Genomic DNA, 144179 nt, shown 5'->3' with positions numbered 1-144179 from the left:
GAGGATGACTCTGGAAATGAAGGGGTTAACATAAAAGCAGCATTTGACAGCTTTGGGTTTGTACTCACTGGAATTTAGAAAAATTCCAGTGAGTACAATACATTGGGACCTCTTTGAAACCTACCGAATATTGAAATGACTAGATAGGGTGGGAGTGGAGAGGATGTTTCCTATGTTGGTGGTATCCAGAACTAGAGGGTACAGCCTCAGAATTGAGGGTGACCCTTTAGAAAGAGGCAAGCACATTTTCTCTTAATCTGTGGGATGCTCTGCCACAGACTATCATGGAGGCCAAGTCTGCGGGTACATTTAAGGTGGAAGCTGATAGTTTCCTGATCGGTCAGGGCATCAAAGGATATTTCAAGGAGGCATATGTACGGGGTTGAGTGGGTTCCTTGGTCAGTCATGATGGAATGGCAGTGCATACTCAATGGGCTGAATAGCCTAATTCTGCTCTAAATGTCTTATGATCCAAATTAATTGTCAAACACTTGCCCTTCTGGATAACCAGGGATAAGCAACAAATGGTGACTTTTCTGGATGAGTAACAGAACCTAGATTAATAGCAGGTTACAAAAATAATTAAGAGTCACAGGACCTAAAAGCAGAAATGGAAGTAGTGAAATGTTGTGTCATCAGCTCACCAGAAAGAACCCACCAGCCCAAATAACTTGCTAGCATCATCCACAACCCATTCATGAAAAACTATTCCTCTACTCTCATCTGTCCCACACTTTTGGTATCCAAAGCTCTTGATATGGACAACTAAAGAATAATATCAAGAAAGTTTTAGTATGGAATGATCCTGGGTGTCAACATCTTTAAGATCTACCCTGGGTCCAATATATTGATTCAATTACAAAGAAGCCATGGTAGTGGCTAAATTGCGTTTAAGGAAACTTGGCAAGTCATCAAAGACTCTCAAATTTCTGCAGAAGTACCGTGGAGAACATTCCTCTCATTTTGCATTTCTTTTTTATATATCTAATGTAACTTATTGTTTTACTATTTTCTATTAGAACATACAGCTGCCACAAGACAAATAAATAAAGGCATCCGTTAACTTGTGAGACCATGGATCTGCGCCTGGAAAGTCTTCACTCTCCAGGGCGCACGCCTGGGCAAGGTTGTATGGAAGACCAGCAGCTGCCCATGACACGACACCAGCGTTGTCCAAAAAGGGCATTAGGACCCATACAGCTTGGCACCAGTGTCATTGCAGAGCAATGTGTGATTAAGTGCCTTGCTCAAGGACACAACATGTTTCCTTGGCTGGGGCTCAAACTCACGACCTTCTGGTCGCTAGTCCAATGCCTTAACCACTTGGCCACGTGCCCACACAAAACTACAACATATGCCAGTGATATTCTAACAACATCTCAAAAAAATTAGACTCAAACCCTGTGACATGGGAAAGCAAAGACCACAGTAGTAAAGATTAGCTCATCTCATTCTTCAGTATTACACCTTACAGACTACTTTCCCCATGGAAACAAGTGTGTATCAGATTAATTCTAACTGCAGATGAATTAACAGCCCAAAGAGGGCAATTATTGACAGTTACTATAGGCATGAGGAATGAAAGCGTCACAGTAATCGCCAAAATGCTAAAGACAACTGGAAAGGACAAGTTAACAATGGAAGAAATGTAGAAAACCAAACTGCTTTTAATATCTACAGTACAACATAGTAACACCTGAATGCACTTCAAAAACATGGTGGGGTACAGATCCTTTTTTTGTGTGAAAAAAAGTGCCTTTTTTTGTTCTCGGTAGTACTATAAGGAAACAGCGTTCCAGCTCATCAGAAGGTCAAATGCAGTTCAAGCTCTCTTCACCATTCCACCCTTTATGCTGCTCCGCTATGTACTTTCAACGGTCATTTCACTTAAATCCAGATTTCTTCTGATCTGAAAGAAAATGCAGTAGCCACTAATTACATATTTATTGAAAAAAATCTGTATAGCAGAAAGACTTTAATTTCTGTACCAGGCACTCAATAAGGGGAAAGATAAAGTGGTTATCTTACAAGGTACCAAGCTAAGCAAATCAAAGATTAACAGGTGAAAGCTGCAGAGAAATTAAGACATTTTTTTAAAAATTGTAAAATTGAAATAATTCAACTACTTAACATCAACATGGTGATTAATATGCCCCTATTACAATTTGAGGTGTTCTGGTATTTAGAGTTCAATTCTGGCGACACTCTGTAAGCAGTCCCTGTACATCCTCCCCACTGAATGCACAGGTTTTCTCCCACAGTCCAAAGACATACCGGGTGCATTAATTGGCTACTGCTAATTGTCCCACGATTAGGTTAGGGTTAAGCGGAATTGTGGGGTTGCTGGGGCAGTATGGCTCAAAGGGCTGGAGGGGCCTACTCCAAGCTATATTAAATAAACAAACAGGGACTTAATAAGAAAGTGACTATACAAATATCGTGGAAACTGGGTGAGCTAAGATGGGTAAGAAAAGTACATGGCTAACTGCACTTTATAGAGGTGTTGAAAATCAGAGACAAGGAAAGGAAAACTGTTCCCAAGGGAGATCCTAGAATTAAGACTTTGGCAAATGGCCCAAATGCATCTGGAGACAAGGTCTAACAAAGTACTACCAGGGTCAGGTAAACATCAAATTTACAGGGACCACTGGATTTCTCAAAGATGCTAGACTCAACAATATAAATGGGCTCCTTCCATGCTGCCACTATTAAATAATTATAATCATCCAGTATTGGGATATGGTATCATGTGGCAGGGCATGTCATTGGGACCTAATTGTCAGTAATTGCCATCACGTGAATGTTGTCCTTCCATATTGTGGATTACAAATCAAATTCACCACACAGAAAATTAGTTGGCTAAAATACACAAAATAATCTCTCTATTAGTGTACCTGGATAAATGATCTTCCATTTGATTCAACTCAGGATATCATCACCCAACAGCTGGACAGTTCCTCATCAAAAATGTTCAAGAACCATTTTCTATATCCTCATCCTGTAAGAAAATACATGCTAAAACTTATACTGTATTACACCTAACTCAATATTTGTATTTTATCATTGTTACTAAAAATATTGAGTTTTAAATCATTCAAAGCACAATTTACTTTTTCCTTTGGCCTTCCAGTCAGTCCACTGATGCTGCTGAGGGTTCAAAAGTTGTCCAAAGTGCTTCAGAAAAATTGCTGTGCAGGTTTGGTTTTGCGTTATGTATAGAATTCCATTTCATTTAAATCGAACAGAAGGATGACAATATTTGGTGGTTTCCTTATGTAACCAGGATTCATTTAGTAGGCAACTTATAATGGTTTGTTGATTACCTACGCAATTCCATTTTGTTTTAATTGAACATGGAGTTATAATTGGTGAGCGAAGTACTTCCTTATGCAACCATGGGTTTCACTTAGTAGGTTAAGATAAAAAGGTTTGCGTTGCTTACCAGAGTTGCTCTTTTCACATTTAATTGGCTCTTTGATTCGGTTGAGTATGTCCTAGATTCAACTGCCTTTCCTAAGTCTCCAGCTTTTGAACAGTAACAGGCTTTTGCAGGATGACTTTGTAAATCTTGATGCCAAATTCTTAAAATTACAGCAAATTCCTTTTAAAGTGAGATACTACACTTGCAGAAAATGGAGTCATAAAAGTGCTTAAATGACATTTGGGAAATTTTAAGATTTGTATCCACTTTAAGCCAGAACTTAACAACAAATCACTTTTAAAGATACTCACTGGTGATGATTTGTAATTTTTTTAACCAGCTTGCTTCAGAGTCAGCTGTGGCTGGAGCTTTTGAGGTTGAATGTTGATCTGTAACTGGAGGAGACTGAAATACAACTGGCATATTTTGAAAATTGCAAGGTTTCATCGGGCAGTTATGAACGTTCATCGGCATTGCTTGCTGTTAGTTGAATTCAGTTGTCTGGGCACTTTTTCCTTCCCATTTTGAAAAACAACTAAAATATTTTCTTTGTATTACCTTCCCCTCACCCCCACCCCACCAAAGGAGTTTGGTTAAACAACATAACATTGTTCACTGAAAACTTTTGATTTTTATTTCACAATAGCACTGGTGCAACAAAGCAAGATCTAGTTCTATATATCCATATGCAAGTATGGAAAAGCCACAGACAGTAGCACCAATATAACATTAACTTTTTTTTTCCATGTTTAACCAGTTTCTGCACCGTTCCCACTAGAAAGTACAAACTGACTTTTTTAAAAAAAAACAAAAAAATAACTAACAATAAACAGCAAACCGAATTAAATTCTCAAAATCTGCTTGCATGGAAAGCACTTGACAGTCCTTTCACCTCAAATTGTTTGTTGTGTTTCAGTAAGGAAAAACAGCATTAAGAGAGCAAGGGCTTTTTGGTCCAATTTATATTAAGTTCAGTTTTAGTATCTGCTTCGGCCACTGCCCCTGTCAGAGCGGTTTCCTCCGCGCCCTGATCCACGATTTCCTCCGCGGCTTGAGCTGCTGTATGAATCGCGTGGAGGATAGCCTCTTTCCATTGGAACACCTGGGCCTCTATCTTGCCTACCAACACGATCATTGCGGCTACTCGAGTAAGTATCACTTCTGCTGTAGTTATCACGGCCTCCACCATATCCATCCCTTGAGCTGTTGCTGTAGTCATCGTAACGGCCACCTCCACTGTAAGATGGTGGAGGCCCTCGTGCAGGTGGAGCGCCTCGTGAGTTACCTGCAGGGTCAATGGTCAGGTCATATGGAAACGTTTGAAATATTCCTTACATTTTATAAGATTTACTCACTTACTGCAGCTTTGTTGAAATCTGCATTTTTAAAAACTTGTTTGCACTTGCGGCATTTGATAAGATGCAGCATTGAGATGTTCCCATCATTGGGGGATCATTTGAGCAAAGTAGTGAAGTTTTAAATGTAAGACTTAACTCATTTTGGTAGGTCTCACATTGTCATCCTTCCAGCAACAGTTGGGGAGGTTATGCAGAAATATTTCCAGCCTTTAGGTTTACGTATGCACATGTAACTCATTTTATTTCACTACAAGTTGAATATGTATTTTCTTAAATGACTAGGCCTTTTGTTTGACGGATATTGCTCAGCAGCAAGTTTGTGCTTTATTCTGAAGTTCATTTGTTTTGCTGTGGATTTTATCACTGTAAAAATAAACTGCTTAAAGTTCAAGACATATGCATGACAAACAAACCCTCAAGTTCAAAAAAAAATGTATGCCTTGTCCAAAATAGAATGAGAAATGTCTGCATCAACATGAACACTGACACTAATCAATTGCCATCTTACCATAGCCATCATAAGAGTCTCTATAGGAGCCACCACTTGGACGATCATTATAATAGTCACGTGCCTCACGTCCACCATATCCATCACGATCACTGGAAATGAAATTATTCATCATGAAGACAATCAGGAAACTTGAATCAGACAGTTTGACAACAAACGCACAAAATACGGTCATACCTATAGCCTCGCGATCCATAATCATCACGGCCACCTGAATGGGAATATTCACGGGAACTATACGAATCCCTTGGTGGTGGACCATAATCTCTTGCATCTCTAGAGCTTGGGTAATCTCTGTTAGAGTAACTGCAATGTACAAAATAATGAGAAGTTTGCTAATGTGTGCAATACAAATCAGAATCTAGAATAAGGTACAGACAACTTTGTCATAAGACAGTTGAAAACCGCACCAGTTATAAATGGACAAGCAATAATGGCGTAAAGTTCTAGTCAGCCATCACCACATGATAGGCTGAGAATTATGAGCATCATTATAAACAACCACCTAACACTGGAGTGAAGTCAAAACAATTGACAAGCAAAAAATGTCTAAGCACACTATTAATTGCACAGATTTCAATAAATCCATAAACTTCAATAAATAAATTATCCCAACTGCTGAATGTGTGTGGCTACACAGTGATCATCCATGAAGACATTGAAAACTTGAAAAGCCTGAGACATATCTCATGAAAACGGATGAAAAGCTCAGAACTTCTTAGAGGAAATGCAGTTACATCATTTCTCAGAATCAATACTAGAGAAGTCATCATTGCTTGAGACTAGACAATGCAGATGTCAAGTGTGCATTCACAAGTATCCTTTCAGATGCAGTTATTCTTTGCACAGCGATCTCCCAATATCATCTCAGTTTAAAAGCAAACCTAACTATCTCACTGTAACCATGCAAATATTTTCCTTTCAGACTCTTAGGTATGATTGAACAATGCTGACTGTGCATTTCATCCCCATTCTATGTCCTCCACCCTTTGAATCATCAAAACAGGAAAATGGCTTCTATCTAATCTACACCCATGAGATTAAATAGTTCTGCCAGGTTATCAAGAACCACAACTTTTGTATCTCTTGGGATCATGTTGGTAAATCACTAGTGCAATGTTGAGATTTTACATCATGCCCAAGAGCTGGACAATTGTGCCCCAACTAAGATCTTAAAGGCTCATGATTTCCTTTTGTCTCTTAATCTTCCACCTGGTAGCTTATATAGCTAATTACTTCCCCAGATCAAATAAGATTATACTTGTCTCTGTAGTAGTAATCTTCTCTGGGAATATAATCATCTCTTCTGGATGGCATCATCTCTCTGCGGGATGGAGGTGAACCATAACTGTCCCTTTCACGTGAGGGAGGCCCTAGGAACAAAATACACTAACTTAAATATTCAACCTGAACAAAGCAGAAAAATTTAAACATTAATGAATATTGTTCTTACCTCTTGATCCACTTCCTCTTCCTCCCATCCCTCCAGTTCGCATTGGACCTGAAGGAGGAAGCCTTTTCGGTGGGGGTCCATTGGCACGGCCAGGGGGACCCCGTTTCAATGGTGGCCCTCTGGAAGTCACTAAAAACAAAATCAATCATTATGGACACATTTGGTCATATACACTTCACTAGCTGGTGTGTTAAATTCAGGTAGTTAAGTTGTGCTGTACTTTGTTGAGCATGTCCAACCACATCTCAGAAAGTGTCATGAAAACTATTATCTACACAAGACTAATTATCAAGATGAAGTATTAACTGTACCTGAAGACCAAGATAACTTACTTCTATGAGAATATACTAGCATATTTCTAAATCATACAACAGATACAGGAAATGTGAAATAAATAACATATGCTGGAGGGACTGGAATAGGCCAGCATCAGTGGAGATTCAACACAGATGAAAGGCCAATCTGAAACATTACTTCTCTCCAAGTGTTCTGCCCGACCTGCCAGTTATCTCCACCATGTCTAGTTTGCAATTCACAACTTCATCGCTTGAAATTAGAGTTTGGTTTAAACTCTGAACAAACGCGGTCCTTGAAGGAAAAGAACAGACAGCAAGGTTCCAGCATATCTCCGAACTAAAAAGGTGCCAATCACCACAGTTCTGCTTAAGAGCACTTTTCAAGTTAGTACTTTAATTGTGTAGCAGAAAGCACCAACAAATGCATCTAAAGCAGTTTCATTCTTATTTTCACGACTCAGCTCAAACAAAATGCATCCAGCTACAATGCAGTTTAACAAACTGTTCAATATAATACAAAGATCACACATCGCATGGTTGGTTGTTGCAATCATACAGTTATCTCATTGGAGGCTCTCTTATCAAATATGCCACTATGAGCATTTGCAAAGCTCCAGGGGAAACTATTTAACAAGTAACAGATGTTATGTCTTTTACTGCAATTCTAAGGCATCAGGCTCATGCACACGAATACAACCTGACATTTAGCATGGACGAACATTGTTCAGGATTAAGAAACAGAGAAATCAAAATGTCAAAACAAACCTCTTGAATCTAAGTTCTGTAAGACAAGGAGTATCTAGGCCCATTAGAAATTACTAAAATTCCTACTCTGTTGTGTGTTCTTCCATTTCAGAGACATGAGAAAATCCGCAGATGCTGGAAATCCAAGCAACTCACACAAAATGTTGAAGGAACTCAGCCAGTCTGATGAAGACTCTCAGCCCAAAATGTCAACTGGTTACTTTTTTGCATAGATGCTGGCTGGCTTGCTGAGCTCATCCAGCCTGCGGTGTGTGTTGCCCGAATTTGACAGAGGTTCACTCTGAAACCTGCTGGGTTGCAACTGTCCAGACAGAGTGTAATAGACCTGCCAGTTTACTCTTGTATTTTTATCCTCTTTTCCAACCACTTACCTTTTTGAGGTGGACCTCTCATTCCTCCACTACCTCCTCTTCCACCTCGAATTCCCCTAGGAGGACCACGACTTCTTGGGGGTGGGGGTGGTCCACGTCGTCCACTATTTTCAAATGCTGGTTTAGTAGCCTGTTCTACTTTAATGGGTTTTCCATCCAAAGACTTTAAAAAAAAATTGAGGGAGTGATAAAAATGTCAGTTGTGCACTCAGGAGTGAATTCAACTTAAAAGGCATGACTGGAAATACGAACTACAAATTACACTGAAGCCAAGTAGATCCATTCTTTTTGCTTTTGAATTATGAAGGTTTTAAATGGAATCCAAGACCATTTTAAATCTTATGTACCAAATAATTCTACTTTCAAAACCAGTGTTATTAAACAGCATGCCCTCAACCAATGGAACTTTATTTTACTTGTCAAAAGACCTTCATAATCAATAGCCACACCTGACAGCATATGGAAATTCATTAAAACACACTAAGAGCAACCTTTAGTTACAATTCTTGCAAACTTCAATGGGTCAAATTTTTACAATATATTTTTTTCAGCACCCGAAGATTCACAAATTTCAGCTATTTTTGTATAACAGCAAGTCCTATTCTTTTGAACAGTCAGATCCACAGAGCCTATTTTTGGAAAATTTAGAATATAACACAACACATAGCTGTAGCAGTCAACGGCTTCTTCAGTATTGACCTAAATCGCCACAGGCATACAGTGGATAAAGACATCAACTGAAAGCAAATTAACAAGTTTTACATAAGTCAATTTACTGCGCCAGAGATCGGTCATGGGCTAACAAGGAAAATACTCTACACTCAACACATTTCAGACTTCCAATTCTTTACCAGTACCACTGATAGTTGAATTAACTTTTTCCCCAAAAAGACAACTACTGAAGTATTATTCTATAGTATAACACCTCACCTTTCCATTCATATCCCTGGCTGCATCCCTTGCATCTCCTGGACTTTCGAAAGTAATAAAAGCAAAACCCCTTGATTTGTTTGTTTCACGATCCTTCATTAGAAGAACTGAAAGGGAAATACAAGTTAGTAACCAGTGCATGATCAATATGAACTTCAACTGTAGCAATTAATACAAATCGATTCTCAACATGAGCAGCACTGAAATCCACTGCAACGTCCAAACACATTCATTACTGATTCTGAGACTTTACTGTTCCTACCTGCATATTCCACTGACTTACAGGAAGACAGAGGAGCGTGACAGGGCAGGAGGTGATAGGTGAGCTAATGAGGGGTGAAGGCTGACAATCAGATGGAACAGGGTGTGGGTAAAGGTTGTGACAGATTTGTGTGGGGGGGGTGAAGATAAACAGGAACACAAAGGATAAATAATGCAAGAATCTACTAAGCAAGTGATGATCAAAACCTTAAGTAGGGAGAGGAAGGGCAGATGACACAAAATTGGTGAATGGCAAATATCTACTATACACACTTGCTCTAATTTCTTGACACCAGCCCGGATACCGTGCAAAACCTGCCAGAGGACCCTGAGCTTCACTTGACCAAGTAAGAGAAATGACCATAAATTGATGAATTACCTTCAACTATTCTTCCATATTTGCCAAACACTGCTTCAAGTGCCTTTTCATTTGTTTCAGTGTTAAGGCCACCGACGAAGAGTTTTCCAGGACGGTCTGCTTCCACCATCTTGGTAGCTGCCTAAAAATATTAAGGATCAGTTTTATTTGCCATATAAATTTACATTTATTAGGAATTTGCTATAATGTGTTGATGTGATATGCAACAAAAAACATACAAAAGATTTACACAAAAACAATTTAGAGGTTAAAATAAGGATATGGAATAAAATGAACACAAACACCAGTATGTATTTACAATGTAAATAGCATTGTAAAAAGTGGTTTAAAATACACTGCTGTGACTGAGGTAATAGAGGGGGTGGGCTAACTAGAGAATGATCAGACTGCCTGGGGCAAGACCCGTAACACTTTCTAGGACCTTTTGGAAAAGGCATCTTCCATGGTGAATTACTGTTCAAAAACGGTTTGGCAAGAACTAGTGCGAGGCTGGAGTACCTGTTACTGTGCTGTAGTATTCTATGACACCATGACACTAAATTTCCCCGCTTCAATGTCCTGGACACATACAAATCCTGCAAATGATGGCAGATTGCAGCCAGTAGCCTTTTCAGCTGAACTGACAAGCCAGTTGGTTTTTCGCAAATTGTGAGAGGATGCTCTCTATGGTAGTCCCATGGAATCACTATGTATTTCACTGTTTTATTTTTGTTTGAATACAATGACACATCAACTGAAAGTAGCAAAATCTACCAAAATGTGATACTTCAACACTAACCACACAAACCTAAATTCAATGAAATGCAGCAGTCAAGACTTTGTCGTAAGGAAAAAGACCCCAGCATGCATCAAAATAAGCCATTTAAATATTAATTCCTTGCTATGTCAAAGAACAAGGGAATAATTTATCCCTTCAGAACTTTCCAATTATAATACACGAGTTATCAAGAATGGGTTCCACTTTTAAATATGATCTAAAGTCATTAGGCCACAAGATTTCCCAAGATCTTTAATGAATAACAATATTTTTGATAACATTCACTACTTTAAGTCAACAAAGGTTCTCAGTCATCCAAGTCATTGTATATCAAGCAGCAGTAAATCAAGACAACTGGATTTCACTGTATAAGTGAATAAGCCTCTTGGGTGAGTGGCGAAACATCTTCTAAACAGAACAAGTCCAGTTGCCTTGATTTACCACTGCTTGATACTTACTACTTAAACAAATTGTACAACTGTTAGTGGTCTAGCCACTAGGAATAAAAATGACATGCACAAAAACTATACTTGACATACGCCCAATAATGACTGATCACCAACACAAAAGACTCCGCAAATTCTGTAGAAGAATAGATGACTTTTCCAGTCGAGACCCTTCAGCATGGTGGAAAGACCATAAGACAGAGATGCAGAACTAGGCCATTCAGCCAATTGAGTTTGATTCCCCTCCCATCATGGCTGATTTATTAGCCTTCTTGACCTCTTTCTCCCTGTAATCTTTAGACACCCTTATTTATCAAGAACCTATAAATTCAATGATTAGGCCTCCACAGCCGCCTGTGGCAATGAATTCCAACAGATTCACCACGCTCTGGCTAAAGAAATTCCTCATCTCTGTTCTAAATGAACGTCCCTCTAAATTTGAGTCTGTGCCCTCTGGTCCTAGACTATAGCAACACCCTGGTCTATAGTCTAGAATCGCTGGCTTTTGTTCACTCACGGCAAAGATGTGGAAGGAATAGGCTTTACATGTGTTATAAATCATTGCAAGATTGAATGCCACAAGATTAAAACGAGAGACTGTCTGGCCACTAGACACGATGTTGATAGCACACACTACTCTATTATGGGCACAAATTGATAGAAGCTGCCTGAGCAGCACGACAGGTGCACGCCGCGATAGACTAAAGTTGCTGCTTGGCACACACCCCTCCTGAAGATTCATTTTCCCGACTTCCCCTCCCTCCGGCAAACAAAGCGGCAGAGAGCTAGCCGGACAGTATTCCTGCCCACCAACAGCACAGGCATCCCCGTTCCCTCCCGAATAGCATTCGTCACATTACATTTATGGCCACGGGCCACGGCCGGGAATCCGCCACCCCTCCGCCAGGATTCGCGAACATTCCAACACCGTTTTCGCCCCGCTCCCTCGGGGACAGACAGCGGCAGTTAAATGAAGGAGCGCGGACAGCGCCATCCACTCCCGCCACAAAATGGCGGCGCTCTCCTCCGCCGTTGGCGCCGCGCTCGGCGTGACCGTGCCCGCAAGAGACCGGTAATGAGCGGCCGCTGTGAAGCCACTCCGATACAGCAAAGCAGCAGAACGTAAGGTGGCCGAGCAGCGGACCCAGACTCGGCTGCCGGTCCCCTCACACTCAAACCCTACCCTCACAACATGGCGGACAACCCCTCCCCCCCACACGCACCACTCGCAATTACGGCCCACCATCAAAACGCCCCACCGTGTCTGCAGTCACCTTCCCTCTCACCCCGTCCGAAGCAACTCACCTTTAACGACGATTTTGTCACTTCAAAGCAATCACAGAAGCACTAACAAACCAACTCCTCCTACGACACAAAAGCAAATGGGCGCCGAGAAGCAGAACCGCTTTTATAGACGCGCTGCGCCACTAGAGTGAGGCTCAAAGCCCCGGATGCCAGGGGCGGGGCCTCTCTACTCGTCCACAGTGGTTGGTCAGCTTCACAGCAATCAGACTGTAGTCCCTCCCTCCTATTGTCCTTTTGAATGTACTGTACTGAGTTCGGGCAGGCAGCATGCACAAGCTCAGGGCTGGGTGATAGTGGTCTGCAGGCTGCAGCACACTACACGTGTTAGAATCGGGAAATAATTCACTCGTTCAGATGCAATCCGAAACCTGTGCATCTGCTGATGCTGTTTGTTCCCTCCAGCAATTAATTTTTAATATGCAAACGAGTGGGAAACTATTCAACGCTCCACGACAAATCCAAGGTCAAACCAACCTTTGAAAAAGAGTCATGGTAAAGAGACAATAATTCAATACGAACAAATTTACAGGTTGAGCCTTTCATGGTCATTCAAATCATTAGAACATTAGAAAGTTTTTGACAAAAGAACATTTGGCCCAACAAAGCTTGCCTAATTCCTATTGACATAGTGCGTTGAAATAATATGAGTTTAGATTTTAAAGTCTCTTAGGGTACTACGCTCAACCACACAACGGGGTAGTTTGCCCACAACACACATCAAAGTTGCTGGTGAACGCAGCAGGCCAGGCAGCATCTCTAGGAAGAGATACAGTCGACGTTTCATACCTCTTCCTACAGATGCTGCCCGACCTGCTGCGTTCGCCAGCAACTTTGAGGTGTGTTACTTGAAATTCCAGTATCTGCAGATTTCCTCATGTTTAAGTTTGTCCACAACTTACTGTTAAAAGAAATGCTTCCAGGTGTTAGTCTGAAATCTCCCTTCAACCATTTCCACCTATGGCCCCATGTCCTTGTTGATGGATTAATTTTGAAGTAGCAGCTGGCATCCACCTTACTTATACCCTTATTGATTTTGAACACTTCTATCATGTCTCCTACCTAGGCTAAGCAGGTTTAATTCTTTCAGGCCCCACCTCCCCCTCGTACTTCCACTAAGGCCCCACCTCCCCCTCGTACCCCATCTGTTACTTATTTTTATGCACACATTCTTTCTCTCACTCTCCTTTTTCTCCCTCTGTCCCTCTGAATATACCTCTTGCCCATCCTCTGGGTCCCCCCCACCCCTCGTCTTTCTTCCCGGACCTCCTGTCCCATGATCCTCTCGTATCCCCTTTTGCCTATCACCTGTCCAGCTCTTGGCTCTATCCCTCCCCCTCCTGTCTTCTCCTATTATTTTGGATCTCCCCCTCCCCCTCCAACTTTCAAATCCCTTACTCACTCTTCCTTTAGTTAGTCCTGACGAAGGGTCTCGGACTGAAACGTCGACTGCACCTCTTCCTACAGATGCTGCCTGGCCTGCTGCGTTCACCAGCAATTTTGATGTCTGTTGCTTAATTCTTTCAGTCTTTCTTCATAGCTCATACCCTGCGGACCTGGAATGAGTCTCGTTGCTCTTCTCTCAATTCTCTCCAGTGCCTTCACATCCCTCACAAAATATTGAGACCAACATTGTACGCAGAACTCAAGGTGTGGCCTCAGAATTACGTTATACAGCTTAAGGAAAACATCTCTAGACTTGAACTCCACTAAACGCATTATATAGCCCAACATTCTATTTGCCTTCCTAATCACTTCTGGGCATTGTCTAGACGTTGATAGTGATGAGTCTATCAGGATGCCCAAATGCTTCTCAGAAAGTGCATTTTCTAACTCAAGAACCCCCTTGCCCCATTGTACATTGTGAATCACAAGCATTTCAGAGAATGCTTACTTCTTCTTAGGCAGTCCCATTTGATTTGTGGGTACTAATGCAAACGTGGGAACCATTGCCTTTTCCAACAATGAGATTTCAGGTGGCCCAGAGGTATGGGTACTTCGTGCATTTCTGCTGCCCCTTAAGCAGGTGTGTGCTTCAGATCGATTAGTCTTGATATTCCTGATACCATCTTAAATTCTTCTTCCTTTCAATGTCATTCCAGAAGTTCAGTAACTTTAAATTCCTCAGCATTATCATATTAGAGGATCTGTCCTGGGACTAGCACACAAGTGTCATTTCAAAGAAGGCACGCTAAAGCTTCTACTTTCTTAGAAGTTGGCACAGATTTGGCAAGTCATCTAAAACTTTGACAAACTTCCCTAAGTGAACAGTGTAGATATGCGTCACAGACTGATATGGGAAAACCAATGACCAGCAATGGAAGAGCCTACAAAAGGTGGTGGACACAGCCAGCTCACCACAGGAAGAGCCATCCCCACCATTGTGCACATCTACGAGGAGTGCTGCCACAAGCAAGCAGCACCATCATCGGAAACCCAGCATCCAGGCCAAGCTCACTTCTCACTGCTGCCATCGGGAAGGAGGGAGGTACCACACCACCAGGTTCAAGAACTGTTATTACCCTGCAACCATCTAGCTCTTGATCCAGCGTGGATAACTTCACTCACTGCAACACTGAACTGGTTCCACAAACTGATTGTGGACTTCAGAAAGGGCAAGACAATAGGCCAGCATGGTTTTCTGAAAGGAAAATCCTGCCTGACAAACCCACTGCAATTCTTTGAGGAAATTACAAGCAGGGTAAACAAAGGAGATGCAGTAGACGTAGGGTACTTGGATTTTCAGAAGGCCTTTGACAAGGTGCCGCACATGAGGCTAATTAAGCAAGATAAGAGCCCATGGAATTGCTGGAAGTTACTAGCATGGGTGGGGCACTGGTTGGTCAGCAGAAAACAGAGAGTGGGAATAAAGGGATCCTATTCTGGCTGGCTGCTGGTTACCAGTGGAGATCCACAGGGGTTGGTGTTGGGACCGCTGCTTTTTACAATGTATGTCAATGATTTGGACTACGGGATTAATGAATTTGAGGCTAAATTTGCCGATGATACAAAGATAGGTGAAGGAGTGGGTAGTGTTGAGGGAACAGAGAGCCTGAAGAGAGACTTAGATAGTTTAGGGGAATGAGCAAAGAAGTGGCAAATGAAATACAATGTTGGAAAGTGTATGGTCATGCATTTCGGTGGAAGAAATGAATGGACAGACTATTATTTAGATGGGGAAAGAATTCAAAATGCAGAGATGCAAAGGGACTTGGGAGTCCTTGTGCAAGATACCCTGAAGGTTAACCTCCAGGTTGAGTCCGTTGTGAAGAAGGTGAAGAATGTTAGCATTAATTTCTCGAGGTGTAGAATATAACAGCAGGGATGTGATGTTAAGGCTCTATAAGGCACTAGTGAGACCACACTTGGAGTGTCGTGTGCAGTTTTGGGCTCCTTATTTTAGAAAGGATATACTGACATTAGAGAAGGTTCAGAGAAGATTCACAAGAATGATTCCAGGAATGATGTATTCCCTGAAGTTTAGGAGAATGAGGGGGATCTCAGAGAAACATTCCAAATGTTAAAAAGCCTGAACAGATTAGATATGGAAAAGTTATTTCCCATAGTAGGGGATTCCAAGACAAGAGGGCACAACTTCAGGATCGAAAGATGTCCTTTTAGAACTCGGATGCAGAGAAATTACTTTAGTCAGAGGGTGGTAAATCTGTGGAATTTGTTGCCACAAGTGGCTGTGGAGGCCAAGTCATTGGTTGTATTTAAGGCAGAGATAGATAGGTTCCTGATTAGCCAGGGCATCAAAGGGTATGGGGTGAAAGCAGGGGAGTGGGGATGACTGGAAGAATTGGATCAACCCATGATTGAATGGCACAGCAGACTCAGGCTAAATGGCCTACTTCTGCTCCTATATCTCATGGTCTTATGGACATGAACCAGTCCTCTTAGAGGGATCATAAGTGGAGAGAGTGAGCAATTTCAAGTTCCTGGGTGTTGCTATCTCTCAGGATTTAACCTGATCCCAACGTATCGATGCAGCTATTAAAAAGGCAAGACAGTGGCTATATTTCATTAGGAGTTTGAGGAGATATGGTTTGTCACTTAAAACATTCGAAAACTTCCAGCGATGTACCATGGAGAGCATTCTGACAGGCTGCATCACTGTCTGGGGTGGGGTGGGGTGGGGTGGGGTGGGGTGGGGTGGGGTGGGGTGGGGTGAGGTTTGACTGCACAGGACCGAAAGAAGGTACAGGAAGTTGTAAAATTAGTCAGCTCCATCATGGGTTCCAGCTTCCTAAGTATCCGAGACATCTTCAAGGAGCGGTGCCTCAGAAGGCAGCGTCCATTATTAAGGACCCCCATCACCCAGGACATGCTCTCTTCTCATTGCTACTGTCAGGAAGGAGGGACAGAAGCCTGAAGGCACACACTCAGTCATTCAGAAACAGCTTCTTTCTCTCTGCCGTCCAATTTCTAAATGGACATTCAACACTACCTCACTTTTCTTTTATTATTTCTGTTTTCACCCTACTATTTTTAACTATGTTTTTTTAACTATTTTAACGACAGGCATAAATGGCAGACAAATCAATATGAAGAGAGGTTTGGTGGCGCTTCTGTGACTGTGCTTTGAAGTGACAAAATTGACATTCAGTCTGAGTGTCTCCCAACAGGGTGAGAGAGAGCATGATTGCAGAGAGAAAGAGCTTCGCACAGGTCGGGGAGAAGAGTTTTTTTTTAAAAAATGAGAGTTTCATGGAGGCTACAATGGGATGAAGGAGAATTTGGCTAATGTAGACTGGGAACACAGGCTATATGGTGGGAGGTTGAGGAACAGTGGAAGACTTTCAAAGAGATTTTTCACGGTGCGCAACAAAAGTGTATTCTAGTTAAAAGCAAGGACAGTAAGTGTGGGGACAGCCAGCCTTGGATAATAAAGAAAATAAAAAAAGGCATCAAAAGGCTCGTACATACAAAGTCACCAAGAGTAGTGGGAAACTGGAAGATTGGGAAAACTTCAAAAAGCAAGAAAGAACCACTAAGTGAGCAATAAATACAGGGAAGCTAGATTATGAAAATAAACTCACACAAAATATAAAAACAGATAATAAATTTTTTATAATTATATAAAGCTAAAGGAGGGCTAAGGTGAACGTGGGTCCCTTGGAGGATGAGAAGGGGGAATTGATATTGGGTAATGAGGAAATGGCAGAGACTTTGAATGACTATTTTGTGTTGGTCTTCATGGTGGAGGACACATCTAACATGCCAAAGAGCGATGTTACGGATGCGATGGGAGGTGAGGACCTCGATACAATAGCTATCACTAAAGAGGCAGTACTGAGCAAACTTGTGGGCCCGAAGATAGATACGTCCCCTGGTCCTGTCCTGATGGAATGCCATCCCAGGGTACTGAAAAAAATGGCAGGAAGTTATAGTAGAAGCTTTAGTGATAATTTACCAAAATTCTCTGAACTATGGGGAGGTCCCGGTGGATTGGAAGATGATGAGTGTCACACCACTGTTCAAAACAGGATGTAGGCAAAAGCCAGGTAACAATAGGCCAGTTAGTTTAATATCTGTAATTGGGAAAAAAAAATTTGAAGCTATCATTAAAGAAATAGTGAGGCATCTGGAAAGAAATGGATCCATCAGGCAGAAGCTGCATGGATTCAGCAAAGGCAGGTCCTGTTTGACAAATTTACTGGAGTTCTTCGAGGATATAACGAGCATAGTGGATAGAGGGGAACAGATGGACGTTACTTTCTTGAATTTCCAGAAGGTGTTCAATAAGGTGCCACATAAAAGACTTATCCATAAGATAAGGATGCATAGAATTGGGGGTGATGCATTAGCATGGATAGAGGATTGATTCGCTAATAGAAAGCAGAGAGTTGGGATATCTGGCTGTTAGGGTTAGGGTCCACCATGGTCCTGGAGGAATGTTGTTTCATTTTTACTGTGTACTGTACCAGCAGTTTTGGTTGAAATGACAATAAAAGTGACTTAGCTTGTCTTGACTTGACTTGTTGCTCTGGTTGGCGATCAGTGGTGAATGGTATGCTGCAGGGGTCAGTGCTGGGCCTGCAACTGTTCACAATATACATTAACGATCTGGAAGAGGGGGCTGAGTGCAGTGTATTGAAGTTTGCTCATGATACTAAATTGAGTGGAGAAGCAAATTGTGTAGAAGATACGGAGAGACTGCAGAGAGATATAGGTAGGTTATGTGAGTGGGCAAGGGTCTGGCAGATGGAGTACAATGTTGGTAAATGCAAGGTCATCCACTTTGGAAGGAATAATTAAAGTGCAGATTATTATTTAAATGGTAAAAAACTGCAGCATGCTGTTGTGCAGAGGGACTTGGGAGTGCTTGTGCATGAATCACAAAAGGTTGGTTTGCAGGTACAGCAGGCTATCAAAAAGGTAAATGAAATGTTGGTTTTCATTGCTAGAGGGATTGAATTTAAGAGCAGCGAGGTTATGCTGCAACTGTACAGGGTACTGGTGAGGCCACAGCTGGAATACTGCATGTGGTTCTGGCCTCCTTACTCAAGGAAGGATACGCTAGCTTTGGAGGCGGTGCAGAGGAGGTTCACAAGGCTGATTCCAGAGATGAAGGGATTAGACTATGAGAAAGACTGAGTCGCCTGGGACCGTACTTGCTGAAATTCAGAAGAATGAGAGGAGATCTTACAGAAACATACAAAATGATGAAAGGGATAGATGAGATAGAGGCAGGAAAGTTGTTTCCACTGGTAGGTGAGACTCGAAATAGGGGACATAGCCTCAAGATTTCGGGGAGTAGATTTAGGACAGAGATAAGGAGGAACTGCTTTTCCCACAGAGTGGTGAATCTGTGGAATTCTCTGCCCATTGAAGCAGTGGAGGCTACTTTGGTAAATGTATTTAAGACAAGGTTGTATAGATTTTTGTATAGTAGGGGAAATTAAGGGTTGTGGGGAAAAGACAGGTAGGTGGAGATGAGTCCATGGCCAGATCAGCCATTTTATTGAATGGCGGAGCAGTCTTGACAGGCCAGATGGCCGACTCCTGCTCCCACTTCTTATGTTCTTATGTAGTATACATACAGTTACTGCAATTTACTTATGCATTTATTTTTAAAAAATATTACATATTGCATTGTACTGCTACTGCTAAGTTGACAAACTTCACGACATATGCTGGTGATATTAAACCTGATTCTGAGTTATGGACTCACCTTGAAGGACTCAATAATTCATGTTCTCAGTATTATGTATTTATTTGTTTGATTGTATTTGCTGTTTGTACTCAATGTCAGCAAGATCAAGGAGCTGATTATTGACCTGGGCGGAGGAAACCAGAGGTCGCTGAGCCAATCCTCATCGGAGAATTAGAGGTGGAGAGGGGGAGGGTCAGCAACTTTATACTCCTCAGTGTTGTTACTTCAGAGGACCTGTCCTGGGCCCAGCACATAAGTGTAATTACAAAGCAAGCACAGCAGCACCCCTAGTTTCTGAGGAGTTTGCAAAGATTCAGCGCGACATCTAAAATTTTGACAAACTTCTACAGATGTTTGGTAGAGAGTATATTGACTGGCTGCATCACAGCCTGGTCTGGACAAACTGATGCCCTTAACCAGAAAATCCTACAGAAAGAAACGGATTTGGCCCAGACCATCATGGGTTATGGGTAAAGTCCTCTCCTCTACTGAGCACATCTACATGAAACACTGTTCCAGGAAAGCAACATCTTTCATCAGGGTCCCCCACCAGCCAGGACATGCTCTCTTCTCTGTGCTGCCATCAGGAAGGAGGTACAGGAACCTCAGGACTCACACCACCAGGTTTGGGAACAGTTATTACCCCTCAACCATCAGGGTCTTGAACCAAAGGGATAACTTCAGTCAACTTCACTTCATCATTCAAATGTTCCCACAACCTATGGACTCACTTTCAAGAATTCTTCATCTCATGTTAGACTATAAGACAGAGGAGCAGAATTAGTCTAGTCAGCCTATCGAGTCTTGCTCCACCATTCCATCATGGCTGTCCCTGGATCCCACTCAACCCCATACACCTGCCTTCTCGCCATATCCTTTGAAGCAACTTTCCCGCAGACTTGGCCTCCATCGCAGTCTGTAGCAGAGCATTCCACAGATTCACTACTCTCTAGCTCTGTTTGAAAAGGTCGCCCCTCAGTTTTGCAACGGCGTCCTCCGGGGTTGTGGATATTCCTACCTTCAGAAACATCCTCTCCACATCCGCCCTAACAACGTTCTGTAGGTTGCAATGAAACCCCCATGCATACTTCTAAATTCCAGTCAGTACAGGCCCGAAGCCGCCAAACGCTCCTCGTATGATAACCCTCATGAATCTCCTCTGGACTCTCTCCAATGACAGCACATCCTTTCTGAGATTTGGGGCCCAAAACTGTTGACAATACTCCAAGTGCGGCCTGACTAGCATTTTATAAAGCCTCAGCATTACCTCCTTGTTTCTTTTATTCTATCCCCCTTGAAATAAATGCCAATATTGCATTTTCCTTCTTTGCCACAGACTCAACCCATAAATTAACCTTCTGGGAGTCTTACACAAGGACTCCTAAGTCCCTCTGCACCTCCTTTGTTTGAACCTTCTCCCCATTTGGATAATAGTCCGCACTATTGTTCCTTTTACCAAAATGCATTATCATATACTTCCCAACACTATTTTCCATCTGCCACTTTTTTACCCATTCTTCCAATTTGTCTAAGCCCTGCTACAATCGCATTGCTTCCTCAGCACTACCTACCCCTCTTTGATATCTTTGTATCATCTGTAAACTTTGCCACAAAGCCATCAATTCCATTCTCCAAATCAATGACAAAAAATGTGAAAAGCAGCATTCCCAATACTGAACCGAGGAACACCACTAGTCACTGGCAGCCAACCAGAAAAGGCCCCTTTTATTCCTACGTGCTGCCTCCTGCCAATCAGCTATTCCCCTATCCGTGCCAGTATCTTTCCTGTAACGCCATAGGATTTCATCTTGATAGGCAGCCACATGTGTGGCAGCTTATCAAATGTCTTCTGAAAGAGCGCAACCCCACCTCCCTTACCTTCTTGACTATCATTCTGTATTATCTGATATATTTGGATATTTAGTTACCAATCCTTTCCACCCTGCGATAGCCACTAAATCAAATCCCCTTGTACGATTTGTGCCACAAGTTGTTTGACCTAGTTTTGAATGCTACAGGCATTCAGATAAAGTGCCCTTACACTCATTGTGCTTTTAAAATCTTGTATTCTTTTTCTCTTTTGCACTTGACTTTTCTTTACTCCATTCTTACTTTTTGGGCCCCATATTTCAGAAAGGATGTGTTGGCATTGGAAAGAGTCTGGGAATGAAGCGGTTAACATATGAAGAGCATTTGGCAGCTTTGGACCTGCACTCATTGCAATTTAGAAGAATGTGGGGAGACCTCATTGAAATCTACTGAATATTGAAAGGACTAGACAGGGTGGATGTGGAGAGGATGTTTCCTATGGTCTGGGTATCCAGACTAGAGGGCAAAGCCTCAAAATTGAGGGTTGACCTATTAGAGCAGAGGCAAGGGGGGTTTTTTTAGCCAGAGAGTAGTGAATCTGTGGAATGCTCTGCCACAGACTGTGGTGGAGGCCAAGTCCATGGATATATTTAAGGTGGAAGTTGATAGTTTCCTGATCGGTTGGGGATCAGAGTATATGGCGTTAAGGCAGGTGTCTGGGGTTGAATGTGATTTGGGATCAGCCAGGATGGAATGGCAGAGAAGACTTAATGGGCTGAACAGCCGAATTCTGTTCCCGTGTCTAATGGTCTTATCTGCCACAATTCCCATTCAGAAATGTCGATCCATCATAGTCTCTCCTTGTGCCAAGAAGCAGGAGTATACCCTCCAACCCGATGGTATAAATATTGATTTCTCCTTTCGGTAAACAAAATTTCCACCCCCCCCCCACCTTTCCTTTCTCCCCCACTCTGACCTTTTACTTCTTCTCACTTGCCTATTACTTCCCCTTTCTCTGACTGTCCACTCTCCTCTCCTATTGGACTCTTTGTTCTCCAGCCCTTGATCTTTCCCACACACCTGGCTTCACCTATCACCTTCCAGCTAGCCTCTTCCCCCTCCCCCATCATTTAATTCAGCCATTTCCCCCCTTCCCTCTCAGTTCTGAAGGGTCTCGGCCCAAAATGTCAACTGTTTATTCATTTCCATGTATGCTGCCTGACCAGCTAAGTTCCTCCAGAATTTTGTGAGGGTTGCTCTGGATTTCCAGCATCTGCAGATTTTCTTGTGTTTGTGATTTGTCTCCTTCAGTCTGCTCTGCTGGTCATCCACCTCATTTGCCTGACAATTTCCCAGGTGCTTTGATTCCCTCAATGTACAGAAAATCCAGTCAGTAACTTGAATCTCCACTGTCCCCTGGAGAAGGGAATTCCAAAGACTCATTCTTGTGTGAAGGAAAAAATTGCTCTTCATTTTCAGTCCTATTCCTTACTCAGAAATTGTCCCCTCTGGTGATAAAAGTATTCAGTCAGGCCCACATCCTCTTTTCATCTAACCCCTTATTAAATCTCAATGAGATCAATTCTCTTCCGTCTAAATTCCAGATACCCAGCAGACTCAACCGCCCCCCCCACCATGTGAAAGACCTGCTGTATAAAGATGTTACAGATTTGAAGTGATTTGCCATGTCAGGAACCAATGTAACAAGCATATCATCTGTTAGGTAGGAAGACAAAAACTGTATCATGATATCAGAGATGTGGTCTCATCAAGGCCCTATATAATTGTAACCACAAGACATTCTGCAGATGTAACACACACAAAATGCTGGAGGAACTCAAAAAGTCTAACAGCATCTATGGAAGTAAATAAACAGTCGACATTTTGGGCCCAAACAAGAGAAAATCTGGAGATGTTGGAAATCCAAGCAACACACGCCAAATGCTGCAGGAATACAGCAAGCCTGGCCTGGGTGATGCTGCCTGGCCTGCTGAGTTCCTCCAGCATTTTGTGTTTGTGTTGCTGACATTTAGGGCTGAGACCTTTCATCAGGACTGGGAAGGAATTGGACAGAACCCAGAACATAGGCTGTGTGTCCAGAGACCTGAGCCTTTTTGGGGCCAACTCTCTGGGTGCAGAGCTCGGAAAGAGTGACACAACAGACTTTTAACATCATAAATCAGCCAGTAAACAACAGGAATTCTGCAGATGCTGGAAATTCAAGCAACACACATAAAAGTTGCTGGTGAACGCAGCAGGCCAGGCAGCATCTCTAGGAAGAGGTGCAGTCGACGTTTCAGGCCGAGACCCTTCGTCAGGACTAACTGAAGGAAGAGTGAATAAGGGATTTGAAAGTTGGAGGGGGAGGGGGAGATCCAAAATGATAGAAGACAGGAGGGGGAGGGATGGAGCCAAGAGCTGGACAGGTGATAGGCAAAAGGGATACGAGAGGATCATGGGACAGGAGGTCCTGGAAGAAAGACAAGGGGGGGGGGACCCAGGGGATGGGCGGGAGGATGGAGTGAGAGCAGATGTACGTGAAATGGGGGAAATGCGTTTAAGAGCAGAGTTGATAGTGGAGGAAGGGAAGCCCCTTTCTTTAAAAAAGGGAAGACATCTCCCTCGTCCTAGAATGAAAAGCCTCATCCTATGAGCAGATGTGGCGGAGACGGAGGAATTGCGAGAAGGGGATGGCATTTCTGCAAGAGACAGGGTGAGAAGAGGAATAGTCCAGATAGCTGTGAGAGTCAGTAGGCTTATAGTAGACATCAGTGGCATTTCACGTACATCTGCTCTCACTCCATCCTCCCGCCACCCCACTAGGAATAGGGTTCCCCTGGTCCTCACCTACTACCCCACCAGCCTCCGGGTCCAACATATTATTCTCCGTATCTTCCGCCACCTCCAACCGGATCCCACCACTAAGCACATCTTTCCCTCCCCCCACCTCTGCATTCCACAGGGATCGCTCCCTACGCAACTCCCTTGTCCATTTGTCCCCCCCATCCCTCCCCACTGATCTCCCTCCTGGCACTTATCTGTGTAAGCGGAACAAGTGCTACACATGCCCTTACACTTCCTCCCTTACCACCATTCAGGGCCCCAAACAGTCCTTCCAGGTGAGGCAACACTTCACCTGTGAGTCGGCTGGGGTGATATACTGCGTCCGGTGCTCCCGATGTGGCCTCTTATATATTGGCGAGACCCGACGCAGACTGGGAGACCGCTTTGCTGAACACCTGCGCTCTGTCCGCCAGAGAAAGCAGGATCTCCCAGTGGCCACACATTTTAATTCCACATCCCATTTGCATTCTGACATGTCTATCCACGGCCTCCTCTACTGTAAAGATGAAGCCACACTCAGGTTGGAGGAACAACACCTTATATTCCGTCTGGGTAGCCTCCAACCTGATGGCATGAACATCGACTTCTCTAACTTCTGCTAATGCCCCACCTCCCCCTCGTACCCCATCTGTTATTTATTTTTATACACACATTCTTTCTCTCACTCTCCTTTTTCTCCCTCTGTCCCTCTGAATATACCCCTTGCCCATCCCCTGGGTCCCCCCCCCTTGACTTTCTTCCCAGACCTCCTGTCCCATGATCCTCTCGTATCCCTTTTGCCTATCACCTGTCCAGCTCTTGGCTCTATCCCCCCCCCCCCTGTCTTCTCCTATCATTTTGGATCTCCCCCTCCCCCTCCAACTTTCAAATCCCTTATTCACTCTTCCTTCAGTTAGTCCTGACGAAGGGTCTCGGCCTGAAACGTCGACTGCACCTCTTCCTAGAGATGCTGCCTGGCCTGCTGCATTCACCATAAATCAGCCAGTTGTTTGTTATGAAATGCTGTGAAACAGGGACACCTCTTTTTCCCTTATTAGGGGGAGAGAGAGTCTGTGGTTTGTCAAAATACTGAGTGAACAAGTAGTCCTTGGGGTACTGCAAGTCTGCATCTTTATTGATGCTTTGCTGCACGCTTGAGTGCTCGATGGGGGGGAGGCACCATTGCTTTTTTGCTGGTGGGTGGTGGTGGGGGGTCATTGCCATACTGCTGCTTGTGCCTGGGAGGGGGGAGCTGGGGGGGCTTTGGAGTTCTAACGTTTAATTGTCATTCATCCTTTGGGGCACTTCTGTGTTTTTGTGGATGTTTGCAAAGAGAAAGAATTTCAGGATGTATATTGCATATGTTTCTCTGACATGAAATGCAGCTATTGAAACCTATTGAATATGAACATGGGGGTAGGGGGAGGAATACAGGCCAGAAGGTGGCAGATGAGGCTAAGTGAGGGGGGAGGGGATGAAGTGAGAAGCTCAGAGGGACAGTTGGAAGAGGTTATGTGCTGAAGAAGGAAGAATCTAATGAGAGGAAAATGGACCATGGAAGAAAGGAAAGGATGAGGAGAGCCAGAGAGAGGTGATGGGCAGGTGAGAAGGGGTGAGAGGATAACGAGGATGGGGAATAGAAAAATAAAGGAGAGAGGTGGAGAAATTAAAGGAAGTTAGAAAGACTGATGTTCATGCCATGAGATTAGAAACTACCCACACAGAATGCGAGGTGTTGCTCTGCCAACCTGATTTTTTCCCTCATCATAACAGTAGAGGAGGCCACGGACAGAGACGTCAGAATGGGAATAGCAAGTCAATAGACAATAGATGCAGGAGTAGGCCATTCGGCCCTTCGAGCCAGCACCACCATTCACTGTGATCATGGCTGATCATCCACAATCAGTATCCAGTTCCTGCCTTCTCCCCATATCCCTTGACTCTGCTATCATTAAGAGCTCCATCTAACTCTTTCTTGAAAGCATCCAGAGAATCGGCCTCCACTGCCTTCTGAGGCAGAGCATTCCACAGATCTACAACTCTCTGGGTGAAAAGAGTTTTTCCTCAATTCCATTCTAAATGGCCTACTCCTTATTCTCAAATTGTGGCCTCTGGTTCTGGACTCCCACAACATCGGAAACATGCTTCCTGCCTCCAGCGTGTCCAATCCCTTAATAATCTTATATGTTTCAATCAGATCCCTTCTCAGCCTTCTAAATTCCAGTGTATACAAGCCCAGTCACTCTAATCTTTCAACATATGACAGTCCCACCATCCCGGGAATTAACCTCGTGAACCTACGCTGCACTCCCTCAATAGCAAGAGTGTCCTTCCTCAAATTTGGAGACCAAAACTGTACACAATACTCCAGGTGTGGTCTCACCAGGGCCCTGTACAACTGCAGAAGGACCTCTTTGCTCCTATACTCAACTCCCCTTGTTATGAAGACGAACATGCGAATAGCTTTCTTCACTGCCTGCTATACCTGCATGCTTACTTTCAGTGACTGATGTACAAGAACACCTAGATCTCGTTGTACTTCCCCTTTTGCTAACTTGACACCATTCAAATAGTAATCTGCCTTCCTGTTCTTGCCACCAAAGTGGATAACCTCACATTTATCCACATTAAACTGCATCTGCCATGCATCTGCCCACTCACCCAACCTGTCCAAGTCATCCTGCATTATCTCAACATCCTCTGCACATTTCACACTGCCACCCAGCTTTGTGCCACTGCAATTTGCTAATGTTACTTTTAATCCCTTCATCTAAATCATTAATGTATATTGTAAATAGCTGCGGTCCCAGCACCGAGCCTTGTGGTACCCCACTAGTAACCACCTGCCATTCTGAGAGGGACCCGTTAATCCGTACTCTTTGTTTCCTGTCTGTCAACCAATTTTCTATCCATGTCAGTACCCTACCTGCAATACCATGTGCTCTAATTTTGCCTACTAATCTCCTATGTGGGACCAGATCAAAGGCTTTCTGAAAGTCAAAATGAAGTTCGATTGAAATTTAAAACCCATACACTCATGTATTCAAAATTCTCTTTCTGTAAAAGCCAACATTTGCTTGTTGAATTTGCATATCATCTTTTCATGACTTGTGTAGGACACAGAGATCTCTGAACATTATTATTTCCCAACGTATTTCCATCTATAATTTTATATTTTTTTTCATTGTACTCCATTTGCTAAACATGTTTTTCACAGCTTGTCTGCATCTCTTTGAAGGCTCTTTGAACGAGATTCCATATGGTACTTTGCCTCCTAGGTGCCAAGGTCCAGTACATCTTGATCAAGTCCTCAGCATTCTTAAGGGGGGAGGGTGAACAGCCAGAGATCGTGGTCCATATATGTACAATGACATGGGTAGGAAGAGTGATGAGGTTCTGCACAGGAAGTTCAGAGAGTTAGACCATAAGACCATAAGACAAAGGAGCAGAAGTCAGCCATTCGGCCCATTGAGTCTGCTCCGCCATTTTATCATGAGCTGATCCATTCTCCCATTTAGTCCCACTCCCCCACCTTCTCACCATAACCTTTGATGCCCCGGCTACTCAGATACCTATCAATCTCTGCCTTAAATACACCCAATGACTTGGCCCCCACTGCCGCCCGTGGCAACAAATTCCATAGATTCACCACCCTCTGACTAAAAAAATTTCTTCACATCTCTGTTCTGAATGGGCGCCCTTCAATCCTTAAGTCATGCCCTCTCGTACTAGACTCCCCCATCATGGGAAACAACTTTGCCACATCCACTCTGTCCATGCCTTTCAACATTTGAAATGTTTCTATGAGGTCCTCCTTCTTTCTTCTAAACTCCAAGGAATACAGTCCAAGAGCAGACAAACGTTCCTCATATGTTAACCCTCTCATTCCCGGAATCATTCTAGTGAATCTTCTCTGTACCCTCTCCAACGTCAGCACATCCTTTCTTAAATAAGGAGACCAAAACTACCCACAGTACTCCAAGTGAGGTCTCACCAGCACCTTATAGAGCTTCAACATCACATCCCTGCTCCTATACTCTATTCCTCTAGAAATGAATGCCAACATTGTATTCGCTTTCTTCACCACCAACTCAACCTGGAGGTTAACCTTAAGGGTATCCTGTACGAGGACTCCCAAGTCCCGTTACACCTCAGAACTTCGAATTCTTTCCCCATTTAAATAATAGCCTGCCCGTTTATTTCTTCTGCCAAAGTGCATAACCATACACTTTCCAACATTGTATTTCATTTGCCACTTCTCTGCCCATTCTTCCAATCTATCCAAGTCTCTCTGCAGACTCTCCGTTTCCTCAGCACTACCGGTCCCTCCACCTATCTTCGTATCATCAGCAAACTTAACTACAAAGCCATCTATTTCATAATCCAAATCATTGATGTACAATATAAAAAGAAGCGGCCCCAACACGGACCCAAGTGGAACACCACTGATAACCGGCAGCCAACCAGAATAGGATCCCTTTATTCCCACTCTCTGTTTCCTGCCAATCAGCCAACGCTCTATCCACGTATGTAACTTTCCCATAATTCCATGGACTCTTATCTTGTTAAGTAGCCTCATGTGCGGCACCTTGTCAAAGGCCTTCTGAAAATCCAAATATACAACATCCACTGCATCTCCTACGTCTAGCCCACTTGTAATTTCCTCAAAAAATTGTAATAGGTTTGTCAGGCAGGATTTTCCTTTAAGGAATCCATGCTGAGTTCTGTCTATCTTGTCATATGCCTCCAGGTACTCCGTAACCTCATCCTTGACAATCGACTCCAACAACTTCCCAACCATCGATGTTAAGCTCACAGGTCTATAATTTCCTTTTTGCTTCCTTGCCCCCTTCTTAAATAGCAGAGTGACATTTGCAATCTTCGAGTCCCCCGGAACCATGCTAGAATCTATCGACTTTTGAAAGATCATCGCTAATGCCTCCGCAATCTCCACTGCTACTTCCTTCGGAACACGAGGGTGCATTCCATCTGGTCCAGGAGATTTATCTACCTTTAGACTATTCAGCTTCCTGAGTACTTTCTCTGTTGTAATTGTGACTGCACACACTTCTCTTCCCTGCCACCCTTGAGTGTCCGGTATTCTGCTGATGTCTTCCTCAGTGAAGACTGATGCAAAATACTCGTGCAGTTCCTCTGCCATCTCCTCATCTCCCATTACGATTTCTCCAGCATCATTTTCTATCGGTCCTATATCTACTCTCACCTGTCTTTTACTCTTCATATACTTGAAAAAGCTTTCAGCATCCTCTTTGATATTATTTGCTACCTTCCTTTCATAGTTAATCTTTTCCCTCTTAATGACCTTCTTAGTTTCCTTTTGTAAGGTTTTAAAAACTTCCCAATCCTCTGTCTTCCCACTAATTTTTGCTTCCTTGTAGGCCCTCTCCTTTGCTTTAACTTTGGCTTTGACTTCTCTTGTCAACCACGGCTGCATCCTTTTCTCATTTGAAAATTTCTTCTTTTTTGGAATATACCTGTCTTGCACCTTCCTCATTTCTCGCATAAACTCCAGCCACTGCTGCTCTGCCATCTTTCCCGCCCATGTCCCTTTCCAGTCAACTTTGGCCAGTTCCTCTCTCATGCCACTATAATTTCCTTTACTCCACTGAAATACCGACACATCAGATTTCGGCTTCTCTTTTTCATATTTCACAGTGAACTCAATCATGTTATGATCACTGTCTCCTAAGGGTTCCTTCACCTCAATCTCTCTAATCACCTCCGGTTCATTACACAATACCCAATCCAGTACAGCCGATCCCCTAGTGGGCTCAACAACAAGCTGTTCTAAAAAGCCATCGCGCAGACATTCTACAAATTCTCTCTCTTGAGATCCAGTGCCGACCTGATTTTCCCAATCCACTTGCATGTTAAAATCCCCTACAATTATCATAACACTGCCCTTCTGACAAGCCTTTGCTATTTCCTGTTGTAATTTGTAGTCCACATCACTGCAGCTGTTTGGAGGCCTATAAATAACTGCCATCAGGGTCCTTTTACCCCTGCGATTTCTTAGCTCAACCCATAAAGATTCTGCACCTTCCAATCCTATATCCCCTCTTTCTAATGATTTAATATAATTTCTTATCAATAAAGCCACGCCTCCCCCTCTGCCTACCTGCCTATCCTTCCGATACACCGTGTATCCTTGGTTGTTCAGCTCCCAGAGACATGCATCCTTCAGCCACGTCTCAGTGATGGCCACAATATCATACCTGCCAATCTGTAGCTGTACAACAAGATCATCCACCTTATTCCTTATGCTGCGTGCATTTAAGTACAACACCTTAAGACCAGTATTTGGTACTTTTCGCTTTGATTTCACTGCAACTTTATTGCACTGCAACTCATCCCAATGGCTACAAATTTGCCCCATCACCTGCCTGTCTTTCCTGACATCTTTACTGCTCACTATCTTAGATTTATTTGTTTTCCCCTTCCTCCGCTCTGTCATTCCGGTTCCCAACCCCCTGCCAAATTAGTTTAAACCCTCCCTAACAGCTCTATTAAACTTTCCCGCCAGGATATTGGTCCCCTTCGGGTTCAGGTGTAACCTGTCCTTTTTGAGCAGGTCATACTTCCCCCAGAAGAGATCCCAATTATCCAAGAATCTGAAGCCCTGCCCCCTACACCAGTCTCTCAGCCACGCATTCAACTGCCTGATCCAACTATTCTTGCCCTCGCTAGCATGTGGCACTGGTAGTAATCCCAAGATTACTACCCTGGAGGTCCTGCTTCTCAGCTTTCTTCCTAACTCCTGGAAATCTCTCTTCAGGACCTCCTCCTTTGTCCTATCTATGTCATTGGTACCAACATGTACCAAGACAAATGACTGCTCACCCTCCCGCTTCAGAATATTCAGGACCCAATCCGAGACATCCCGTACCCTGGCACCTGGGAGGCAACACACCATGCAGGTATCTCTATCAGGCTCACAGAACCTCCTGTCCGTTCCCCTGACTATGGAATCCCCTACGACTACCGCATTTCTCTTCTCCCTCCTTCTCTGCTGCACAACAGTGCCAGGCTCAGTGCCAGAGACCCAGTCACCGTGGGCGACCCCTGTCAGGGCATCCCCCTCAACAGCATCCAGAACAAGATATTTGTTGCTGAGGGGGACAGCCACAGGTGTGCTCTCCACTATCCGGGCATTTCCCTTCCCTCTCCTGACAGTGATCCAGTTTTCTGACCCCTGTAGCCTAGGGATGACTACTGACTCCTGTAGCCTAGGGATGACTACCTCCCTGTAGCTCCTGTCTATCACCTCTTCACTTTCCCTGATAAGCAGTAGGTCATGAAGCTGCAGCTCCAGATCCCTAACACGGTCTCTGAGGAGCTGCATCTCGGTGCACCTGGCGCAGATGTGGCCATCAGGGAGGCTGGAAGTCTCCCAGGATTCCCACATCTGACACCCTGAACAAAGCACTAACCCTGCAGGCATGTTATCTAATTCTACAGGAATGAAACAGGAAAAATAAGTCTACTCACCCACTTACCTCGCCAAACAGACGAACTTTTTAAACCCAAACAACAGGAATTCTGCAGATGCTGGAAATTCAAGCAACATACATCAAAGTTGCTGGTGAACTTTTTAAACCGTTAGCTCGTACCGTTAGCTGTGAGAGCCCCGCTGTTCCTGTCTGTCCGGGCCAAAAGCCTCTGACTATCCACACGATCAATGCCTCTCATCATCATCATTATAATCTTGACTAGATATTGCACGACTCTTGTCAACCATAGTTCTCTCACACTATCATTTTTTTGCACTGCACTGCTACCGCAAGACAACAAATACGAGGTCCTCCAAGTCAGTAATAGAAACCTTGAGTCTGTTTGCTGAAACTCCGGCAGGATCCTCCTCAGTGAGGGCGCCACGGCCCTTCTCGTCACCAGCCACCCGCCGTTCGTCCTTCCCATCCGCTTTTGCCTCCGTTTGTTGGTTGACCTCCTCATCAGCCTCAGACCGCGCGGCGCACCGGCCGAATCACGGGCCCGGCCGCCGTTACCACGGCGACAGGTTGCCATGGCTGCCGGAGGGCGGGTCGAGCGGAGGCCACAGCTACCCAGAAGGCCCCGCGCACTGCTTCCCGTCTCCCGCCGCCTCACCCTGGCCCGTACCATGGAGGCCTCCAGTTGTCGGTTGTTGATGTTCGTCCTGCTGCCGCTCTCCGCCGCCTTCTACCTGCCTGGCCTGGCACCCGTCAGCTTCTGCCAGAAGGATGAGGAGACAGAGACGTGTAAGGTAAGGAAGGGCAGGCGGGCCGGTGGCTGCTGCCTGCGCCAGGGATCTCGGCCCCGGGCCCCGAGGCCTGGGCTGCCCCGCACCTTGGGTGGCGGCCGCATCGGACACTCGGCGTGAAGAGACGGGGCAGGCGGCGGGTACTGGGACCACGGTTCGCGGTGTCATGGGGAGGGGAATCGATGTTGAGCAGGATGGTAAACCTCTGGAGGACAACGCAGACTGCTCTTCGTAATCAACTCCCTTTTCTCTCCCCACCCCCACCCCCACCCCCACCCCCACCCCCACAATATGCGCTGCCCGACCCACAGGGTGTTTCCAGTGTTGTCTGACATTATTTCCCGTGCCCAGTATCCACTCACATGTCCGAGGAGACTTGGAGGTCCTTGCAGGTGCATCAAACAGTTGTGACACCATCTCAAGACAGAAGCTATGGTATCTTGACAGTCATAGAGCTCTACAGCACAAGAATAGGTCCTTAGGCCCACTCAGTCCATGCTGAATTATTATTTTGGCGACTGCCATCGACCTAAACCCAGACCATAGCCATCTACACCCTCCCCTCCATGTATCAACCCAAACGTCTCTACTATGTTGAAATCAAACTCGCAGTAACCACTTCCACACTCTTATCACCCTTTGAGTGAAGTTGTCGCTCATGTTCCACTTATTGAGAAAGTAAGGAGGCATAGTATCCAAGGGGACCTTGCTTTGTGGATCCAGAACTGGCTTGCCCAAAGAAGGCAAAGAGTGGTTGTAGATGGGTCATATTCTGCATGGAGGTCAGTGACCAGTGGTGAGCCTCAGGGATCTATTCTGGGACCCCTTCTCTTCGTGATTTTTATAAATGACCTGGATGAGGAAGAGGGATGGGTTAGTAAATTTGCTGATGACACAAAGGTTGGGGGTGTTGTGGATAGTGTGGAGGGCTGCCAGAGGTTACAGTGGGGGCATTGATAAGATGTAAAACTGGGCTGAGAAGTGGCAGATGGAGTTCAACCCAGTTAAGTGTGAGGTAGTTCATTTTCAGGGTCAAATGTGATGGCAGAATATAGTATTAATGGTAAGACTCTTGACAGTGTGGAGGATCAGAGGGATCTTGGAGTCTGAGTCCATAAGACACTCAGAGCTGCTGCCCAGGTTGACTCTGTGGTTAAGAAGGCATATGATGGATTGGCCTTCATCAACTGTGGGATTGAGTTTAAGAGCTGGAGGTAATGTTACAGATATATAGGACCGTGGTCAGACCCCACTTGGAGTACTGTGCTCAGTTCCGATCACCTGACTACAGAAAGGATGTGGAAACTATAAAAAGGGTGCAGAGGAGATTTACAAGGATGTTGCCTGGATTGGGGAGCATGCCTTTTGAGAATAGGTTGAGTGAACTCGGCCTTTTCTCCCTGAAGCGACGGAGGATGAGAGGTGACCTGATAGAGATATACAAGATGATGAGGGGCATTGATCTTGTTGATAGTCAGAGGCTTTTTCCCAGGGCTGAAATGGCTAGCACAAGAAGGCACAGTTTTAAGGTGCTTGGAAGTAGGTACAGAGGAGATGTCAGGGGTAAGTTTTTTACTCAGGGAGTGGTGAGTGCGTAGAATGGGCTGCCGGCAGTAGTGGTGGAGGCGGAAACGATAGGGTCTTTTAAGAGACTCCTGGATAGGTACATGGAGCTTAGAAAAATAGAGGGCTATGGGTAACCGTTGGTAATTTCTAAGGTAGGGACATGTTCGGCACAGCATTGTGGGCTGAAGGGCCTGTATTATGCTGTAGATTTTCAGTGTTCTAAATATTTAACCTTTCACCCTTAATCTATGACCTCTAGTTGTATTCTCACCCTAACTCTGAAGAAAAGCTAAATTGAATTTACCCTAGCTATACCCCTCATAATTTTTATTTGATTTTATTGATATATGGTACGGAATCAGCACTCCGAGCTGTGTTGTCCAACCACCCCCAATTTAACCCCGGCCTAATCACAGGACAACTTACAATGACCAATTTTTTTTTACTTTACTGTCACCAAACAATTGATACTAGAGCATACAATCCTGACAGCGATATTTGATTCTGCGATTTGCGCTCCCTGGAGTACAAATCAATAGTAAATAGTAAAAATTTAAATTATAAATCATAACAGAAAATAGAAAAGGGAAAGTAAGGTAGTGCAAAAAACCGGGAGGCAGGTCCAGATATTTGGAGGGTACGGCCCAGATCCGGGTCAGGATCCGTTCAGCAGTCTTATCACAGTTGGAAAGAAGCTGTTCCCAAATCTGGCCATACGAGTCTTCAAGCTCCTGAACCTTCTTCCGGAGGGAAGAGGGATGAAAAGTGTGTTGGCTGGGTGGGTCGTGCCCTTAATTATCCTGGTAGCACTGCTTCGACAGCGTGCGGTGTAAAGTGAGTCCAAGGCCGGAAGATTGGTTTGTGTGATGTGCTGGGCTGTGTTCACCTGCTAACTACACGGTAACGCAGAATGTATCAACTCCTTACAGGCAGTGGTGGGATTTTGTATACCTCTATCAAATCTTTACCCATTCTCCTTGCTCTATGGAATGATGTCACTGGGATTTGATACATCCCAATAGAAATGTATGCGATCTTGTTCTAGGCTAAGAGAAGAAATTATGATAGATTGTAGCAAAAGTTCAGTAATCGGATTTATGGAATAGCAAGATTGTCATATGAGTAAGGATGATTGTCAAGAAAAATAGATTTGTTGTTTGTTTCCGTGGTAGGGGTATTTAAAGTGAGAAGTCACAGTTACTTGTTACAGGGTAAAAGGTTTATGACTTAGCTGAGGTGCTCAGACAGCCAAATGAATGACTAAATATCTGACTTGCCTTTAACTTCCTGGTTTTCGAATTCCATTTTAAGCGAAGAAGCAGCATCCATTGGCAAGAACCCTATCTCCCAGGACATGTTGTCTTTTCATTGCTGCCATCGAAGAGGTGGTACAGGAACGTGAAGGCACACACTCATACCTTTAGGAACAGCTTCTTCCCCTCTGCAGTCAGACTTGTGAATGATCAGTTAACCCATGTACACTAAGTGTATCTGTTTTGCTCTCTTTTTGCACAATTTAATTTTAGAAAAGTATTTCTTAGTGTAATTTATAGTTTTTTCATTGCTATGTATTGCAGTGTACTGCTGCTGCAAAACAACAAATGTCACAACATATGTCAGCGATACTCAACCTGATTCTGATATCAGATCTCTTCTGTTCTGATTCCTGTTGGAGCTCTTGAAATCTTCCGGTCAAGATGGTATTGATTTGTGATGTCTGTTGAGGCTGTGGTGCTGCCTTAGTTGATTTTTAGGTTTGTAGGGATGGTTTTTGGGGACAGCATGTGGAACTGGGAGTCAGGTTAGGGTTTAGGACAAGGATGAGGGGGAGTTAGAAATCAGGCTGGAGTCAATGACTGGGGTCAGTGGACCATGTGGACAAGGGTAGGTGACCCTCAGCTCCACCCCAGCTCGGCAGAGTTTGGGATCAGAAGTCCATGTGGGCAGGAGGCGTAAGGGCCTGTGATGCCCCAGGTCAGAGACCACACAAGTTTGGAGTTTAGGTCCTGGAGTTCGGGATTCTGTGGTCAGCGAGTCCAGAATTTGATACTGAAGATTGAAGCCCGAAGGTTGACGACTGAAGTCAGCAAGTCTGGAAGTTGAGGCCCAATGGTTGAAGGGATGGGTTCCTTATCCTGGGGTTGGAGACCTGTGTGTATGTGTGTATGTGTATGTGTGTGTGTGTGTGCGTGTGTATGTGTATGTGTATGTGTATGTGTGTGTGTGTGTGTGTGTGTGTGTATATGAGGAAATTTTCACAGGGACATAAGAAATCGGAGCAGGGATAGGCCGTCTGGTCTATTGAGCCTGCTCTGCCATTCACTGTTGTTGTGAGCATGCTATGATGGTGACAGTATGTGTTTTGACGCTTGTGGGCTGCCCCCAGCACAACTGTTAAGTGACAGATGGTGGGAGGGATGTTTTTATTCTTGAACTTGGATGTATGGGGCTTTGGGAGTCTGTACCTCTCAATGGTAGCTATGAAGAGACAGCATGGTTCTGATAGTGGAGATCCTTGGTTGTTTTTGTCTTGATGAGACACAGCCTCCTGTAGATAATACCAATGGTGGCAAGTGATGTATAGGGCAGAGTCCAGAATTCTACGCAGCTTCTTATTTCCTGCACAGTTAATTGCCATACCAGATGGTACAGTAATACTTCCCTAAACGTTTACTATTGCCTCTTGACTGACCAATCCCATTTAATTTGCCACGCACTTCAGTTGTTTTTACTCTCAGGCTTTGCTAGTTGCTTTTATTTATATTTAAAGGACTAATTTTTGACCTAACAGTTATTCAAAACGCTGGTGCTCCACGAGATCACATTCTCAGGCCCATGCTCAGCTCCTTGTATACTCACGAGTACGTGACCCGATTCTGCTCTCACTCCATCTGCAGGTTTGCAGATGATACTGCTAGAGTGAGCCATATCTCAAATAACAGTGAGTTGGAGTACAAGAAAGAAATAGAGAGTCTAGTGACGTGTTGACCGAGCAACAGCAACCGTTCACTCAAAGTCAGCAAAATAAGAGAGCTTGTCATTGACTTCAGAAAGTGGGGGCAGTGCACATGCTCATGTCTATACCAAAGGTGTTGATGTTGAGAGCTTCAAATTCCTTTAGCTTATGCAAGTCCAGGTGGAGACTCAGGAATACTGTTGCACTCAAGTGTAGAAGGATCCTTCATTGCTGTTTCTGTAACATTTTTGTTTTACCAGTCAGGATTGTTAGCGCTGAGCTGAACCCCCAGATTGGAGGACTGGTAGACCACTCTTCATCTGGTCTCTCCCCTTTGACCTGTTTGGCCTGGGTGGCCCTAGCAATGCATCAAGTCTTGACTCCAGCCAGCATAGCTGTCTAGGTCAATGAGGGACGCAAACCTCCAAACCCTACAACAAGGTTGTGGTCCTCTTGGAGGATTTCTGGGTTGGGTAGAGGGAAAAAAAGAAGGAACGGACTGATGAATGAACAAAGGAGAAGCAGACTGGGCCTACAAGGATTTTTGAAAATGAGGAACGACCTCACAAACATAGATATTAAAAGATAATGACAGGATAGAATGTTTCTCCTGCTTGTTGCAGTGAAATTTCCGTGGCTTTGAAAGTGTATTTATAATGTTATTTTCTTTTTTCAGTCAAGCATTGAAGTATTTGTGAACAGACTGGACTCTGTGGAATCTGTTCTGCCATATGAATATGATGCGTGAGTACATTTGTAAAGAGCCAATGGGGCTGTATTTATGTGAATTGTGCCCGACGTTAATCTTTATACAACCCTGTTCTCTGTAATAAAAGAATTTTGCCAAACTCCTCCACTCATTGTCTGTGTGGCAATATTAAATTGATGGCTTCTCATTGCAGTGCAGTGTAGTGTTTGAGGCACTGACAAAAAGAAATGTTTGCGTAAGCCCTTGAAATTATGTGGCAAAGAAGGCTATGGCTGGGAATGGGATTAGCAGAGATGTAGTATGCAGATATGGAGGGCCTGTTTTTTGTGCTGCATGACTAATATTGGTCATTCCTAATTTCCAGAAGCAGTGAAGAGACCATCTCCTTTGTTTTTTATTCAAATGAATACGTGACTTGAAAAATGGTGCAAGGGGGAGGGATTCAAATCTCTGGGGCATTGGAACCAGTTCTGGAGGAGGTGGGACAGGTACAAACAGGACGGTGTGCACCTGGGCTGGACTGGAACCAATGTCCTAGGGGGAGCGTTTGCTACTGTTGTTCAGGAGGATTTAAACTAATGTGGCAGGGAGATGGGAGCAAGTAAAGAGAGACAGAGGGTTGTAAAATGAGGGTAGAAGCGAAAAGTAGCAAGGTGAAAAGTAAAAGTGGCAGGCCAGCAAATCCAGGGCAAAAATCAAAAAGGGCCACTTTTCAACATAGTTGTATAAGGGCTAAGAGTGTTGTAAAAGCAAGCCTGAAGGTTTTGTGTGTTAATGCAAGGAGCATTCGTAACAAGGTGGATGAATTGAATGTACAGATAGTTATTAATGAATATGATATAGTTGGGATCACAGAGACATGGCTCCAGGGTGACCAAGAATGGGAGCTCAACATTCAGGGATATTCAATATTCAGGAGGGATAGACATGAAAGAAAAGGAGGTGGGGTGGCGTTGCTGGTTAGAGAGGAGATTAACGCAATAGAAAGGAAGGACATTAGCTGGGAGGATGTGGAATCGATATGGGTAGAGCTGAATAACACGAAGGGGCAGAAAACGCTGGTGGGAGTTGTGTACAGGCCACCTAACAGTAGTAGTGAGGTTGGGGATGGCATTAAACAGGAAATTAGAAATGCGTGTAATAAAGGAACAGCAGTTATAATGGGTGACTTCAATCTACATATAGATTGGGTGAACCAAATTGGTAAGGGTGCTGAGGAAGAGGATTTCTTGGAATGTATGCGGGATGGTTTTCTGAACCAACATGTCGAGGAACCAACTAAAGAGCAGGCCATTCTAGACTGGGTATTGAGCAATGAGGAAGGGTTAGTTAGCAATCTTGTCGTGCGAGGCCCCTTGGGTAAGAGTGACCATAATATGGTGGAATTCTTCATTAAGATGGAGAGTGATATAGTTAATTCAGTAACAATGGTTCTGAACTTAAAGAAGGGTAACTTTGAAGGTACGAGACGTGAATTAGCTAAGATAGGCTGGCAAATGATACTTAAAGGGTTGATGGTGGATTATGCAATGGCAAGCATTTAAAGATCGCATGGATGAACTACAACAATTGTTCATCCCAGTTTGGCAAAAGAATAAACCAGGGAAGGGAGTGCACCTGTGGCTGACAAGGGAAATTAGGGATAGTATCAATTCCAAAGAAGAAACATACAAATTAGCCAGAAAAAGTGGCGCATCTGAGGACTGGGAGAAATTCAGAGTCCAGTAGAGGAGGACAAAGGGCTTAATTAGGAAGGGGAAAAAAGATTATGAGAGAAAGCTGGCAGGGAACATAAAAACTGACTATAAAAGCTTTTATAGATATGTGAAAAGAAAAAGATTGGTTAAGACAAATGTAGGTCCCTTACAGTCAGAAACAGGTGAATTGATCATGGGGAGCAAGGACATGGCAGACCAATTGAATAACTACTTTGGTTCTGTCTTTACTAAGGAGGACATGAATAATCTTCCGGAAATAGTAGGGGACAGAGGGTCCAGTGAGATGGAGGAACTGAGGGAAATACATGTTAGTAGGGTGTTGGGGTTAGGTAAATTGAAGGGATTAAAGGCAGATAAATCCCCAGGGCCAGATGGTCTGCATCCCAGAGTGCTTAAGGAAGTAGCCCAAGAAATAGTGGATGCATTAGTGATGATTTTTCAAAACTCTTTAGATTGTGGATTATTTCCTGAGGATTGGGGGGTGTAACCCCGCTTTTTAAAAAAGGAGGGAGAGAAAAACTGGGGAATTATAGACCGGTTAGCCTAACGTCGGTGGTGGGGAAAATGCTGGAGTCAGTTATCAAAGATGTGATAACAGCACATTTGGAAAGCGGTGAAATCATCGGACAAAGTCAGCATGGATCTGTGAAAGGAAAATCATGTCTGACGAATCTCATAGAATTTTTTGAAGATGTAATTAGTAGAGTGGATAGGGGAGAACCAGTGGATGTGGTATATTTGGATTTTCAAAGGGCTTTTGACAAGGTCCCACACAGGAGATTAGTGTGCAAACTTAAAGCACACGGTATTGGGGGTATGGTATTGATGTGGATAGAGAATTGGTTGGCAGACAGGAAGCAAAGAGTGGGAATAAACAGGACCTTTTCAGAATGGCAGGCAGTGACTAGTGGGGTACCGCAAGGCTCAGTACTGGGACCCCAGTTGTTTACAATATATATTAATGACTTAGATGAGGGAATTAAATGCAGCATCTCCAAGTTTGCGGATGACACGAAGCTGGGCGGCAGTGTTAGCTGTGAGGAGAATGCTAAGAGGATGCAGGGTGACTTGGATAGGTTAGGTGAGTGGGCAAATTCATGGCAGATGCAATTTAATGTGGATAAGTGTGAGGTTATCCACTTTGGTGGCAAGAACAAGAAAACAGATTTATTATCTGAATGGTGGCCGATTAGGAAAAGGGCAGGTGCAACGAGACCTGGGTGTCATTGTACACCAGTCATTGAAAGTTATCATGCAGGTACAGCAGGCGGTGGAAAAAGGCGAATGGTATGCTGGTATTCATTGCAAGAGAATTTCGAGTACAGGAGCAGGGAGGTACTACTGCAGTTGTACAAGGCCTTGGTGAGACCACACCTGGAGTATCGTGTGCAGTTTTAGTGCCCTAATCTGAGGAAAGACGTTCTTGCCATGGAGGAAGTACAAAGAAGGTTCACCAGATTGATTCCTGGGATGGCAGGACTTTCATATGGTGAAAGACTGGATCGACTAGGCTTATACTCGCTGGAATTTAGAAGATTGAGAGGGGATCTGATTGAAACGTATAAAATCCTAAAGGGATTGGACAGGCGAGATGCAGCAAGATTGTTCCCGATGTTGGGGAAGTCCAGAACGAGGGGTCACAGTTTAAGGATAAAGGGGAAGCCTTTTAGGACCGAGATGAGGAAAAACTTCTTCACAGAAGGAGTGGTGAATCTGTGGAATTCTCTGCCACAGGAAACAGTTGAGGCCAGTTCTTTGGCTATATTTAAGAGGGAGCTATATGGCCCTTGTGGCTAAAGGGATCGGGGGTATGGAGGGAAGGCTGGTACAGGGTTCTGAGTTGGATGAGCAGCCATGATCATACTGAATGGCGGTGCAGGCTCAAAGGGCCGAATGGCCTACTCCTGCACCAACTTTCTATGTTTCTATGAACATGCAGTCATGAGCAGGCGTTGGTCCTCAGTGGCTTGAGCTGGTTTTACTTGTAAATGTGATCATAGCTGATCCAATGGTAACCTCAAACCACATTCCCATTTGACCCACGAAACCTTCTGAAACTTTCTTCATGTTTTCTCTGTCTTAAATGGGTGACTCCTTATTTTGAGAATGTTCAAATGTGGGGTGTTGAATCAGAATCAGGCCTTGAATCACTAACATCTGTTATGAAGTTTGGTGTTTGTGCTTGGAATAGAGCTCAAAGGTAAATGACATTGTGCATCAGGTTAATTGATCAAACACCAAGTCGTGAAGTTTCTTGTAATTGTGTGAGAGATTAAACCCAGCCTTGGAAACAAGCAAGGTCTTTTAGGATGGGTAGATGGTGAAGACTGAACAGTGCAGATGTGCCCATGGCTGAATATTCTGCTGGTTTACTATGAACTATGGAGATTGTGCAGTATTCCTGCGCAATTTGTCCTTGGGGGCTTTGAGGTTGACCACACCGTGAAATAAAAGCTGTTTGTGTGGGAAGCATGGCCATCTCTTCTATGATGAGACAACTGTCAGGGTAAAGGGGCAACACCTTATATTCCCTCCAGGTAGCCTCCAACCCGATGCCATGAGCATCAATTTCTCCAACTTGTGGTAATTTTTTTGTCCTTGTTTTATATAACTTTCCCCTCTTCTATTCTGCACTTTGGCTCTTACCTCTTCTCACCTGCCTATCACCCCCTCCCCCATGGAGTCCATCCGTCCCTCTCATTTTCCCATACTTGCCTCTCAGATTCTTTCTTCTCTAGTGCTTCACCTTTCCCACCCACCCACTTGGCTTCACTTATAACACAAGTCATTTTCTTTGTGTTCAGTGAAGCTAGGTTTTCCTTCTTGATGTGTGCTATTTATATCTAAGCGGTGAGAAAAAGCATTTCTTGTCACTGGAGCATCTTACTTATGACCATGTCATCAAGCTAATGTATATCATACAATTCTGATGGAAGGTCATTGGCTGTTTAATTCTTCACATCTGCTGTCTGACCTACTGAGCATTTCTAGGTTTTCCTGTTTTCTCTTTCCTGTCAGACTGTGCTGCTGTACTTGAAATCGAGCTTTATTCCTAAAAGCATTGTTTTGGCTGTTATTCCAATTTTCATGATTGAAAAGTTTCTTGCTGTTGATGATTTCTGTTTCTAATCTGTACGTTTAAGAGCAGCTCAGTATTGCGAAAAATCAGAGGATTCCTATTTCTGATTGTTCTTTTGTAAGTTACAATGCAGCACGGGAAGAGGGCCTTCTGCCCACAATATTGTGCTGAATCAAATAAATTATTCATCAACTGGCCAATTAAACTAAACCTTCCTGCCTACACAATGCCCATATATTTCCATTTCCATTTCCCTCACATTCATGTACCTATCCAAATGTCTCTAAAGTTTTTGCCTCTACCACAACATTACAGGCACCCACCACGCCCTGTATATAGAAGAAAAATTTGCCCCTCACATTTGACCTACCAAGGAGCAACACTTCATGTTTGGCTGGGTTGAACTCCTTTGTACGCATTGTGATAAATTAAAACCTGGCGTGATTTTTGCTTTACCATGTGTGTTTACAATTGTTTGCTTATCTTTGCAAAGGTTTGACTTCTGTCAGAATGATACTGAGAAACGGCCTTCAGAGAATTTGGGACAGGTGTTGTTTGGAGAGAGAATAGAGTCATCCCCATACAAGGTATGGTACCAGGAGACTTTAAATGCCTAACAAACGTTTAAAATGTTGTATTAAAATAAGTAAATTGGTGTGTAATTACTCATTTGTTCATGAGTTGCACTCATCACTGCTCTGAATAAAATGAATCCTTATAGTGGTGGGAGGTTGATAGAAACAATCTTGTGAAACAGAAAGTTAATAGTCATATAGTGCAATTAAGGTAGAGATCGATAGGTTCCTCATTGCTGAGAGGTTGGTGCACATGGAATTCAAGGCTAAGTGGATCCACAATTGTCTTTGTAATGGGAAGCAGAAGGTAGTGGTGGAGGAATGCTTTGGTTGGGACCTTGGTTGTTTGTGATGGATTGACGAGCATAGAGTAATGATTCAGAACTTTGGGTATGACATGAAAATTGGTGGTGTTAATCAGGAAGTAGATTGTCTAGGCACCAGCAGAATATCAATCATCTGGAATGCTGGCAGGTAGAATTTAATCCTGACATGTCAGGCTGTACATTTTACAAAGTCAAATAAGGATAAAACGTACAATAACTCCGGTTACATGCAGTGCAACAGCAACCTGTCGGTCACATGCAGTAACTTGTCAAGATTTTAGGTTCATCTATAGTTTCTTAAAAGTACTGAAATGGGTTGCTGGGATGGTGGAAACTCTGAATCAGAATCAGGTTTAATATCACCATACATTGTGAAATTTGTTGTTCTGTACCATACAATACATATTTTTTAAAAAACATAAATTACAATAATATATTAAAAATTAAATTGAGTCGTGCAAAAAGCAGGCAAAAATTACTGAGGTGGTGTACGTTGTCCATTCAGAAATCTGATGGCGGAGGGGAAGATTGAAATGTTGAGTGAGTGTCTTCCTTGATGGTTGCAATAAGCATGTCCTGGGTGATGGGTGTTCTTCATGATGGATGCTGCCTTCTTGAGGCATCATCTTTTGAAGATGTCCTTAATGCTAAGGAGGTCAGTGCCCATGATGGCATTGGCTGACTTTACAACCCTTGTAACTTTTTCTGATCCTGTGCAGTGGCCCCTAAATACCAGACGTTGACGCAGTCAGTCAGAATGCTCTTCACGGTACATCTGTAGAGATTTGTGACAGTATTTGGAAATGTACCAATTCTCCTTAAATTTTTAATGAAGTATAGCTGCTCTCATACCTTCTTTGTAATTGCATCAGAGATGTTGACATTTTGGAAGCTATGTTGCATACTCTACGGACAGTGAAGTCCTAACTTATCTATCTAGGCTCCTAGCTGCTGTCATTTGCCTCTGTGTTTCCATCCCTGGATTCCTTGCCCCTCATCCAGAAAAGACTGTTAATGCTTGGTGATCGTGGATGTTGATGTTAATTATGGCGTGTGCACTAGGTCAGAATGCAGAAGGTCGCGGTACTGGGGGAGGTTCAAAGTACAGAGGGACAAACTGAGGAATGAGAATTTAAAACAATGTTTAAAGATAGAACTATATTGTTTGGACTGTTGGAGAATATTGGTGTTCTGTTGCTAACTTGGGTGATGAAAACCACAGTTAACTGGCAAGATATTATTCATAATTGATTTAATCAATCAGCTGCCTGTTTCAACACCTCAGACTGTTTAAAAAGAAGAAGCAGTGTTCTGCATGCTTTTTAAAAATGTTTTTGTATTGATCATTTGGATAGCAACAATTTTCATAAATGGTTGAATTTTATCTTTGAGTCAGCTCAGCTTTATCATGGTGGCAGTACACAACAGATGATTGTGGGAGATGGGGATCGACAACACAATAAAGGGAATGATACCAGCAATGAAGGGTTCATGTATGAGGAGCATTTAAGGCTCTGGGCCTGGACTTGCTGGAGCTTAAAAGAATGAGTGGGGGGAGAATCTTTGAAACCTATTGAATATTGAAAGGCTTAGATAGAGTGAACATGGAGAGAATGTTTCCAATAGTTGGGGAGTCTAGGATGAGTGGGCACAGCCACAGAATAGAGTGGTATCCCTTTGGAACAGACATAAGGAGTAATTTCTTTAGCCAGACGGTGATGAATCTGAAACTCTTTGCCACAGAAGGGGAGGTTGATAGGTTCTTGATCAGTAAGGGAGTCAGAGGTTATGGAGAGGAGGTAGGAGAATGGGGTTGAGAGGGATAAAGTCATCCATGATGGAATGGTGGAGCAGGCTCGATGGGCTGAAGGCCTAATTTTCCTTCTATGTCTTATGGCCTAAGGCACCAATTAAAGGGAACTTCTATTACTACCCCTCTTGTTCTTGTAGTAATTTGATAATTTTTACTGCCTTGAACTAACCTGGTTATTTATTTTGGAAGAGGTGGCAGAGGGCCTGAGGATAAGGTGAGTGATGTGGTGAATACCAAGCTGCAAATTTTTTTGCTGAAATGCCACAGAACAGACTCTGACCATGCTGACAAGCCTATTAATTTACGGGAAGTGTGGGAGAAAGGAAATGGAGTAGTATTTGCATATCTAATTGATCTATCAATAGAAATCATGAGTGGTTATATCTTTGATATGCAGAATATGGTGTACCCCAGGGATTAGTGCTGTGGTCTGTGTTCCTCCTGATAGATACTGATGTCTTTGAGGTTACCAGTAGTCATAGAACACTACAGAACAGAACCAGGCCCTTCAGCGCATCTAGTCCATGCCAAACTATTAATCTGTCCAGTCTCATCGACCTGCACATGAACCATAGCCCTCCATACCCTGTCCATCCATGTACCTGTCCAAACTTCTCTTAGATGTTGAACTTGAGCATGCATTCTTCACTTCTGGCAGCTCGTTCCACACTTTCACTATCCTCTGAGTGAAGAAGTTCCTCCTCATGTTCCTCTTAAACATTTCAGCTTTCACCAGTTGGAGGTCAAATGGGCAGAAATGACAGGTGGAATTTAATCCAGGAAAGAGGAAACCTGAAGCATTTCAGGAAGAGTGGCATAATGTAAATGATAAAGGTAGAACCCTGGATGTAGTGTTTTGGATTTCAGTAAGGCATTTGATAAGGTTCCCCATGCCAAGCTCCTTCAGAAAGTAAGGAGACATGAGATCCAAGGAAACCTTGCTTTGTGGATCCAGAATTGGCTTGCTCACAAAGGCAAAGGGTGGTTGTAGATGGCTCCTATTCTGCATGGAGGTCAGTGACTCAGGGATCACAGGGATCTGTTCTGCAACCCCTCCTCTTTGTGATTTTTATAAATGACCTGGATGAGGAAGTAGAAGAGTGAGTTAGTAAGTTTGCAGGTAACACAAAGGTTGGGGGTGTTGTGGATAGTCTGTAGTGTTGTCAGAGGTTACAGTGGGACATCGACAGAATGCAGAACTGAGCTGAGAAGTGGCAGATGGACTTCAACCCAGACAAGTGTGAAGTGGTTCATTTTGGTAGGTCCAATTTGAAAACAGAATATAATATAAATGGTAAGACTTTTGGCAGTGTGGAGGATCTGAGAGATCTTGGGGTCTGTGTGGATCGGACTCTCAAAGCTGCTGCACAGGTTGACAGTATTGTTAAGAAGGGGTTGAGTTCAAGAGCCTTGAGGTACTGTTACAGCTATACAAGACCTTGGTCAGACCTCACTTGGAGTACTGTGTTCAGTTCTGGTCACCTCACTATAGGAAGGATGTGGATACTATAGAGAGAGTGCAGAGGAGATTTACAAGGATGTTGCTTGGATTGGAGGGTATTCCTTATGAAAATAGGTTGAGTGAACTTGGCCTTTTCTCCTTGGAGTGACAGAGGATGGGAGGTGACCTGATTGAGTTGTATAAGATGATGAGGGGCATTGATCGTGTGGATAGCCAGAGGCTTTTTCCCAGGGCTGAAATGGGAAACACAAAGGGGCATAGTTTTAAGGTGCTTGGAAATGGTACCGAGGGGATGTTCTGGGTAAGTTTTTCACACAGAGTAGTGGGTGCTTGGAATGTACTGCTGGCAGTGGTGGAACCAGATACAATAGGGTCTTTTAAGAGCCTCTTAGATAGGTACATGGAGCTTAGAAAAATAGAGGGCTATGCGCTAAGGAAATACTTGGCAATTTTTAGAGTAGGTTACATGGTGGGCACAACATTGTGGGCTGAAGAGTCTATAATGCACTATAAATTTCTGTTCTATGTTCTAAAGGAGGTGCAGAAACAAAGTTCATGGAGAAAAGCTGCTGGCTAAGGGGAAGGAATGGGCCTCTGTCTGGTAGTGAACCAACATGGAACTTAAAGGTTGAATTGTGGTCTCCTGTGCTGCTACAGTTATTGGTTTCGCTGTGCTGTCACAAGCTCGAGTTCAATTTGTCATCATTGAACCGTACATATGTACATCGCCAAATGAAACAACTTTCCTTCAGATGCACAACACATGTAAAGTAATATTACCACAAATAAGTTAACAAATAATAAAGTGCATTTATGGCACGTTTAAAAAGTAAACAGTATAATGCTACTGGCGCTTCATACCTGATGAGACCTAGTTGGTGACAGAGAGTACGGTAATCTTATGGCCTGAGGGAAGAAACTCTTTTCCATCCTAACAGTTCTTGTCCTAATGCTACAGTACTCTCTGCCTGATGGTGGGGGATGGGTGTCAAAGAGATTGTTGGACAGATGGGAGAGATCATTGACAAAGCTAAGGGCCCTGCATGTACAGCATTCCTGGTATATATCTGGGTGGAAGAGACACCCTGATGATCCTTTCAAAAGTCTTTGCAATCCTTTGTCGGGACTTGAGGTTTGATGTCTTGAATTCCCGTACCAGAGGGTGATGCAGCTGGTCAGGACACTCGATGGTTCTCCTGCCAAAATTGGCAAAAATGGAGTGGATAGCAACGGGAGCCTCACTCAATCTTTTCAAGAAGTGGAGAGGCTGCAATTCTTTCTTTTACCAAACAGATGGTGTTGAGGGACCAAATGAGGTTGTTGTTCTGTGCCCTCCAAGATCCTTGATGCTCCTAACTCTTTCCATGGAGGAGCCATGTATGTGCAGTGAGGACTGGTCAGCTGACATGTTTCTAAAGTCCACAATCATCTTTTGGTCTTGGTTTTTGTAGTCATGTGCAGAGCAGTTGTTATACCAAACCATTATGCATGCAGATAGAATGCTTTCTATCTGCGTCAATAAAATTGGTGAGGGTTGAAGTAGACATGCTAAGTTTCTCTAGTCATCGAAGGAAGTAGAGACGTTGGTGACCTTTCTTGGCCATAACCTCAATGTAGTTGGGCCAGGACAGTCTATTGGTGATGTTCCAAGGTGGTACACTTTGGAAGGACAAGCTTATGGGGTGTTAGCTTTCATAAGTTGAGGGATAGAGTTTAAGAGTCGTGAGGTAATGATGCAGCTCTATAAAACTCTGGTTCAGCCACACTTGGAGTACTGTGTCCAGTTCTGGTTGCCTCACGATAGGAAGGATGTGGAAGCATTGGAAAGGGTACAGAAGAGATTTACCAGGATGCTGCCTGGTTTAGAGAGAATGCATTATGATCAGAGATTGGAGCTAGGGCTTTACTCTTTGGAGAGAAGGAGGATGAGAGGAGACATGATAGAGATGTACAAGATAATAAGAGGAATAGATAGAGTGGATAACCAGCGCCTCTTCCCCAGGGCACCACTGCTCAATACAAGAGGACATGGCTTTAAGGTGAGGGGTGGGAAGTTCAAGGGGGATATTAGAGGAAGATTTTTTTACTCAGAGAGCGGTTGGTGCATGGAATGCACTGCCTGAGTCAGTGGTGGAGGCAGATACACTAGTGAAGTTTAGGAGACTACTAGACAGGTATATGGAGGAATTTAAGGTGGGGGGTTAATATGGGAGGCAGGGTTTGAGGATCGGCACAGCAATGTGGGCTGAAGGGCCTGTACCTTTGCTGTACTATTCTATGTTCTGTGTGCTCACCATTATTTGAAGCTCTTAATCCTCTCAACCTCAACACTGATGATGTGGACAGCAGGCCCCCCCCCCCCCCGAAGTCAATGATCAGCTCTTCCTTTGATTCCATGATGGGAAATGGGGAGGAGGATTCAAGTTAAATACATATGGACAAAGAAAGCAGACATATCATGCAAGATTCAAGATTGTTTTAATGTCCTTTCCAGTACATAAGTGTAAAGGAGAGTGAGATAGTTGATACAGCACAAAAAATACACAATAAAAAACGCAGGAAAGACAGCTACATAAGATACCTTGTATACATTGATTGTATGTCCATAAGGTGACACTAGGCACTGGAGAATTTGTACATAAGGGGATTGACAGGAAATAATAAGGTGGTGGTGGATGTGGAGGGCTGGGTTAGTGGGTGGAGGTGTTACTGCTTGGGGAAAATAACGTTTTTTTTCTTTTTCAATATTTTGATATATAAATTACATGAATACAAATACACAATTCATAAGGATGCAAGTGAATAATACGAATTATATTACATTTAGATCACAGTAACGTGATCACAGTATCCCATATTCCAAATCAATCATGTATAAAAAAAGATTGAATTATGAAATGAAATAGCATAAAAATTGTATTTTATTAAAACAAATTACCCCCACTACCAAAATGAGCTGGTTGGTAAAAAAAAAAGAAGAAAATAGAAAAATACCTTATCATATGATATTATAATAATGTCTCAGATTGTGAAAATAATTCAGGAAGGGTCCCCATAGCATTAGAAAATCATGTTTAGAATCAGAAATCGAACAACGAATCTTCTCTAGATCAAGGCACAACATAACGTAAGATAGCCATTGAACAAGAGTGGGCCTCCTTCCACTTGAGCAAGATCGCCCTTCTGGCCATAAGAGACATAAAGGCCAAGTTAGATGACTTCAATTTTGTAGCACTATCCTCAACAATACCAAACAAGGCAGTCAAAGGATTGGGCTTAAAGCTGACATTTGAAATACATCTTTCCAGAATTTTTCAAGGCTCAGGCATGTCCAAAACATATGAATTAGTGTGGCCACTCCATTAGTACATCTATCACAGTAAAGGGAAATATCTGCGTAGAAACGGGAAAGCTTGTCTTGAAGTCTATGTACCACTTTGATTTGTAATAAATAATGATGAAGAATTAATCAATTTTAAAATAATCTTCCAGCTCTCATCAGATACGAAAATCTGTAAATCCAAATCTCCTTTAATTTTATCAAAAGAGGCCATTTTCAGTCCCAACGGTAGGCCATAAATGTAAGGTATTGAACCATTATCAAAGGTTTTCTGATTAAAAATTGTATCTATTCTTGTCTGGACTTGTAGGAAATGTGAGTGTTGGAAAGGTTAAATTTCATTGAAAGTTGCACAAAAGAAGAGAGATTTAGGCCAGTTGGCAGAGTGGGCTGAAAGATGGCAGATGGAGTTTAATGCTGATAAATGTGAGGTGCTACATTTTGGTAGGGCTAATCAAAATAGGACATATATGGTAAAGCAGGATCTCCCAGTGCCCACACATTTTAATTCCATGTCCCATTCCCATTCTGACATGTCTATCCACGGCCTCCTCTACTGTAAAGATGAAGCCACACTCAGGTTGGAGGAACAACACCTTATATTCCATCTGGGTAGCCTCCAACCTGATGGCAGGAACATTGACTTCTCTAACTTCCACTGATGCCCCTCGTACCCCATCCGTTATTTATTTTTATACACACATTCTTTCTCTCACTCTCCTTTTTCTCCCTCTGTCCCTCTGACTACACACCTTGCCCATCCTCTAGGTTTCCCCCCCTTCCCCTTTTCCTTCTCCCTGGGCCTCCTGTCCCATGATCCTCTCATACCCCTTTTGCCAATCACCTGTCCAGCTCTTGGCTCCATCCCTCCCCCTCCTGTCTTCTCCTGTCATTTTGGATCTCCCCTCCCCCTCCAACTTTCAAATCTCTTACTAGCTCTTCCTCCAGTTAGTCCTGACGAAGGGTCTTGGCCCGAAACGTTGACTGCACCTCTTCCGAGAGATGCTGCCTGGCCTGCTGCGTTCACCAGCAACTTTGATGTGTGTTGCTTGAATTTCTAGCATCTGCAGAATTCCTGTTGTTTGCGTCATTTAAAGGGAAAATAACTTTTGAGTCTGGCAGTCCTGGTGTGGATGCAATGTAGCTTCCTCCCTTTTGGGAGTGAGACAGACAGTCCATGATAAGACGAGTGATACTGCAATAAGTCCTTCCTGTTCAGAGTGATGATGAATTGGCTGCATGTGAATTAATGCGATATTTACATTGACGTGGAGAAAGCGTCAAGAAATTTTACAAAATTTCACTCTGCACTTGAAGTGAAAAAAATTCTGGGGTATTCTAGCATGAGAGAACAAAACCAATATTCCATTCAAAACAATTGAGAAAGAAATTTTGTTTTAATAGCAGTAAAATGGAGGACTAGGAGGGTTAGATTGATCTGGGAGTAGGTTTAAAGGTTAGCGTAACATCATCAGCTGAAGGACCGGTACTGTGCTGTACTGTTCACTGTTCTGTGCCTGCCTTCATAGAACAAAGAATAGTACAGCACAGTACAGGCCCTTCGGCCCACAATGTTGTTCATTGGCTGAGGCATTGAGAGTAGAAGTTGGGACATTATGTCGCAGCTGTACAAAATATTATTCAGATGATACTTGGAGTATCGTATACAGATCTGCTCGTCAGTGCTGGAGAGGTTTACCGGGTACTTAAGTGAGCAGGTATAGAAGGATATGGAATTAATACAGCTCAGTGGAATTAGTATGATGGGCAGCATAGTCGTGGTGGGCCGAAGGGCCTGTTCCTGTGCAACAGAATCATTGTTGTTTTTTTGTAATTTTTTTTTCATTGAATTTCATCATCAAACAACCATTTCCATAGGATGTATTTCAGATACTGTACATATATATATCATATAGTCATATTTGTCACAAATCTCCACAAATATTTATCTGAGGTATACACTTGTAGAAAGAGGAAAGAAAGAACAATCGAAAGAAGAAAACTATGTACAGAGTAGGGAGTGATTTTTTTTTACAACATGTTCATTGACTTGTGAGAATAAAATCAGGCCTATGAGGTGTTATGTAGTTAAACCATTTTTTTTTCCAGTATGAATAAAACAATAGAATAATTGTTGATTTTAATACTACCTGAGAAATATCAAGGATTACTCATCAGAGACAATCTTTGTTTTTTCCATTCCTACAGTTTACTTTTAACAAACCTGAAATATGTAAACCAATTTGCATGAAATCCTATGAACCAAAGGACAAAGTGAGTGCAGACAAACTGTCTTTCATAAAGAAGGGAATTCTCCTGAATTACCAACATCATTGGTAAGTTCCTGAATGCTTCCAGATGTTAACAATGTTTTATTTCCTGCTATTCGTTGAACTTCAGACATGAGATTTGTACTGAAAAATGTGGGTTCATAGTGATAATGCCCAAGATTAATGAAATAAAGAGCTTTGGAGAATTGCCCATTCTGCCCACCAGTGTGCCACGGTGATTGTGCCCAGGATTTCCTTTGGAAAATTGACCTAATTAGCCCACCATTTTGCTATGGTGATTGCCCATTCTGCCCACCAATGTGCCATGGTGATTGTGCCCAGGATTCCTTTGGAAAATTGACCCAATTAGCTCACTGTGTGCCATGTGATTGCCCATTCTGCCCACCATTGTGCAATGGTGATTGTGCCCAGGATTCCTTTGGAAAATTGACCCAATTAGCTCACTGTGTGCCATGTGATTGCCCATTCTGCCCACCATTGTGCCATAGTGATTGTGCCCAGGATTCCCTTTGTAAAATTGGCTCTTTCTGCCCACCGATGTGCCATGGTGATTGTGCCCAGGATTCTCTGGAGAATTGCCCATTCTGCCCACCAATGTGTCAGTGTTGATGTTCCTTTTTTGCTTCGCATTTATATCTATCTTCTCCTGGCCTTCCTCTCTTTTGCCCCTTGTACACTTGTCTAACTTGGAAACATTTAAGGTTAAACTGAACAAGCTAAGTGCTTATTTCCCCATTACACTTTTACTAGTGACAATATTGTATTTCGGGCCGTAGGTTTTTATGTGACCCCATTGGTAACATTAGGAACTGTATCCTCCCCATAGAGTCATGATAGTACAGGTGATGCCCATTCTGCCTATCGTGTTTAGAGTCATAGAGCCCTACAGCACAGTAACAGGCTTTGTTGCTCATCTAGTCCATGCCAAATAGTTATCCTGCTCGGTCTCCCATTGACCCACACCTGGACCGTAGCCCTCCCAACCATGTACTTATCCAAACTTCTCTTAAATGTTGCAATTGAATGTTCATCCAACACTTCCTCTGGTAGTTTGTCCCACACCCACAGGGGGATCTGTGGGCAAGAATGAGATTCCCAGATGGTATGTTACCTACCAAGTGTCAGTGTCTGGGATATCTCGAATACAGTCCTCAACATTATCAACTGGGAGTTTGAAAAGTCAGAAATCGTGGTCCATGTAGGTACCAATGACATGGGGAGGACGAGTGATGAGGTTCTGCATAGGGTGTTCAGGGAGTTCGGTACTAAACTAAAGGACAGGACCTCCAGGGTTGTGATTTCAATATTGCTGCCCATGCAATGTGCTAGTGAGGCGAGAACTAGGAAGATTATACAGTTTAATACATGACCAAGGAGTTGGTGCCGGAGGAAGGGCATAAGAGTTTTTGGTCATTGGGATCTCTTCCAGGGAAGATGGGACGTCTACAGAAGGGACTGTTTGCACCTGAACTGGAGTGGGACTAATATCCTAGAATGCCTACAAGATGGCTTTTTAGAGAAGCTCATGGTTGAGCCCACTAGAGGATCAGCTATTCTAGACTGGGTGTTGTGCAATGAACCAGAGCTGATTAGGAGCTTAAGGTTAAAAAATATATCCTTGGGGGCGAGGATAATATGTTTGATTCACCCTGTAATTTGAGAAGGAGAAGCTATAGTCAAATGTATCAGTATTACATTGGAGTAAAGGGAGTTACAGAGGCATGAGAGAGGATTTGGCCAAAATTGATTGGAAAAGAACACTGACAGGGATGACAGCAATAGCTGGAATTACTGGAAGCAATTTGGAAGACACAGCATATATACATTCCAAAGAGGAAGAAGTATCCCAAAGGAAAGATGACACAGCCATGGTTGACAAAGAAGTCAAAGCCAACATAAAATCCAAAGAGAAGGCATATAATAGAGCAAAAATTAGTGGGAAGTTGGAGGATTGGGAAGCTTTTTAATATTATTGGCTAGCTTGCTTTTGTACTCCATCTTTTTTTAATAATTTTTTTTATTGTATTCCACCTTTACCTCCTTAATGAATTTTTCAGTGCCTTTTGTTGGTTTTTAAGAGGATACCAGAAGTTTCTTCAGCTACATTAAGTGTAAAAGAGAGGCAAGAATGAATATTGGACAAGTGGTAAACAATGCTAGAGATGTAGTAATGGGGAGAAGCAAATGGTGGATAAACTGTATAAGTATTTTGCATCAGCCTTCCCTTCACTAGCAATATGGTGGAAGTTCCAGGTGTCTGGGGTCATGAAGTTACCATTACTAGAGAGAAGATTCTTGTGAAACTGAAGGGTCTGAAGGTAGGTAAATCACCTGGACTAGATGATGTACACTCCAGGGCTCTGATCAGGTGACTGAGGAGATAGTAGAGGCGCTAGTAATGATCTTTCTCGAATCACTTGATTCTGGAATGGTTCCAGAAGACTGGAAAATTGCATATGTCACTCCATTCTTCAAGAATGGAGAGAGGCAGAAGAAAGTAAACTATAGGCCAGTTTGTCTGACCTCAGTGGTTGAAGTTGATTGTTATAAGAATGGAGCCTTGGGTATTTATAGGCACATGATAAACTAGGCTGTAGTCAGCATGGTTTGCTTGAGGGAAAATCTTGCCTGACAAATTATTTGAGGAAATAACAAGTGGGATAGACAATGGAGAATCACTTAATGTTGTGTTCTTGGATTTTCAGAAGGCCTTTGACAAGGTGCCACACATGAGGCTGCTTAACAATTTACAAGCCCATGGTATTACAGAAAAGATTCAGGCATGTATAAAGTAGTGTCTGATTGGCAGGAGGCAAAGAGTGAGAATGAAGGGAGCCTTTTCTGGTTGGCTGCTGGTGACTAGTGGTGTTCTGCAGGGGTCGATGTTAGGACCGATTCTTTTTATACAGCGATCCCCAACCCCTGGGCCGCAGAGCATGTGCTCCCGGGCCACGAAGAAACGATGTGATTTGGTGATATGAGTCAGCTGTACCTCTCCTCATTCCCTGTCACGCGCACTGTTGAGATTGAACGCACGCGAGGTCATTATCCACGCGTCATCCATGTCAGCGCGGGAAGGAGATCAACTCCTCGAGCTTGCAAATGACGGCGGGCTGAAAAGTATGTTTGACGTAACATCTCTGCCGGCATTCTGGATCAAAGTCAAGGCTAAATATCCTGAGATAGCTACGAAAGCACTGAAAACATTGCTTCCATTTGCAACATATCTCTGCAATGAATACAATGAAAATTAAATTGTGGAATAAACTGAACAGAAGGAACCCGCTTCGCGTATCGCTGTCTCCCATTACCCCTCGATAGGACCGTCTCATTGCAGGAAAACAAGCCCAGGACTCCCACTGATTCAGAGAGATTGGTGTGTTGCAGTGATTTTATATGTTCATACGGGGAAAATATGCGCCGTGTGTTTAATATCCAAACGTTACTTAAAATTTTATGATGCTATTGACTGATAAGTGACTTATATAACTATATAACAATTACAGCACGGAAACAGGCAATCTCGGCCCTTCTAGTCCGTGCCGAGTGCTACTCTCACCGAGTCCCACCGACCTGCACTCAGCCCATAATCCTCCATTCCTTTCCTGTCCATTTACCTATCCAATTTTTCTTAAAATGATAACATCGAACCTGCCGCTACCACTTCTACTGGAAGTTCGTTCAACGCTTATTTCAAGCTCCCCTGTCCTCCCCTATATTCATGAGAGGAAAATATGCACTGTGTGTTTAATATTAAATTCATTAGATAAACCCTTTTAGAAACGAAATTGAGTGTATTAGCCATTTATCAGCTATATTCCGGTTGTGATTAACACCACCCCCCCCCCCACCCGAACATAATCGCCAAAAACGATTTGTAGGGGAAAAAACCTCGGCAGGTACACGCATGTGCACTGGTGCCCGCGCAAGGCTTCATGGTCATTGTAGTCTTTCTCGGGGTAAACACAACGTATTTGACTGCTACTCTTGTCCGTTGGCAACCCAACCCCCCCCCCCCACCCGGGTTGGCCGGTCTGCAAGAATATTGTCAATTTTAAACTGGTCCGCAGTGCAAAAAAGGTTGGGGACCCCTGTTTTTACATATATGTCAATGATTTGGATGATGGAATTGATGGCTTTGTTGCAAAGTTTGCAGGTGTTATGAAGATAGGTGGAGGTGTAGGTAGTTTTGAGGAAGTAGAGAGGCTACAGAAGGACTTGGACAGATTAGGAGGATGGGTAAAGAAATGGCAGATGGAATTCAGTGTGGGGAAGTAAATGGTCATTCACTTTGGTAGAAGAAATGAAAGGGTTGACTATTCTCTAAATGAAACGAAAATACAAAAAAACTGAGGTGCAAAGAGAATTGGGAGTCTTTGCGCAAGATTCCCTAAAGGTTAATTTGCAAGTTAGTCTGTGGTGAGGAAGGCAAATGCAATGTTAGCGTTAATTTGAAGAGGGCTAGAATATAAAAGCGAGGATGTAATGTTGAGACTTTGTAAAGCATTGGAGAGATCTCACGTGGAGCATTGTGAGCAGGTTTGAGCCCCGGATCTTAGAAAGGATGTGCTGAAACTGGAGATGGTTCAAAGAAGGTTCACAAAAATGATTCCAGGATTGAATGGCTTTTCATATGAAGAGCGTTTGCTGACTATGGACGTGTATTCAGTAGAATACTGAAGAATAAGGGGTTACCTCATTCAAACCTTTTGAATGATAAACAGCCTTGATAGAGTGGATGTGGAGAGAATGTTTCCTATGGTGGGAGAGGCTAAGACCAGAGGACGCAACCTCAGAATAGAGGGGCGTCCTTTTAGAATGTAGATGAGGAGGATTTTTTTTACCCAGAGAATTGGTGAATCTGTGGAATCCTTTGCCACAGGCAGCTGTGGAGGCCAAGTCTTTATGTATATTTAAGGCAGAGATTGATAGATTCTTGATTGGTCAGGGCATGAAGGGATGTGGGGAGAAGGTAGGAGATTAGGGTTAAGAGGGAAATGGATCAGCCCTGATGACATGGCAGAGATGGATCCAATGGCCAATCCTGCTCCTATATCTTTCGGTCTTATATTAAACCTGATTCTGAAGTTAAAGGCATATTAATGTAATAACTATGTTGTGTGACAGGAAGAGGTAATAGTTCACAAGAGCATTGCAGTAACCAGCTCCTAAAATAAAAAAAAATGATTCTGTTTTGAATGAATTGGTGATGAAGCTAGTTATTTAAATATGGTAATTATGTGGATGGTAAGTTGGAGACATATTTGCCAATTAGATCAGGAGGTGTCATGGTAGATGAGCAATGGCAAATATTTTTAAAAATTATGGTACATCGGTGAAAGGAAATGGACGGCTATGTGGGAGGGAAGGTTTCGATTGATCTTATGGTAGGTTAAAGGGTCAGCATGAGATTATGGGCTGGAGAGCCTGTACTGTGCTAAATATTGCTATGTTCTAAATATTGCTAATTCTCAATAGATGGACATTGAGATTCTATTGGCAAAATGATTGTCCCTTTATAGGTGAAGTGGAAGATGGTATTAGACTGAAAGAAAATGTTCATAAGGTTGTAGAGAATGCCAAGTCTGAAGATGTGGGAGAAATTTGGGAAGAAAATAAACAAGAATTTTTTTCTTAATCTGAAATTCAAATACATAATAGAGAGCAAGGAGTTCCCTTTGCAGCTGAGTTGAGGTTTAATGGGGAAAAGAAAATTAAGAACACAAGCATTTGGAATGTTTTTGACAGTACAAAATATAAACCATACCAAATATCAAAATAATCAAGGGACAATAGAATAAGACACTTCAAACAATTAATTTAATACAAACAACACACATCAAAGTTGCTGGTGAACGCAGCAGGCCAGGCAGCATCTGTAGGAAGAGGTGCAGTCGACGTTTCAGGCCGAGACCCTTCGTCAGGACTAACTGAAGGAAGAGTGAGTAAGGGATTTGAAAGTTGGAGGGGGAGGGGAGATCCAAAATGATAGGAGAAGACAGGAGGGGGAGGGATAGAGCCAAGAGCTGGGCAGGTGATAGGCAAAAGGGATACGAGAGGATCATGGGACAGGAGGTCCGGGAAGAAAGACAAGGGGGGCGGGGGGACCCAGAGGATGGGCAAGGGGTATATTCAGAGGGACAGAGGGAGAAAAAGGAGAGTGAGAGAAAGAATGTGTGCATAAAAAAAAAGTAACAGATGGGGTACGAGGGGGAGGTGGGGCCTCAGCGGAAGTTAGAGAAGTCGATGTTCATGCTATCAGGTTGGAGGCTATCCAGACGGAATATAAGGTGTTGTTCCTCCAACCTGAGTGTGGCTTCATCTTTACAGTAGAGGAGGCCGTGGACAGACATGTCAGAACGGGAATGGGACGTGGAATTAAAATGTGTGGCCACTGGGAGATCCTGCTTTCTCTGGCGGACAGAGCGTAGATGTTCAGCAAAGCGGTCTCCCAGTCTGCGTCGGGTCTTGCTAATAAATAAAAGGCCACATCGGGAGCACCGGACGCAGTATATCACCCCAGTCGACTCACAGGTGAAGTGTTGCCTCACCTGGAAGGACTGTTTGGGGCCCTGAATGATGGTAAGGGAGGAAATGTAAGGGCATGTGTAGCACTTGTTCCGCTTACACGGATAAGTGCCAGGAGGGAGATCGGTGGGGAGGGATGGGGGGGACGAATGGACAAGGGAGTTGCGTAGGGAGCGATCCCTGCGGAATGCAGAGAGAGGTGGGGAGGGAAAGATGTGCTTAGTGGTGGGATCCCGTTGGAGGTGGCGGAAGTTACGGAGAATAATATGTTGGACCCGGAGGCTGGTGGGGTGGTAGGTGAGGACCAGGGGAACCCTATTCCTAGTGGGGTGGCGGGAGGATGGAGTGAGAGCAGATGTACGTGAAATGGGGGAGATGCGTTTAAGAGCAGAGTTGATAGTGGAGGAAGGGAAGCCCCTTTCTTTAAAAAATGAAGACATCTCCCTCGTCCTAGAATGAAAAGCCTCATCCTGAGAGCAGATGCGGCGGAGACGGAGGAATTGCGAGAAGGGGATGGCGTTTTTGCAAGAGACAGGGTGAGAAGAGGAATAGTCCAGATAGCTGTGAGAGTCAGAAGGCTTATGATAGACATCAGTGGATAAGCTGTCTCCAGAGACAGAGACAGAAAGATCTAGAAAGGGGAGGGAGGTGTCGGAAATGGACCAGGTACACTTGAGGGCAGGGTGAAAGTTGGAGGCAAAGTTAATAAAGTCAACGAGTTCTGCATGCGTGCAGGAAGCAGCACCAATGCAGTTGTCGATGTAGTGAAGGAAAAGTGGGGGATGGATACCAGAATAGGTACGGAACATAGATTGTTCCACAAAGCCAACAAAAAGGCAGGCATAGCTAGGACCCATACGGGTGCCCATAGCTACACCTTTAGTTTGGAGGAAGTGGGAGGAGCCAAAGGAGAAATTATTAAGAGTAAGGACTAATTCCGCTAGACGGAGCTGAGTGGTGGTAGAGGGGAACTGATTAGGTCTGGAATCCAAAAAGAAGCGTAGAGCTTTGAGACCTTCCTGATGGGGGATGGAAGTATATAGAGACTGGACATCCATGGTGAAAATAAAGCGGTGGGGGCCAGGGAACTTAAAATCATCAAAGTTTAAGAGCGTGAGAAGTGTCACGAACATAGGTCGGAAGGGATTGAACAAGGGGGGATAAAACCGTGTCGAGGTATGCAGAAACGAGTTCGGTGGGGCAGGAGCAAGCTGAGACAATAGGTCAGCCAGGACAGGCAGGTTTGTGGATCTTGGGTAGGAGGTAGAAACAGGAAGTGCGGGGTGTGGGAACTATATGGTTGTTAGCAGTAAATGGGAGATCCCCTGAGCGGATAAAGTCGGTGATGGTGTGGGAGACAATGGCCTGGTGCTCCTTAGTGGGGTCACGATCGAGGGGTAAATAAGAGGAGGTATCCGCGAGTTGTCGCTGTGCCTCGGCAAGGTAGAGGTCAGTATAAAGCTGAGTTGGGTAAATTTAGACAACTGGCACAAGGATCAAAGTGGATGGGAATCTGAGGAAAAAATGAGTTGCAGAGCTAAAGTGGAATGAAAAGATGAGGAGTAAGACTGATTGGTTTTTCTGGTTGGCAATATGGACTTGACTGGCCAAATGCTCCTTCCTGGGAGTATTGAGGAAAAAGAGTTGTGGAGCAAGCTGCCAGCGAAAGTGATGCACATGGGTTTGATTTCAATACTTCGAGAAGTTTGGATAAGTACATGGATAAGAAGGATGTGGGTATGATCCAGGTACGAATTGATGAGACTAGGCAGAATAACAGGTTTGGCATGGACTAGATGGGCTGAAGTGTCTGTTTATGTGCTGTTAAGCTCTATAAATCTAAGGCTACGTCTACACTAGACCGAATAAATCCGTAACCAAAGCTTTTTCTCTTCGTTTTGACCCTCTGTCCACACTGAAACAGCGTTTTCCTCTCCCAAAAATGGAGATTTTCAGAAACGTTTTCCAGCGTAAATAAATCTGAAAACGCCTAATATCCGACGTAGTGTGTACAGGGTAACCGGCTATTTTTAAAACCGCTGTCATGACATGCCGGAACAAATGGTGGCAACAGCGCGGCATTTCATTGTTTTCTTGAACACAACCACAACAATGTCTGACAATAGATGTGTAACAGCCTAATGTAACATTGTATGGAAATACAAGATAACACTGATGCAGACATGTTTTATACATCTAACAAGGTGCTTTATTAATGTATTGCTTGTGCAAGCATTCAGTAGATGCAATTGTCACTTTTGCCCAGTAACTCGTTTTATTGCACATCTTAAATACAGCAAAATAATACACAAAGACATGGCAAAAGTAAAGGCAAACAAATGAGATAACAGCAAATTTCACTTTTGCCCAGTAACAAGCCTTATTGCATTTAGTTGTAGCTGTTGTCCCTTTCATCGGTGAAGAGACTTTGGCTGTAGGAAATGTTTCTGGACAAACGCGCACCAAGTCTTTCATTTGGCAATTTCCTTTCAAGTTTTTCTAGTCTGTAACTGGACAAATGCGTACCAAGTATACAGTTTCCTCTTCACTTGTTGTCTGTGTGTCCTGCACATGCCCAGTAGGAGGAAATTCCCCCAAATTTCCATTTTAATGTGGACAGAGGTATTTTTAAAAAAGGCTAGTGTGGATGCCTGTCGTTTTTACACGAAACTGGACGTTTTCAAAATTATCCAGTCTAGTGTGGACGTAGCCTCAGTGTTAATTTTCAGGATTGCAAACTGTGATGAGACAAGTGGGTCAGAATCACTGTTAGCAGTGTGTCAGCACAGCTTCAACTGAGGCAAAGGAATGAAGATGGTGGAATTGTTTACGCATTAGAATTAAAGAATGATTTCAGTTAAAGTTTTGAGTTTTTCACATTGATTTTTTTTTTACAACTCTTTAATCTTTACTTACTTCCTTGTCCGTGCTGATCAAACTGCTAACCAGTGGTAGTTTCACTCATCCCACGTTGTCAGCTGAGGATGTTACCTGGTCATTATGTAAGCTGAGGCAGAAAACATAGAGCCAATGTTTTAATGCAGCCACACGATGTACAGGTTCATGTGGTTGGACCAACAGTCAGAATTAGGTAAATGAGTAAAATGGTGTTGCTTATTTTCCCAAAGCTTGCTATACAGAGGGCAGATTTCAGTTGTATTCAAATCATTCAAAAAATTAAAAAGTGGCATCTTTTTTTGCATTGCCAGTTAATTAGTATTTCTAAAATAATTGGAGGTATGTATTTTATTGGTTAGGTAAGGGAGAATTTTAGAGAAACGGCAAGTAGGCCCTTCTGGCTCCATGGCTCTGTGCCCAGCAACCCCCAACAACCCGTGATTTAATCCTAACCTCATCATGGGACAATTTATAATGACCAATTAACACATCTTTGGACTGTGTGAGGAAACCAGAGCACCTGGAGAAAATGTGCATTCCACAGGGATAATGTGCAAACTCCTTACAGAAAATGCTGGGATTACAGGTTTCCCCCGCCATCCGAAGGTAGAGCCTTCCTATGAAACAGTTCGTAAGCCGGAATGTCATAAAGCAAAGAAGCAATTACCATTTATTTATATGGTAAAATTTTGTGAGCGTTTGCAGACCCAAAAATAACCTACAAAATCATGCCAAATAACACATAAAACCTAAAATAACAGTAACATATAGTAAAAGCAGGAATGATAAGATAAATACACAGCCTATATAAAGTAGAAGTACTTTTCCACAATCATTCCCTGAACTGTTCTCCGTAGCGAAAATCTCATGCAAGCGCCGTCAGCAAAAACACAGCGCAAGCGCTCTCCAGTAACCTTTAAGCTATGAAGCTGCCAAATCATACCAAATAACACGTAAAAATACACAGCCTATATAAAGTAGAAATAATGTATGTACAGTGTAGTATCACTTATGGGAATTTGGAAGAGATCGAGCACACTGATGATGGTGTGTTAGGCTGAGTCGTCGCAGGTTGGGGTGGTGCAGTGGCCCCCACCCTCCAGGCAGTGACCCGATACCGATCCGTGAAGCGTGCAGCGGTAGCCGGGAGGCACACAGCACATCTTTAAGAAAAAGCTGAAATAAACATGCTAATTAATTAGGTACCGCCCGGCACGTAATTGTCAGCCTGGATCAGAGGTGATTGCCGATTGCGTTGCCTCTGATCTGGGCTGACAATTACGTGCTGGGCAGCACCTAATTAATTGGCTTCTTTATTTCAGCTTTTTTCTTAAAGATGCGCTGGGTGCGTTCTGGCTACCGCTGCATTCTCCGTGGATCAGTATCTGTGCGCGGCCCGGGGTTTTGGGTGGTGGGACACTGGGGTGTCGTCTGTTTCCATCAGGGCAAGCAGGTCATCTTCTTCTATGTCTGCCTGCCTCGATATCGAAGGTCGAGGTTCGTCGTCTGCTGTGGCTGATGTGGAAGTCTTGAAAAACGACAGTTTGCTTGACCGCTAAGCCTCGCGCATTTTTCTATCATACAGTTCTTTGTAAGGACTCAAACTATCTTGCAAATATGCCCTAAACTAACGTACCCTTTCAAAATTAAAGTCATACTTTATCATTACTGATTCGGTTTCGATTGTTATCCTTTCCTCTTCCAATTGCATCAGCTCTTCATCTATCAGTTCTTGGTTATGGGATGCCAAACTCACTTTGTCCTTACTTCGTTCACCACGATCAAAACGCTTAATTATGTCTAGTTTTATGCTAAGTGTAACACCCTTATGAGCTCTTTTAGGCTTTTCTGATACCTTAGAACTCATCTTGCTAACGGCTGCTCACAGGCACGTGTTTAAGCAATGCCAACGAGAATGCCATTCCCAGGGACAGCGGCTGCTCGGGGCGTGCACTGATTTTTTTTTTGCAAGCTGCCTTTTTTCGTAACAGTGAAAACACCTTCTGTTAGCGAAAACAGGGAACTAATGTAGGTCTTCCGTAACAGTGAGGTTTCGTAAAGCGAACGTTCGAAAAGCGGGGGACACCTGTACCTGTTTATTTACAGTGGCATGCAAAAATTTGTATTGCAGCCAGTGGCATGGGGAACATTTACTGGTAGAGGGAAGAATGAATTCAATTAAATACCAGCAAGTTCTGGAAGCAGACATCACACCATCTGTAAAAAGCTGAAGATGAAACGAGGATGGCTTCTACAACAGGATAATGATCCTAAACACACCTCAAAATCCACAATGGACTACCTCAGGAGGCACAAGCTGAAGATTTTGCCATGGCCCTCACAGTCCCCTGACCTATACATTATCGAGAATCTGTGGATAGACCTCAAAAGAGCAGTGATGGCCCAAGAATCTCACAGAACTAGAAGCCTTTTGCAAGGAAGAATGGGCGAAAATCCCCCAAACAAGAATTGAAAGACTCTTAGCTGGCTACAAAAAGCATTTACAAGCTGTGATACTTGCCAAAGGGGGTGTTACTAAGTACTGACCATGCAGGGTGCCCAAACTTTTGCTTCAGGCCCTTTTCCTTTTTTGTTATTTTGAAACTGTAAAAGATGGAAATAAAAAAGTTTTCTTGCTTAAAGTATTAAAGAAATATGTCATCTTTAACTTTATGCCTTTTGGAAATCAGTTCATCTTTTACTCACTTAGCTGTTCACAGTAACAGAAATTTTGACCAGGGTGCCCGAACTTTTGCATGCCACTGTATTTATTTTTATTCATTCATTTACGGGATGTGGGCGTCACCAGCTAAGCCATCCCTGAACTCTGAACTCCTATACTAGCATGGAAGTACCATGGTAATGTATGAAATACATGACACCTTTAACCATGTGCAAACTTGAGGACAATTGGCATATTCCAGGGCCCTGGTGTTTGGAGAATACAATGTTTGGGGAATACAAAATGCTTGAACGGAAAGGTCACTGTTACTGAGCTCAGAACAACTGAAACAGATGAGGGGCGGTGAGTATCCTCCATTATGTCAGGCAGTGTCCAGCTCAAAGCCTCATAATTAATGGGTGTAATTCAAAGGGACAGACATCTTTAGGATGTATATTGGTGGAGTGATGACATCTTAATCGTGTGCATTATGATACAGAGACTGCAAATGCTGGGATATGGAGCAAAAACAAGCTACTGGAAGAAATCATTTGGTCAGGCAGCATCTGAGGAGACAAAGGGATAGCTGACGTTTAGGGTCAAGATATTGTAACATGAATGAGAGTTCAAAGAGGAGATGAGCAGTATGAAAAAGTGAGGTAGGAGCTGACCAGTATTGGGTAGAGTCATATGGGTGCGGGAGGGGTGAAGATTAGTGCCTGAGGCTGCCAGGTAATTACATATGCTGCATGTTACGGACCCTGATAGAGGAAGGTGAAGAGTGGAACCAGACAAGTCCATAAGACTATGAGACATAGAAGTAGAATTCGGTCAATCAGCTCATCGAGTCTTCTCCACCATTCCATCATGCCTGATTTATGATCCCTTTCAACCCCATTTTCCTGCTTTCTCCCTGTAACCTTTGATGCCCTGACTAATCAAGAACCTATCAATCTCCACTTTAAATATACCCAGTGACCTGCCCTCCACAGATTCACCACCCTCTGGCTAAAGAAATACCTCCTCATCTCTGGTCTAAAGAGAACCCCCTCCCCGCACCCTGTGTCCTCTAACACAGAGTTCCCCAACTGCAGGAAGCTTTCAGTATTCGATAAGTTTTAAGTGAGGGTCGTTGGACAGAATAGGAGGAGGAGGAGATAGGAACTAAGTTGACTTTGTGTGTGTGATAGGCAGATGGAACAGGGGATTGGGGTCCATGGGATTATTGGAAAGGAGAAATGTGTGAGGATCTGGGTAGATCAGGAGGGAGAGAAAAGGGCAGGGAGCAGGTTTTTGGAAGCTGGAAAATTCAGTTTTCGTGTCTGGTTGTAGACTACCCCGGTGGAATATGAAATGATGTTCTAGTTTTGGGTTTGGTCCCACCCTGGTTAATGGAGGCAGTTGAGGATAGGCAAGTGGTGTGGGAATGAGGAGGGAGTTAAAATGGCTAGCAACTGGGACTTCAGGATGGCCTCAGTTGGCAGAATACATGCATTCAGCAAAGTGGTTGCCCAGTCCGTGCTTGGTTTCACAAGAGGCTACACTGAGAGCACCAAATGTGATTAAAAACGAGGTGAAATCTCTGCCCCACCTTGAAGGGTTGTTTAAGGGCCTTGGGTGGTTGTGAATGAGGAGGTGAAGAGATGGGTTGCACCCTACTGATGCAGGGGAAGGTTCCTGGGGATAGGGAGAGATGAATGAATGTGAGTGGACCCTCTTGAAAGCAGAAAGGGGTGCGGCGGGAATGGGGTGATTGGTCAACAAACAATCTGCTAGAGGAACTCAGCAGGTCGAATGGTATCTAGAGAAAGGAACTTGGCATTTCTGATTGAAAGCAACACACACAAGATCCTGGAGGAACTCAGCAGGCCAGGCAGAATCTATGGAAAGGAGGAATCTCGACATTTTGGGCCAAAACTCTTCGGCAGGACTGAGTTCCTTTGTACTCATTTCCATTTCTGATTGAAACCCTGCATTGGGACTGAGGGGAGGTGGCCAGTGAGGAAGGATTCGGAGGTGATTGGTGAACTGAGGAGGGGTGTGTGATGAGCAAGTAGGGGAGAGGAGGGGGTAATGTTGATGGTGGAGGATGGTTGCTGGCAAGAGTGGTTGGAATGACTGGAGTAGACTGGGAATTTCTTCAGCAATAGTTGCACAGAATGTGTTTTATGTGTAGATAGTCACAAAATGGTATTCTAATTAAAACACACCATTCTAGGAATATATGGAATAGAGAGTAAGGGATTGATTCGGAAGGATTCGAAGCCCCCTAGAGAGTGTGCAGAAAAATTGAGATTAGTTCCAGAATCGGGAATGGTTTTTGCAAGGTTGTGTAGGAATAGTTGGAGCTATTATTGAAGCAAAGAAATTGGTTTGGTACAACTTCAAGTAAGTTTATTATCAGAGTACATATGTAGTATATCATATACAACCCTGAGGTTCATTTTGCTGCAGGCAATCATAGTAAATATAAGAAACTCAATAGCTTTAATGAAAGACTGCACCCAACAGGATGGACAAACAAACCAATGTGCAAAAAATAATACTGCAAATAAAGAAAGAGGGAAAAAGGAAAGAATAAAAAGAATAAATAAATAAGCGATAAATATCAAGAACATGAATTGAAGAGTGAGCCCATGGGTTATGGAAACAGTTCTGTGATGGGGGCGAGTGAAGTTATCCCTACTGGTTCAAGGTGCTGGAAGGGTAATAACTCTTCCTGAATCTGATGGTGTGGGTCCTGAGATTCCTGTACCTCATTCCTGAAAGTAACAGTGAGGAAAAGGACATAGCCTGGATGGTGGGGTCCTTGATGATAGACGCTGCTTTCCTGTGACAGCATTCCGTGTAGATGTGCCCAATGGTAGGAAGGGCTTTATCTGTGATGGACTGGGCCGTATCCTTTTGTAGGATTTTCCATTCAAGGGCATTGGTATTTCCATATCAGTCTGTGTTGCAGCCAGTCAATGTATTCTCCACCACACATCAATAGAAGTTTGTCTAGTTTTAAATGACATGCTGAATCCTCACAAACTTCTAAGAAAGTAGAGGCACTGCCATTTATTCTTCGTAATTGATAACACTGAGGAATTTAAAACTGCTGACCCTCCTCACCTCTGATCCCCTGATGAGGACAGACTCATGGACCTCCGTTTCCTCCTCCTCTAGTAAATAATCAGCTATTTGTTTTTGCTGATGTTGAGTGACAGGTTGTTGTTGTGGCACCATTCAACCAGATATTCAGACTCCCTCCCATTTGCTGACTACTTTTGATTTGACCAATGACAAAGCTATCATCAGCAAACTTAAATATGGCATTGGTGATGTGCTTGGCCACACAGCCATAATTGTAAAGCGAGTAGATCAGGGTGCTAAACACACAGCCTTGTGGTGCACCTGTGCTCATAGTGATCATGGAAGAGATGTCGTTGCCAATCTAAACTGACTGGGGTCTGCAAGTGAGGAAATTGAGGATCCAATTGCACAAAGAGGTATTGAGGTCAAGGTCTCGATTAGTTTTGAGGAGATGATACTATTGAATGTCAAATTGTAGTTCATATATGCATCTTTGCTGCCCAGGTGTTCTAGGGTTGAGTGATGAGCACCTGCTGTGGACCTATTGCTCCTGCAGGCAAATTGGAGCGGATCCAAGTAGCTTCTCAGGCAGGATTCGATACCTTTCATCACTATCCTCTCAAAGTACTTCGTCACAATTGATGTAAGTGCTACTGGATGATAGAGGCAGGTTACCACGTCCTTCTTGACACCAGTTTAATTGAAGCCGGCTTGAAGCAAGTGTTCTGACTGCTGAAGCAAGAGGTTAAAGATATTGGTGAACATTTGAGGCAGTTGACCTGCACAATCGTTTGGTACTTGGTCAGGTAGCCCGCCTGAGCTGAATGCTTTCTGTGGGTTGTTTTTGCCGGAGGTGGTAATGGGAACAAACTCCCACTACCTATTAAGTGCGCCCAATGGCGTGCGCTTCAAATAGCTTCTGGCCTTCACACGTGGCTTAACTACCAAGCCTGGTGGAACCGTTTCTATTGACTGGAGAAGGGGGAAAAGGCGGGTTACTGGTGTATTAAACTAGTCTCTTCGGACAGATGGGGCTTTCCAGCTGTGGTTGGCAGCTCATCTAGGAGAAAGAAAAATCTGATCTCAAACCTCCATTGCCTTATGGCTATACTCACTCATGGGGAAGGATTCTAGAGTGAACCTTGAGGGAAAATTCTGGAGCTGGAATCCCTACGGCAGTCATACATTGAGTTCAATGCTGACTGGCAACTCCTGCGATGCTGCTAGTACCAAACTGTATCGGTTTCTGTCCCTTCTTTGGGTTCATCAGATGTGTGGAGAGGGGGAGCTTGCTACATGGGTTACAGCCTGCCCTCCATATCATACTGCCCAGACTTGTAGACCTAGACAGCTGGGATGCAATATCTATGGTCAACTGACCGATGGAGGACTTCACCTCACCCTCCTGAAAGATGAGTAAAGTATGATTAGTAAATGCAAACAGAACGAGTATATATTTAACATTTTGGGCAAAATATGCAAAGGAAAATATGTATGTGTAATAAAACAGTGCAGGGGATAGTTATGAAATGAAGTTCAATGGGTGGAAGGGTGGTTGGAATAAAACAAGTTGGTGTGTCTAGAATTTGTAGAAATGTAGAGCAGAGAGAAGTTCTGTGAAATTCTCTGGTCCACAATTATATGTTTTTATCAAGTTCCATTCATCTACCTTCGCTGCTCGGTTAAGCAATGCCATTGTTTTGGCATTCTTATCCTTGGTTACTAATCAATTACGACATGGTCCATCCTTATCTCAATAACCTACAACCATCAAATTTTAATGGTCATCCAGTTGTGCATCCCTGAGTTTAGTCACCACCTTTCACAATCCTCTACCTTTCCTCCTTTTACAATAGTCCTTTGCTCACGCTGTCTTCTATCATTTTATTGCTTTGTGTCAGAACTTCAGTATTGGACTTTGTGTGGTCGCATTCCTGTGTAGCAACTTCCATTGCTGCTTGACCTGCTGAGTTCCTCCAGCATTGTATGTTTGTAGCACCTTTCAGTTTTCTATCTTGCTATATAAATACACCTTTTGCTAGCTAATTCAAACAAAAAGTAACCCAATTTTTATCACACACACAAGAAAAGATTCTCTAGATACTAGAAATCCAGAACAATGCACTCAAAATGTTGGAGGAGGTACTCAGCAGATCAGGCAGCATCCGTGGCAGGGTTTCCAACCCGAGGTTTATGGACCCCTCGGTTAATGGTAAGACGCCATGGTATAAAAAAGGTTTTAAACCCCCTGATCTATGGAAATGAATAAACAGTTAATATTTTGGGCCAAGATTCTTCATCAGGACAGATGAAGGGTCTTGGTCCAAAACGCTGTCAGTTTATTTATTTCCATCAATGCTGGCTATTGCTGACCTGTTGAGTTCTTCTAGCATTTTGTGGGTGTTATTGCCAATCATTATTTTTAGAATTTGAGAACCTTTCCAGGATCTCCTGAGTTTCATCTTGTTTTTAATCTTAATATTTTAATGTTAATGTGTAATTTGTAGCAATGTTGGTGTTGTGCCTTTTGTAGGATCATTGATAACATGCCTGTCACATGGTGCTACGATGTAGAAGATGGCCAAAAGTTTTGTAATCCAGGATTTCCTATTGGATGCTTTGTTACTCAGGATGGCCGTCCAAAGGATGCCTGTGTCATCAATGTAAGTTCTGCTTGAAACGTGCATGTATTCAAATAGTAGACAATAATTTTCATTGATAGTTGGCATGTTAATCAGATTAACATTATTCCTTATACAGATAAGAAATGCACACTTTTTGTTAGCATTGTTGGATTCTGTCCACTTCGTCCGGCGGTCTACCAACTCTCTCCATTCGCGTCTTCTCTACTCATCTCTCCCTGAGACTGTGTAATCCCTGCACCCAGACCCACAAGAAAGAATAATATCCCTCTCATTGGATAGCCCACATTCCAAAGCCCTGTTATCGCTAGTCATAACCTAAACATACTGCTACAGAGAAACCATTACATTTGCAGTGAAACCTTACAGCGCATTACAGAGGTGTACAGTAACAGGAGTCTCGTAGGGAAAGAAGTGAAGGCTAAAGATGCGAGATTGCATGGAGGCTCTTGTACCATTGATAAGAGACGTTCCATTCAAATTTGTAGGTAAGAGTTAACAAATCAGTTTTCCCATATTCAAATAATGCAATACCAGAGAACTTCCCAGAATCATACAGAATTGTAACCACCAGTGGACACACTGAACAATTGCATATACATACTCTGACCACCAGGAAACATACTAAACTGTTAAATGTATGTAAGTAGTTCTATAAAATACAAGCAGACATAAATGTTAAACTGCACAGAAAATAGTAATCCAACAGCGGGTACATGCTTTGTAAACCCGTCATTTTCATCTGAGCAGCATGTTCTTTTGTTCCTTTTGACTGTTAAACTTCAGGGGAAGCTGTGTGTCACTGCTGTTTATTGCAGCTGTCACTTGTGATAGCAGGTCCTACGTTCAAAGCATTCTGTGCACTTCCCAGAGTTCCTTACCGAATTTATCAATGTTTATGGGCATGTTTTGTATTTTACATACTTGTTCAACCTTTTTCAGTCCACCTGTAAGAATTGTAAAATTAGTGTGCCAGACTGCTCACTTTTGCTAATGCAATCTGATATGACAATTATTTCATTTGCATTTTGTAAGTTGCAGACCAGAGCTGTTACCAGTAACCCGTGTAATCAGACAAGATTATATTCTGCTTCTGAATTATGATCCTGTGGTATTGAATCTTAATATTTTGTAGGCATTTGTTGCTGCTTTATGCATGTCTTTGAAGCCACTGATGTCATTCTGTATGTTTGCACTTTAGTGTAGATGTTCATTTATCTTCAATGAATGTCTCATCAGTTTCATAGATCTTTGTTGATCAATACCTCCCATTTGGCTTGATTATGAAAATGATTAGAACTTGATTATTTTCTATCATTTTCATACTTTATACAACAAAAAGCATTGCTTTGAATTTTCTGAAAATAGAGTAATGCCTTGAGGTACCTTTTGCCTTGGTGCTCTTCGATTTTTGTTATCTTGTTGTTACAGCTCCTTTTGTATTTTGCAGTCTGAGTTCAACAAGAAGAACACCTACTATGTTTTCAATCATGTGGATATCCTTATCACTTACCACAAAGGAACAAACAAAGAATGGGAAGGTGCACGATTGGTTGCTGCTAAATTAGTGCCCAAAAGGTAATATCCATAGTGTGAGAAAATTTTTTTTTTTGGCTGTATTCATGTGCATGGTTAAATGACAATTAAACTCAAACTAGTGTTGAAGAGACAAGAAACAAATATAGTTGGCTGTGATGAACACCATGCATTGAGACAGATTATGCACGTGGCACTGATGATTTGTCAGCAGTGTTTTGTTGGGGTATTAAATGGAGCTTTCAACTTTATTTACCTTTTAGTTACAACCATGTGGATGCCACCCACCTGAATTGTGATGGAGCCCCGATGGAAATTCCTGCTGAAGACAAAGATAAGAAAATAAATATTGTGTACACCTATTCGGTTACATTTACAGTAAGTAATGTCTAATTGCTTCTCCTGTAGTCCAGTTTGGAGAGCATGTAGTTTGTGTGGTCTGAGATGACCTCATGACTATGTGCTGTTAAGTGAATTGCAGTGAAGTGGATGATTTCACTGGATAGATGTTGGTGCTCTAAAACTGCAATAGCATTTCCAGCAGCTACAGCAGAACTTCTGATGTTTGAGGTAGTCTTGTCCTCAGGGTAGTTCAGTCAGTTGCAGCAAAGCAGGTCTTGTTGAATTTACATGTGATTCAAGTTCCCACTGTGGTACTGTTCCCATCTCTTCAACTTTGGCATTAAATTCAAGCACAAGCAACCCATACAAACTGCTGGAGGAACTCAGCAAGTCAGGCAGCATATATGGGGGGAATAAACAGTCTGAGTTCTTAGTCCTGATGAAGGGTCTTGGTCTGAAATGTTGATGCTGACTGACCTGCTGAGTTCCTCCAGCATTTTGTATGGGTTGTTCTGGATTTCCAGCAGAATCTCTTCTTTTTGTATTTTATTCAGAGATACATTAGGACAACAGGCCCTTCAGCCTAACACCCGTGTCACCCGAGTGACCAGTTAACCTGCTAGCTAGTACCTCTTTGGAATGTGGGAAGAAATCACAATTGTGCAACATGGTAGCATGGTGGTTAGCATAACGCTAATACGGCACCAGTGACCCGGGTTCAATTCCGCCGCTGTCTGTAAGGAGTTTGTACATGGAACATAGTACGTTACAGCACAGTACAGGCCCTTTGGCCCATGATGTTGTGCTAACCTTTTCACCAATTGTAAGATCAATGTATTGTGTGCTCGACATGTTTCCTTCAGGTGATCGAGTTTCCTCCCACATACAAAGGCGCATAGCTTAAGCAGTCACATGGGTGCAAGCTCATTGGATTGGAAAGGCCTATTACAGTACTGTATTTCTAAATTACTTCATTCACTTACTGTCCACGAGTAGTTACCCATTGAAACTAAGCTATTTCAAGTATAACTGAATTGACTTACAAGGTTATGAACTGAGAGTCACTGAATCACAAAAACCACCGATTTCCTTCCTTGAAGAAGTGAGTGAAGCAGATGGTTTGTACAGCAGTGATGCATGCTTGTTAATTCCAAACTTAAATACTTGAATTTCAATTTCTTGATTATTCAGTGCTAGTGGTTAGCATGACGCTACTACAGCGTGGGGTGTCAGCGTATGAAGATAGATGGAGGGGTAGGTAGTGCTGAGGAAGCAATGCGATTGCCTCAGGTTTTAGTCAAATTGGAAGAATGGGCAAAAAGTGGCTGATGAGATGCAGTGTTGGGAAATGTATGATAATGCATTTTGGTAAAAGGAACAATAGTGCAGACTATTATCTAAATGGGGAGAAGGTTCAAACATCAGAGGTACAGGGGACTAGGAGTCCTTGTGCAAGATCTCCAGAAGGTTAATTTACAGGTTGAGTCTGTGGTAAAGAATGTAAATGCAATGTTGGCATTTATTTTAAGGGGTATAGAATATAAAAGCAAGGAGATAATGCTGAGGCTTTATAAGACACTAGTCAGGCTGCTCTTGGAGTATTGTCAACAGTTTTGAGCCCCATATCTCAGAAAGGATGTGTTGTCATTGGAGAGAATCCAGAGGAGATTCATGAGGATGATTCCAGGAATGAAGGGGTTAACATATGAGGAGCATTTGGCAACTTTGGGCCTGTACTCACTAGAATTTAGAAGAACGCGGGGTCATCTCATTGAAACTTACTGAATGTTCAAAGGACCAGATAGGGTGGATGTGGAGAGGATATTTTCTATGTTGGGAGTATCCAGAACTGGAGGGCACAGCCTCAAAATTGAGGGGTGACCTGTTAGAACAGAGGTAAGGAGGATTTTTTTTTAACCAGAGAGTAGTGAATCTGTGGAATGCTCTGCCGCCGGCTGCAGTGGAGGCCAAGTCTGTGGGTATATTTAAAGCAGAAATTGATAGTTTTCTGATCAGTCAGGGCATCAAAAGATATGGCAAGAAGGCAGGTGTATGGGGTTGGGTGGGATCTGGGATCAGCCATGATGGAATGATCAGACTCGATAGGCTGAATGGCCTAACTTTGCTGCCCTGTCTTATGGTCTTATGTTCGGAGTTTAATTCTGGCACAGTCTAGTAAACATGCTTGTACATTCAACACACATCAAAGTTGCTGGTGAACGCAGCAGGCCAGGCAGCATCTGTAGGAAGAGGTGCAGTCGACGTTTCAGGCCAAGACCCTTCGTCAGGACTAACTGAAGGAAGAGTGAGTAAGAGATTTGAAAGTTGGAGGGGGAGGGGAAGATCCAAAATGATAGAAGAAGACAGGAGGGGGAGGGATGGAGCCAAGACATTCCTTCCTTTGTGAGTGTAGGTTTCCTCTGGGTGCTCTGGTTTCTTCCCACAAACCAAGGCATTCTAATTCTAATCAGCAAGTTAATTGGTCATTGTAAATTGTCCCATGAGTAGATTTGGGTTAAGTCAGTGGGCTACTTGAAGGGCTGGAATGCCTTGTTCTGCGCTGTATTTCCAAATAAATAAGTTTACTTTATTGCATTGTATCCAGAACTGTATGAGCACTCTTTTCAGATTACTACAGGAAAAAACTGGGTGGTGATAACAAAAACTGCTGATGGGCCACAAGACAGGAGCAGAATGAGTTCATTCAGCCCATTGAGTCTGCTCCGCATTCCATCAGGGCTGATTTATTAGCCCTCTCAACCCCATTCTCCTGCCTTCTCTCCATAAACCTTTGACCCCCTGATTAATCAGGAACCTATCAAACTCCGCTTTAAATATACCTAATGTCTTGGCCTACACAGCCGTCTATGGTAATGAATTCCACAGATTCACCAGATTCACCACCCTCTGGATAAAGAAATTACTCATCTCTGTTCTAAATGGACAACCATCTATTCTGAGGTTGTGCCCTCTGGTCTTGGACTCCCCCACTTTTAGAAACATCTCTCCACATCCACTCGATCCAGGCCTTTCGATAGGAAACAGAGGTGGTAAGAGGAATCAGTTAAGAGATGAAGGGCAGATAGGGTGGAGAGGTGATTGGGGGTGGGGGGGGGCAAGGATAGGAGACCGAGTGGTCTGTATGTGGATGATTGATAAGTGGAGCCAGGTTGAGGAGTGGTGAGAAACATGGGACTGGACAGTGTGGTTGGAAGGAAGAGGCTGTGGAAGAGGACCTGGGTGGATCAGGTGAGTGAAAGGAATATGGTCAAATTAGTTTTGTGACAAGTGCAGTGAGTTAGTCTGAGTTGTTGAAAAAGGCTCTGTGTTTTGTTACTTGCAGTAACATTGGTGAAAATGATTAAATGTTTAACAATATAGCTATCACAGTCATTGCTCATTCTGTAACTACATTCTAAGATTGTTTAAATTGGCTGCCTACCTTTTTAAGTCTTGACATTTGCCTCTGGTTCATATGCAACGCACACAAAGTGCTGAAGAAACTCAGCAAATCAGGCCGCATCTATAGAGGGAAATAATTTATCTCCATTGATGTTGCCTACACTGCTGAGTTCATCCAACGCTCTGTGTGTGTTGCTCTGGATTTCCAGCATCTGTAGGCTCTCTCATGATTGTGTGTGTTTCTGTGCTGTATTGGTCCGTGACTCCAGTAAGCAAAGTATGTCAGAATCAAATGGCATGTTGCAACTTTATGAAACTGAGGAACTGCTCTTTTGCTTGTATATTTGCAATTTAGGTTCACGAGTTAGATTAACATTATGACCGTGTTCTGAATGATTATATTTCAGTTTGAAAGTTATATTTTAATTGTATTTGAGTGATTAGTGAATCAAAATAAAAGTAAAGCAATGGTTCAATGAATTTGTGCTTCATTATTGTTAAGTGCCAGGGTTTATTTGATAATGATATATACTGGTAATTTTAACATGTAATTTTTTTCATTTCTAGGAAGATGCTAAGATAAAGTGGGCTTCCAGATGGGATTACATTTTGGAGTCCATGCCACACACAAATATTCAGTGGTTTAGGTATGTCTATATTGTAAACCATTCAAATTGCATGTATACCTTTTCCACGCCCAACCCTCCCCAATTTACATTTGACTTACAAAACCATCTACATTTCTTATCCTACATAAGTACATAGAGTTTGGTTGTTATAAATAAAGGTAATTTTACCTCATAACGAATGTTTTTTCATGAACTGAGAAACATGAACAAATCACCAAAATAAAAATTTGTTACTGTTTTCTATTACAATAGCATATTTGAAATTCATTCAAATCTTGAAAATGCCATGTGCTTAGTACCTTTTTTTTATTAAACGATACAGATCGCGAACTGGCCCATTTGATGAACGAGTGTCATGGTGCAGTTACTTCTGATGTTAAATTGTTTCTCTCATTTGTTGTTTTTTTAGCATTATGAATTCCCTTGTGATCGTCCTCTTCTTATCTGGAATGGTGGCGATGATTATGCTTCGGACCCTACACAAAGATATTGCCAGATACAACCAGATTGATTCGGCAGTAAGTACATTCATGGAGTGTGTTCAAAATGGTGATGATAATTATGTCATAGAAGCAGTGTGCTGTGGCTTTGATCTTCCTCATATAGTATGCAATCTTTGTTATAATTAATCACTTTCTGATTGAACCTTTGATCCACCTCTTTCTCCCATTCTATCATGTGTTCCTTCAACAATTATATATGATGCAGGAGATGGTCAATCAGACCATTGGGTGCATGCTAGTTCCCACTGAGCAATCCCTTCATTCCCATTCCTGTCATCTCCCTGCACCGCTAGAACTTAATCTCTAGCAAGCTCAATAGCTCTACTTTGAATCTTTTGTTTCTTATTTATATTGAAGGGGGATTTACAGTATTGAAACGCTGTTTACCTAACTTTGTCAAGAAAAATAAATCCATCAGTTGCAGATTCTAAATTAGTAATAGACTTGGTCTCATTTGCTATTCACAGGACTGTCCAAATGTTCTCTGTTGATCTTGTGGACATACACATGGGTTGGTGTGTACATGTCCCATTGCTTCTCTTCTAAAGCCCAGCTTTGATTATTTTTCCTTGTTCTGCAATGCCCAACTGGTGATAGTTTTACTAATTGTGTTCTTTTACTTCCCTTCAGTATGTTGAGAACTTCAATCAAAATACCTTGTTCCTTCTGAAACTCTAAAGAATAGAATATTAAGTTGTGCTATCTTTGTAAATAAATTTTTGAAACCTGTAAGGGGTATTGCCAAAAAATGCAAGTAGTGATCTCTCCAGGGTTTTGCGAGGATGTGTGGTAACGTCTGCTCCACATACTTCCATTGTAAACAAAGGCCCGCACTCTGTCCATCCTTGATTCATTATACCCCATCTGTTACTTATTTTTATGCACACATTCTTTCTCTAACTCTCCTTTTTCTCCCTCTGTCCCTCTGAATATACCTCTTGCCCATCCTCTGGGTCCCCCCCCCACCCCTGTCTTTCTTCCCGGACCTCCTGTCCCATTATCCTCTCGTATCCCCTTTTGCCTATCACCTGTCCAGCTCTTGGCTCTATCCCTCCCCCTCCTGTCTTCTCCTATCATTTTGGATCTCCCCCTCCCCCTCCAACTTTCAAATCCTTTACTCACTCTTCCTTCAGTTAGTCCTGACGAAGGGTCTCGGCCTGAAACATCGACTGCACCTCTTCCTACAGATGCTGCCTGGCCTGCTGCGTTCACCAGCAACTTTGATGTGTGTTGCTTGAATTTCCAGCATCTGCAGAATTCCTGTTGTTGGCATGCTCCCCTATTCCTTTGCAACTAGTGTTGTAGTTTGTATACTTTTCCAGGATATTGAAGCTCTTAGTACTCTTTCCTTCCTCTTACTGCTGAGAAATATTGGAGAAAACAAACCTGTTATTCTCTGCTCCCATAAGCACTGCCATCTCATAATTTTTCACAACCTCTCCCCCAATATTTAAAGCTCTTCATGAAATAATTTTTCTTAATGAAAGGAAAGTGCTAGAAATATTCAGAATGTCAGCTAATGTCATAAGAAAGAAAACTGAGCCGATGTTTCTGATCACAGATCTTGTATCATAGCTCAATACCATGGAAAGGATATTGAAATGAAATCTTTGTTTCCATAGATATAGTCTAGTCAGCTGAGTATTTGTAGCATTTCTTATTTTACCTTAGATTATCAATATCTGCAGCGCTTCCCTTATCCAAATTTTTGCAGAGTACTCTTTAAGCTCATTTGGGATAATTCTGTACATTTGCAGTAGAACATTGGTGTCAGTCTGAGCTAATGTCAGATTTCTCAACACTTAAGGCGGCAGGGAAACTCTAGAATCATGGTGAGGGCAGGTTCCAGTGTGAGGCTTTCATGAGGAAGGGATAAATTTTTTTGAATTGGTGCAAATGAAATTTCGCAGTGACCTAAGTTACATTGTTCATGAAGCCTTGTGCTACATTTGTGCATTAGTTTGACGGTGTTTACTGTTTCTGCATAATACTGATGCACTTGATACTGATGACATCTCTGCAGGAGGATGCACAGGAAGAGTTTGGTTGGAAGCTGGTGCATGGAGATATTTTCAGACCTCCCAGGAAAGGAATGCTGTTGTCAGTTTTCCTTGGTCAAGGAACACAGATCTTCATAATGATGTTTATCACTCTTTGTAAGTATTAAGTGTCCTTTGTTGCTAAGATATTTGTACAAGTGGATTACAGGTGTCCCCCGCTTTTCGAACGTTTGTTTTATGAAACCTCACTGTTACGAAAGACCTACATTAGTACCCTGTTTTCACTTTCAGAAGGTGTTTTTACTGTTACGAAAAAATCGGGGCATGATAAAAAATCAGCGCGCGATAAAAAGCCGTGCGCGCCCCAAGCAGCCGCTCTCCCCTGGATTCGGAACGGCATTGCTTTAACATGTTGCATTGAGCAGCCGTTTGCAAGATGAGTTCTGAGGTATTGGAAAAGCCTGAAAGCTTGTAAGGGTGTTACATTTAGCGTAAGGCTAGACATAATTAAGCGTTTGATCGTGGTGAACGAAGGAAGGACAAAGTGAGTTTGACTTGTGGAAGATGACGAAGATGATGTTGAAGAGGTTTTGGCATCCCATGACCAAGAACTGATAGATGAAGAGCTGATGCAATTGGAAAAGGAAAGGATAACAATCGAAATGGAATGCAGTAGCGAAATGAACGTGAATCCACTGCGTGAGATTTTCGCTGCAATGATAAAGTACGACTTTAATTTTGAAAGAGTACGTCGGTTTAGGGGATATTTACAGGATGGTTTGAGTCCTTACAAAGAACTGTGTGATAGAGAAATGCGCGAGGCTCAGCAGTCAAGCAAGCCTTCCACATCAGCCACAGCAGGCAACGAACCTCAACCTTCGACATCGAGGCGGCAGTCATAGGAGAAGATAAGCTACCTGTTCTAATGGAAACAGACGGCTAGATGACACCCCAGTGTTCCACCACCCCAACCCCCAGGCCGCGGACAGATACAGTATGGATTCGCGGAGAATGCAGCAGTAGCCGGGAGGCACACTTCACATCTTTAAGAAAAAAGCCGAAATAAACATTCTAATTAATTAGGTGCCGCCCCACACATAAATGTCGGCCCAAATCAGAGGCGATAAAATCGGCAATCGGCACTGATCTGAGCTGACAATTATGTGTCAGGCAGCACCTAATTAATTAGCATGTTTATTTCGGCTTTTTTCTTAAAGATGTGAAGTGTGCCTCCCGGCTACCGCTGCATTCCTGCATGCTTCGCGACAATGTATTGGTCGGCGGCCCGGAGGGTGGGGACTACTGCACCACCCCAACCTGTGACTCAGTCTAACACACCATCGTCATAGTCATAGTCACAGTCATACTTTATTAATCCCGGGGGAAATTGGTTTTCGTTACAGTTGCTCCATAAATAATAAATAGTTAAATAGTAATATGTAAATTATGCCAGTAAATTATGAAATAAGTCCAGGACCAGCCTATTGGCTCAGGATGTCTGACCTTCCAAGGGAGGAGTTGTAAAGTTTGATGGCCACAGGCAGGAATGACTTCCTATGACGCTCTGTGCTGCATCTCGGTGGAATGAGTCTCTGGCTGAATGTACTCCTGTGCCCAACCAGTACATTACGTAGTGGATGGGAGACATTGACCAAGATGGCATGCAACTTAGACAGCATCCTCTTTTCAGACACCACCGTGAGAGAGTCCAGTTCCATCCCGACAACATCATTGGCCTTACGAATGAGTTTGTTGATTCTGTTGGTGTCTGCCACCCTCAGCCTGCTGTCCCAGCACACAACAGCAAACATGATAGCACTGGCCACCACAGACTTGTAGAACATCCTCAGCATCGTCCGGCAGATGTTACCTCAGTCTCCTCAGGAAATAGAGATGGCTCTGGCCCTTCTTGTAGACAGCCTCAGTGTTCTTTGACCAGTCCAGTTTATTGTCAATTCGTATCCCCAGGTATTTGTAATCCTCCACTATGTCCACACTGACCCCCTGGATGGAAACAGGGGTCACCGGTATCTTAGCTCTCCTCAGGTCTACCACCAGCTCCTTAGTCTTTTTCACATTAAGCTGCAGATAATTCTGCTCACACCATGTGACAGAGGTTCCTACCGTAGCCCTGTACTCAGCCTCATCTCCCTTGCTGATGCATCCAACTATGGCAGAGTCATCCGAAAACTTCTGAAGATGACAAGACTCTGTGCAGTAGTTGAAGTCCGAGGTGTAAATGGTGAAGAGAAAGGGAGACAAGACAGTCCCCTGTGGAGCCCCAGTGCTGCTGATCACTCTGTCGGACACACAGTGTTGCAAGCACACATACTGTGGTTTGCCAGTCAGGTAATCAAGAATCCATGATACCAGGGAAGCATCCACCTGCATCGCTGTCAGTTTCTCCCCCAGCAGAGCAGGGCGGATGGTGTTGTATGCATTGGAGAAGTCAAAAATCATGACCCTCACAGTGCTCGCTGGCTTGTCCAGGTGGGCGTAGACATGGTTCAGCAGGAAGACGATGGCATCCTCAACTCCTAGTCGGGGCTGGTAGGCGAACTGGAGGGGATCTAAGTGTGGCCTGACCATAGGCCGGAGCAGCTCCAGAACAAGTCTCTCCAGGGTCTTCATGATGTGGGAGGTCAATGCCACCGGTCTGTAGTCATTGAGGCCGCTGGGGTGCGGCGTCTTCGGCACAGGGACGTGGCAGGATGTCTTCCACAATACAGGAATTCTCCGGAGCCTCAGGCTCAGGTTGAATACATGGTGAAGTACTCCATATAGCTGAGGGGCACAGGCTTTGAGCGCCCTGGTACTGACACCATTTGGTTCTGCAGCCTTGCTTGGTTGAGACGTTTGAGCTGTCTTTTCACCTGTAGAGCTGTGAAGCCCACCGTGGTGGTTTCGTGTGGGGAAGTGGTATAGTCATGAAAGCAGGGTGGGGGCCTGTGAGGAGGGGTAGGAGGGGAGAGTTGAATACGTGTTGGTTGGGGGCCGACAGCAGGTGGCTCATGTGTGGGATGAGAGGGGCCACACTGTCAAATCTGTTAAAGAACAGGTTAAGTTCATTGGCCCTGTCCACACTGCCTTCCGCTCCTCTGTTGCTAGTTTGCTGGAACCCAGTGATGGTCCTCATCCCCCTCCAGACCACTCTCATGTTGTTCTGCTGGAGTTTCCACTCAAGCTTCCTCCTGTACCTGTCTATAGCCTCCCTGATCCTGGCTTTCAGGTCACTCTGTATTGCCCTCAGCTCCTCCCTATTTCCATCTCTAAACACCCTCTTTTTAGTGTTCAGGATGTCCTTAATGTCCTTTGTCACCCATGGCTTGTTATTTGAATAACAAAGGACAGTTCTTGTCGGAAGATTGCAGTCCACACAGAAGTTGATGTAATCAGTGATGCACTCTGTGAGCCCATCAATATCCTCTCCATGTGGCTCACAGAGTGCCTGCCAGTCTATCACCTTAAAACACATCATCAGTGTGCTCGGCGCTGTCCCGATTCCGGTAAGTGATACTACACTGTACATACATTATTTCTACTTTATATCGGCTGTGTATTTTTACGTGTTATTTGGTATGATTTGGCAGCTTCATAGCTTAAAGGTTTACGGGAGAGCGCTTGCGCCGTGTTTCTGTGGAGAGTGCTTGCGTGAGATTTTCTGCCGAGAGCGGTTGCGTGAGACTTTCGCTTCAGCGAACAGTGCTGGCAATGATTGTGGAAAAGTATTTCTACTTTATATAGGCTGTGTATTAATCATGTCATTCCTGCTTTTACTATATGTTACTGTTATTTTAGGTTTTATGTGTTACTTGGCATGATTTGGTAGATTATTTTTGGGTCTGCGAACGCTCACAAAAATTTCCCATATAAATAAATGGTACTTCTTCGCTTTACGACATCTCACTTACGAACCGTTTCATAGGAACGCTCTACCTTCGGATGGGGGGGAAACCTGTATTGCTCATGTTTTTGAATTATTGCTTGCTTTTCTGGAATAGTTCGCAAGATTGGATAAACTTCAGTGTGGTATTTCAAGTAGTTTGGTAGGGGGCACAGTAGGAAGGGCAAAGGATCAAAGGATTCAAAGTACATTTATTATCAAAGTATGTATGCATCACACAGCTCTGAGATTCATCTCTCCACAGTCACAAAACAAAGAAAACCATGGAACCCATCAAACTATTCCCCCCGCCGCGCAGAAAAAACAAATCACATAAACAGCAACAAGAATGTCAACTCCGACACCACAAAAAAAGTAATAGTGCAAATGGCAACAAGAACAGCAAACCCCTGTGCAAAAAAATTGCAGAAATAGCAACGTGAAAGAACAAACAAAAACACAAGATCGAAGAGTCCATATTCACTTTCAGCTCAACGCTCATTATCTGAAGGCTGCCACGATTCAAAGTTACCCAAAAATAGCAAATTAGCAACAGAGAAAGGAGCAACCAGGAACTACAGTCCAATCCACAAGCTGTAGACCGAGAACTTTGGAACCAGCCTCTGACAGCATCGAGGGAGGGAGAGACCATTCAAACGCAGATGCCTTCCCTCGGGAGCAGTGGGTGGGGGCGGGGGGGAGAGAGAGACCGCCATATGCAGACACCTTCCTCTGGCAGCAGCGAGTGAGAAGCTGGTAGATGGCACTGAACACTTGCTCGCCTTCTGCACCCGTCTCGGTGTTTTCAATCTTCTCGGTGCTTTAATCAGCGAGATTGGCGAGAAATGGAGTTGATCATGGGCACACGTCCCATCTTTATGCTTCTTGGCTTCGAGGCCACTCGCCTCCCAGAATCTTCTTGGAGACAAGTGCCAGATTGCTCAAATGGCCCAAAATCACTCCATCAAATTATAGATCACAGGGTGCAACAGTACCAGAACCATATTTGAAAGAAAAAGAAGGCATAAAAGAAGAGAAAGAAAGAGTTTTGTGCGTCATTTTCTGGAGAATGTTGTCCATGGTTGCTGGTGCCATCTTCTTGTGGATCTTTGATTCAAAGAGGTTTAAATCAGGTTGAATGTTGAAGGAGTTTGAATGTGTCTTAAAGTTTTGTTATTCCTGTTGTAGCTGAAAGCAGACAGTATTGGTGCAGAGGATGAGACTAGTTCATGGCAATGGAGTTCTTTTAAATATAACTCAAAGTAAATCACTCAGATCTGAAGTTACTGGTTAAAAATAATGGAAATCAATGGTAATTAGCTCAGTTGTGAAGAACAAAGGGTGGAAAGTGCAGCTGAGTGTCTTCTGTGACAGTATATTGCAAAGCGGAATGGGTTACCTCCACAGTTATCTCTATAGATACTCTCATCTTCATTCTGCTGATATTGAATGAGTTCCTGGAGAAATCAGTGCTCATGAAAAGGTTCAAAGGTTCGTTATATTTTTAAAGTATGCATATACAATACAGCTCTGATATTCATCTTCTCCAGGTAGCCATGAAATACAGAAGACCATGGAATTTGCTGAAAGAAGAGACTTCGATTCCCCCCCCCAGTGAAAAAGAAAAAGAAACAAAATTTGCAAACCCTAAGCTGCCCCCACCCACTTCCTCCCACAAAAAACTAGCATCGCCCACATGGAAAATGGCAACTGGAACACCAAACCCCAGACCCCCAACCCCCTCGCTTGCACAAGAACTAACAGATCGCCTGCTCAAAAAACAGCAGCTAGGACATCAAACCCCCAACCCCTCCCTCTCAGAAAAGAACAGTGACAATGGTACCAAACCCCCAACCCCTTCTCTCACAGACAAAAAAACAATCATCCACACAGAAAAACACCAACAAGAGCATCAGATCCCAAATCCTCAACTCCACCCTTGAACAAAAAGTAACTTATTGCCCACCTGCCATTTGGCAGCAAGAGGAAAAAAAAATGGAAAACTGAAGGAGACCAATATAGCTACAGTCCAATAATCACATAAATTTCAGATTTTCAAAAAACATCCTCCGATCAGCATCGAGGAGAGTGGCCAAAAGATCTCAGTCCTATGAAGAGCAATTGCCATGCCGGGCATGAACGCTGCCATCCTGACCACCATCGACCCTGTGGCCTCCATGGAGAACAATCGCTGACCTCCTTCATATTCACCTCGAAGCTTCAAAATTGAGTTGTTCTTGACTCTGTGCTGTCTCTATGAGGCAGCTCGTACTCTCGGTCTTTTGTGGGACTCCATTTAGTCTTCTCCATGAGGCAGCTCGTGCTGTCAGTCCTCTCTGGGGGAGAGCAGAGCACTAGATCTGTTGATCGAATTCCAAGCTACACATCACAAGTTTTCAACAGTTTCCAAAACACAATCAAGACAAAAGGAACAAGCAGAAGATGTAGAGGAGTGAAATAATTGAAGGGATATGGCTGTGTGGAAGATGTCACCTGAGGAATTTTTCACTGGTGCCATCTTGACTGGAAGTAAAACATTAATGAGAAAAAAAAGTCAAATTATTGCTTGATGTTAGATTCCAATGTTTTTGATCCAAGGTTCTTCTGGGTGTCAGGAAAAAGGCATAAAACATGTTGCTTCATGGTCATTTTATTAAGTGCTAACAGAACAAAGAAAATTTGGAATGGACAGTAGCCAGAGTCTAAGAACAAAGAAAGGGGGGAAAAAGATGGTGGGGCAATGAGTTTAGTTAGATAAGAGACATTCCATTCAATTTTGTAGATTAGAGTCAACTATTAGATCGTACGTATTCAGATAATGTGATGCCAAAGAAGCTTCCAGAATCAGACAAATAACTGTAACCACTAGGGGACTCACTGAACAATTGCATATACATACTGTGAATACAGGGGGACATACTAAACAATTACGTGCATATAGGTAGCTATATAAAAATACAAACAGAGAAATTGTTAAACTGTACAGACAATAACAATTATACAGTCTGATCACCACTGTTCGAAGTGGATGGACAAAACTGAGCTTTCCTCTAGGGTGTTGAACTCTTCTGTAGTGATTGGGTAAGGGAGACACTGGTGGTGTCTTTCTGCACATTGACACGTTCCTCTTTCTCTTTCCCTTTAGTCCTCGCATGTCTTGGGTTCCTTTCTCCGGCAAACCGAGGAGCACTGATGACCTGTGCTGTTGTCCTCTGGGTCTTGTTAGGAACACCTGCAGGATATGTTTCTGCTCGAATGTACAAGAGTAAGTCATGCTTTAAGTAGCTATTTGTTCTTGACTATACCGTTGTTGTAGTGAATCAGTCTCACTTTGTGGAGAATGCAAAGATGTAAAGGGTTTTTAAACTGATCTATGTTACGTAAAATGTTGACAGATACTGGGCTTTTATAGGGTGCTCAGCCATTAATGTGGCAGTACGGATGTGAGGCTTTCTCTGCAGGTGTGCAACTGAGGGTTGGTGGAATGGAGTTTGCAGTAATTTTTTAAAAAAAAGGCATCGTGCTGACTCATTCTGTTCCAAAACCACTTTAATTTTCTGTCACATTTGATGCTGCAATGGATGCCTATTTTTAGATATTCAAGATCTCAGATTTGGTCTGGCATCTGCAAGGTTCTGGTCTTCATTCTGTAGAATATGCAACCAATTATCTCAAAGTCTGTTCAGAGTTTGACATGTCACTGATTTCACTGGTGATACAGGAGAGAAAAGACTCCATTGTTTTGCAGTAATATTCTGCCCTGCTTCTAACTTATTGACCTCTTGTCTTTTCATCTTTGTTTTATTTCATTTATTTGAAATTGATACTTTGAGATGATGTCAGAGGTATTAAAAATCTGTTAAAAATGCATTATTAGTGTTTACAGCACAATTGATTGCATCCCTACCACCACCACACGCCCCCAGCTCCAGTCCATTCCAGCATCATCATATGTCTGTGCATTAGTAACGGGGCTTCTCTGCTGCCTGAACTTTAGTGCCATTCTTTATACTGTTCCTTACTTGGGTGGAGAGGCTTGGCAATGTGCCACTTTGCCGCCAGTGCAGGCAGATAGGGCCAGACAGGGGCACTGGGACAGTTCCCACAAGATACAGCTCATTACAATTGAATAACCTGAATCCATTGTGTAAGATGTCCTTCATTTACTGTTTTTGTCTGCATCTGGGTCTATTTCCACAATGTGACTGGTAATTGACATCAACTTCTCCTAACCCCACTTCTATATTTCCAATATTAGCAATTTTAGTGTGCCATTCTCATTACTGTATGTTTTTCCAAGGGGACGTAATCTTTCCCTATCTACCCTATAAAATCTCTCCAGTTGGATGTTGTTTTGCTTTCTGCTTCTATACCATTTCCATTTCTAGTGGTTAGTTTTACCTCTGTTTTCTGCTTTGGGAGTGGGAGGGAAATTCTCCACCACAGATTCTCTGAGATGAAAACTTATAAAACAGCTGTGGGCGTACACTTGCAAAACCTTGTTCATGATGAAAGCAGCCTTTAGGCTGGTTAAACTGAACACCAGACTTGGCCCTTCCTTTTATCTGTTCCATCAACCTATCTGATTACATGAACTGTTTAAACAAAACAACAAAATGGGAGTACGATTACAAGAACTCCATTTTATTTGAAAGCCCTCTTTTATATGTAACAAAACTGAGAAGTTACCTTAAGATCTAAGTGCACAATCCCCACTCACTGGAATCTACTGCTTTTGTTAGATGTTAAATTTCAGTTTCTCACTGTAGCTTACACCTCAGGGCTTCAGAATATTTCTGCAGCCTATGTTTTACATGTCTGTTGTTTTTGGTGGGATATCAGTTTGAGTATCTTTTTGATATATGTACTCAGTGTCAATTTATTAGGTACCTCCTGTACCTGATAAAGTGGCCAATGAGTGTATGTTTGTGGTCTTCTGTTGCTGTAACCCATTCACTTCAAGGTTTTACGTGTTGTGCGTTTAGAGATGCTCTTCTGCACATCACTGTTGTACATGTGGTTATTTGAGTTACTGTTGCCTTCCTGTCAGCTTTAACTAGTCTGGCCATTCTCCTCTAACCTCTCAAATTAACAAGGTGTTTTCACCCACAGGACCCCCACTCACTGGATACTTTTGTTGTTTTTCACACTATTCTTTGTAAACTCTAGAGACTGGTTTTTCATGAAAATTCCAGGAAATTAGTTTCTGAGATACCATCCTGTCTGGCATCAACAATCTGTCTGCAACACAGTCGAAGTCACTCAGGTCACATTTCTTCCCCATTCTGATGTTTGGTCTGAACAACAACTGAACCTCTTGACCACGTCTATATGCTTTTATGTACTGAGTTGCTGCCACATGATTGATTGATTAGATATTTGCATTAACGAGCGGGTGTACAGCTATACCTACTAAAATGACCACTGGATGTATTTTGTAAGAGTGACATTTGACCTTAGTAATGACAAACATGGTAGTGTCTGGGTTAGAACTTCCTTCGGTGATTGAGCACTGCCCATAAAAGCAACAAACTTATGCAGACCTTGTTTATTGTAGTCGACCTTGACAAGGGGAAGAGTTCCACACCCCAAAACAAACAGCAAAAGTCAGAAATGAAAATTGTGAAGATGCTTGGTATTCTCAACTCCAAAAGCTGAGGCTTTAGCAGGCATTCGTCAGACTACACTTGGAATATTGTGAACAGTTTTGGGCCCCTTATATAAGAAAAGTGTGCTGACATTGGAGAGAGTGCAGAGGAGGTTCACAAGAATGATTCTGGAAATGAAATGGTTAATGTATGAGGAGCGTCTTATGGCTGTAGGTCTGTAGTCAATGGAGTTTAGAAGAATAAGGGATCTCATTGAAACCTATCGAATATTGAAAGGCCTAGGTAGAGTGGCTGTGGAGAGGATGTTTTGTGAAAGTCGGCGAGTCTAGGACCTGAGGCTGTGCCCTCTGAATAGAGGGACATTCATTTAGAACAGAGATGAGGAATTTCTTTAGCCAGAGGGTAGTGAATCTGGAATTCATTGCTACAGTGGCTGTGGAAGCCAAGTCCTTAAGTATATTTAAAGCAGAGTTTGATAGGTACTTGATTAGTCAGGGCATCAAAGGTTATAGAGAGAAGATGGGAGAATGAGGTTGAGACCAGATGGACCGTATAGCCTAATTCTGCTCCTATGTCTTGTGGTCAGATGTTCTTGCTCAAGGCAATAAAAAGAACCAGGTTTCAAATATCTACCAATATTTTGATTAACTATTGTGTTTTTTCCCGCAGCATTCGGTGGTGAGAAATGGAAAACCAATGTTCTCTTGACTTCTTTCCTTTGTCCTGGGTTAGTACTTGCCAGCATGTTTTTGTAACAATAGAATTTGTGTTTAACCATTATATTTTGGTGCACATACTTCATCAATGTAATCATTTTATGGGAAGGATAATGGGTAAAACTTAAATAAAAGTAACGTAATTTGTAAACACAGGAGATTCTGCAGATGCTGGAAATCCAGAGTAACACACACAAAGTGCTGGAGGAACTCAGCAGTTCAGGCAATATCTATGAAAGGGAATAAATGGTTGATGTTTCAAGCCATGTCCTGATGAAGGGTCTCAGCCTGAAAAGTTGCCTGTCATTACCCTCCATAGATGCTTCCTGACCTGTGAGTTTCTCTGGTGTTGTGTGCGCTGAACAACGTATCTCCTGCATCAGGAACAACAGCAATAAATGTGAGCGTGACAAAGGTGGGATCCCTCAGTGGGGTGAGCCTCTCCTGAGCAGGAGCTGGGAAAAACATAATGGCATACAGGAACAGGCCATTCAGCCCACAATGTCCATGCTGGACACGGTGCCAATCCAAATCATCCCATCTGTCTGCACATTAGTCAGTGGGTCACTGAGTTCTGGACATGACATGTTGGTGATGCATTTCAGTGTGATAAATATATTCATCTTTCAAAAACATCTTTATACACGGTCTACATGTATCCCTCCACTGTATCCCTGTCATATACTTGTCCAAATTGCTCTTAACCATAACACAGAGACACAACACTGACATATCGGGCTGAGTACTCATAGGGTTTTGGCCTGAAACATAGACTGCTTATTCCTCTCCATAGATGCTGCCTGAACAACTAATTTATTCTTGATTAGTGTGCCGAGTTCTGAGTTAATGTATAATTTGTTTGAATTCATGTTACAAGTCGTAGGCAAAGTCTCTAGTTAGTGATGCATTTTAGGGTAAATATGACTTTGAATGCATTCAGTCGGAGCTTGTTTTGTTTAATACTTTGTAATGTTGCATAGCTCCTGTCAGACCAGGATCACTAACTTGGATATGTGAAGCAGCAACACTAAGCTACTTGAGTTCCACCAGCCCGCAGTCTTCACATCACTCATTTACATGCACACAAACATTTAAACTGAGAACCGGATAATAACTTGCCCTCGGGAACTGCAATATAGTATTGAGACGGTGGAGAGTTTTAAAAATCCTGTGCATTTGTAATGAAAAATCAAAACTGATGCCAGGGCAGTGTACTAATTAGAGCAGTGCTATTACAGCTTGGCACATCAGAGTTTGGAGTTCAATTCTGGCATCCTCTGAAAGGAGTTTGTATGTTCTCCATGTGACCACGTGGGTTTCCTCCGGATACTCCAGTTTCCTCCCACTGAAGGAAGACCAAAGACCTATGGGTTAGTAGGTTAATTTGTCATTGGAATCTGTTACCTCGGGCAGCTGTGGAGGCCAGGTCATTGGATGTATTTAAGGCAGAGATTAGTAGGTTCTTGATTGAACATGGCATCAAAAGTTATGGGGAGAAGGCTGGGTAATGGGGTTGAGGAGGGGAAAAAAGGATCAGCCATGATTGATTGGCAGAGCAGACTTGATGGGCCAAAAGGCGTAATTCTGTTCCGACATGTTATGGACCTGTGGTTAGAGGAAGGTTAAGTTGGTCGGTTGCTGGGTGGTGTGGCTCAGTGGGCCAGAAGCGCCTGTATTGCGCTGTATCTCTAGATTTGAAAAAATATATGTGAAGCTTCCTTTTCTCTCTGTTGTGCTATTCTGGTTAAGCAAACATTAAACCTGAACAAGGTAAGATTTCCTTTCTACCTTTCCTCTTCAGAGTTTGTCATTAATTTTGTGGGATCCTGAATCAGTCTGGTTCATTGTATACAAGTGCAAAATGTGTAACTGTGAAGCCTTTGGTTTTTAACCCGTTCAGGTGGGTAATCCTACATTTAAGATTGAGTTACTTTCTCCAAGCAGTAAGGCTGATCAACGCCTCCACTCACTAATCCCCAGCTACCACGACTTTATCATTCCTCTCAGATTCACTATATACAGTGACATGCAAAAGTTTGGGCACCCCGGACAAAATTTCTGTTACTGTGAATAGCTAAGTGAGTAAAAGATGATCTGATTTCCAAAAGGCATGAAGTTAAAGATGACACATTTCTTTAATATTTTAAGCAAGATTACTTTTTTATTTCCATCTTTTACAGTTTCAAAATAACAAAAAAGGAAAAGGGCCCGAAGCAAAAGTTTGGGCACCCTGCATGGTCAGTACTTAGTAACACCCCCTTTGACAAGTGTCACAGCTTGTAAACGCTTTCTGTAGCCAGCGAAGAGTCTTTCAATTGTTTGGGGGATTTTTGCCCATTCTTCCTTGCAAAAGGCTTCTAGTTCTGTGAGATTCTTGGGCTGTCTTGCATGCACTGCTCTTTTGAGGTCTGTCCACAGATTTTCGATGATGTTTAGGTCAGGGGACTGAGGGTCATGGCAAAACCTTCAGCTTGCGCATCTTGGGGTAGTCCATTGTGGATTTTGAGGTCTGTTTAGGATCATTATCCTGTTGTGGGAAACATCCTCCTTTCATCTTCAGCTTTTTTACAGATGGTGTGATGTTTGCTTCCAGAATTTGCTGGTATTTAATTGAATTAATTCTTTCCTCTACCAGTAAATGTTCCCCCTGCCACTGGCTGCAACACAAGCCCAAAGCATGATCGATCCACCCCCGTGCTCAACAGTTGGAGAGGGGTTCTTTTCATGAAATTCTGCACCCTTTTTTCTCCAAACATACCTTTGCTCATTGTGGCCAAAAAGTTCTATTTTAACTTCATCAGTCCACAGGACTTGTTTCCAAAATGCATCAGGCTTGTTTTTCCTTTGCAAACTCTAACGCTGAATTTATGTGGTGAGGAGGCAGGAAAGGTTTTCTTCTGATGATTCTTCCATGAAGGTCATATTTGTGCAGGTGTTGCTGCACAGTAGAACAGTGCACCACCACTCCAGAGTCTGCTAAATCTTCCTGAAGGTCTTTTGCAGTCAAACGGGGGTTTTGATTTACCTTTCTAGCAATCCTAAGAGCAGTTCTATCGGAAAGTTTTCTTGGTCTTCCAGACCTCAACTTGACCTCCACCATTCCTTTTAACTGCCATTTTTTTTTTTTTTTTAATTTTATTTTTATTTGGATAAGGAGTTCACAATTATCATGTACTTTTTTCACACATATAACCTTTTCCATTTTTTTATATGTATAAAACTACAATTATTTATACATTCTTAAGTACACATTGAAATGATATAAAAGCAAAATAAACATTTAAATAGATAGTTATGTACTGTGGTAAGTCTAACCTATTAGGCTAAGTAATGAAATTAGTTGTTAAGAAAAATGGTAATAATAGTTTCCATACAACCCTTCTGGACCATTTCCACTGGTCCAAAATGTTGCATACAAGCCTATATACCAACCATTGTAGGTGTTTATATCCCAATTTGTTCGTGCTTGTTCCTGCCCGCAGACATAATTATCCAATCCCTATGTACTTATTTACTTAATTTTTTCATTTTTTTTTATCCCTTTCCCAAATCTTTCCCTTTACTTGTGTTAATTCTCTATTTTCCAAAAAAAAACAACAAACATTTAGACTAGGGGTGCTTACGTTAGCAATATTACTGTGTTGATGAGAAGAGCAATATAAATCATTAGGAGAGTCATCTAAAGTCTGCTCGCATTGGGGTTATATATTCAATCCATTTATTCCAGATTTGATAAAATGTTTCTTTTTGAGTTCTCAGGGAGTAGGTCAACTTTTCCATTTTAAATATTTCCAAGATAATTTCGTACCAATCTTCTAATGTAGGTGGTATTGGATTTAGCCATTTTCTAGTGATTGATTTCTTACTTGCCGCTAAGAGGGCCTGCAGCAACTTTATATCTTCCTTCTGTTCAAGGAACAATACATGCCCCAAATAGAGCGTCTCAAAGTTCAGAGGTATCTGGGACCTAAGTACCTTAACTAATGTTCTATGAATACCTTCCCAAAATAGACTTAATTTAGGGCAATCCCAGAAAATATGAAAATGATTTGCCTCCTTGGAGCCGCACCTTCTCCAACACATCACATTTGTATCTTTATATTTTTCCTGATATGGGGTCTTGAAGTATCTTATAATGTTTTTCCAACAATGTTCTCTCCAAGTCAAAGAATTAGTCGAGGACCATTGAAAGCTGCAGATTTTCCCCCAAGCCTCCTCTGAAAGTACCAACCCTGCTTCTTTCTCCCACTTCTCTTTAATATACAGTGTATTTACATTTTTAGCATGGGAGAGTGCATTATATAGGCGAGAAACTGATTTACTAGGTATTGAACTGCAAGCCGAATTCAGAATCTTGAAAAATTCTAATTCTACTGTTGATAGGTCTGTATATCTACAACTCTGGTTAACATAGTTTTGTATTTGAAGGTACCTAAAAAAGTCATTATGTTCTAGGCCATGTTTGTCCTGCAGGATTTGGAAACTTTGTAATACTCATTTATCTATAAATGAGAGGTAGGTTGTAAGACCTTTCTTTATCCATAGCTCAAATCTTTTATCTCCTCTGTTGGGAAGGAATTCGGTATCATATGCACACCATCTAAAGAGTTTTAGCATGCTATTAATTCCACATGAATTAACCACCTTCTGCCATACTTTTAATGTAAGATTTATCCAAGCATTATTAAATTTTTCCAACTGGGCCATCAATCCTTTGTCAGCTATTGAGGCCTGAAGAGGAAAACTGTCAACTAATCCAAATTCTATTTCCTTCCACCTAGCCTTATATTCCCTATTACACCAATATAACAGAGGGGTTATCTGTGAGGCATAAAAATAATTTCTCAGGCAAGGAAGAACCATACCTCCTCTTTCCTTCCCTAACTGTAAGGTGTTATATCGAATTCTAGGTTTCCTTCCTTGCCAAATGAAGTGGGAAATCCATTTGTCCCATTCCCTGAATTGATTATCATCCACCTCCACTGGTAAAGTACGGAAAAGATATAATAACCGAGGAAGAATATTCATTTTTATAGTATTTATCCTTGAATTTAAACTTGAAAAGGGGATAAGATTCCATCTATGCATATCTGCTTTTATCTCTGAGATTAATGGCCCATTATTTACCTGTGACAGTGTTGAAAGATCCTTCGGCAGGGTTATTCCTAAATATTTTAATGATTTAGCTTCCCACTTAAGATCGTGTGTATCCTGCAATTTTTTGGATGGTGTATAGTTTAGGGACATAACCTGCGTTTTCTTTACATTTATTTTATAACCTGATATTTTCCCAAAGTCATCCAACAGTGTAAACAATCCTATAAATGATTTTTCTGGTTCACTCAGATAGACCAAAACATCATCTGCGAATAACGCCACTTTCTGTTCAATCCCTGCCACCTTAGTACCTTTTACGATTTCGCTTTGTCTTATTAGTTGGGCAAGTGGTTCAATATATAGCGCAAAAAGGAGAGGAGAAATTGGGCATCCCTGTCTAGTGCCTCTCTCTAAAATGAAGGAGTCAGAGAGGTCCCCATTTATCTTAATTCGGGCTGTTGGGCTGTCATACAGAGTCTGAATTACTTTAATAAACCTTTCTTGAAAGCCGAATCTTCCTAACACTCTGTATAGGAATGCCCAACTAACCGAATCAAAAGCTTTCTCAGCGTCCAATCCTACTACCATTGTCTCTGTCTCGTTCTTATTAACCTGTTCTAATATGTGCAGAGTTCTCCTTATGTTGTCCTGTGTTTATCTTCGTTGAATAAATCCAGTCTGGTCTAAATGGATTAGGCCAAGTAAAAGCTTTTCCAATCTGCGCGCTAATATAGATGTAAATAGTTTGTAATCTAAATTAAGAACACTAATTGGCCGATAATTGCCACATTCTAGTTTATCTTTACCCTCTTTAGGAATAACTGAAATAATCGTTTCTCTCCAGGAAGGTGGAGTTTCTCCTCTCTGCACGATCCAATTAAAGGTGTTAAGTAGTAATGGGGCTAACTGTGTCTTCAGGGACTTGTACCACTCTGAGGTAAACCCATCAGAACCCGGGGACTTTCCAGCCTTTAACCTAGAGATGGCCACGTTCAGTTCTTTGACAGTTACTGGTTCTAATAAACTTTCATTTTGTAAATCTGTAAGTTTAGGTAGATCTAAAAAATTCAATACACTGTCTATATAGGGCTCATTGGGGGCCCGGGGTTGGGAGTACAGCTCTCGATAATACGTTTCAAAACTCTCTTGAATTTTCCCTATTGTACTCTCCACAAGCTTTGTCTTTGGATTCTTTATTTTATGAATTGTATTGTCTGCTTGTTGTTTTCGTAATTTATATGCTAATAATCTAGCTGATTTACCTCCTACTCCATAATTCTTTTGTCTCAGGTAAAGAAAATTTCTTTGAGTTTCCAACGTATAAATATCATCAATTTCACTTTGCAATTTCCTAATTTCCTGTTTTCGATTTGAATTACTTTTGTTGCTATCTCCAACTTGAAGTTGTTTTAATTTTCCTTGAAGGTCTGCTAATTTTTGTGCATTGATTTTTTTCATGTGAGTAGTAATGGAAATAATTTTCCCTCTCAGTACAGCTTTCAATGTATCCCATAAAATCACTGGTGATGTTTCTCCCGTGTCATTAAGGTCTAGATATTCTTTGATTTCTCCCCTTAATCTCTCCATTACTTTTGGGTTATTAAGTATATGTGAGTTTAGCCTCCATAGTGTTTTCCTCATTTTCCTTTCCAGGATTAGAGACATAGAAACTGGGCTATGATCCGACAGATCAATTGTTGCAATATTACAGTTTTTTATCCTGAGTCTATCTGTATTAAAGATAAAGAAATAGTCTATCCTTGAATAGGCTGAATGAGGGAAAGAGTAATATGTATAATCTTTACTAGTAGGGTGTAATTCCCTCCAGACATCTATAATTCCCAACTCCTCCATCAATGAATTCACTTTCCGAGTCAGAGGTTTATTCTGAGTAACTATTCTTGAAGAATCTAATATAGAATTTAATCTAATATTAAAACCCCTCCACAAATTACTACCCCTCGAGAACTGACCATTAGGTCAAAAATGTGTCTATAAAATGACCATTCACTACCTGGAGAAGCATAAACATTCAGCAGTGTTATTTCTGTACCTTCTATTCTTCCTGTGATTTTTACAAACCGTCCTTCTTTGTCTCTAGTCTCTGAAATATGTTCATAATTAAGAGTACTTGATATTAAAGTAGCTACCCCTCTTTTGTGACTCAATTTATATGATGAATAAAATACATGCTTGAAGCCCATTCTTTTTAATTTTCCATGTTCAGATTGGCTCATATGTGTTTCCTGGAGGAAAGCTATTTGTGCCCTCTCTTTTTTCAATTTAGACATAATCTTATTTCTTTTAATTGGATTCAAAACCCCATTAACATTATAGGAAATTATTTTTACCAATTCAGTTTGCATTTTTCTCTAGTAGAGAAAAAGCACTCTCCTTTTCTAACCAAACAGTAAGCAATCCCTTCTCAACAGTAAACCAAGACATATAACCACACCCTAGACATTTCTGAACGTATAACATTTGAAAATTTTCCCCGACTTCCCACAGTGAGGCCTGAGCACCGACCCGCCTCAGTTCAGAGGGATAACCTCTATCTTCACCCTGTGTTAGAGGGCCCTCAGCAATTTGAATAATCATAGAGAATTTTCTCCTATTTATGTCTCGACCATATTGCTATCATTCAAGTTATTCCGCCTAGGTTATTTTCAGTTACCAGTTTTCATTTTACTTTTAAGTCCGATTTACTCTTTTCAGTCATTTCTCTTAATTAATCTGTATTCTCTGTACATTCGCGTCTGAATATTTGCAGCTTTTCCTTGTAGTTTGACACTCTGGTTCGAGTGGAGCGTCCTCGCCCCACTAACTGCCACGACTTCTGCCGAATCCTCTCCAGTAGCGACTCCGGTTGGGTGATAACTTTAATAGGTAGTCCCCGGTCCGCCAGGTCCGACGTTGCCTCCTCCACCATAGTGTAAGTTTTTGTCCCTTCGTCGTAAAAGACTCTCAGCCGAGCTGGATACAGGGTCTGGAATCTGATGTTGTTTTCCTTCAGGACTCTCCGTGTTTCCGTATATTCCTTCCGTCTATTCCTTCCGTCTGGCAAGAATCCCCGGTGCGTAGTCGTGGTCTAAACTGATTTTGCAGTTGTTCCACATGAAACCTTTCTTTTGCCATGCTCTTTTAAGCACCTCTTCCTTCATTCTGTAACTGAGAAATCTGATCAGAATCGATCTGGGCTGGGTGCCTGCCGGAGGCTGTGGTGCCAACGCACGGTGAGCCCTTTCTATCTGTAGGTCTTTTGCGGCCGGTATATCAAGGTTCTCTCTAAGCAGCTTCTCCACGAAGGGAATCATCAATCCGGGTTTACCTTCGGTTCCTTCGGGAACTCTGTAGATCCTCACATTTTCCCTTCTCGAGCGGCCGCCTTGATCTATTAGTTTCCACTGGAGTTGGTCTTGTAGCTCCAGCATTTCTGCTATCACCTCCTCTGCATTTTGTAGCTTCTCTTCAATTCCAACAATCCTTGCTTCGGCTTCATCTATCCGCGAGTTAGTTTTTACTATTTCTCCTTTAATATCTTCCAGCTGTTTGCTGTTATCTTGTCGGAACTCGCGAATCTCTCCGAGAATCAAAGACAAAGTCACCGATTCCCCCTCATTATCTCCGTCCTGGCTTGCCGTGGGAGAGCTAGGCCCTTCGCCTTGCTGCATCTCTTTATGTTTATCAGCCTTCGGAGCGGACTTTTTATTCTTGTTCTTAGACATCATCCTTGCCCCTTTTATTAATGCAATATTAAGTATTTGTCTAAATTCGATTTTGGGGCAGTTTACCTTCTTTTTTGTCGAGAGACCTTTTCCTTACGCCGCCATTCCCTTGATGACCCGGAAGTCAAAACCAACTGCCATTTCTTAATGACATTACAAACTGAGAAAACGGCTACCTGAAAACGCTTTGCGATCTTCTTATAGCCTTCTCCTGCTTTGTGGGCATCAATTATTTTAATTTTCAGAGTGCTTAGAGGAGCCCATGGCTGCTGATTGTTGGGACAAGGTTTGAGGAGTCAGGGTATTTATAAGGCTTTGAAATTTGCATAACCTGGCCTTTCATAATGATGATTGTGAACAAGCCATAGCCCTAACAAGCTAATTAAGGTCTGAGACCTTGGTAAAAGTTATCTGAGAGCTCAGATCTCTTGGGGTGCCCAAACTTGCATGGTGCTCCTTTTTTCCACTCTAAAACTGTGCAACACAAAAATAATACACTAATCTTGCTTAAAATGTTGAAAAGAATGTTTCATCTTTAACTTTATGACTTTTAGAGATCAGTTCATCTTCTACTCACTTAACTATTCCCAGTAACAGAAATTTTGACCGGGGTGCCCAAACTTTTGCATGCCATTGTATATAGACATTCCTGTACCTAGTCACTTTGTAAACATACAGTCAATCTATGTGCACAAACTATCTTATATATTTATTTATATTGCCATTTTTATTATGTGTTCTTTATCTTGTTTTATTTTTGTGCTGCATGAGATCCAGATTAACAATTATTTCGTTCTCCTTTACACTTGTGTACCTGAAATGACATTAAACAATCTGTTGATCTTGCGATGCATTATTGTCATTTACAGAATTGTTTTCATTGATTTCTTTATCACCAACCTCATCCTCTGGGTCGAGGGATCATCTGCTGCCATTCCTTTCGGCACACTGGTAGCAATCTTGGCGATGTGGTTTGGAATTTCGGTACCATTGACTTTTGTTGGCGCTTATTTTGGATTTAAGAAAAGGGTGAGTTTAATGATAGTTACTCCAGATGTTCTCTGAAATTTAATGTTGATTTGCTGTCCGTGCATGGAGTTGCAAGACTGGGAAAGATAAATTCTGATGGAGTAGAGCCATGGGAGAAGCCATGTTTGTGAAAGGAATGTATTGAATTAGGATGGGCAATTGGCCAGAAAATTAAACTCCTTTGTTTAAACCAAAAAGTGGAACTGTTACAGAAAACCGACACTAAGGATCCTTTTCATCATTTCTTTTAATTATGGTTTTCCCTGAAATTGGTGATCGACATATCCAAAACAAAGTGATGAAGATTGCAGGAAAGCCAGCAAGATACTGATTACAAAGTAAATCCTTTGAATGAGTGCCTGGAGTAGCCATCTGAGTTGCCATGTTAGGAGATTGTGTAACTACCCAGCAGAGATTTTTAAATTTTTTACCTCTAAATTTCAAGCATTTAAGGGGAGTGACTCCTTGGAATTTGGAGTTGTAATCAAAGTTGGTCAGTGTGCCAGACAGTATTATGGAGGGCTGCATTGCTGTAGACCACACAACCATGTACTACAGGGTGATTCATTCATTCCGTACTTTCCCCCACATCTCCCAAGCTGACAAACAAATTTTGGTGAGAATGGTCAAGCGGGATTTTATCAATTGTACTTGTTGCATTTCTAACAAGTAAGTGAAATAAAATGCATTTATAAAAGATAAGGGCTGATCATGTTCAAAACTCTGCTTAAATCAGGTCTATTTTAACTACACATTGAAGTCTCTAATAAAGTTTGAAGTATTTGTCAATTTCTGTGCTCAAGGGTTTTATAGTAAATAGGTTTATTATTGTTACAGTTGTGAGGACCAGTGCAAAGCTTTGTTTTGCATGACGTTCATACTCTTAAGTGTTACACTTTATTTTGCAGTCTGCCACTGTTTTCCCTCATACTACAACAAAAGTACATTGAGGTAGTACAAGGGCAAACAAGAGTACAGATTAAAGTATGAAATTACAGAGTGCAGTACAGGCAGACAATAAGTTGCAAGGTCAGAACAAGGTAGGTTGTGAGGTTAAGGAGTATTTTATCATACTAGAACTTTGTTCAATAATCTATCTTCTGGCTGGTGTGAGAAGAGAGAATGCCTGGGTAGGATAGGTCTTTGGTTCTGCTGGCTGCTTTACTGAGGCAGTGGGCAGTATAGACAGAGTCCTTGGTTTGTTTGTCTCTTTGCAGGACATCAGACTACTGAACGGGATGATAATAAGTTGTCAGATTTTGGATATATGTAATTAATTTGGTGCATATTGCCTTTTCAGCCAATTGATCACCCTGTGCGCACTAATCAGATCCCACGTCAAATTCCAGAACAATCCTTCTTCACAAAACCATTACCGGGGATCGTCATGGGCGGCATCCTGCCCTTCGGGTGCATCTTTATCCAACTGTTTTTTATTCTCAACAGCATCTGGTGAGTTAAGGTTTCAGTTGTATTCAGTTCTGCTTTCAGCCATACATCATTCGGTTTGGGAAGGGCAGACCCATCACTTGGGCTTGGCTCAGCTCATTGTGGGAAGCAGGCCCATCAAGTCCATACTGACCATCAACCACCCATTTACAGTGGTCTTGTATTAATCCCACAGTTTCTCCCTGTACTGTCAGTACTTCCCGGAGTCTGCTGTTCACCTTGGTTCAAACAAATTTATTACCAATGTATGTGTATGTCACTATATACAACCCTGAGATTAGTTTTTTACACACAAACAGCCAACGAACAAGCGACAATAAACTGCAACTACAAAAACGAAGTGATAAATATTGAGAAAGTGAGTTGTAGAGTCTTTGAGAGTGAGCTCATAGGTTGTGGGATCAGTTCAGTCAGTGTTGGAGTTAGTGAAGTTATCTATGCTGGTTCAGAAGCCTCATGGCTGAGGGGTAATAACACATCGGGGGGTAGGTTCCATCGGGCATTTAAACCTGTACATGCTTGGATATTGGAGACAAATCGAGCATCTAGAGAGAATGCTCCTGGTTATAGGGAGAACGAGTAAACTCCACACAGACTACACAAGGTTGGGAATGAACGCAGCTCTCTGAAGTTGTGAGACAATGGCTTTACCAGCTGTGCCACTGCTGGCCTCTGCTGGACCTGATGCCTCCTGTGTTTTCGTTGCCTTCGACATCGTGGCATGAGGGCCTCCTGGTCCACGCAACAGCCGAGGCCACACAGCTTCCCCACCATCCGTCTCACAAATGAACCAGACTTGCAGCATTTTGCATTACCGATGTCAATTAGGATCTTGCCACCACGAGAAAAATGTTTAAGATGCACGTTTGCACCATTTGTTGGACCCGGAGAGGCTGCTGCAACCTAGTGCTCTGTCATCTTACTGAAAGTTTCAATTTTGTTGATAACATTACACCAGAACGAAGACCGATGCTTCTCATAACATGTTGGAAGAATGATCTAAATTGAATTTAACATTGTGAGTAACAGGTTTACACAAGCATTCATTTGAATGTAAAATGGCAGACTGCAGCCTGTTTAGAAGTTCTACTGTAATTGATTTAGATTTAAAATTTGCTGCATCTTTTTAGAGAAAGTTAGCGAAACAGCATCAGAATCTTCTAAAAGGTCATTTAATTTCAAGCATTATTTCTTCAAAGACGTTGCTTTACCTCTGAAGACTTTTTGGCAGTTTATGCGGGACTTGATGCATTCTACTTTCCCCGTGTTCCTTGGTTTATTTGAGATTTCCAGTATCAGTAATTGCAGTTGTTTTTGTATCCAAGGCATTGTGCCCAGCTGTATTGTTACAGGTCATTAACACAGGAGATTCTATAGATGCTGAAAATCCAGAGTAACACACACAAAATGCTGGAGGAGCTCAGCAGAGCAGGCAGCGTCTATGCGGGGGAATGAACAGCTGATGTTTCGGGCTGAGGCCCTCCTGTGTGTGCATTGTTACAGATGGCTTGTATATCATCCATTTGCTGTAGTAATTGTGTTCATTCTGTTGCAGGTCTCATCAGATGTACTACATGTTTGGTTTCCTATTCCTGGTCTTCATCATTCTCCTCATCACTTGTTCAGAAGCTACCATTCTGCTTTGTTACTTCCACCTTTGTGCAGAGGTTTGTAACTGCCGGCCCCGGTGCCATGCCATATGTTCTCTGATCTGCTTCACTTCCACCTTTGTGCAGAGGTTTGTACCTCCCAGCCCTGCTGCCACCTGGCCCCGCAGAAAGATTATTGCTCCAAATTTCTCTGCTCAAGTTAACAATACCTGTGAATCTGCACCAACAAGTTTAATTTTCACTCAACCATACATGAATATTGTCAAACAGAACAGTGCTCCCCAAGCCCAAGGTTTAAAACACATTGCACACAGCACGTAGCACAAATAACGCACATGGTTGTGATTTCAGAAAAATATGCAGTCAAAAAGAGCTCATAATATAGCTCAAGGCCCTGAGTAATATCTCTGTAGATTTGTATTTTTAATCTTCTAGGTCTGCAGAGAATGTGTGTTGGGTTCATTGTATGTTGAATTTATAGTTTTCTGTCTGTGATAGGCCACAGTGTGAAGTTTATTTCTGTTCTAATCCTGGTGGGAAAGTGGGCTGTGAGGAGGAGAGTCTGCTTGCTATCCCTGAGGGAAATAGGCTCACTGAATGGCTTAAAGATGGCAAATTAGTGGAGGAGGGGAACTTTGAGGTTTGACTTTATAGGGAGAAGAAACTTGTACAAAATTGAATTTGTATTAGAGGGCTCTGTGATTCATGAGACAGAGGCAGATACAGCGAGGAGTTCAGAGGCATCTGATCTGTTGCATTGGGAATGATGTACAAAGAAGTCTTGCTCAGAATTATTTATTTAGAGATTCAGTGTGGAATAGGCCCTTCCAGCCCTTCAAACTGTGTTGCCCAGCACCCCCTAACAACCCGTATTTAATCGTAACTTAATCACGGTACAATTTTCAATGACCAATGAACCTATCCAGTACGTGGGAGGAAACTGGACTACTCAGAGAAAACCCACTCATTCACTGGGAAGGATGTACAGAAAGTCCTTACAGAGTACGCTGGGACTGAACACTGAAGTCCAAAGCCTCAAGCTGTAATAGCGCTGTGCTAACCGCTATGCTGCCGTGCTGCGGATTGTACAGTGTGCCGTAAGGTCACATTTGCTGAAGTCTCTGCTTTTGCCCATGTTCAAGAGAGCCTTCTGGTTTTGGAGGCCATTTGATTTGCCATCTGAAAGCGTGCGAGTGAGCTCCACTCTGAGGAGCTCCTTAATAATCAACCCTTCGGAGAATCTTTTACTCTGCGATCACCTTTCATACCAGTAGAGCTGGACCCTCTTCATTGTTAGCACGAGATTCTGGGCCACCGGGCCTGTCCTGTTCTATATTCTTGAAGATGGCTAATGTGAAGGGGCATAATTTTAAAGTGATTGGAGGAAAGTATAGAGACAGATTTTTTTTTAAACACAGAGAGTGGTGGGTGGGTGGTAGGTCATGCTAAGGCTGGTCTTAGAGGCAGTTACATTAGGGACATTTAAGAGACTCTTGGATAGGCAGATGGATGATAGAAGAGTGTTGGACTATGCAGAAGGGAAGGGTTAGATTGTCTTGGAGTAGGGTAAAAGGTTGCCACAACCTGTATGGTGCTCTGCTGTTCGGCATTCCATGTTTTACACAGAAATCACTTTGATGGGTATGGGAATCTCTCAAACACAATATTGAAATACAGGATTAATGATGTCTAATGACACACTCAGACCCTAAACCCATTTGCACTATTGCTTGCATTGTTGAACTGGTGTGAGATGCAGCCTGTTTTGATTTCTCTTTGTAATTTAATTCAAAAACATGTTCAGTTGGGGAGTTTTTAAACCCATTGGCAATTTGCTTTATAATTTCTTCAGGCTGCAGAGCAGTTAGTTTACTTTTGTTATAGTAGTCAGTTGAGGAAGCCTGATTAGGATTTAACCTTTTTTTAAAGAATGCATAATGGAATGGTGTAAACTTGAAAACAAAATCAAGACTCACTACATGATAACTCGGACTTTTTAAAAAACAAGCTTTGCATTAGGTAGTATTTAGAGTAATGGAGAAATAGCTCCTTGGATGACAAAAGAGAGAGTTGTTGGACGGATAACAACTGCATTTGGTCAGATGTGAATATTAAGTGAGTAGGTCTGCTACTCTGATTGCGTCTGCCACCTGGTGGCTACTGTGGATAGTGCATGTGTGGTCAATAGTATAGGATTAGTTTGACACAATTTGCACTTTCTGCCACTGAACATCACCTTCTCCTGGTCAGTTCTGGGCAGTCCCAGCTTTCAGTGGGGCTGTATCCCCTCAGGCACATATTCTTTCTTGAGAAATGAGGAAAGTAGTCATTGTGGATTGTGCTTTGTAATCGTCATTTTGTTCCAGTTATCTGATTACCAATTACCAACCAAACATGGCCCCAACCACCATCCCTTTCTTGCTTCCTAACTCTGTCCTATATATTACTGCAGCTTTATGTAGAAAATCTCAATATTTGATCATGCTCATAAGATATCAATTCTAATTTTATAATTCTACACACACTATTTTAGTGTTTCAATACCATGGCATTGTGTTCTTTTGCAGGATTATCACTGGTGGTGGAGGTCGTTCCTGACCAGTGGCTTTACAGCTGTTTACTTCTTTATATATGCCGTCCATTACTTCTTCTCCAAACTTCAAATTTCCGGGGCTGCGAGCACGATTTTATACTTTGGCTACACGCTCATCATGGTCTTGATTTTCTTTCTCTTTACAGGTAAGATAAAATATGTAGTGATAGTTTTCATCTATTATCATTTGCTTTTTACAAAAAATGAACTATCTGCAGGGGCATTACACGTTTTTCAGAAACGCAGCCCATGAATGGCATCAGTAATCAGATGTACTGGACTATAATCTCGGGATTACTGCCTGTGCCACGTGACAGTGAGTATAGGAATAGTGTGAGGTGGAGGATAAATGTATGGCTGAGGGATTGGAGCAGGGGGCAGGGATTCAGATTCTGGATCATTGGGACCTCTTTTGGGGCAGGCGTGACCTATACAAAAAGGACGGGTTGCTCTTGAGTCCCGGGGGATCAATATCCTGGCAGGGAGGTTTGCTAAGGCGATTGGGAAGAGTTTAAAGTAGAATTGCTGGGGAGTGGGAAACTGAATTGAAGAAATGGAGGAAGCGGCTGTTGGTTCACAAATAGAGAAAGCTTGGAGACAGTGTGAGAGGGAGAATAGGCAGGTAATAGAGAAGGTATGCGCTCAGAATGATGGTTTGAAATGTGTCTGTTTTAATGCAAGAAGCATCATGAACAAAGCGGATGAGTTTAGAGTGTGGATCAGTACTTGGAGCTAAGATGTTGTGGCCATTATAGAAACTTGGATGGCTCAGGGGCAGGAATGGTTACTTCAAGTGCCAGGCTTTAGATGTTTCAGAAAGAACAGGGAGAGAGGCAAAAAAGGTGGGGGCGTGACAATGCTGATCAGAGATAGTGTCACGGCTGTAGAAAAAGAGGAAGTCAAGGAGGGGTTGTCTACTGAGTCTCTGTGGAAGTTAGAAACAGGAAGGGGTCAATAACTCTACTGGGTGTTTTTCTATATAAAGACCACCCAATAGTAACAGGGGCATCGAGGAGCAGATAGGGAGACAGATTCTGGAAAGGTGTAATAATAACAGGGGTGCCGTGGTGGGAGATTTTAATTTCCCAAATATTGATTGGCATGTCCCTAGAACAAGAGGCTTAGATGGGGTGGAGTTTGTTAAGTGTGTACAGGAAGGTTTCCTGACACAATATGTAGATAAGCCTATAAGAGGAGAGGCTATACTTGATCTGCTATTGGGAAATGGACCTGGTCAGGTGTCAGGTCTCTCACTGAGAGCAATTTGGAGATAGTGATCACAATTCTATCTCCTTTACCATAGCATTGGAGAGGGATAGGAACAGACAACTTAGGAAAGTGTTTAATTGGAGTAAGGGGAAATATGAAGCTATCAGGCAGGTACATCCTGGTATGAGAGGAAAAGCAACCAGAAGTCGTGATACATGTTGGCACCAATGACATAGGCAGGAAGAGGGATGAGGTCCTGAAGTGAGAGTTTCGGGAACTAGGCAGAAGGCTGAAGAACAGGACCTCAAGGGTGGCGTTCTCAGGATTGCTGCCAGTGCTACGTGATAGTAATGGTAAGAATTGGAGGAGATGGCAGTTGAATGCATGGCTGAGGAGTTGGTGCAGGGGGCAGGGTTTTAGATTTTTGGATCATTAGGATCTCTTCTGGGGAAGGTGGGACCTGTACAGATTGGATGGGTTGCACCTGAACTCGAGGGGGAGCAATATCCTTGCAGGTAGGTTTGCTAGCATGGTTCGGGAGGGTTTAAACTAATTTGCAAGGGGGATGCAATCTCTTCCCCTGAAAGTGCAGAGTTTGTATGTTCCTGTCAGGATTAAAGGCAAATTGAATAGGAATAAGGAACCTTGGTTCTCAAGGGATATTGCAACTCTGATGAAGAAGAAGAGGGAGTTGTATGAAATGTATAGGAAACAGGGGGTAAATCAGGTGCTTGAGGAGTATAAGAAGTGCCAGAAAATACTTAAGAAAGAAATCAGGAGGGCTAAAAGAAGACATGAGGTTGCCTTGGCAGTCAAAGTGAAGGATAATCCAAAGAGCTTTTACAAGTATATTAAGAGCAAAAGGATTGTAAGGGATAAAATTGCTCCTCTTGAAGATCAGAGTGGTCGGCTTTGTGCGGAACCAAAGGAAATGGGGGAGATCTTAAATAGGTTTTTTGCGTCTGTATTTACTAAGGAAGCTGGCATGAAATCTATGGAATTGAGGGAATCAAGTAGTGAGACCATGGAATCTGTACAGATTGAAAAGGAGGAGATGCTTGCTGTCTTGAGGAAAATTAAAGTGGATAAATCCCCGGGACCTGACAGTGTTCCCTCGGACCTTGAAGGAGACTAGTGTTGAAATTGCAGGGGCCCTGGCAGAAATATTTAAAATGTCGCTGTCTACGGGTGAAGTGCCGGAGGATTGGAGAGTGGCTCATGTTGTTCTGTTGTTTAAAAAAGGATCGAAAAGTAATCCGGGAAATTATAGGCTGGTGAGTTTAACGTCAGTAGTAGGTAAATTATTGGAGGGAGTACTAAGAGACAGAATCTCCAAGCATTTGGATAGACAGGGGCTTATTAGGGAGAGTCAACATGGCTTTGTGCGTGGTAGGTCATGTTTGACCAATCTGTTGGAGTTTTTCGAGGAGGTTACCAGGAAAGTGGATGAAGGGAAGGCAGTGGATATTGTCTATGTGGACTTCAGTAAGGCCTTTGACAAGGTCCCACATGGGAGGTTAGTTAGGAAAATTCAGTCGCTAGGTATACATGGAGAGGTGGTAAATTGGATTAGACATTGGCTCGATGGAAGAAGCCAGAGAGCGGTGGTAGAGAATTGCTTCTCTGAGTGGAGGCCTGTGACTAGTGGTGTGCCACAGGGATCAGTGCTGGGTTCATTGTTATTTGTCATCTATATCAATGATCTGGATGATAATGTGGTAAATTGGATCAGCAAGTTTGCTGATGATACAAAGATTGGAGGTGTAGTAGACAGTGAGGAAGGTTTTCAGAGCCTGCAGAGGGACTTGGACCAGCTGGAAAAATGGGCTGAAAAATGGCAGATGGAGTTTAATACTGACAAGTGTGAGGTATTGCACGTTGGAAGGACAAACCAACGTAGAACATACAGGGTTAATGGTAAGGCACTGAGGAGTGCAGTGGAACAGAGGGAAACAGTCGTAAAGAGAGCTTTTGGTACATTGGCCTTTATAGAAACATAGAAAATAAGTGCAGGAGTAGGCCATTCGGCCCTTCGAGCCTGCACCGCCATTTATTATGATCATGGCTGATCATCCAACTCAGAACCCCACCCCAGCCTTCCCTCCATACCCCCTGACCCCCGTAGCCACAAGGGCCATATCTAACTCCCTCTTAAATATAGCCAATGAACTGGCCTCAACTGTTTCCTGTGGCAGAGAATTCCACAGATTCACCACTCTCTGTGTGAAGAAGTCTTTCCTAATCTCGGTCCTAAAAGACTTCCCCTCTATCCTCAAACTGTTATTAATCGAAGTATTGAGTATAAGAGCTGGAATGTTATGATGAGGTTGTATAAGGCATTGGTGAGGCCGAATCTGGAGTATTGTGTTCAGTTTTGGTCACCAAATTACAGGAAGGATATAAATAAGGTTGAAAGAGTGCAGAGAAGGTTTACAAGGATGTTGCCGGGACTTGAGAAACTCAGTTATAGAGAAAGGTTGGAAAGGTTAGGACTTTATTCCCTGGAGCGTAGAAGAATGAGGGGAGATTTGATAGAGGTATATAAAATTATGATGGGTATAGATAGAGTGAATGCAAGCAGGCTTTTTCCATTGAGGCAAGGGGAGAAAAAAACCAGAGGACATGGGTTTAGGGTGAGGGGGGAAAAGTTTAAAGGGAACGTTAGGTGGGGGCTTCTTCACACAGAGAGTGGTGGGACTATGGAATGAGCTGCCAGACGAGGTGGTAAATGCGGGTTCTTTTTTAACATTTAAGAATAAATTGGACAGATACATGGATGGGAGGTGTATGGAGGGATATGGTCCGTGTGCAGGTCAGTGGGACTAGGCAGAAAATGGTTCGGCACAGCCAAGAAGGGCCAAAAGGCCTGTTTCTGTGCTGTAGTTTCTATGGTTTCTATGGATAGAGAGGGGGGAAAAGGGGAGGGGGGTGGCATTACTGGTCAGGGATATTATTACAGCTACCGAAAGGGTGGGTAATGTAGCAGGATCCTCTTTTGAGTTAGTATGGGTAGAAGTCAGGAACAGGAAGGGAGCAGTTACTCTATTGGGAGTACGCTATAGGCCCCCTGGTAGCAACAGAGATACCGAGGAGCGGATTGGGAGGCAGATTTTGGAAAGGTGCAAAAATAACAGGGTTGTTATCATGGGTGACTTTAACTTCACTAATATTGATTGGCACCTGATTAGTTCCAAGGGTTTAGGCGGGGCAGAGTTTGTTAAATGTGTCCAGGATGGATTTCTGTCACAGTATGTTGACAGACTGACTAGGGGGAATGCCATACTACATCTAGTATTAGGTAACGAACCGGGTCAGGTCACAGATCTCTCAGTGGGTGAGCACCTGGGGGACAGTGACCACTGCTCCCTGGCCTTTAGCATTATCATGGAAAAGGATAGAATCAGAGAGGACAGGAAAATTTTTAATTGGGGAAGGGCAAATTATGAGGCTATAAGGCTAGAACTTGCGGGTGTGAATTGGGATGATGTTCTTGCAGGGAAATGTACTATGTACATGTGGTTGATGTTTGGGGATCTCTTGCAGGATGTTAGGGATAAATTTGTCCCGGTGAGGAAGATAAAGAATAGTAGGATGAAGGAACCATGGGTGACAAGTGAGGTGGAAAATCTAGTCAGGTGGAAGAAGGCAGCATACATGAGGTTTAGGAAGCAAGGGTCAGATGGGTCTATTGAGGAATATAGGGAAGCAAGAAAGGAGCTTAAGAAGGGGCTGAGAAGAGCAAGAAGTGGGCATGAGAAGGCCTTGGCGAGTAGGATAAAGGAAAACCCCAAGGCATTCTTCAATTATGTGAAGAACAAAAGGGTGACAGGAGTGAAGGTAGGACTGATTAGAGATAAAGGTGGGAAGATGTGCCTGGAGGCTGTGGAAGTGAGCGAGGTCCTCAATGAATACTTCTCTTCAGTATTCACCAATGAGAGGGAACTTTATGACAGTGAGTACAATATGAGTGAGGTTGATGTTCTGGAGCATGTTGATATTAAGGGAGAGGAGGTATGGGAGTTGGTAAAATACATTAGGACAGATAAGTCCCCGGGGCCTGATGGAATATTCCCCAGGCTGCTCCACGAGGCGAGGGAAGAGATTGCTGAGCCTCTGGCTAGGATCTTTATGTCGCCACACTGTTTACAGCATACATTAATGGATGGAAGAGGGGACCAAGTGTCGTGTATCTTAAGGTTTTGATGATACTAAGTTGAGTGGAGTGGAAATTGTGCAGAAGATACAGAAAGACTGCAGAGATATATAGATAGGTTAAGTGAGTGGGCAAAGGTCTGGCAGATGGAGTACTATGTTGCTAATGTGAAGCCATCCTCTTTGGAAGGAAAAAATGAAAGCAGATTATTACTTAAATGGTAAAAAATGCGACATGCTGCTGTGCAGAAAGACTTGGCAGTGCTTGTGCATGAATCACAAAAGGTTGGTTTGCAGGTGCAGCAGGCTATCAAGAAGGCAAATGGATTGTTGGCCTTCATTGCTAGAGGGATTGAATTGAAAAGTAGAGAGGGTATACTGTAACTGTACAGGGCCCTGGTAAGAACGCACCTGAAATACTGCGTGCAGTTCTGGTCTCCTTACTTGAGGAAGGATATACTGGCTTTGGAGGCAGTGCAGAGGAGGTTCACCAGCTTGATTCCAGAGATGAGGGGGTTCGACTATGAGGAGAGATTGAGACGCCTGGGATTGTACTCGCTGGAATTCAGAAGAGTGAAAGGAGATCTTGTAGAAACATAAAATTGTGAAAGGGATTGATAAGATAGAGGCGGGAAAGTAGATTTAGGACAGAGATGAGGAGGAACTGTTTTTCCCAGAGAGTGATGAATCTGTGGAATTCTCTGCCTAATGAAGCAGTGGAGGCTACCTCAGTAAATATATTTAAGTCAAGGTTGGAATGATTTTTGCATAGTAGGGGAATTAAAGGTTATAGGGAAAAGGCAGGTAGATGGAGATGAGTCCATGGCCAAATCAGCCATGATCTTATTGAATGGCGGAGCAGGCTCGACGGGCCAGATGGCCAACTCCTGCTCCTATTTCTTAATGTTCTTATGTACTTCATGAAATCATTAACCTAGACATCAGAGGGTGATATCCTTCTCTGGATTCAGCAGCCTTAAAATTAGTGGCAACAGTCAGATTTTTATTGGCTCAGATTGCAAGCCAACATATATACAACTGTTCCAAAGTCAACTGTTGAATCAATTCCACCAAGCTTGGCATTTGATTAAATGGTTATCTTTCAAATTAAGAAGTGAGATTGAAGTGACTGATCCTGAAATAGCATTCAGTGTGTAATAGGACAATTATAATTGGGCTCTGACATTGACACTGCTTCTGTGTTTAATGAAAGTCTTAATGAAGCACTCAGTTAAATATATACAGGGAGACTCTGAGGGACAGAGACACGCACATGCTCCAAACTTAACGTCATTAATCTTTATGAAAGGAAATGCAATGAAATTTACATCAGGCTTGAACAATTCACTTCTGAAGGGGCTAATTGTTTCTCCCACCTCAGTGGTGTGCGGGTTGGTCATTGTCAATATGGCCGCATTGAGAGCCTGTTTTAAAAGTAAATGTATGGGTACACTCTGCTATGTGTTTTTCCACATATGACATTTGTTTCCTTGCATCTGTGCGTTCTTGTGTTCATTCCCCCACCTGTTCTTTCTCATAAGATACTGGAGCAGAACTAGGCCACTTGGCCCATCAAGTCTGCTCTGCTATCCCATCACAGCGGGGTTATTATCCCATTCTTCTGTCGTCTTCCTTTGACACCCTTACTAGTCAAGAAGCTAACAGCCTCAGCTTTAAATATATTCAATTGCTCGGTCTTCACAGCTGTCTGTGGTAATAAATTCCAAAGATTCACCACTCTCTGCTAACAAAATTCCTCCTCATCTCTGCTGTAAAGGGACATCTTCTCCCTCTGTTCCTGGACTTGCCCACTATAGGAAACATCCACTCTATCAAGGCTTTTCAGTATTTGATAAGTTTCAATGAGAACTCCCTTCAGGGGTGATGAGAGTGTGCAACAAGCTGCCAGCACAAGTAGGGCATGTGAGCTGGATTTCAACGTTTAAGCGAAGGTTGGATAGGTGCATGGATGTTCGGGGTTTGGAGAGCTATGGCTCTGGTGCAGGTTGATGGGACAAGGCAGTTTAAAAGATTTCAGTAAGGGCTAAAAGGACTGTTTATGTGCTGTACTTTTCTATGACATTCGTTTAAACTCCAGTGAGTATAGGCCTAGATCCATCATACACTTCTCATACTTTAACCCTTTCATTCCCGGGATAATTTTGTGAACCTCCTGGAGCCTCCAATGCCAGCCCAAAACTACTCAGAATACTCCAAGTGCAGTCTATGACCGATACTTTATAAAACCTCGGTTCCTCATTACTCTCCACCTGTATCATGGTAACTTACCCTGCTGGAGGACACTGGAGCGCTCGGGAAGGCCCAAATGGTCGCAGGGCTTCAGCACTGAGAGACCTGCACTAGGTTTGAGCATGGGTTTCTGGAACAGTGTCAACCTTCCTAGCCATTATGCTGATCTTTTAGAAAGCAAGGTGTAAGAAGAGGAAGGCACATTTCTCTCGAGCCCATACTGATGTTTACCAGGAACATGTTTGATCTGATATTTCATTCTGCTTTTGTGGCCAGTTTGTATGACTGTAGGTCTGGGCCTGACGTCCCGCTCACCCAGGGAAAGTGAACGCGCAATACATTGCCTCCCCTTTCCCAGTGTAGTGATCACCATGTGGTCGCTGTCTGGCCTGCTAGACAGGAGGCCACTGTAAATGGCCTCTGCTACATTACTGCGCCCGTAGCAACACCTTCTCGTCGGTGCCCCCTGTTTCCACCGAGCTTGCTACGTTATGGCACGACCGAGTGTCTGGTGGTATAGCTGATGGGTAGGCTGGGCTGGTTAGCCTTGGTTGGCAGCCAGCCTAAGAAAAGGACGACTCTGAATCCAAACCCGGGCAGGTGGGGCTTGTTGCCCTTGTCAGGCCAACCACCTAGGAGAAGGACACTCCAACGTAAATCCTACGACCCGAGGACTTCACTGTCACCGCCCCAGCTTGCTAGGCTATAGCAGATGAACCCCAGGTGTAAAGGGTGGGGCCAGTACCGCGCACACTGCACTCCACCTAAGATACCATTGCGCAGGCCGAAGGACACACCCTTTACTGGTCAAGCAAGCCAGAGACTGAGAGACGCCTTTCTGGCATTGGCTTTATGGTCAGGAGCTCCATTGCCTCCAAACTTGAAAAATTGCCAATGGGTCACTCTGACCGCATCATCTCCATGTGCCTCCCACTTCGAACCAAGCAGCATGCCACACTCTTCAGCGTGTACGTGCGGATCCTGAAGAAAAGAATAAGTTTTACACTGACCTGCCCGACCTCGTACGGAATGCCCCTGTCGACATCAAGGTCTTCATCCTTGGCGACTTCAGTGTCAGAGTAGGCCAAGATTCAGAAGCCTGGAAAGGAGTACTTGGCAAACATGGTGTTGGAAACTGCAACGACAACGGGCGCCTTCTGTTAGAGTTTTGCGTGGAGCAGCAACTCACCATCACTAACACCATTTTCCAGCAGAAAGACAGTCTGAAGACAACCTGAATGCATCCTCTGTCCAAGCATTGGCACCTCATGGACTGCATCTTGGTGTGCCAGAGAGACCTTCGGGACGTCTTACTCAACCCGAGTGATGTCCAGCGCAGAGTGTCATACGGACCATCGGCTTGTCCGCTGCAAACTTAGTCTCCATTTCAAACTCAAGCCAAAGAGAGGAGGCACTCCAAGGAAGAAGTTGCAGGTTGGCAACCTCCAGTCAGCTGAAGTGAAAGCTGACTTTCAGACGAATCTTCAGTCGAGGTTTCAGGATCCCAGTTTCCCTACAGACTCCTCTCCAGAGCTGCTTTGGGAACACCCAAAAACCATCATCCTGCAAACCTCTGAAGAAGTCCTAGGGTTTTCCACAAAGAAGAGCAAGGACTGGTTCGATGATCTCCTGGTTGTTTTCAAAGAATTGCTGGTGATGAAGAGATCCGCCAACCAGGTGCACCCTGCTCAGCCGTCTTGTCCTGATAAGAAAGCAGCCTTCCACTTTGTATGCAGCAACCTCCAGCGCGTTTCGAGAGATTCAGAATGTGTGATGGACCAACCTCGCAAAGCGAACTCAGCTTTACGCAGACACCGGTGACTACAGAGGGTTTTATGAAGCCCTGAGAGCGGTGTATGGAACCTTCGCACCAGGTCCAGAGTCCCTTGCGCAGTGCAGACGGTCAGGTGCTCTTCACAGACAAGGCGTCCATCCTGAACCGGTGGTTGGAACATTTCCAGACTCTCTTCAGCGCCAACCGCATGGTCCAAGGCTCAGCAATTCATGGCATCCACAACAGCCAGAGAAAACAGAACTGGACAAGATTCCAACCATAGAAGAGACGGTCAAGGCCATAGAGCAGCTGAAAAGTGGCAAGGCAGTGGGAGTTGATGGAATCCCACCTGAGATTTGGAAACATGGGGGCCCAGCATTACACACCAAGCTCCACGAGTTCTTTGTCTGCTGCTGGGAGCAAGGTAAACTACCACAGGACCTCCATAACGCAGTCATCATCGCCCTGTATAAGAACAAGGGGGAAAAGTCCGACTGCTCCAACTACCGGGGGATAACTCTTCTCTCTATTGCAGGAAAAATCCTTGCAAGAATACTCCTGAACAGATTGGTGCCCATCATTGCAGAAGAACACTTCCCAGAGAACGAGTGTGGTTTCAGAACCAACTAGAGCACCACCGACATGGTATTTGTTCTCGGGCAGCTCCAAGAAAAATGTAGGGAACAGAACAAGGGATTGTACGTGACGTTTGTTGACCATATCAAAGCGTTCAACACTGTGAGCAGGGAAGGTCTGTGGCAAATCATGGAACGACTGGGATGCCCCCCAAAGTTCCACAGCATGGTCATCCAGCTACATGAAGATCAGAGTGGCCAAGTCAGACACAACAACACCTCTCAGAACCCTTCCCGATAGGCAACAGAGTAAAGCAAGGCTGCGTCCTCGCGCTGACTCTCTTCACCATCTTCTTCAGCATGATGCTCGAAAGGGCCACAGAAGACCTTGATGACGAGGACAGTGTCTACATCCGATACCGCACCGATGGCAGCTTGTTCAACCTGAGGCGACTACAGTCCCACACCAAGACGTTGGAACAGCTCATCCGAGAGCTACCCTTTGCCGATGATGCTGCCTTTGTTGCCCACACAGAGACTGCCCTGCAGCGTATAATATCCTGCTTCGCAGAGGCTGCAGAGCTCTTCGGACTGGAATTCAGCTTGAAGAAGACAGAAGTTCTCCATCAGGCCGCATCTCAGGAAGATTACCACCCTCCCGGCATCACCATTGGTAAGGTAGAGCTGTAGGCAGTCCACCAGTTCAGCTACCTGGGGCACACCAACTTGTCAGATGCCAAGATCAACAAAGAGATTGACAACAGACTGGCAAAGGCAAATAGCGCATTTGGCAGGCTGTACAAAAGAGTCTGGAACAACAAGCATTTGAAGAAAGGCACAAAGATCAGCGTGAACAGAGCCGTTGTACTGACCACCCTCCTGTACGGCTCTGAGTTGTGGGTCACCTACCGTCACCATCTACGACTCATTGAGCGTTTCCATCAGTGCTGCCTCCGCACCATCCTCAACATCGACTGGAGTGACTTCGTCACCAACATCGAAGTCCTCGAACAGGCGGAGATCACCAGCATCGAGGCCATGCTGTTGAAGACGCAGCTGTGCTGGGCAGGGCACGTCTCCAGGTTGGAGGATCATCACCTGCCCAAGATTGTGCTGTATGGCGAACTCTCCACTGGCCACCGTGACAGAGGGGCACCGAAGGAGAGGTGCAAGGACTCTCTGAAGAAATTCCTTGGTGCTTGTCAATAAACTGGACTGGTCTAAGAACTCTGAGGCTGTCTACAAGAAGGGTCAGAGCCGTCTCTATTTCCTGAGGAGACTGAGGTCCTTTAACATCTGCCGGACAATGCTGAGGATGTTCTACGAGTCTGTGGTGGCCAGTGCTATCATGTTTGCTGTTGTGTGCTGGGTCAGCAGGCTGAGGGTGGCAGACACCAACAGAATCAACAAACTCATTCGTAAGGCCAGTGATATTGTGGGGATGAAACTGGACTCTCTGACGGTGGTGTCTGAAAAGGGGATGCTGTCTAAGTTGCATGCCATCTTGGACAATGTCTCCCATCCACTACATAATGTACTGGGTGGGCACAGGAGTACATTTAGCCAGAGACTCATTCCACCGAGATGCAGCACAGAGCGTCATAGGAAGTCATTCCTGCCTGTGGCCATCAAACTTTACAACTCCTCCCTTGGAGGGTCAGACACCCTGAGCCAATAGGCTGGTCCAGGATTTATTTCATAATTTATTGGCATAATTTGCATATTACTATTTAACTACTTATTACTATTTTTCTATTACTATTTATTATTTCCGTGACTATTACTATTTACTAATAGTAGTATTACTATTTCTATTACTATTTATTATTTATGGTGCAATTGTAACGAAAACCAATTTCCCCCAGGATCAATAAAGTATGACTATGACTACATTGACCATTGCCAGTGGTCTAATCTAGCCTCCGATCGCGAGGCCCGGCGACACACCATTCACCAGTCTGTCTCCTCCTTCGAGAACGCACGCAGGGCTGGCATTGAGGACAAAAGGAGAAGGAGGAAGAACCGTGACACGGCAGCACCAAACCCAGAACAGAATTTCCCTTGCAGCCGCTGTGGCCGGGCCTGCCTGTCCCGTACTGGCCTCGTCAACCACCAGCGAGCCTGCAGCAGACGTGGGCAACCCCTTCCTAAATCTTCATTCGCGAAGCCAAGCCATGATGATGATGATGATGATGATGATATTTCTCCTAAACTTCAACAATCTATTTACCTCAAAGATAATTTGTGCTACTTATTTAATTTATATATATTTATTGTAATTTATAGTTTATTTTATTATGTAGTCATAATCATACTTTATTGATCCCGGGGGAAATTGGTTCTCTTTGCATTGTATGCAGAATGTATTGCAGAATATGTATTATGTATTGCAGAATACTGCTGCCACAAAAAAATAAATTTCATGATGTATGCTGTTGATATTAAACCTGATGCTGATTGTGATTCTGAATGGGTGAGATGGATAGATAGAGAGATATATATACTTTATTGATCCTGAGGGAATTTGGGAGGCTCTTGGTCCTTGCAGTAAAGGCTGTTGGCCTCCTGATTATTTGCTATAATCGTCTCTTCGACCAGCTCTTTCTGAGCACTAATATTTCATATTTTGGGTGTTGTAGACAAGATGCCTTTGTCTGCATGATTGGCATAAATTGTAAATGGCTTGAGTTCAGCGCTGAACCTTGTGATACTTCACAAACTATTCTTTGCTGAACTGAAGAGGACTGCTGTGTCTGTTCTGTAGTATTTGTTTCCTTCAGTTTTTGTGTAGGGACTGACAAGCTTTTCTTTCACATCCTTTTGGAAATCTAAATGCAGTCGTCTTCTTGTCTCCCCTTTTACCTTGAAGTTTGGTTGGTGAGGTGTGGGACTCTGTCGGTCAGAGTTAACCGTGAATATTGCATCCTAGCTGTCCAGATACGCAAGCCTGGGCAGAACGATATGGAGAGCAAGCTGTTGCCTGTGTAGTAAGCTCCCCCTCTCCACACATCTAATGAACACAAAGGAACGGCAGAGGTCGATACGGTTTGGCACCAGCAGCATCGCAGGAGTTGCCAGTCAGCATTGAACTCAATGTAGGACTGCCTTAGGGACTCCAGCTCCAGATTTTTCCCTTTGGGTTTACTCCTGAAACCTTCTCCATAAGCGGGCAAGGCAGCAGAGGTTTCACATTAGAGTTTTCTTCTCTGCCAACACCGGCTGACGAGCCCCATCTGCCCAAAGCGACTGGTTTTCGGGAGCTAGTAACCCGCCTTTGTCCCTTCTGTCAGTAGTGGTTAGTGTAATGTTAACACAGTGTCAGCAATCACCGATTCAGGTTTTAATTCCTATCTGTCTGTAAGGAGTTTGTACGTTCTTCCCTTGACTGCATGTGTTTCCTACAGATGCACTGGTCTCCTCCACATTCCAAAGACGTACCGATTAAGGTCACTAATTTGTGGGCACACTATGTTGGTGTTGGAAGCATGAAGGCACTTGTGGGCTGCTCCCAGTACATGCTCAGACTGTGGTTGTTGATGCAAACAATGATATTCACCATTTTTCAATGTACATATGACAAATAAAGCTAACCTTTATCCTTGGGCATGTTCTCAAAAGCACTCTAATAAATTTGCTAACAGAGTTTTCCTTTTTTCTGTTAGTTTTTGCAAAGAACAGATCTGGATTGGTGTGTTTTGCTGTGGATTTCCAGCATCTGCAGAATCTCTTGTGTTTATGTGTTGATGTTATTCCTGAATTTATGCCTCTTTAAACTAGCCAGATACGGTGAAATAAAAGCATCTCAATGTCAGCTGATTCAGTAGTTTTCATGCAGCCAATGGCAGAAGAAATAATTATGTGGGCAATCTCTTTGTAACTGATTCCATCTGTCCGTGGCCTAGCCATTCCCCAGTCCCTCTCCAGTCTGGCCTGCGTGTAATTCCAGAGAGCTGGTTGAGTCATAGAGGTTCTGTATTGTGGGTGCAGTAAATTGCTGTGCAGTGGGCAGTTGGTTCCACTGCAGCAATCTCACAAGCAAGCATTCATTACGACAGACAAGAGCTGTGTGTAAGTCACTCATCTAAAGTCACTCAGTTTCAGTGCTGCAACTTGGATTGTAGGCTACAGTTTTTAAGCAGGTCATTGACCGAGAGCCTGTTGAGAAAGCTCAGTGTGCTCTGCTTTCTGTGCCACGGCTTGAGGTGAACTGGGTGATGCTAAACCTTTCTGCAGAAGTTGCTGTGTCATGCTTTAGGTGATGTCTTGTTCCAAAAGATCACAGCTTTGACCAAGATGTTTAACCGGGGGTGGTGGGGGGGGAACGTCGACTCAGACCATGAGAGGCCTGTGTCGGCCATTTTCATGCCTTACAAGGCACAGATTGGAACCGGGGGGTAGGGTGTGCTGAAACTATTGCTGAATGTGGGCAGGAAGTAGGATAGGATTGTGACCACTGAAGTTTTTTTATTAGGGGGTGGGAAGTGCTGAAGATGATGAATGTGGGAAAGAAGGTAGGATTGGGACCTCTGAAAGATGCTTAACAGGGTTGGGGAGCTACTGAAGATACTGATGAATGTGGGTAGGTAGATAGGATTGGGATCACTGAAGGATGTTTATTGAGGGGAGGGTGGGGGATATTGATAATGTGGGTAGGGAGGAAAGTAGGATTGGGACCGCTGAAGGACAGGGTGATGCTGACCCAGTAGTGTGAGCTGAATGTGGCAGGTATCCCCCAGATCCTACTGAATCAGAATCCGGGTTATCACTGACTGACGTAGCATGTCATGAAATTTGTTGTTGTGTGACATCAGTATAGTTCAATACATAAGGTGTGCTCAGTTCTGGTCACCTCACCACAGGAAGGATGTGGAAACCATAGAAAGGCTGCAGAGGAGATCTACAAGGATGTTGCCTGGATTGGGGAGCATGCCTTATGAATAGGTTGAGTGAACTCAGCCTTTTCTCCTTGGAGTGATGGAGGATAAGAGGTGACCTGATAGAGGTGTATAACATAATGAGACGCATTGATCGTGTGGATAGTCAGAGGCTTTTTCCCAGAGCTGAAATGGCTAACACGAAAGGGCACAGTTTTAAGGTGCTTGGAAATAGGTACAGAGGAGATGTCAGGGGTAATTTTTTTACGCAGAGAGTGGTGAGTGGGTGAAATGGGCTGCTGGCAACGGTGGTGGAGGCGGATACGATAGGGTCTTTCGAGAGAGTCCTGGATAGGTACATGGAGCTCAGTGAAATAGAGGGCTATGGGTAACACTAGGTAATTTCTATGGTAAGGACATGTTCGGCACAGTTTTGTGAGCCAAAGGGCCTGTATTGTGTTGTAGCTTTTCTATGTTTCTAAATTCTATAAATTACAATAAGCAATATATATATTGCAAACAAAAAAGAGCAAAAATAGTGAGCTAGTGTTCATAACGAGGACTGTTTAGAAATCTGATGGTGGAGAGGAGGAGGCTATTCCTGAGACATTGACTGTGTCTTCAGGCTCCTGTACCTTCTGATGGTAGCAATTAGAAGAGGATATGTCCTGGGTGATGGATACCACTTTCTTGAGGCATTGCTGTTTGAAGATGTCCTGTATGGTGGGGAGGGTTGTGCCCACAATGGAACTGGCTGGGAACATTAAAGGGAACATTAGGGGGGGCTTCTTCACACAGAGAGTGGTGGGAGTATGGAATGAGCTGCCAGACGAGGTGGTAAATGCGGTTTCTTTTTTAACATTTAAGAATAAATTGGACAGATACATGGATAAGAGGTGTATGGAGGGATATGGTCCGTGTGCAGGTCAGTGGGACTAGGCAGAAAATGGTTCAGCACAGCCGAGAAGGGCCAAAGGGCCTGTTTCTGTGCTGCAGTTTCTATGGTTCTATGGCTGAGTTTACAACCCTCTGAGGCTTTTTGCTTACCTGTGCAGTGGCCCCTCCATACTAGACGGTGATGCAACCAGTTAGAATGCTCTCCACGGTATACCTGTAGAAATTTGCTCCACTTTGGTGACTTGTGACTGGTAAGCTTGGAGATGAGTTCAGTACATGTCAGGTAGGTGAGAAAATGTCATTCATCCCAGGAAGTGGGGTCTTCCAGCAAGTGAATACATTGTGTGTGCTGGTAACCCTGTGGTACACAAGTACATAAAGTCATCCAGCACCCTGAGGGTTAGGTGAATGAGACAGTAACTCAGCAGACACGGCTGCATCTTCCTTTGTCTAGTTAATAAGCGCATATTGGCAGTGGGAGGGACTTCAAAGGCTTTAGATCTGAAAATTCGCATTTTAATTTGAAACTTCAGTGAGTGATGCTAATACATTTTAGTCACCAACAAAGATAATAGGTGCTTCTAAATTCCTGGTTACTGCTGTTATGGCAACTTAGCAACTTCAGATGATAGCAGATTGATTAAAAATCATTATTTAGAAATGAAAGGTTTTATATGCAGATAAGGAAATGAAGTGGTATCCATATAGACATTTATCAGAAAACTAGGGAAAATGGTTAAATAGAATTCATTTTCCAATTACTTTTTGTTTACAATAATGAAAATTTCATGAATTTGTTGTCATTCTGAAAGCTGGTGAGAATTTAAATCAGACATAGAGGAACAGAATTGCTTGCCTTAGTTTTTGAAGGCTGCTGTAATTAAAGGTGTAAAAGGACGATTAGGAGTTGTTAGCTGAAAAATGACCACATTCTATATGTAAGCATTCATTTCAAGAGGTCCTGAATGTAAAATAAAGTTTGTAATGCTGAGGCCTTATAATACATTGGTCAGACTGCACTTGGATTACTGTGAGCAGTTTTGGGCCCCATATCTAAGAAAAGATGTGCTGGCATTGGAGAAGGTGCAGAGGATGTTCACAAGAATGAAAGGGTTAACGCATGAGAAACGTTTGCTGGCTCTGGGTTTATACTTGCTGGTATTTGGAAGAATGAGGAGGGACCTCACTGGATCTATTGAATATTGAAAGGCCTAGATAGTGATTGTAGAGAGGACTGTAGAGAGGATGTTTCCTGTAGTGGGGGAGTCTCGGTCCAGAGGGCATTGCCTCAGAATAGAGGGATGTCCATTTAGAATGGAGATGAGGAATTTCTTTAGCCAGAGGGTGGTGAATCTGTGGACTTCAATGCGTTTGATGACTGGAGGCCAAGTTATTGAGTACATTTAAAGCAGAGGTTGATAGGTTCTTGCTTAGTCTGGTCTTAAAGGTTGTGGGGAGAGGGCAGGAGAATGGGGTTGAGAGAGATAATATGGAATGGTGGAACTGACTCAATGGGCTGAATGGCCTAATTCCACTCCAAGTCTTATGGTTTTATATCTTTCACTGGTATGAGCAGGGCACAGTGGCAGTTAAATTTGCTCATTAGTATGCAGTAGGTATCAGCAAGGACAAAAGAGGGCCAGAGCTATCATTGACACTTGACCCAAGCTCATCTCTTACTCTTCACCCCTAGACTGGAGCACAAAACGCATTAGCTGGAGGAAGAAAAACAAAAAATGTTGAAAATATTTGGAAGGTCATCCAGTTGATGAGAGAAAAAATTGCTGACGTTCATTGTGTTTTCTGCGCAGATTCTATCTGACCTCCTGAGATTTTCCTTCCTTGTCTGATTTTTGCATTTCCTTTATCAGTATTGATTGCCCTTCGTACATCTAAGCACCTCCTGGCTCCTTCGTCTATTCGTTTGCTTTGTCTTCTATACTCGAGCAAGTTTAGCCCTCTGCAACCTGACTGTGAAGATTTTGATCTCAGCCCCACTGAGCTATAACCAGATTAGTTTATACACATCCAACTTTTTTCTGAACAATCCCAATGCCCCAAGAATGTAAATCCCTTCCTCTTGAATCACGCCTTCTACCCTATGTTCTGCACTATTGTCCTGTTGCTGTAGTCAATGACACTTGACACGAGGAGATTGCTGTCTTTAATAACTTTCTCCCTAATCTTTCTCCTCACTTGTTCTGGCTCCTAAAGAGATGATTTTTGTCACATGTACATCAAAACATAGTGAAATGTGTGATTTGCGTCAATGACCAGCACAGTCTGTACAAACGAGAAAATCTGCAGATGCTGGAAATCAAAGCAGCACACACAAAATGCTAGAGGAACTCAGCAGGCCAGGCAGCATCCATGGAAAAAAAAAGTATAGTTGTCATTTTGGGCTGAGACCCTTCGACAGGACTTCGACAAAAAAAGCAGTCTAAGGTTATGCTGGGGGAAACCAGCAAGTGTCACCATGCCTGCAGCACCAACATAGCCATAATTTGAATTGAATTGAATGAACTTTATTGTCATTATATATAGGTACAATGAAGCTCTGTTTGGCTTCCTCTCAGGCAATTAAATAAAGCGGTAGATAAAAACAAGACAGTAATAGAAAAACAGTGTTAAATAGATAAGTAACTGAAAATAAGTTGCAGCAGCACCAGAGTATCACAGTAATGCACAAAGTGCCGTTAGTGCAAGTATTTGAGTCCTTGTGTGTCCCTGTGTGTGCTCACGGTTTCAGTCATTGGTCTGTGGTAGTGGTGTGATGGAGGCCGCAGCTCTGGGATAGAAGCTGTTTCTCAGTCTATTTGTTCTGGCTTTCAGTGTCCTGACCCTTTTGCTGGGCAGCAGGGGGTCGAACAGGGAGTGGCTGGGGTGAGTGGTGTCTCTGGTTATGCTGATTGCTTTCCTCCTGAGTCTGCTGGAATAGATGGTGTCCAGTCCTGGGAGCTGCATCCTGACAATTCGCTGGGCCGCCTTCACCGCGCGATGCAGGTCTTGTCGCTCAGCGGCTGTGCAGCTGGCATACCACACTGTGGCGCTGTTGGTCAGGATGGTTTCAATTGTGCTTCTGGAGAAGTTTTGCAACAGCATTTGTAGGAGTTTGGCCTGTTTCAGCTTTCTGAGGAAGAGGAGTCTCTGTTGTGCTTTTTTTTTTACAAGCATCGAGGTGTTGGAGGTCTATGTCAGCTGTTTTGATAATGTAACTCCAAGGAACTTTAGGTTTTCCACACTTTCCACTACCTCTCCATGTATATTGGAGGGGGGGGTGTACTCTGTCCTTCGATCTCCTGAAGTCAATGATCATCTCTTTTGTTTTAGAAGTGTTAAGGACCAGGTCGTTGTCCTTACACCACTCTGTCAGATGATCCACCTCAAGCCTGTAGGCTGTTTCATCCTCATCCGAGATCAGGCCAACCACTGTGGTATCGTCCACAAATTTAATTATGCAGTTGGAGGTGTAGATGGGGGTGCAGTCATGTGTGAAGAGAGTGTAGAGCATAGTGTGTACGGCCCTGCGAGGTGCCTATTTTTAAGATGAGGGTGGTGGAGGTGTGCTGACCAATTCTGACTTGCTGTGGTTGGTCTGTGAGAAAGTCCATGACCCATGAGCTCAGGGAGGAACCAAGGCCAAGAGTGTTCAGTCTGCTGACCAGCTTATGGGGGACGACTGTGTTAAATGCAGAACTGAAGTCCACAAATAACATCCTCACATAAGTGTTCGGTTCCTCTAAGTGAGTCAGACAATACGGAGGGCTGTTGTGATTGCATCCTCTGTGGAGCGGTTTGCCCGGTAGGCAAACTGGTGTTTGTCCAGATCAGGTGGGATTATAGCCTTAATGTGTGAGAGCACAAGTCTCTCAAAGCACTTTATGGCTGGTATAACTTACTAACACTGACCTGTATGTCTCTCGAACATGGGAGGAAACTGGAGTAACTGGAGGAAACTGACATGGTCACGGGGAGAACATACTAACTCCATGCAGGCAGCTGCAGAATTGAACCCAGATTCCTGCCGCTAACAGCTACACTACTGTGATGCCTGGCGAGGCTTTGTATCTGGGAGCCAGCAGTAGACATCAGTTACATGTTAATTCCAAGGCATGTTGGCTTCCAGCTAATGTAGAAACCAAAATGAGATTTCTGCTGTGAGAGAGCAGCCTTGGGGATGAGTGTTTGTGATTCAGTCAGTGTTCTCTACAGACAATCTTTCACCTAGCAGCAGATTCTGTGATGTTAAATCTGAGTTGTAGCTGAGGCTGCTAAACCAATTAGTGTCTCATGTGGGGTTGTGCAATATTTTACCCTTCACCTCTTGTGTTTCCTTTGAAGGATCATGCTTCACTGTAGCATTAAAACAGTAATCCAAGTGCAGTCTGACCAACGTATTATAAGAGCAAAATCCACAGATGGCTATGGATTGTGGATATTTAAAAAGTAGGTGATAGCTTCTTGATTAGTCAGGGCATCGAATGTTGCAGAGAGAAGGCAGGAGAATAGGATTGAGAAGGATAATTCAGTCATGATAGAGTGGTAGAGAAGACTTGATGGGCTGAATGGCCTAATTCTGTTCTTATGTCTTATGGTCTTGCGACCTTCAGAGCAGCTAGTAGGAATGAATTATTGAAGTGGGCAGGCACTGCTGGCAGGAAGCAGGGGTAGAAGGTGGTTATTCAGCCCTTTTCCATGCTAGCTCCTATCAGAGCAATGGCATCAGGCCTCTTCCTGTCCCTGCAGCCCCATAACTTGTTCTTTCTCGAGCACCCACCCATTAGTTTGCCACTTCTTGTACAGCAGCCATGAAACCCATGGGCACAACCTCTAGAGTGTGTGAGGAAATCATCACAGGGAAATGGTCACGATTTAAGATTGCTTTGTCATTTCCAGTATACAAATATAAAGGAGAACAAAATAATTGTTACTCCAGATCTGATGCGGCACCAAAAAACAGTAATAATTATTTTTTAAAATGATACATGTAAGTACGTAAGATAGTTTATATACATTGTATGTCCAACAAGTGGCACTAGTGGAGTCTCCATACAGCTAGTTCCAGAGGTCAGTATCAAGCCCAGATCCAACACTCAGTGCTGCATGGTCCATTCACCAGATCACTAGGCACAAATAAGCAACTGACTTAGTTTGTTTGATTTCAGTCTGCTGCAGAATGGAAGGTAATGCTTTAAATTTTTATTCTTATGATGGGTTCTAATTTGTTATGGAGATTTCTTTACTGGCAATCCAGATACAGTGCCAATAAAAAGTATTCACACTCCTTGGAAGTTTTCATGGTTTATTGTCTTACAACATTGAATCACAGTGGATGTAATTTTATTTTTGGACACTGATCAAATGAAAAGTCACGTCGATGTGAAAACAAATTTCTACAAATTGGTCTAAATTTATTACAATTATTAAACACAAAATAATTGATTGCATAACTGCTCACCCCCTTCAAGTCAGTATTTAGTAAATGCACCTTTGATAGCAATTACAGCCTTGAGTCTGTGTGGATAGCTCTCTGTCAGCTTTGCACATCTGGCCACTGCAATTTTTCCCCATTCTTTACAAAACTGTTCAAGCTCTGTCAGATTGCATGAGAATTGTGAGTGAATAGCCCTTTTCAAGTCCAGCTACGATTTCTCAATTAGATTGAGCTCTGGACTCGGAAATGGCTTAAAAACAACAAAGTTAATGTCATGGAGCCAAGTCAATGTTGCTTTGGCTTTATTCTTGGGGTCATTGTCTTGCTGGAAAACAAATCTTCTCTGAAGTTGCAGTTCTATTGCAGACTGCATCAGGTTTTCCTCCAGGATTTCCCTGCTTTTTGCTGCATTCATTTTACCCTCTACTTTCTAAGCCTTCCAGGGCTTGCTGCAGTGAAGCATCACCAGCTCATGATGTGCGGTGTTTGGCCTACGCCAAACATTGCAATTAGTGTGATGGCCAAGAAGCTCAATTTTGGTTTCGTCAGGCCATAGAGCCTTCTTCCAGCTGACTTCAGAGTCTCCCACATGCCTTCTGGCAAACTCTACCTGAGATTTCATGTGAGTTTTGTTTTCCCCAACAGTGGCTTTCTCTTTGCCATACTCCCATAAAGGTTCAGACGGTGAAACAGTGGGGCAACGTTTGTTGTATGCACAGTCTCTCCCATCTCAGCCACTGAAGCTTGTAATTCCTCCGGAGTTGTCAAAGGTCTTTTGATGGCTTATCTCACTAGTCCCCTTCTTGTAGAGTCACTCAGGTTTTGAGGACAACCTTCTCCAGGCAGATTTCCAGCTGTGCCATATTCTTTCCATTTCTTGATGATTGACTTAACCAACTCCAAGGGATATTCAGTGACTCGGAAATTTTCTTGTATCCATCTCCTGACTGTGCCTTTCAATCACCTTTTCATGGAGTTGCTTGGAGTGTTCTTTTGTCTTCATGGTGTAGATTTTGCCAGGATACTGACTCACCAGCAGTTGGACCTTCCAGATAGAGGTGTTATTGAAACACCTTGACTGCACACAGGTGATATCCATGTAACGAATTATGTGACTTCTGAAACCAATTGGCTGCACCAGTGATGATTTGGTGTGTCATATTAAAGGGGGTAAATACTTGTGTAATCAATCATTTTGTTTTATATTTGTAATTAATTTAGATCACTTTGTAGAGATTTGTTTTCACTTTGATACAGAGTCTTTTTCTTTTGATCAGAGTCAGAAAAAAGGGGGCAGTGAATACTTTTTAATAGGCACTGTATCTGGGTCACTGATTTGAAATGTTTCCAGTTTTACCATGGCAGTTGGAGAAATTCAGTTCAGTTTATTATATGGTATGAAATTTGAGGTCATTCGTAGGTCGGCTCAACCATGGATGTGTCATCCTGGCTGCCTGTGCAAACCAGGGCAGTACAATATGGAGAACAAGCTGCTGCCCCCCTCTCCATGCAGCTGATAAATCCAAAGCACCTGTGGACCAGAAGTGGAATTGTTCTTCCAAACTCTGCACTCTCAGCATTGCCGTCAAGGGAAAGGATCACCCTGCTATATAGATGAAGTATGTGAAAATAATTTTCACACAGTACCTGGCTCGTGTCTGGCATGCAATACCTTCCCAGGCGGCTGAGACAGGCTTAGTTAAGGCTTTGAGGAAAGTAGATTATTGCTTGAAGGAGTAATATATTGCATGCAAATAGGGAACTGCAGGAGAGGGACTGGTTTCATTGGTCAGCACAGAGAGTGTGGTTTGTTTCACATATACCAGTAAGGTCCCTTCAGCCCACGATGTTGTGCCAACCCTTTAACTTACTCCAAGGCCAATCTAACCTTCCTGATGAAGGGTCTCCATCTGAAACATTGGTTTCCTCCAGCATTGTGTGTGTGTGTGTGTGTATGTACGTACGTGTACACACACCATAGTAGAGAGCACAGCCTCAGTCTTCCTCTGTCTGCAGCAACACTCCCTCGGTTTATCTGTTTGACTCCTGAAACTGAACACACAGCTTTTAGATTTCTTACTCAAAGCTCATACCAGGAACCTTCATGCATGAGGAGATCTGAAAAGAACATATAAAACTAATTCAACTTTAGCAAAATGTTCTCGTCCACTGTGAAGGCAGCAGAAGACCATGTAAGCAAAGCGCCAAAGTTCAAAATAATTTTAATATCGAAGTATATTTACAGTACTGTGCAAAAGTCTTAGCCATATGTATTTATATAGTTAAGGTGCTTAAGACTTTTTCGTAGTACAGTATTTGCCAGTGTGGAATGGCGAGTGAGTTTGTAAATCTGGTGGGAGCAAGGGATGTTGGGAATGGCAAGGGTGGAGTGCTTTGGGAGGTGTGTGGGACATGTGGCAGAGGAGTGCCTGGGGTGGGGGGGGTGCGTGATGCAGACGCCAGGCAAGGTCATTTGATTCCAAACAGTTAATTTATTGATCAATACAGAATGTCTTCCTGGTGCCTTCTGCTCTCTCCCCTCACCCTTTCCCTTTCCCCAACCATGATTGTCCTCTCCCTGCCCTCTTCCCACTCTCGGTCCACAATAGAGACCCAGATCAGAATCAAGTTTATCATCACTCACATATGTCATGAATTTTTTTTGTAGCGAGCAGCAGTACAGTGTAATACATAAAACTGTACTGTTTTACTGTGCAACACAGTACTGTGCAAAGGTTTTAAGCAGCTTAGCTATACATATGTGCCTAAGACTTGTGCACACTACTCTACGTCACCAAATACAACCTTGAGACTCATTTTCTTGCAGGCATTCACAGGAAATGCAAGAAACACAATAGGATCAGTGAAACACAGCTCACAACAAGATGGACAAACAACCAGTGCAAAAAAAACAGCAAACTGCAAATACAGAGAAAGTATTTTTATTGTTTGTTTATAATAATAAATATCAAGAATTTGAGAGGAAGAGTTGTTGAAAGTGAGGCCAGAGGTTGTGGGAACAGTTCAGTGATGAGACGAGTGAAGTTGAGTGATGTTTCGTTCCTCTGGTTCAGTAGTCTGATGGTTGAGGGGTAATAACTGAACTGAACATTAAAGGAGGATCAAAGAAAACATATGCAACATTTTTTAAAACAATTGTGCATTATTTCCCTTGTCAATAGGATGTATGTTTTATTCCAATCCAGTCACAAGCAAGTACCAAAAGTAGAGAAAGGGGCCTGTTATTATCATGTGACAGAACAGATACAGGCCCCTGTGGCCCAAACAGTCTATTGCTCCATTTGGCATTTCTGTTACACCTATTAACTGGAGATATTGATCAGATGGTTTTTAATGTCTGCAATGCTGTAATGTGTTACTGACATTAACTTCTTCTCTCTGTGTTTTCTTTGTTTAGGTACTGTTGGATTTTTCGCTTGTTTCTGGTTTGTCAACAAGATCTATAGTGTTGTGAAGGTGGATTAATAACGGCCCCCACACATATGATGTGTATTTTCTTTAACTTTTGCATTTAAAATATTTATCAATAGCTTCAATCCTGGACACTTTCTAAACATTGTTCACTTCTAATTGCGAAGCTAGAATAATTGCAACAATAAAAACTAGTTTAGTCGATTGTCTCACATTTTTGCAATCATGTGATAATGATTAGAGTGACAGGTTGAGGAAGGCTTCCTTGGCTGTTAACTCCGTGTTCAGATGTCCCATTTACTGCATAGTTTCCTCCTTCCAATTTGATTTGTAGTGCATGCTTTCTGATCCTTTGCCAATGGTTGGGACTGTCATGCCCGGTAAGATAGCACTTGGATATCTGGGCACCGTCAGGAGCACTTGAACTGTTGGAGAACCACACTGTGGCATTGTTGCTGGATTTCCAAGGCACACTTTCTCTTTGATAGCTTGAGGTTATGAGGCAGTTTTGCTCTGGTAGTTCCAAAGACATTGGTCGTTGTGCTCCCGTGTTTTTACTTCCACTGTTTGTGCTCAAATAATAACTGAATAATTTTACTGAAAGTGGATTCTTTAGTGCTACATTAAAACAATTGCAATAAGATCAATTCATTGTATATAGACAGCTCATTCACCTTTGTAATGTAAATATATGGAACTGTGTTAACCCATTCCTTCCCCAGTCCGGTCGTTGTTCCCACTTCCCAACAGCAGCAAGGATTTAATCTTCTATTGTTTACTGTGATATTTTGTAAATATTCCCATCAACTTGGATCAAGGGTAGTGTTTTGGTGCTAGAGCAGCACAGATTGGTGGCTTTACCTATCCGCAGTGCCTGATGTCTCCAATATCTACCGATATCTCTTCAATAAACTTGAGATCAATCACTTTTTATTTGTGCAGACTTCTTACATTTTAACGTTTTGTTTCATTGTTTAGATAATGTATATTGTCTTGTAGATATAATTAGAATTTAGCTTAGACGATAAGACAATGGAGCAGAGTTAGGTCATTACATAAGACCATAAGATATAGGAGAAGAAGTAGGCCATTTGGCCCATTGACTCTGCTCTGCCATTGAATCAAGGGCTGATCCAATTCTTCCAGTCATCCCCACTTCTCCCCAAATGCTTCGATGCCCTGGCTAATCCAGAACCTATCCATCTCTGCCTTAAATACACCCAATGACTTGGCCTCCACACCTGTTCATGGCAACAAATTCCACAGATTTACCACCCTCTGACTAAAGTAATTTCTCCACATCTCTGTAACTTTGCCACATCTAATCTGTTCAGGCCTTTTACCATTCAGAATGTTTCTGAGATCCCCCCCTCATTCTCCTGAACTCCAGGGAATACAGCCCAAGAGCTGCCAGATGTTCCTCATACATCCTGGAATCATTCTCGTGAATCTTCTCTGAACACTGTCCAATGTCGTCGTCATCTACTCCTACTCTGTTTCAGGCAATATCTGTGGAGAAGAATAAGCCGTCGATGTTTCAGGCCAAGACTGTAAGGGGTTCTTGTTCTTGCTTCATTCTCCTCTCCTGTACCATTTCTTCTTCAGTTCTTTACCTCTATCACCTATCTCCTCTCAGCTTGTCATTTCATTCCCCACTCACCTACCTTCCCCCTCACCTGGTGTCACCTATCACCTGCTAACTTTTACTCCTTCCCCACCCCACCTTTTTATTCTGGCTTCTGTCCCCTTCCTTCCCAGTCCTGACGAAGGGCTTCAGCCCAAAATGCTGATTGCATATTCCCCTCCCTAGATGCTGTTTGATCTTCTGAGTTCCACTAACATTTTGTGTCATTGCTCTGGATTTCCAGCATCTCATTTTTATCTTAGGTAATGTTTATCTTGTGGTCTAATTGGATGGTGGAGCAGGGGCTATAAGACTAGCCCCTGTCTTGAATGCCATAGGTTTGCCAACCCTGAACTCCCTTTGGTCCGTCAGCATCCCCAGCCCCCTCAGGCCGTTCTCTGCTTGCTGCTCAAAGTGCCTTCTTCTACTAACTGTTCTGTTGAGCATGTTTCCCTTTCACTCCCCACACTCGGCTCTCCTGTCTGCGCCACGTTGCTCAATCTGTCACTTGAGCAGAGGGATAACTGGAAGTGGGCATTTCGGAGCAGGCAGACGCACAGATCTGGGAAGGTAGATGAGATCCTGCAAAATCCAGAGGATATTGGACACAAGTTTGGACCTTCAGACATAAGAGGAGGTGGCAATGGAACCAGGATGCTGTGGGTCGGGAAAAGATTGTGAAAACTGGAAATATTGCAACCCGTGAAGGGAGAGGGGGGAGGTAATTTCTCTTAGACCGTAAGGCATAGGAGTAGAATTAGGCCATTCAGCCCATCGAGTCTGCTCCACCATTCCATCATGGCTGATCCCAGATCCTATTCAACCCCATACACCTGGCTTATCCTTTGATGCCCTGACCAATCAGAGAGCTACCAACTTCTGCCTTAAATATACCCACAGACTTGGCCTCCATTGCAGTCTGTGGCAGAGCATTCCACAGATTCACTACTCTCTGGCTAAAAAAAAGTTCCTCCTTACCTCTGTTCTAACAGGTCACCCCTCAAATCTGAGGCTGTCCCCTCTAGTTCTGGATACCCCCACCATAGGAAACATCCTCTCCACATCCACCCTATCTAGTCCCTTTGACATTCAGTAGGTTTCAATGAGATCCCCATGCATTCTTCTAAATTCCAGTGAGTCCAGGCCCAAAGCTGCCAAACTGTCCTCATATGTTAACCCCTTCATTCCTGGAATTATCTTCGTTAACCTCCTCTGGACAACACATCCTTTCTGAGACATGGGGCTCAAAACTGATGACTATATTCCAAGTGCAGCCTGACTAGTGTCTTATAAAGGTCAAGCATGATCTCTTGCTTTTATACTCTATTCCCCTTGAAATAGCTGCCAATTTTGCATTTGTCTTGTTTACCACAAACTCAATTTGTAAATTAACCTTCTGGGAGTCTTGCACAAGGTCTCCTAAGTCCCTCTGCACCTGTGATGTTTGAACCTTCCCCCATTTAAATAATTGTCTGTACTATTGTTCCTTTTACCAAGATGCATTATCATACATTTGCCAATACTGTATTCCATCTACCACTTTTTTGCCCGTTCTTCCAATTTCTCCAAGTCTTGCTGCAATTACATTACTTCCTCAACACCACCTACCATTCCACCTATCTTTGTATCATCTGCAAACGTTGCAACAAAGCCATCAATTCCATTATCCAAATCATTGACAAACAATGTGAAAGCAGTGGTCCCAATAGTGAGACCACTAGTCACCCGTAACGCCATAGGATTTTATCTTGTTAAGCAACCTTGTGTGCACCTTATCACATGCCTTCTGAAAATCCAAGTAAGTGACATCCACTGCCTCTCCTTTGTCCACCCTGCTTGTTACTTCTTCAAAGAACTGTAACAGATTTGTCAGGCAAGATTTCCCTTTACAGAAACCATGCTATCTTTGACTTATTTTATCAGAAGTCTCCAAGAACCCCAAAACCCCATCCTTAATAATAGACTCCAACACTTTCCCAACTACTGAGATTAGGCTAACTGGTCTATAATTTCCTTTTTTTTTTGCCTTCCTCACTTCTTAGTGGAGTGACATTTGCAGTTTTCCAGTCCTCTGGGACCATGCCAGAATCAAGTGATTTTTGAAAGATCATGACCAATGCATCCATTATCTCTTCAGCAACCTTTCTCAGGACTCTGGGATGTAGTCCAGCTGATCCAGGTGACTTATCCACCTTAGGACTTTTCAGTTAGCCTAGCACTCTTGCTCATGTTCTGCTTGTACCTCCTGGAGACTTGTTGTTTTCTGGATATATTCACCCTCTCTGTCATTTGCTTCCTAGTCCCCAGCTGATCACAGTTTTCTGTGCCTGTTCTTATCTCCTCCTCTTCTGACATTTCCCAGTTCTGACAAATATAGAACAGTACAATGCAGTACAGGCCCTTCAGCCCACGATGTGCCAGCCCTTTAACCTACTCCAAGATCAGTCTAACCCCTCTCATCCATGTGCTGATCTGAGAGTCTCTTAAATGTTCCCAACACATCTGCCTCTACCATCATCCCGGGCAGGAAGTTCCACAGATCCACCACTCTGTGTAAAAAAAAACAAACCTACCTCTGACAGCCCCCCAGGATACTTTCCTCCAATCATCTTACAATTATGCCCCTTGTATCAGCCACGAGGGGTCACTGATCTGAAACACGGTCAGTAGTTTCTCTCTCAAATGCTGCCTGATCTGTTTCATAAGGCCTTTTGTGACATTTCAAGCATCACTACAGTACATTTTAAAGTGCAGATGCAGTTGTAATGCAGGAATTGTAGATGTGATCTGTGCTTGGCACGTTCTCACAGAGACAAGGAGACAGGTAGTACAGAGGGGCCACTGCACGGGATTGGAAAAAGCAGCAAGAAGGTGAAACTCAGCCAGCTCCATCATGGGCAGCAGCATTGAGAACACCTTCAAAATCAGGTGCCTCAAAGTGGCAGCATCCATCATTAAGGACCTCCATCACCCAGGACATGCCCTCTTCTCATTGCTACCATCAAGGATGAGGTACAGGAGCCTGAAGACGTACACACAACTTTTCAGGACTGCTATCAGATTTCTAAATGGACATTGAACCCATATACACTAACTCACTTTTTTTTCCCTTTTTTTTGCTCTCTTTTTGCACTAATTTAATTTCGATTTTAGATATATAATTTTTATAGTTTTATAGTAATTTATAAAACTGCAAAACAGCATATTTCACGACATTTGCTGTGATATTAAACCTGAATGTGATTTTGGATCTGAGCTAATATTTTTAAGGACGGGCCAGGATACTAGGGTGCTCTCCTCTGCTGTTGAGATTGACAGCTCTGTGCAGGAGGGACGAGTTAGATTGATTGTGGAGTACGTTTATATTGGTTGACACAACATGATGGGCCGAAAGATACATTCTGTGCTGTATCATTATGTGTTCTATGTCCTATCAGAAGAATGTTTTTTCCCCTTGAGAAGGCATTTGTGCCTTGATGTGACATCAACACATGATACCACACATAAGACCATAAGACATAGTAGCAGAATTAGGCCATTGACCAAATCAAGTCTGCTCCGCCATTCCATCATGGCTGATTTATATTCTTTCTTGACTGCATTCTGCCATCTACACCCCATATTCTTTAATGCCCTGACTTGTCAAGGACCCATCAACCTCCACTTTAAATATACTTGGCCTCCACAGCCATCTGGCATGAATTCCACAGATTCACTACCTTCTGGCTAAATAAATTCCTCCTCACCTCTGTTCTAAATGGATATCCCTCTATTCTGAGGCTGTGCCCTCTGGTCCTAGACTCCCCCACTACAGGAAATATCCTCTGCACATCCACTCCATCTAGGTCTTACAATATTCAATAGGTTTCAGTGAGACTCACCACCCCCATTCTTCTAAATTCCAGCAAGTACAGGCTCAGAACCATCAAACGATCCTCATACATTAACCCTTTCATTCCTGGAATCATTCTCATGAACCTGCTCTGAACTTTCTCCAATGTCAGCACATCTTAGATAAGGGGACCAAAATTGCTCACAATACTTAATGTGTGGTCTGACCAATGCTCTATAAAGCCATCCAGTTTCTCCACTGGTGCTGAGAACTCATGGTTTTCTGTCTTTCAGCTGAGTGACCCATCCACAGCCTGTCCTGACATGTCTATAGAAGGTTACTGTCCCATGGTATCCCCAACCTTTGGTGGTGAGGGGGTTTTGGATCTTTTCTGTGCTTTATACCAAGAGAAAGGGTTCAGCCATGGCACCTACTCCATAAGACCAGAGGACCATAAGATATAGGAGCAGAGGTAGGGCATTCGGCCCATCGAGTCTGCTCCGCCAATCAATCATGGGCTGATCTAATTCTTCCAGTTATCCCCACTCCCCTGCTTTCACCCTATACCCTTTGATGCCCTGGCTAATCAGGAACCTATCTATCTCTGCCTTAAATGCAACCAATAACTTGGCCTCCACAGCCACTCATGGCAACAAATTCCACAGATTTACCACCCTCTGACTAAAGTAATTTCTCCGCATCTCCGTTCTAAATGGACGTCCTTCAATCCTGAAGTCGTGCCCTCTTGTCCTAGACTCCCCTACCATGGGAAATAACTTTGCCATATCTAATCTGTTCAGCCCTTTTACTATTCAGAATGAGAAGCTCCCCCCCCCCCGCCATTCTCCTGAACTCCAGGGAATACAGCCCAAGAACCCAATAGTCCTTCTGTGAGGACAAGAGGAAGGTCTGAGTATGGAGGATCAGGATCAGGAAAAGCTTCAAAAAATTGCAAACTCAGCCTGCTCCACCAAGGGCATTAGCCTCCCATCTTCAAAAGGCCATTCCTCAAAAAGGCAGGATCAGTCATTTAGGACCACCGTCACCTAGAACATGCCTTCTTCTCGTTGTTTGGTGGTACTGGAGCCTCAAGACCCACACTCAATGTTTCAGGAACAGCTTCTTCCCCTCCACCATCAGATTTCTGAATGGACAATAAAGCCATGCACACTACCTCACTATTTTTGCCTCTTTTTGTTTTGCTCTGATGGGGGCTATAGATAGGGTAAAAGCAAGCAGGCTTTTTCTACGGAGGTTGGGTGAGACTAGACATTGAGGTCATGGGTTAAGGGTGAAAGGTGAAATATTTAAGGGGATCACAAGGAAAAACTTCCTAACTCAGAAGGTGGTGAGCGTGTGGAACGAGCTGCCAGCACAAGTGGTAGAAGAGGGTTTGATTTCAACATATAAGAGAAGTTAGGATAGGTACATGGATGGGAGGGGTATGGGTGCTGGTTAACGGGACTAGGCAGAATAATAGATCAGCATGGACCAGATGGCCTGAAGGACTGTTTTTGTGTCATAGTGTTCTATGACTCTATATTACAAACGTTACAAATGGTGTTATTGGGGAGAGGAGGGGAAAATATGGTCAGCAATAGAGGCGATTGCAACAGAGATGGGAACAGCAGACTGCCCACTGTCAAACATTGCATGCACTGAACCCAAAGAGTGATGACCTCTCTGGCATGGAGTAAAATGGGTTTCAAGATACAGACAAAAATGACCATTACACTTCCTACAGGCAAGGTAAGTAAATGAGACTTCCCTCAATGTCTGTTGAAGTTTACTTTTAATACCTGTAAAATTTTGGTCACAAGTGACTGGACTAACACTACATGGCGCTCTTGGACACGGGCAATATAACTCTATTCACACCCGTTGAAACAGCCTGTGGTGGATTTGGACACTATCATTCATTTCACACCCTCTGACACAAGTCTGTTACGGACACCAGCACTTCACACTGACTGAAACAAATCTGTTATGGACACTGACACTATCACCATATTCACACCCTCTGACACAAGTCTGTTACAGACACTGACACTATCACTACAATCACACCCTCTGACACAAGGCTGTTACAGACACTGACACTATCACCATATTCACACCCTCTGACACAAGTCTGTTATAGACACTGACACTATCACCATATTCACACCCTCTGACACAAGTCTGTTATAGACACTGACACTATCACCATATTCACACCCTCTGACACAAGTCTGTTGCTGATGTATGACAGCAAACCTTTAGGGGAAATTGTTCACCGATAAGCCGGTCAGTTCTGTGTGTTTGTTAACCACCTTCTTCACTCACCAGCACGTTTCTCCAGTGTCCTGCAGCATTGAACTGAAACGTTGTTCCATTTTGTGCAAAACACAGCACTTTGGTGACCACACCCGAAATTTAGGAGTGGGGCTATAATGTAGCGGTTAGTGTGACACTATTCCAGCTTGGGGAATCGGAGTTCGGAATTCATTCTGGCGTGGTCTGTGAAGAGTTTGTACATTCTCCCCATGACCATGTGAGTTTCCTCCGGGTGCTCCGGTTTCCCCCCACAGTCCAAAGACGTACCGGTTAGTAGGTTCATTGATGATTGCGAATTCTCCTGTGATTCGGCGAGGGTTGCTGGGCGGCACAGCTCATTGGTCTGGAAGGGACTGTTAAGCGCTGTATCTCTAAATAAATAGACCCTGCAAATAAGAGGGAGTGTGGGTGGCGGCCCGTGATTTCATGTTTCTCTGGAGTTGCATCACTAACCTTCAGCTCTTACTGTTCGCACTTCCATTGTCCCTGGGCCGTCTGCGTCAGAATGTGGTCAGTCTCCAAACACGAGAAGCATCATCTCCCTGAGTTGGGAGATTATGTCATTTCCACAAAGCTCCTGGACAGTCCCGAGGGCTGCCAATACTGAGAGCAAGGGGCAGTTAATTGGGTCACATTGACTTTCAACCCAGCCCCTTCTCGTTCTCATGAGAGGGACCCCACCTCTTTCCCATTGATGCCATCCGACCTGCTGAGTGCTTCCAGCTTTGAGGTTTTTGCTCATTTTTAACCAACTGGTCTGAAATCTGTGACCACAGACGCTTCCATCGCTAACTTCCAGGATATGGGTGAACGTCCATCCAAACTATCTCAGCCCCAAGCAAGTCAAGCACTTTATTTTAAGCAGGTTAAGCCCAAGTTAGATAGGGTTGGTTGACCATGGATGTTGTGTCCTGGCTGTCTACATTTGAGATGCATGCCAGCAAGCAAGCCAGGGAGGGGAGAGCAAACTGGTGCCCATGTAGCAGGTTCCTTTTCTCAACACGGTTGAAGAATCCAAAGAAATGACAGAGTCCAATACAGTCTGGCACCAGCAGCACCGCAGGAGTTACCAGTCAGCTTTGAACAAAATGCAAGGACTTCAGGTCCAGATTTTTCCTTGGGGTTTACTCCCAAAGCATCCCCCATGAGTGGGCCTGGAGCAAGGCAGCAGAGATCCCTCCCACGAAAGTTCACCAACTGCATGTTCAGGCTTTGAACTCTTCCATTGATTAGAAAATTATGGTATTTTCTATTCATCAGAATAATTTATTCTCACAGATACTGTATAACCATTGAAATGAAAACAGGTTCAGCATGTACATCTTGGCAGTGTGGAGGATCAGAGGGATCTTGGGGTCCGAGTCCATAGGATGCTCAAAGCAGCTGCGCAGGTTGACTCTGTGGTTAAGAAGGCATACGGTGCATTGGCCTTCATCAATCGTGGGATTGAGTTTGGGAGCCGAGAGGTAATGTTGCAGCTATATAGGACCGTGGTCAGACCCCACTTGGAGTACTGTGCTCAGTTCTGGTCACCTCACTACAGGAAGGATGTGGAAACCATAGAAAGGGTGCAGAGGAGATTTACAAGGATGTTGCCTGGATTGGGGAGCATGCCTTATGAGAATAGGTTGAGTGAACTCGGCCTTTTCTCCTTGGAGCGACGGAGGATGAGAGGTGACCTGATAGAGGTGTATAAGATGATGAGAGGCATTGATCGTGTGGATAGTCAGAGACTTTTTCCCAGGGCTGAAATGATTGCCACAAGAGGACACAGGTTTAAGGTGTTAGGGAGTAGGTACAGAGGAGATGTCAGGGGTAAGTTTTTTACTCAGAGAGTGGTGAGTGCGTGGAATGGGCTGCTGGCAACGGTGGTGGAGGCGGATACAATAAGGTCTTTTAAGAGAGTTTTGGATAGGTACATGGAGCTTAGAAAAATAGAGGGCCATAGGTAAGCCTATTAATTTCTAAGGTAGGGACATGTTCGGCACAACTTTGTAGGCCGAAGGGCCTGTATTGTGCTGTAGGTTTTCTATGTTTCTATGTAGGTACAGCGAGAGTTGCTGTATTAACGAGAGGCGACACCGTTCTCCCTCAGCCCAGACGCCTGGCTGGGCAAGAGACGAAGTTCGTTCTCTGAGCTGCAGCTGGTTGAGACAGTCTCCCTGCGGCAGCCCTGGGGGCTCTGAGCTCCGCTCAGGTCCATGGGAGTTAGTGCAGTGGCAGGCTCCACCTCCCAGCACCCCAGGGTACAGGCCCGAGAGGCGCCCGAGGCGCAGTGGGGGCGATGAACCCTCCTGACCATGGTGGTGAGGTGACTGTGGGCTGGCAAGGCCTTGGGTTGCGGCAAAACGCAACAGGAGCTGGTTAGCAGGCGGAAGAACTCCCTCCTGATGCTCCTGTGCAGGTACCCATATATGTAGGGGTGGACGGAGCACTGGCTGTAGAAGAGGACCAGGGCGACGGTACTGAGCCAAGAGGGTGGGCTGTGGGCCCTGCTGATGGATATGGTGCCCAGGATGCTGTAGGGCCCCATGCTGAGGAGGTAGGAGGACATAATGAAACAAACCACCCTGGCCGCCTTGCAGTGGCAAAGGGAGCGGCGCGCCCGAATCCTGACTCCAGAGCTGGGGGCGGAAGTATTGGTGCAAGTCCAGCCCCGCGGCGGGCTGTTGGAACGGGCTGGGTGGACCAGTGCGTTCTGCCGCCGAGCTGCGCGGAACACCATCCAGTAGCAGCCCAGCATGATGAGGGCAGGCAGCCAGAAGCCCAGCAGTGTGGTCAGCAACGAGTAGGAGGGGCTGGAGGACCAGACAAGGCCGCAGAAGGGGTGGCCATCCAAAGCCACCTGTCCCCAGCCGTACAGTGGCGGGGTACTCTGCACTGTGCCCAGCAGCCAGGTGAGAGCTATGAGGTGGCTACCTCTCTTGGAAGTCATTCGCGAGGGATAGGACAGGGGGTGGATTATTGCCAGGTACCGGTCAATGGAGACCACCACGATGGTATGGACACCAGCGAAGGCAAAGAGGTGAGCTAAGACCACCAGGACCGTGCAGAAGCCGCTGTTGAGTGGCTGGATGCCCGGTACGCTGCCCGCGATCACCAGTGGCATCACCACCAGCGTCTGCAGCAGGTCCGCCAGCAGGAGGTTGAACACGAAACGGTTGGCTACGTGCAGAAGCTGTGGTTTGCTCTGGAACACAGACAGCACCAGGCCATTCCCGAACAGCGAGGCGCCGAGGATGGCCGAGATCAGGGCGACCCTCAGCAGGGTTTGGGCAGCCGAGCCCTGAAGGCCGGGCTCGGCTGTAGAGTTGGTGGTGTTACTCTGGAGAGTGAGAGCGGACATCTCCCAGACTCCATCTGACCAGTCCCGGCGGCCGCCAGCCGGTGAATCATTCCCAGAGTCTCCTTCCATCCCACGGAACTCGTCTCCTCTTCAACAGTTCTCCTCCGTGAGGTTTGTACGGTCTGAGCGCTGTGCCATCTGAAATCACACAGTATCATGTTATAAATGCTGCTTACTAGTACCTGGAACATTATATCACAGGAACAGGCCCTTCAGCCCACAGAGTGGGGTCCAACTAATTGGCCTAATGATGCTGAATTACCACAATTCCCGTATGAGCAGAATTAGGCCATTCGGCTCATTGAGTCTGCTCTGCCATTCCGTCATGACCTGTTCATTATTTAATCTGCTCCGTACCTTCCAGTGATGTCCTTAAGTTTGTTATTTATGCGTGATTGATCCTTACCTTCATGTTATCATGTGCTGTATGTGTTACGTGTACGACTGTACTTTACACCGTCTCGGAGAAATGTTTCGCTTCTATATACATTATATGGTTATATACGTTATATACATGTAATGTATATAGTTAAATGACAATAAACTTGACCTGACCTGACTTATTATCCCGATCAACCCCGATCTCCTGCCTTTTCCCTGTGACCCTTGACACACTCACTAATCAAGAACCGGTCAATCTCCACTTTAAATATTCACAATGACTTGTTCTCTACAGCCATCCATGGCACTGACTTCCACAGATTCACCATTCGCTGGCTGAAGAAGTTCCTCCTCATCTCTGTTCTAAATTGACGTCCCCCTGTTCTGAGGCTCCGTGACTCACCCACTATAGGAATTTATGCTGCAAAAAGAACTGACAACCGCGCCAGTACAGACTCTTTGGCCCACGATGTTGCACGGATCCTTAAACCCACTCTTTATCCTTCAACTTGTCTTTTAGATGTCCCTGATGTATCTGCCTCTACCACTGCCCCGGCAACATGTTCCAACCAACAACTGTTCTGTGTGAGTGAAAAGCCCGCCAATATATGATCCTTGTCCCTCCATTCTCTGCACATCCGTGTGCTTGTGTGAGAGCTTGTGAAATGGTCTCACCCCCCTGGCAGCCCTATCCACTGTGTAAAAATAAACTGGCTCCTCGCAACTCCTTTGATGTTACCGCTTCTCTCCTGAGCAAGTCCACATTGGAGGATCAGAGGTGGGGAGGGTCAGCAACTTTAAATTCCTTGGTGTTACTCTATCAGAGGACAGTCCTGGACACAGCACATGATTGCAAAGAAAGCACAGCAGCAAATGGACTTCCTCAGCAATCTGCTGATATTCGGCATGACATCTAAAACTTTGACTAACTTCTGTAGATGTGTAATGGAGAGTGTATTGACCTGCTGCATCATGGCCTGGTATGGAAACATGGATGCCTTTGAATGGAAAATCTTACAAAAGGATTTAGCCTAGAACGCCGTGGGACTCGCACCACCAGGTTCAAGAACAGTTATTACCCCTCAACCATCAGGCTCTTGAATCAAAGGGGAAAACTACACTCACTCGACCATCCATTGAGATGTTCCCCCAACCAATGACCTCACTTTAAGGAATCCTTATCTCATTATCTCAAGTTCTCGTTATTTATTGCTGTTCATTTATTTTTGTATTCGCACAGTTTGTTGTCTTCTGCACTCCGGTTGATCTTTCGTTGATCCTGTTATATAGTTACTATTCTATAGACTTGCTGAGTATGCCACCGGAAAATGAATCTCAGGGTTGTATTTCGTGACATATATGTATTCTGATAATAAATTTACATTGAATTTATACTGAAGTAAATGCAAGCCCCTGATATTATACATTTCAACTCTGGGAATAGATACAAGCTGTCTAGTAAACTTTTCTCGGGCTTCCAGCCGGGTGCAAGTATCGATTATAACCGACATGAAGATGGCAGAGTTCGTCATCGAAACGTTGGTTATAATCGATTCCTGTACCCCACCCCCTCCGGCTGGAAGCCCCGGAAGAGTTTTTTCTCCATCTACACCGGGAAAGCACTAGATCCTTTTTATACGGGTTGTCTATCTACAGAATCTCTCTCATAATTTTATGAACCTGTTAACTTTACCATAAGGCATACTGTATAAGTAGAAGTAGGCCATTCGGTCCGTTGAATCTGCTGCCCTCAGCAATCACCGCTTCAAGAGAACAACCCAGGTTTGTCCAACCTCTCGTTATAGTACATGACTTCCAATCAGGGCTACATCCCGGTTAACCCCCTGCTGCACCCTCTCCAAAGCCTTGACGTCCTTCCGATAATGGGACGACCAGAACTGCACGCAATACTCCAGATGCGTCCGAACTAGAGTTTTATCAAGCTGCAGGAGAACTTTTTGACTTTTAATCTCAGTTCCTTTTTCAGGAAGCTATGGACGTGGTCCGTCTGGACATCAAGGTTACTCTCCCTCAGCACTTCGGCTTCCCATTCAACAAGGTCCAAAGCCGGCTCTTAGCAGTACTTGACCCAAAGCTCGCACCCCGCTCTTGAACACCCCTCCCCCCCAACGCGAGTTATCCGTCGCTCCCAGTCCTTTTTGGAACGATGTGCCGGCACTGGACACTCACTTCTCCCTGGCTCGATGATCTCCCACTCCTTAGCGACCGACGTGTTCCCTCCTGGGACCCTTTGCTGCCCGAGTCCCCGACCTCTCTCCCATTCGCGGCTGGGACCTCCGTCCTCTCCCTACTCCTCCGGCCCGGGACCTCCGCCCGATCTCCTCTCCTCCTCCCCCCGGGATCTACGACCTCCTTCCCCTCCTCCGCCCTAACTCCCCACTCCGTCTCCCGGGACCTCCGCCCTCTTTCCCCACTTCGCCGCTCGGTACTTAAGTTCCGACCCCTCACCGCCAGGGATTTACGCCCTCTCCCCATCACCACCCGGGACTTACGTCTCCCCCCTCACCGTCCGGGACTTGCGTCCCACCCTCACCACCCGGGAATTACGTCTCCCCCTCACCGACCGGGACTTACCTACCCCACCTCACCGCCCGGGACTTTCGCCCTCTATCCTTTCCCCAGTCCGTCGCCTGGGTCCACCGCCCTCTCCCCTTCAACCAAGGTTGACATTACTGGGGACATGCCGCTCTCCCTCCCTTTGTCACAGACTCCCCTCCCCAAACCCGATCCCGACCAATCTCCGACCTCGTGCCCCGGGACCGGAGCTCCGGCCGAAGACGCCGAGTGCCCAGCGGGGTAGAGCTGGTGTCCGGTGGAGAACTGGGCAGAGTGGAGCGGGACGGGGAGGTGCAATTTCACGGGCGAGGGTCGAGAAGGCAGCGGTCGCTGCAATAATCGTTTCCCAGCTTCCAGCATCTCCACCGCCGGCTCTCGGTCCCAGGTTCAACGCTCCCGTACACTTCAAACACCGGTCCCTGGTCGTTCCATTCCGATTCTCGGTCTTCCTGTAACCAATCCCTCCCGCTCCGTCCCTCGATCTGTTTGTAACCGCTTCCTCCCGCTCCGGTTCCCGGGCTCCGCCGCTTAGACGCCCGCGGCCCGACTCTGCACCGGTTCCGGTCTCGGTGCACTCCGGCAGGAAGGGTTCCTTGGCGCCGGGTGCATTTGATTCCTATAAACGCTTCAATGACACTTTCTCACCGAATGCGCAGTCCTAACATCCTGGTCCCATTGCTGGAGCGAAGGCTACCATCTGGCCCACTGCGCCACCGCCACCGCCACCACCCGGGTCCTTTGGCCTCGGGGGGGGGGGGGGGGACGGGGGGGCGTGGGCTCCAGCATCTTCTCAACCAGCAGCGCCGTCTCGCCGGTCGTCACACGTCCACCGGCACCGGCGATCTCCGCTTCCTCGTCTCCCACCACCGACGGCGGAGATCTCCGGCCTTCCGCTGCAAACTCACCCAATGCAAGGCAGGAAAGGTTAACCTGTCCCCACCACCAGGCTCGTTCGTGCCACCCCGCCGATCAGAATGTTCCCAGCTCGGCCACCCGAAAGGAGTTCCTGGTGGGCAGAGGGAATTAGTCCAGCACGGGGTGAAGACTTCCAGTCTGACATTCCACCATGAGAACGTAGAAGCCGACTCAGGCCATTCGGCCCGTCGAGTCAGCATCACAATTCCAACATGGCTGATCCATTTCTCTCTCAATTCCATTCTCCCCATAACCTTTGATGCCCTGACTAATGCAGAACCTATCAAACTCCTGCTTTAAATTTACCGAAATGACTTGCATTCACAGCCACCCTCCGGCTAAAGAAAAATCCTCATCTCCGTTCTAAATGCACATTCCTCTGTTTTAAATTGTGCGCAGGTTTAGTCACTTACCCAAAGGAAAGATGGAAATACAGTTGAAAGAGTACAGAGTAAATTTACGAGAATGTTGCCGGGTGTGGAAGACCTGAGTGAAAAGGAAAGATTAAATAGCTTAGGACTTTATTCCTC

The 144179-nt window shown here is 43.6% G+C and overlaps 3 protein-coding genes and 1 non-coding gene across 6 annotated transcripts in view; 1 reads left to right on the top strand and 3 right to left on the bottom strand.

Moving 5' to 3' along the window:
- Positions 1 to 12384, bottom strand: part of rbmx (RNA binding motif protein X-linked) — a 14947-nt gene extending 2563 nt beyond the window's left edge. Inside the window, exons 1-10 of one of the 2 annotated variants that reach the window (XR_010019558.1) lie at positions 12251 to 12384; positions 9743 to 9863; positions 9103 to 9209; positions 8173 to 8335; positions 6741 to 6869; positions 6549 to 6660; positions 5465 to 5593; positions 5288 to 5379; positions 2895 to 2998; positions 1 to 1909 (exon numbers count right to left, since the gene is read on the bottom strand). The exon at positions 1 to 1909 is cut by the window's left edge and continues 2563 nt beyond it. Coding sequence is in view for 1 of the 2 variants with exons in the window: in XM_063061175.1 (XP_062917245.1) it covers positions 4399 to 4706; positions 5288 to 5379; positions 5465 to 5593; positions 6549 to 6660; positions 6741 to 6869; positions 8173 to 8335; positions 9103 to 9209; positions 9743 to 9851 (1149 nt within the window). In the remaining variant the exon portion in view is untranslated. The other variant, XM_063061175.1, reaches the window with a different exon arrangement.
- LOC134353436 (small nucleolar RNA SNORD61) lies at positions 5992 to 6063 on the bottom strand. The gene has a single exon (XR_010019626.1). It is a non-coding gene; the product is annotated as a small nucleolar RNA SNORD61 (small nucleolar RNA).
- A 19683-nt stretch (positions 12385 to 32067) lies between the features above and the next one.
- Positions 32068 to 129586, top strand: LOC134353180 (transmembrane 9 superfamily member 2-like). Its single transcript, XM_063061173.1, has 17 exons — positions 32068 to 32301; positions 37497 to 37564; positions 42820 to 42913; positions 52051 to 52178; positions 69830 to 69959; positions 71389 to 71516; positions 71738 to 71852; positions 75786 to 75865; positions 76257 to 76365; positions 78374 to 78506; positions 85379 to 85498; positions 88512 to 88569; positions 98250 to 98409; positions 99710 to 99861; positions 101414 to 101525; positions 104036 to 104207; positions 128645 to 129586. The coding sequence occupies exons 1-17, from the start codon at positions 32083 to 32085 to the stop codon at positions 128710 to 128712; spliced, it is 2046 nt and encodes a 681-aa protein (XP_062917243.1). The 5' UTR covers positions 32068 to 32082; the 3' UTR covers positions 128713 to 129586.
- An 8564-nt stretch (positions 129587 to 138150) lies between these two features.
- Positions 138151 to 143429, bottom strand: gpr101 (G protein-coupled receptor 101). 2 transcript variants are annotated; one of them, XM_063061174.1, is made up of 2 exons: positions 143380 to 143429; positions 138151 to 139914 (listed from the first exon to the last, which is right to left on the bottom strand). In XM_063061174.1, exon 2 carries the CDS (start codon positions 139843 to 139845, stop codon positions 138496 to 138498), a length of 1350 nt encoding a protein of 449 aa, XP_062917244.1. In that variant the 5' UTR covers positions 139846 to 139914; positions 143380 to 143429; the 3' UTR covers positions 138151 to 138495. The 2 variants fall into 2 exon arrangements, 1 of the variants encoding a protein (XP_062917244.1); XR_010019557.1 differs by lacking the exon at positions 143380 to 143429 and adding an exon at positions 142924 to 143041 and having other exon boundaries at positions 139883 to 139914.
- Between the last annotated feature and the right edge of the window lie 750 nt (positions 143430 to 144179).

This window comes from Mobula hypostoma, chromosome 10 (assembly GCF_963921235.1).
Source record: "Mobula hypostoma chromosome 10, sMobHyp1.1, whole genome shotgun sequence".
NCBI lineage: Eukaryota > Metazoa > Chordata > Chondrichthyes > Myliobatiformes > Myliobatidae > Mobula > Mobula hypostoma.
This window is presented reverse-complemented; position numbering and strand designations above follow the sequence as displayed.

Coding starts and splice junctions, on each gene's coding strand:
- LOC134353180 (XM_063061173.1), top strand. CDS start 32,083: ATGGCTGCCGGAGGGCGGGTCGAGCGGAGGCCACAGCTACCCAGAAGG. Junction 52,179..69,829: donor CTGAATTACCAACATCATTG/GTAAGTTCCTGA, acceptor TGCCTTTTGTAG/GATCATTGATAACATGCCTG. Junction 99,862..101,413: donor TTTATTCTCAACAGCATCTG/GTGAGTTAAGGT, acceptor ATTCTGTTGCAG/GTCTCATCAGATGTACTACA.
- gpr101 (XM_063061174.1), bottom strand. CDS start 139,845: ATGGAAGGAGACTCTGGGAATGATTCACCGGCTGGCGGCCGCCGGGAC.